Source organism: Oikopleura dioica, chromosome 1 (assembly GCF_907165135.1).
Source record: "Oikopleura dioica chromosome 1, OKI2018_I68_1.0, whole genome shotgun sequence".
NCBI lineage: Eukaryota > Metazoa > Chordata > Appendicularia > Copelata > Oikopleuridae > Oikopleura > Oikopleura dioica.
In genome coordinates this window covers 13,442,854-13,567,634 of record NC_137291.1, presented here as the reverse complement: position 1 = coordinate 13,567,634, position 124,781 = coordinate 13,442,854, and the positions used below count along the sequence as shown (strand labels likewise).

Sequence of the window (124,781 nt, the reverse complement as noted above, 5' to 3'; positions counted from 1 at the left end):
TCTAACCACATGTTGACAGATTCCAAGGTCGTTCTATTCGTTCATTAGTTCGCTCTTAGTGAGCTCTCAAGAATCTCACAGTGGCCAACGCCGTAAACAAACTAGTTGGCAAGATTTTCGGTGAAGAAATTTTTCTGTGAAATGAACTCATGTTTCGGGGTTGTTTCAGGGCTGACCTTTGCGTCACGAGAAAACTAAGGGGATGAAAGCGTCACTTCGTTATCAGAAACAAGGGATAAAGTTGGAGATAGTGATCGTTTATTGGAGTATTTTTATGATCCAAGTAAGGGTTGCATGATTATAATTTGGCGACACACGTTCGCGTCCTTGATGAACATATCTGTAGACAAATTTATCGTCTTCCTTCTTCCCAATTATATTTACGTCTTCAAAGGCATACGCAAGCTGGAGATAATTTATCTCAGATTTTTTATATGCATTGTATTGAACTTGCTTATTTTGATTAATAAGTGAAGAAACGCTTATTTTTGCCTCGAACGGTAGTACTAATTTGAAATCGATGAGCACCTTATTTTCGAAAAATTGACATTCAGTAAAAAGGGAACTATGGGGGATAGAAAAGACGCGATTGAAACCTATACGTCGCTTATTAACGATGTAATCAAACTTGAAATTAACACTTTTTTCCTTTGCAAGAAGAGCAGAAAGAACAAGATACATGTCTTTGCCTGAGCAAGCCTCCCGTAGATCCAGAATTGGTTTAACGGAGACATCAAAGTCTCCGAGAAGTTGACTCTCAATCATTAATCGACGGTCACTTGAATAAATATTTATTCAATCAGAGGAAGAAAAATATAACCTTTTAGTAAGCAATGAAGAAGTATCTTCCTGCCCAACCGTTATCGATGCGGCTTCATCAAGCAATTTCGCGAGTTTTTTAGAAGAGGAATCATGAAACTCCCTAAATTTCTTCTGATTCTCCGAAAATCCCTCAGTAAGTGTCCGAATTTCCTCAATCTCTTCATCACGCTTCTTGTTTGAAAGATCAACATTCTCGCGATTGTCTTTCAGCTCTTGAATCGTTTCGGATTGGTCATTCACAATATTTTTTAATGTCTTCAAAGAAATTATTACGTCTTGTGACGACAAAAGCTCACGATGACCTTGACTTCCTTTTCAAGATCATAAACTTTGTTCCTCAAAAATGAATTTTCTTCTCGAAAGTTTTGAAAAATCTCATTTATCTTTTCTTCCATCCGAAGAAACCTTTCATTCTCACTATAACTAGTACCTCTTTCCGAGGGACTCGTTTCACTTCGGGCAATATATTCGATCTCTTGATACATTTCAGCCATTTTTGATTTGATTACAGCGAAATAGATCTTCAAATACTAGCCATTCCTACTCTCGGCTTCCTTTACAGTGTAAAGTTTACACAGGCAAATATTGACAAAACCGAAGTTTGCTTTTCTCGCACACAGGCAAGCTAGATTTTCGTAATTATGTAACTTTCTTCTGGGAATTAAGCCAAATCGTTTATTATGTGTCGACCTTTTCTACCCATAAAGTTTGGGGCAAAATTAAGCACGTAACCACAAGTACAACGTAATGCAGGGCCGATGACTGTCATTAAATTTTGAAAAAACTTCTCTTACTCGGAACAACCTGCTTCTACTCGTCAGATTACAAGAAAGAAAAGGATCAGTTTCTAATTGGTTATAAGCAGCCTGAAAGAAAAAGGGTAACGGTAGTGAATTTTTCCCTCCGCAAAGTGAATTTTAGGAACCAAATATATTGTCAAGCTACTTTTTTATGCCATTTTCAAGGTGAAAAATTATGCTGTTTGAAATGAATTAAGGGAGTAGCAAGCTTAAAAATGCAATTTTTCCACGAAGAACTAAACATTTTTTTCATCGAAAACTCATAAAGTAAGGGCTTCTCTATATTATTTCAGAAATAAATTTTATTTCAAATAAGGTAGGGAGGTCCTTAAGTAAGTCCTTGAAGAAAGCCTCAAGTTCAAAGCTTGAACTTTACATCCTCTTGATAATAATCCTCTTTTCAGTCAAAATATTCACGTGACTTTGCATCAACAAAGTCTTATGATCAAACTAGCTCTCACGTGATTCGACAGTTAATTGAACGAAATTGAATTTCGCGGAAATTGTGATGTGTGTTGTTGTGTGTCCACTCATGCTTGGTTGACCGTTGCGGCGGTTGTTGATTTCTGGCATTTAGGGAGCAAAAAGCGCGGTAAGCCCTCGCTTCTCTGGGAGATACGTGGTTCGGGAAAGGCGCCGAGGGCGCTCGCGAGCCGGCCCTGAGTTTTCAAGCGCTTCTGAAGCGAATGAGAAAAAACTGCTTTTTCGGGCTGATACGTGATAAACTTGGAGCCAAATACAAATTATTGCCGCTTTTTGAAAAATTCTTCTTGTTTGTATCCATTTTCAATTTCCAAACGCTAAATAGAGAGACAGAGAAAAGAAAAATCGACAAGCAAACAAAAGAATCGAAAAATCTGTGGAATCTAAGAGAAAAAATGGGAAATCTCTTTTCCAACCCTTACAAGATTTTTGACCACGAAAGAGAGAATTTCAATCTAAGGCCACACTCGAGACTCGATAATTTCATGATTGGAGAGAATGATTCAGGAATGGACGGAAAGCTCAGAATTAATTTGTGAAGAGAACAAAAGTTAAAACTTTAATATTGAAGAAAAAGGGATCAAAAGTAAAAATCAATATAGAACAAGATTTTGCCAAAATTATGATTTTTCGTTTTTTTTTTTAATTTTTTTATATTTTTGCCATTTTTTAGGGTGAAAGCAGTTTTTGGAACAGATTTTTATGGAAAGGGTTTTGATTGGCCGGTAGGCCAAACACAGCAATCTTATTGGTTATCCAAAAATTCACTTCCAAAAATTGGTTTAGTCCATTTTTTATGAGTTCAAAAAGATCAACAATGAAACCATTGTATAAAATATCCGATGCTGACGTATCAGCTTCTTGGCAGGTACTTTGGAACAGAAGTAGTTGTGATAAGAACGGCTGCATTTACATTATTACAGTGTTGTTCATTATTACAGTGATGTTGTTATTGCTATTGCAATAATTGTAATTTATGCGAAAATGACAAGTTCTGAAGTTCTTTTTGTTAGAACCTCTGGTTCTGTCGTTTGTTTCTGGAAAGGCCCGAGGCCCTTCGTAGAAGCGACGAGCCAACCGGTGCGCTCTCGTATTTGAATTCAACTCACCAAAAAAGGGAGCCCAAGGATCAACATTCAAACAAGATCAGCCTAAATGCGAATTTTGGACTACAAATCCAGCACTTCTTAAAAAGGGCTTTCCGACGTATGATTACGTCAATTTGAGGATTAAAAATTAAAAGTTTTTTTGTTAAAAATTTATCAAAATTGACTCGATTTTCTATCAAATTTTCTCTTGAGAAAGAGCCGTTTTTCTGAAAGAATTTTATTTTTAAACTTATGATTTTGCAACCCAACCAGACTGTTTTGATTCATAATAAAAAAAAGCTCATGTACACCCTTAAGGACCCCCCCGTCATGTTTGACGATTTTCGGGAATCGATTCTCTGAGTTCTGAGAATGATTTTTCTCTATTATGACAAAATTCCATCTCGACTCTAACGCCTTTAAAATCGAGGTTGAAAATCGAGATTTTCGGGCTTTTCTCGCAAAATTTGCCCATTTTTTGGCTGATAAGCGACCTTTAATCCCTTTTTTCGGAGTAAACCCATAAAGATATAATCGTAATAACTATCTGGTGCCCTCGACAGAGCTCTGAGTTAAATTTTAGGAATTTCAAAATTTTCTTAAATTAAGGTTATCGGTGAGATATTCATGTTTGAAAAAATTTTGACTTTAACCTATCAAAGCGACACCCTTAAGAAATGCACGAGCGTTCTTGACTATCTGGTGCCCTCGACCAACTATCTAGCTACATAAACCCACAAAAATGTTTTCAAAATCTTAAGGGTTTCAACCCGAAATGCATGTTTGAAAAAGTCATTCCAACATGACGAGGGGGTCCTTAATCAAAACAAAATTCAAGCAACACGTAACGTGGTCGATATTTTGCTCAAAAAGAAATAAGACCGTGATAATTATCTCCATCGCCACCACCCTTGACTCTCTCTTTCCCCCACAGCTCAGGTGTTAATTATGGGATGATCTTGATTCTCCTCGGCGCTCATCCCCAATCTTTTAGAAACAGCTGCCGGGGAGAAAAAACGTGGCTCAAATTATCCCTCATTTCTTCAATAATTCCCTTATCACGTGACTCAGCCTGGATTTTTGGAACGAAAGCGTTCTTTTTTAATCCGGATTTGAGGATTTGAGCATGAAACGAATTTTTTTGTCAGGAATTTTTTGAAAGGCCGCGCAAGTGTGAATTTGAATTCAAAATCCGCTACTCAAAAATGCTTGGCTTATGAAATTCCGCAAGCCGGAGAAGGGTTATCTAAAGCTAAGAAAGTGAATATTTTTCTTAGAAAAGAAAATTTCCAAGAGAAAAAAAATTAAGGGGATCTACATAAAATAACTTGACTTTTAAGCGCATTTTTCGAGAATATAATTAGTATTGTGACACCCTTATTTCTCTTAATTTTTTCTTTCAAAAAAAAAGTTTTTTGGCCTGTTTTAAGAGTTTTCTAGAAATTAGGGTGTCACCGTAAGAATTTTTCATATTTTTTGAGAATTAAGTTTGCATTGTGACACCCTTATTTCTTATGATTTTACTTTTATACCTGAAAATTTCCAAACTTAGAAAGGTTTTTTTTGCAGAAATAAGGGTGTCACCGTGATTATTTTTTGAAATAATTTGCTGAAAAAAATGCAAGAAATTTGAGTCGAATCGTGAATGTGAAAAAATTCGCACTTATTCCGCTCTTAGACGGTAACTAGAGCCGGATATGGATAGCCACTGAACTGCTGCTCTGGAAAATTGGATGAGCCCTAAACTCTGGCTCCGTTCGGAATTAGTTCCGGGCATCAATTTTAAAGTCTATCTCTAACTTGAGCGTAATCCCATCGTTTCTGGTGTCAAGGTGCGGTTTATGTGAACCAACAGCGTTTGTAGCTGCTAACGTGGCACCTGACAGAGTCATACTATTTTCGCTCGTTTTTGTTGAAAAGGGCAGCGCCAAGCAGCCCAAAAGACCAGATCTCCAAGAGCATGTTCTTCTAATCCGCCGTTATAGTAACCGCACTTCCGGTTTACCATTGCTCGATCCGCGTTTTGGAGGTTGAAAATAATAAAACTAGGGTGTCAACAACGATTGAAAAAAGTCCCTTAAAAATGCCCAAAACCGTTGTTGATACCCTTAAGAATCAATCAGCTCTTTTTTCTTCATTTTTTTACCTTGAAACTTCAAAATTTTTAATGACGTTAGGATTTAGACGATAGAATAATGGTTCGGCCAGGCTCGCCTGCCCTCAGGAAGAAAACCTACGCGCGAGAACGGTCGGCTGAGTTCGCACCAACCGTTGCTCATACGCTTAGCGTTCGAACTCGAGGTGAAGCACGTTTATTTAGAGATTCTAGTGGAGCTACAGCAGACTAATCGGATTTCAGGTTTGTTCAGTGAACGTGGAGACGCAGCTTCCAACATCAACTTCCATCACGTGTATCCTTCTCGGGCCTCCATCATCACCGCTGGAGACGCTGTAGAACCCGTGTTTGTTTTGTTGAGCCTAACTGCTGTACTAGAATAAACGTTAGAACGCTTACACGTGTGAGAGTACTGAGGGTGTTGAGTTTCTGCAGGAGCAATTTATCGTGGTGACTGGAAGCTTTGGGAAGGAGTTACCTGATTCCGAGACCTTACTTCTAGAAGCTAAGGGAAGGAATTACCTGATTCCGAGACCAAGGCTTAGGGCACGGACTGCTACTCAGTAATTCAAACCTCGAGACCTTGTCGTTGACTTGGCCATTATAATTATGAACGCGTATGATAATAACGGTATGTTTCAGTGTCCTCCGGGGCTGAAGTATTATACCGGGAAAGAAATCGTGCCACTGGCCTTTACGGCAGCGGACGATAGTGTTAGGTCCCAGAAAATTCTGGGATGGCTTAACCACGTGTCTGGAATTCTCTCCGGAGAAATCAGGAAAAATGATCGTGAAAATAGGTTTGCAGACCAAGTCTCAAACGTCCCTCTTTTATGGGGAGAGAATTTCGGCAGGTTGCCTGATTTGACGGGCCGGTTATCGGTTCCCGATGGTCTGGCAATGTTCGAAGGTTGGCGGGCAGCTGGTAGGTACACTGGTACTTTAAGCCACTGCACCGTAAACGCCACGCATGATGGATTCATGGACAATGCAGTCCAGAATCGTGAAGAGAGTGAAAGAGCTTTCAAAGATACGTTTTTCCCGGGTTTAGAATTGCCATTACTGCGATACTTCGAGCGCGTGGATGGGAGACCATCGGCAGCTGACGAGGTTTTGGCGGTTGTGCGTAAGATCTGCCCAGTAGTTTGTGAAAACGTGGAGGATACTTCACGCGATGATATGCGAAATGGTTACGTCACAAGCCTGAATCAGTATGCAGAAATTATGACACGTGATTATGCAGATAATTCACGAACAAACGACTATTTTAAATTCCTGAAATTTCTTCAGGTGGTCGGGAAGGGTGAATTGTCTCATATCAAGACTAGTTCCACGTATGAAATCATCAGGAAGTTGATGAGGAAAATTATGACAAATAATGCTGTTGTACCGAACAGATTTCCACGTGGAACGCCAATGGGCGCAAGTAGATTTAGGGAGGAGTATTGCACTACTCCTGATGTCTTTGGCCCATTTGCGGAATCTACTGCATTGGCTTTATGCGCAGTTAGCTTGGAACCAAGGCAATGGGAGAATATTTTAGAAAAAGTTGCCACCAAGCGCCATTTAGAGTTCAAGGACTTGTTGAGTCGAGATGTCATCGTCGAAAAGAGATTATTTCTAGACGAGATTGACAAGGCATCAAAGGCTCAGGGTCACGTGGAGTTAACACAGGTTGAGCTGGCATTAGATATGTTTACCAATGATTTTCGGTCAACATTGGCGTTTGTTTGTTCCCAGCAGAGCAGTGCAGTCAAGAATAGAAAATCGAATCACGTGAAGAGTTTCGTTCCCGAAGATGACGAGGCGAACGCTTTGGATGAGGAAATTGAGGCTGAATTGAATGCCTTTGTATCAAAGAAGTTTGGTGCGCAACGGGCTGAGAAATGGATGGCCCGAAATAGGGCGAGTTTTCCGAGGCCGAATGGTAGAGACATGGGGTTGAGCCAGTTGACAAACAGTCCAGACTTGAAGGTCGAGTTTGGCACGGGAAAAATTTTGGCTTACACGGGTCAGTCTTTGAACAAGAGGGACCTGGAAGTATTAAAGAAACAAGACCCCAGTAAGTTCTACAAACCGAAAGGCCAGTTCAAACGACCGGATATAAAAGGTAAATTTAACCGATTTATTAAGAAGAAGGGGGTGAAACAGTCGGGCAGTCCACGTGTTTACACCCTCCAGGAAGATGTTGGGGTTCACGAGTTATTGGCGCTTCGGTCGCACTGTGAGTATTCGGGGTCCGAATCAGGTGAGGACATTGGCGCCCTACTCAGTGAGCTGGATTTGGATGACAAAGATGGTTATGAAGACTTCGGATTAGACGGTGAGGTATTCGCAAAAATTAGAGAGATTAACGATTGTAAATTAAGGGCAACAGTAGAGGAAACAACACGTGATGAAGAGAAGGAGCCGGATAGAAGATTGTTGCAGATTTACTTCTGTTTGCCTGATTGCGAGAAGGTTTTGAATAAAAATGAACACGTGTGGTTTAAACTTCTACTAGACACAGGGGCATCAGTGTCGCTGTTAAGTGAGAGTTTATTTGAGTTGATAAAATTGAGCAAAGGAACAAAGATAAGCAAGTCTCGTGCAGGTGCAGGAAAGGTGGCCGGGGGCAGTTTGCTGAAATTCTTACCAGTCACTGTGTCGTTCACGTTGAGGCTACGTAGGAACGTGAAAATTTCCTTCGTGAATGCGAAGGTTTGTGAAGGCAGTGACAGAAACGTGTTGGTTTCGCTTGGCGATTTGGCAAGAAATTGCGCGAAAATCGAGTGTATCCCAAGAGAGAATTGCTTTGAAACTAGAGTATCGATTCGAGGTGTAGACATAAGCAATTTGGGTTTCAAGAAAAGAAGCGAAATTTTTGAGTTAGAAAATTTGATTCACAACTTCAATTTGTACGAAGTCGTGAAGAATGAAAGGCTGATGCCGGCTGCTAGGTGCGAAACCTTGGTACCGAGCGTGTCAAGTTCAGTCATCGATATGGCCCCCACGGGTAGAATGAACCCAGATTCACGTGTGAATTATGCAAGAAAGCTGGAAAAGATGCATCAGGCGGCTCGTGAAAAGAACACGTGGATGGAGTGCAATATTGACGTGAACAATGAAGTGTTGAAGGACATTCCGGACGGAAAGAATTACAAGAAGAGACTGCTGTCGATTCTGGAGAAGGAGAAGGTCCTGTACGAAGGGACACAGGGCTGTGTACCAGGGGAAGAGTTCCAAATTTACGCTGAAATAACGGGTAACACGTCCGGCAAGGTGGTGAGACAGAGCTATAACAAGTCGATGTCCGAGTCAGTTGTGAAAGCGCTCGTGGACAAGTTAGATCAGGAAGCCAGTGAAGGCGTGATCGGGTTCCTACCTAAGCATATGACTCCAAAGCATTTCTTGAGCTTCTTTCCCGTGGGGAAGAAGAATGCTGAAACTGCAAAGGTTGAGTTGTGCGCTGGATCAATCCGCGTGGTGGCGGACTGTAAGAGAGCGAAAATCAATGACGACACGGTGCATTCTGCGAGGCAGACTGATTCAATCAAGTACGTGCTCCAGAAGGTGGCAAAATACACTGAAACGGGTCTCATCGCGTGCATTGACATCTCCTCGATGTTTTATTGTTTCCCATTCCACCCGATTATGTGGCCACATTTTTGTCTGGACCATCCGGACGTGGGGCCTATGGCTTACAGGAGACTTCCGATGGGTTGGATTTCGAGCCCGTTATTAGCACGTGAAAAATTGAAGATTATCTTATATAGCCACAGAGAATATTGTTTTATATACGTCGACGACATTTGTATCGTAGGTAAAACCCCGGAAGAATTTCTTGAGAACGTGGCGGCGGTCTTGCAGACACTGAGTTCGTTTAATCTGAGGTTGAAAGGAAAGAAGTGCACGTTTTTGAGCAAAGACATCTCCATTTTGGGAAGAAGAGTAAAGAATGGCACGATTAGAGCCAGTACACACGTGTTGGAGAAAATTGCGAACCAGGAATACACGAGCATAAAAACGGTGAAATGCATGAAAAGAGTGCTCGGCTGGATCACATACATTGCGGATTCCCTCCCGTTTAGAACGGAGATTTTAGCCCCGTTGTATGAAGCCACGAAGAATAAGAAAAGCCTAGCGGAGCATATTAATTGGACAGACGAGTTAATAGCAGGTTATAAGAAAGTGCAGAAAGAGCTGGACGAAAGCTTAGTCTCACTGTACCCGGTGGTTGCAGAATTCGAGACGTTTCTCGTGGTTGACTCGAGTAACAAGGGCACGGGTGCATTTTTGTACCAAAAGGATGAGAATGGGAAAGTAAGGCTTAATAAGCTTTACTCCAAGAAAAGGCCGGATGCGAACAACAACACGCAATGGTGCAGCTGTTTACTCGAGTTGCACGGGATTCTGAACGCGGTAATTCACTGCTCGTGGGAAATTGACCTCGTGAACAATCCAGTGACGGTGATCACAGATTCGATCTCGGTAGAGAAGTTGTATAAAAGATGTTTAAATGGGCAGGAATTGGCAGAGGATTATAAAATCAACGAAAGACTCGTGAAGCTGATGTCGTACAATGTAAGGATCGTGTACAAAAGCTGCAGATCGGCTGAAGTAGACTTAGCAGACATGCTGTCCCGATCAGAGGCACATCTCAAGCCTTGCAATGGTGATTGTAGGATGTGTGTAGAAGTGGACAGCCATGGGTACTTGTCAAAGTTAACTGCGAACCACGCGGGAAAGGTGGAGTGCAAATCAAAGGAACCCGTGGTGAGCATCGAGATGTTCGATAGCATTTTCCTGATCGACGACGTGAATGATTTCAGACATACGCTGAAGCAGGCCACGGAGTTGACAGATTTGAAGCCGATTGAGGTGGAAGAGGAAATCTGCATGATGGCCACGAGAGCACGGGCTAAAAGATTGAAAGAGTCGAATGAGTCGCAGGAGGAAACTCCTTTTATTAAAGAAGCGCGAGAAGTTCACGTGGAGGTGGATGACTTTTTGAAAAAGTTCTCGATGAAGGAGTTTCTGGAGAATTTTCGGCTAATCAGGAGGATGCAGCTCACGGACAGACACGTGCAGAGAGCGATAGAATCGAAGCGTAAGAACGGAAAAATGCCGTACGGTGACAGGATCGCTGAGAGCCTGAGAAAGTCGTGTGAAATCAAGGAAGATAACGATGTAGGAATATTGTGTAGGCAGGCGTTCTTCGTGGAAGATAAGAAGGTCGAGCCGATCGTAGTTCCTTTGGAGTATTTAGAGTTGCTCGTGAGACACATGATGAAAGTTACGGGATGTACATCCCTTACGGCCTTTAAAAAACACGTGAGATGCACATTTTGGTCGACTGGTATGAACAAGGTGGTCGAGAAGGTCCATAGGAGCTGCACTGGGTGCACATACTTCAGAAAGCAGGCGAAAATTGAGGTGATCCCGAAGGAGTACAACGACGAGTCACCCAAGGAGTTAGGTCAAGTTTTGTTCGCCGACGTGATCACGAGAAATTCCTTTCCAGGAAATGAGGAATCCACGCTGAAGTTTTGGGTTGTCTCGGAAGCCATTTCGGGCTTAACGAAGCTGTACCCAATCAAGAACTCTGAAATGACTGCGGACAAAGGCACGGAAGTGTTGTGTAGAGCTGTAGGTGAGTTTTTGAGAGGTCCGATCCGAGAGAAGAGAATTAGGATCTTTTTGGACGGTTGCAGTGTGAATAAGAGTATTGCCACGAGGGACGTGTGGAAAGACTGGAAGATTGAGATCCATCTGCCAGAAAAGACCAGTAAGTCCAAGAATCACCTTTCACCAATGGACTCACGTGTACAAAAATTAACGATGTTTTTGAAGGCGGAAATCTCAAAGAAAGGATCGCACATGCGGATCGCAGTCGAGGCAGCGGCTCGCTTGAATGAAAATCCGAGCAGACACGGGTATACTCCAAATGAGATTTATTTTTCACGTGATAAATTTGATCGCCCGCTGAAAATTGACATGAATAAAATTTTGGAACACATCGCGTTGAGTCGTGAGCGAGGCAGAAAGGCATTTATTAAGAACCAGGAGAAAGGTCGCACGAGAAAGCCAATTAAGTTTCATCCCTACGAGAAGGGTGATAGCTACGATGACGAATTCGAGAAGCCAATCAAGGTTGGCGATTATATTCTTTTAGAAGGGGAATGGCAGAAGAATGACCTAAACCCATACTTTGTCGTCACGGGCACGGAGGAATACCCCGAAGGGATAGATTGGTTTGAGGGTCTCTGCTTCACGGAAAAGGTCGGGTTGAAAAGGAAGAGGATTTACTCGTGGTCTTTAAAGGCAATTAGAGCGATCGTAGACGGAGACTGCGTAAAAGATCCAAATAACGCGGGCCTGATGATGCTTGGTCACAACGAAGACCTAATACTGCCTGAGTTCATGCATGCAAGGTCGTTAGTTATGGATCGGGATCAATGGAAAAGCCCCAGGATCAGTCATGAAAGTTTGCTGGGTTCGCCGGGCAATAACTAGTGGCAACAACGTTACACGTGCTAATTGTAAATTAAAGTTTGTTGGTTTCTTTTCGTGGTTGTCGGTTGTTTAAAATGTTTTAAATGACTTTCTAAGGAAAGCTGAGTCCGGATTGGTTTCACGTGAGAAATTTATTCCTGGAATGGTGGCTACAAGTTTCTATCATAATTCGATGAATAATTTGCGAAATTTGTGGACAAAAGAAAGGGAGATTTAAGCCCAGCAGGCAGAGTTTTCGTGGTCAGCGACGTGGAGCAGCGGCTCTGCGTTTCGAGAAGAAGCACGTGTAGGAGTGTGAGCGTCGGTCGCCGGTACGACGGATGAGATTTCAGTGTGAGCAGGGCCGAGAGCGCGAAGTTTCTTCGTGACTTTGGAGTGAGCCTTGCGCGCCTTGATCATTTGTTCGTCTGCGGCTATTTGTCGACGAAGAGCAATCACTTCAGAAAATTCACCATCGTCGTGACTGGATCCAGGATTCGGTAGGCTCCACGTGCATTGTCTCAGGACAGCTGTTATTTGATGTCCGCAGGCGCAGAGGAGACACGAGAAGAAAAACAGAGAAGCGACCCCGAAAGTGACCCTTGAACGTGTCATGATGGTTGAGTGACAATTGATCTTACCATTCCCAAGGGCTTGCACCACCAAAACGCATGGTGGTGGTGACGGGGGAGTTCTCAGGTACAGGCTCGGGGTCATAGGCGGCAGCGCTAACGGACATGAGCTCGTCGAAACCAATTTGACGTCGGCGTCGATGAGTTTTGGGAAGCTAGAGATTAGTTTAACGCAGCCTTATGTAGTGCATTACCGGGCTAAACGTGTGAAAATACTGGACGTAGTGTGCGAGCGCTGTGAGCTTTTCGCGGAAGAAGGATACGGCGTAAGCGACGAGGATGAAGAAAAGAACGGCAAAGATCAGAAAGATGAGTGGTAGAGTGCAGGAGAATCGTGGAAGAGTAAAGTTGGTTCGTTTGCGTTCACGTGAGGTTTTAAGGACGATAGTGGGTAATGGCTGGTTACTCTCTAGGTCGACGATTCGAGTCATATTCGACGAGAAATGGAGGCCGATAATCGTGTCCGAAATTCTGAGCGAAAAAGTTGTCGCACAATGAATGCGCGAGCTCGATGAGGCGCCGCTTCTGAGTTTCCGTGCGAGGCTGGATAAAACAACTTCCGCGATAGTATTCACTAAGCGAGGTGAGATAACACGTGAGTAAACCACGAAGATCACGAGCAAATGCGGGGGTGAAACCTTTGGCAGCAATTTCCACGGTCGGAGGAAAGGATAGTTCGAATTTGCATGGAGGAGCCACTCGTGAGTAGTGAAATGTCCGACCTGTAATATGAGTCGTGCGCGTCGAAACGAAGCCGTACCTATATGTAGTAAAAATTGTTTGACACGTGAGAATGGATGTTGGAGAATTCGGTGCTGAAGACCAGCTTGCTGGCGAAGATCAACGAACACGTGGTGTACGAGAAGTGGGCCACGCGAATAGTACTTTAACACGTCGATTTCAAATTCAGGAAACAAGTTCGGCGGTAAATTCTGGAGAGAGTAACTAAAAAAGGTCAGTTATTAAAGGAGATTTGAAATGAGTTGTTAAATACCAGCGAGTATATAGATGGTCACGTGGCACAAAAGTGGGCAGAATCGGAAGCTCCATAGGAGCTGGAGCGTCAGGCTCGCTCTTAACGGAGAGCCGACTGGCATTCTTGTCGATCAGGTGATCGATAGTGTTCATAAGAATAGTGGTCTTGTCTTGAGATATCATAGTGTCATCGCCCGCAGGGACTTTTGTCTCGTGACCGAGGAGGGTTTTTTCCGAGGCAAACTCCGTGTGATCGAGGGACATAGCGGATGCTAAATTGTCGGAAAGAGGTATTCGACTCGCATCAAAATCCACGTCGGATGCACCAGGAGGATGTTTCATGGGTGTAGACGATATGTTTGCAGCGGAAACAGTAGGACCCCCAGGAGCGTCGACGGGATTTGGCACGAGAAATTCATGTTTGGCAGACGGGCGAGCTTCGTCGGAATCACGTGGAATTTTACTTTCACGATGGGGAGCGGACTCGGGCAAGGTTTCCGAGGCATCCCAGGTTCTTTTCTCTTTTCGACTCGTGAACATTTGACCAGCCAGGTGTGATGCGTAAGTCAGGAGCGCGGGTCGAAGACAGCGAGGACCAATGATCGAGCGCCAACCGGTGGGTTAGGCAAACAAATTGAAATAAGGGTCAAATTGCAGATCCAGGAAAAGTTCGTGAGAGAAAATTATGCGGGGCGATAGAGAAGCGAAGCCGGAAGTTTTAATACTTTGTATGTGTTCACGTGTTACATCTGGTTTTGTATTTATTTGTGCTCACGTGTACCGTCTTCTGATTTCGAGGGATTTTAATGAAGTTGTGAATTTAGAAGGAAATGGATCCCCAGGGAATTCGCATGTTCTTGGACAACTTTCCAAGATCAGTGCTAGGAGCGTGCTCTATCTGCACTCGTGAGATGGATTTCTGTCGGCGACGGTGCATCGTCCACTCGTGTGATAATCACGTGTGTGTGAACTGCGCGAAGGATTGCGCTGCTTGCCCGGATTGTGGACTGAAGATCGACACTGCAGTGTTTCTGCCGGTAACGTCCGCGCTGGTCAACCCGGCTGAGGCGATGATCGCAAGAGTTCGCGCTGAGCTGAGCGATTTGATAGAAGGTAAGGCTTAAGCAGCCGTAGCGTCGCTTCAATAGTGATTAAGTGGTGGAGGCGCAAAGCAAAGGGCACAATGCCATGATCCGAGAATTCGACCTCATGGTTCACAACGTGGTCGGGGTGGCCAACGTGCTGGACGTGGATCCGTGCAACTTCCCGGGGTTACTGATGCAGTCGATGGTCAGCATTCGGGGAATCACGTGCGATGCTAGGCCACTTAGAGCTAGGGATGTCAACAACGGCGCGGCCGATCAGGCCGAAGAAGCAGTTCGCTTCCGCCGCTTTGCACAACGACCGAACGGTAAAAGCAGCCTGTCGGAGTTGAAGCATGACATTTTCTAGTCGCTGATATCGAAATGGACTCCACCACCCCTCGAAGAGCTTAGCTACGTGACAGTTTAATTACAGCAATTCACGAGAACACGTGCTGAATAATTGAGACGGGTTAAGAAAAGACATTTATTTGGTCGTTTAGAAATGGGAAAAGTTGACTCGTGTTATGATAAGTTTCGAAATGGAGCAAGAACTGACGCGGATTTGGCGCGAGCGATAACGGAAAATTTTAAAGTGATGGCCGAAAATACGGCGAAACGGAAAGCGAAACATGAAGGTGAGAAAAGTAAACAAATCAGTAGGACAAAATTGTTTAGGCTGGCTGGAAGAGTTTGCTTTCTCGCAGCCAAAGAAACGGAGAAAAATAAACACGGGAAATTTGGGTCACGCGGAAGTGGGCCCTCTGGCCGAATCGTCGTTGATTTCAGGAAAGGATCAAGCGGAGTAGCGGAGATGGCCGTATCCGCCGAGAGGAGTGGGCAAGCCTCGGGTGGCTTGTTGCTCACGGATCTTTGCGTCGTTGGGCCAGATGGAATCGTCATCAACCGTCTCGAACCGAGGCGCGTGAGGAATTGGGAGCACGGGAAGTTCCATGGTATCTGTGTCCATAATTTTCTGGACAAGGTCGACCCCGAGGTAGAGTTCCAAGGACCCTTTCGGAATCACCCTGTGCTCACCTAGAATTATTTTGTTTAATTTAATTTGTTTAATGTTAAATTTAGCCTGGGATAGAGCTAGATGGTTAAAGGCACGTGAATAAATATATCTTTTGTAATCTTACGGGCGTGGGCGAAGATGTCACGTGGGAAATAGATCTCGGTGCCGCGGTTTGTTCGCTTCTTGACGTAGTCGGGAAAGTGGATGCCGCCTTTGCTGCAGAACTCGTAAAAGAGACGGAGGCCACCAGATTTCACGAGCACACGTGGCGTGGCAAAAACGGACCCTAAGTAACAAAACCCGCCCGCAAAGATGACTGCCGCTTCATCCTAAAAAAAGGAGCGTCAGATACGTGGAACGAATCCATAATTTCTGGAGCTGATCAGCAGAAGGTCGCCGGTAAAACAGGTAATCATCTTACTTGTCCGACAAAGGAGTGCTTTTCGGTACACTGGAAGAGATAGAGGGCGAGGAACATGATCATCGAAAGGTTGTGATCAGTGAAGAAGCGCGGGAGATCGTTGAAGTTGAGACGAACAATGACTAGTGAATTTTAGCACGTGGAAAAGCGACTTCACGCGTCACCTTTACTGTTGTCGTCCCCGAGGCTGCCGCGGTATCCGTGCTCGCTGTTGTTGAAAACATCACGCCCGAAGACCGAGGTAATACACCTGATAATGTTGGACTCTGGGCTGGCAGGATTGCGGAGAGATGATCTGTTAAACACGAGTGAATGTGGGCGCCCATTTTGCGGTGTAAAGCCCCACCGGCGTGCGTAGAGTACTCGCTATAAGGTTGAGTTAGAAAAGGCAAGTTTAAACGCAAAGTGATTTAGAATAAAGTACTTACCCCGTGCAGAGCGACGGACCAGAGCAGAAAGACGAAGTATGGCGGGGCGTGGTCAAGACTGTAGTGAAAGTATCCTACAGATGGATCGCCAATCTCGTGTGAAAGCGGCCGGTTGATTTTGTGGAAGAGCTGGGCAGCGTCGTGAATTCGGAAGGTGGTGTAGCGCAGAAGGTGCACCAAGAAGCGGCGACACGCGATAGCACGATGATCACGTGTGATACGGTCTCGGTCGTCAGAAATTCGGTTGACTGCGGACTGATATTCGCAGTAAAGAGTGTAGACGTTGACCTGGAGGTCAACAGGTCGTGGAAGGTGAATTTCAGCTCGAAGATCTTCACGATGGCCGTCGATTTCGAATCTCACGCGAATTGGAATTCGACCGGTTCGGAGCAGAGCGGGAGTAATATCGACTCCGAGCACGTCAGAGAGGACACGAAGTGAGGTGATACGCTGGGTAGAATTCGCAACGTTTTCATCTCGGTAGGCTCGGCGGGTCCCACGTTGAGGAAACACGCTGCGGGCATCGAACTCGTACTTGTAGAGGAGATCACGTGGGCGGTCTGGATGTAGTTCGCGGCGGCGGGCAAGATTGTTGAAGTAGGCCTCGATGCCGGTCAATTCTCTGGAGAAAATCTTCGGAAAAGACCTAAAAAGCCAAAAGTAATAAGTGGTTTAGGCTCCCAGTATGGAGACAACGACGAAATCAACGAGGAGTAACTTCTCCCGCCGGACGGGGCATTCAACACGTGTTTTAACTAACTTTCCCGTGTACCGAGCTAATCAAAATAGACGTAGATAAATTTATTAATTGAATTCCGGTTTAGACTGAATGCCCCCTAAAAAGTCTACCCCTATGGAAATGGAAACGGCAGGCCCGTCCTTCCGTGACCTAGATGATGGCTACCAACCACCAGAAACCACGAGCATGTTCAAGACGGATGATAAGCGCCGGATGACTTCGGGCCAGTTAGATCTAGCCCGCGACGTCAAGTTGTCAGAAGAATCTACACGTGCAAGAAACGAGCTCAAGGGCGGCGTACCCGTGGCGCAATTCGTCAGCACATTCGCAAAGATCGAGGACGTGAAGATTAACGAAAACGATCCGGAAGTGAAAAAGTTTATGTCGGCTCTCCGCATCTTATGTGATAAGATTGCGAAGGCGGAGCGAATGATTTTCACGGTTGAAGAACAGGTCTGCTTACACGTGTAGTAAAGGAAACTTACCGGTAGAGTTCAGAAGAACACGCGAACGTCGACGCTTCCATTCGTGCTGTTGCAGCTGAAGGGGTCGCAAGACCTAGTGGATCAATTCATAAACGCGCCTCGGCTTGTTGGGGGTTACTATTCTTACCTCGTGACGGTGAACGATCTCTTTTTCCCGAAGTCGTCGGGATTTAGAATGAAGCTCTACGAGTGTGACAGCACTGAGGAGTTAAAATCAAGATTCTGGAATATGGCGAGTGAGGTTGTGGCTGACGATTTGATCAAGGCGAACGTGGTCAATCTCCAGGGTCTCTTTAGCGCCCTTAGCCCCAACTGGGTAAGTGAAATAAACGGGTATTGATTCACGTTGCGATATTCGATAAAAACCCGGCGGGGTTCCCATCGATTTAACAATATTATCAGCTCTCGCCAAAGCCGGGAGAAAAGGCGTCAAAGGACGAGCTCCGGGGATGGGTCGATACCACGTCGGAGTTGGCAATCAAAAGTCAAGCGGCGGGCTTGGACTTCATCCAATCGGTGGAGGAAATGAAGAATTGGACGTTGGAGACGTTGATCGAGTATTGCTCGAAGTGGGGCGAAAAGGCCAGGCTTTGTCACGTGCTCGGGATGGACCACCTTCGGCCTTGTCAACTTGTGATAGTCGGCGGCAATGGAAGCTTGCGCTGCCTAGAAACATCCTTCAGCATCGAGGAAAACCGTCACGTGGTTGAGAGGATTCCCCTTCCAGCATGGGCCCAGCACTGGAAAGTGTACACGGGTGGACGCTCGTGGAGCTCAGCATCTGGAGGATTCAGCGGCGAAGGAGCATATAAACGACCTGCTCCAGCCCGAGGAAACTATCACGGTTTCGCGCCAAAACGAGGATCATTCAACGGCCGCGGCGCTCGACGGGGAAGATACTAAACGTAGGTCTGGTAGGTTTACTTCGGTCAAATAGGGGGGACGTTAGGATTTAGACGATAGAATAATGGTTCGGCCAGGCTCGCCTGCCCTCAGGAAGAAAACCTACGCGCGAGAACGGTCGGCTGAGTTCGCACCAACCGTTGCTCATACGCTTAGCGTTCGAACTCGAGGTGAAGCACGTTTATTTAGAGATTCTAGTGGAGCTACAGCAGACTAATCGGATTTCAGGTTTGTTCAGTGAACGTGGAGACGCAGCTTCCAACATCAACTTCCATCACGTGTATCCTTCTCGGGCCTCCATCATCACCGCTGGAGACGCTGTAGAACCCGTGTTTGTTTTGTTGAGCCTAACTGCTGTACTAGAATAAACGTTAGAACGCTTACACGTGTGAGAGTACTGAGGGTGTTGAGTTTCTGCAGGAGCAATTTATCGTGACAATTTCTGCGTCAAATTTTGGTCAACCAACCCTTTTTTCCCGGATCACAACGTTTTTCCGCCGGCATCGCCGTGAACTGATTTAAATTAATTTGACAATCGACAGATAATTAAGGACATAATTAGACTAATAAATGGGCCAGGGGGAGAAACCTATTTCTGAAGCTAGAATTTCAATTATAAATGAACAATTAATTAGGTCAAGTTTGAACCCTTTTTTTGACTTTGTTTTGGATATGAAAAATAAAAATAATAAAAAAATTAATTAAAAAAATTATCAAAAAAATGATGTAAATTTCTCCTCGCCGCAAGAATCTTAATCTTGTATGCGGCAATACCGCGGCTTGTTGTTGATAAGGATATAACTCTGTTTTGAGTCATTTTAGACTTTTGAGCCAAATCATCAAAAACCGCTGATAAGAAAAAAAAAAGTTCACTGGAGTTTTTTAAAAGTACAGAGGAACGCCTGAAGCAGCGTGGCCTATCTTCTTCAATTTGCGTGAGCTTGGACGGGAAGGCACGGTCAATTAGGGCTTTAATTGGCGAAAAACTGACGTACTGTTATAAACAGAAATTGAGCTAATTAGCCACGAGCGCTTCCTGGAATCTTGGGCTTCTTTTTTTTCACATTATCATTTTTTCTGCTTCTTGCTTTTGGAAGATATTTTGTCGGTATTTCAATTGTAATTCAGGATTCATGATTCAGCCACGACCTTTTGTTAAGGCTCTGCACAGCGTATAATTACCTAACAAACTGTCACCGTGAAGTCTTTTTTGTTTGACAATTGCTTCCACTTTTTTTCAACAAAGTTGAACCCTTTCGGATCCGAATTTCGAGGGTTCGTCTTAAATTGACGCTTCTTTTTCTTGCCTTATTGGAATTTTCTCCCTTTTTTCTTTCCAAAATATCGTGTGGGGGTCCCTTAATTGTCTCTTATACGAAATTTTTATGAAAGAAAAAGATTTAGAGTCTAAAAAATCCTTCAACAATTTTGTTGCGCTCTGCGATTTTACATGATATTTGATCAAACGTCACTTGATTTTACAAATTTTTGAGGTCTCCGGGAGTCCGGGCCCAGATTCCTTTCGCTACTTTTAGACCTTTCCTCTCCCGCCAAACAAGGTAGCGTTCACGGTACTTAATTTCCCGTTCCCTAAACTTCCTCCTCGAACCCGTTTTTTTCCTAATTTAAGGATTTGCTAATATCCTTTAGGGATCTTCTTTGACTTCCGAGGAGGATGTCTTTAGTTTAATGAAAACGCTTGAATTTCAAGAGGGGCCCTTTTTCTGCACTTTTTTTCGCGAAAAAAGGGTTGAAACTTTATCACCAGCCCGTTGCGTCAGCGACGAAGCGGATTAGTTACATTCGTAGAAGTAAATATTTAAGCTCATCGATAAAAAAACCGGGGCTTACGCAAGTGCGCGTTGTTCAATTCGAGTTCAACTTGAAAAGGACTTGAATATATACTCTGAATTTAGCGGCGCTTTTTCTTATCTAAAGCAGGAGCTCATAATTTGCAGTGGCAGGAATAGCAGCATTCGTTATCGTTATGCAAAGACACCTGAAAAGGACCCAAAACCGCCAAGTGCGAAATTCACATCTCTTCTTGCTTCACACGCCCTTCTATTTCGGCTCTGTCTTTAGAGATAAAGAAAAAGACACATACGGGCACGTTTGGCGGGAGGGTTTGTTGTGGGGATCGGGGGACCACAGAGGAATATGTCGAAGCATTTTGCTTTCATTCTTGTTTTTGGCGAAGAAGGTTGAACTTTTAGGAGACCTTAAAATTGAACATCGATAACGAAAATTGCAGAAATATAACTGAGGGCCCCGTGGTTTCAGTTTTGCGACTTTTTCGTTAAACAATAATATTGAAAAATTTTCAGAAATTCCAAGTAAAAAACCATAAATCATCAAAAGTGATGATGAATTTGATGTTTTATTCAATTTTTGGTTTGAGAACTCATCAGAAAAAATCGCTAATGTGCTACTGTCGGTAATACGAGAAATCATTTTTTCCATCCAATCAAAAGACTATGACTACACCAACATCACCGCGACCCTCTTCGTCGTCGTCATGATCGTCCTCCTCCTCGTCCTCCTGGTCTGCTGCCTGAAAACATTCCTCGTCTGCCGCCGCCAGAAAATCGTAAACGACAGGAGGTAAAGTCGATTTTCTAAAAAAAATTAGACCTTGGCCCGTTTGGCTAAGAAAATAAGCCAAGGAGCAGACGGCTTAATTATTCTTAAAATATTCACGGCCAACGAGATAACCTTTTGGTTCTGAGTTTATCGAGGAGACGCGCTCTTCTGGGATGAATTCGAAGCTGCGAATTTGAACTTTAAATGGTTCTAATGCTTTAAATTTCGGAAGGAGCCCCTTATTTCGTTGCTCAATTTTAAAGAATAATAAATTAAGGGTCTTATCATAGGGATACCCTCAATAAAAAAGGTATTTTAAGGGTGTAGAGGGCAGTTGAAGGCAATTTTGCCAAAAATGTGCCCTTTTGACTTCAATAGGTTAAAATTGCTTATGGAATTTTTTTTCTAAAGAAAGTTGATTGAAAGAAAAAGCTTAGCCAAATCTTCAGGTCGTCGGAAATGACATGATTTTGATGAGAAAAGTTTATTAATTTCTGTTTAGAAGAAGGCGGATGATGCGGCAGAATCAAATGGCGCAAAATCAAGTCATCAACTCGGAGGATTTTCTCAGGGCGCTCACGCTAAGCCAGCAGGGAAGGGTTTTAATCACACGACCACGTGCACCACCGGATTCATCATCGTTTTTCTCTAAGTTCCTGGCTTTTATTAGTTAGCTAAAACAAAGAGAGACACGTAAAGAACACCTGTTTTACCCTGGTAGATAGTTCAAACATATAAGAGCCATATTAAATGATAATTCTGTTTAGATTTGTTTCTGATATTTACAAAAAAATAAAATAGTCTGTCCTATCATTTGTTATGATTTTGCTCCTTTTAATTGATTGCCAATGCCTATAATAATGATTAAATATATATTAATAGTTAAAATCTTACTTTTATGGTGTCGAAAAAGTAAATATTCTCGTGAAACCCAGTTGAAGCATCAGTTGGAACTCCCTGGCGAATCATCTTCCCGCTCTTATGGCGATGAACCACCAGCATACGAGCACGTGATCGGCATGCCACCAAGCTACGACTCCATTGTCATCCTCAACGGCGTCCAGAGCAGAGCTACGTCTGTAGTTGGCTCTGTTCTCGATACTGTCCGATCGCTGAGAAGAGGATCTAGGTAAGATAGAAGCCTCTTTAGAGAGCTGAGTTTTTATGTAACATAGGTCATCCCCTTGTTACCAGGATAAACGTTGGCGAAAATCTGAATTTAGCAGGATAAACCCCAGGCAAACTTGCCCCCATGTTAGCAGGATAAACTTTGGCAAAAGGGCTCATTGTTAGCAGGGTAAACTTTGGCACTCAATTAACAGGGTAGCGTGAATCATCAGCGCTCGCCCAGGGCGTGACGTAACTGTTAGCCCGAGGAGGACTCAACCTGCTGGAAGAAAATGCGAATGAAGCAAATCTGCTTGAAATACAAGTGAACAATTTTATATTATTAATTTTAATTTTGATATATAATTTTTTTAAATTAATTTTTAGGGCTTAGGAAGGTAGGCACCAGAGTTGTAGCTAAGGCTTAGCTGCTAAGCTTTATTTTGAAACTGGCCATCTTAGATCCGATCCGGAAACTCCCAGCCTGGCCTCGGAATTCTGACCTGTCTAAAAACCTGAAACAGGTCCTGTTTCCTGTTTTTTGGACCCTGTCCTGTTTCCTGTCTTGCATTTCGAGACCAATATAAACCTGTAAACAGGCCTATTAACAGGAAATACAGGAAAACACGCCTGTATACAGGAACAGCCCTTTAAAAGTGAAACAGGCCTGTAAAAAAATTGCAGGAAAACAGGCGAGAAATAGGGAAGATCGGGTATTTTTCGTAAAAATTTTCTTGGAATTTCGTTCAAATATGTTTTAAAGAACCTATTTTTAGTCGGAACTGTCTATAGACATGATTATAACGAGAAAAAATTTTTAATTTTGATTCTTCAAGGAAAAATAAAAAACCTGAAATTTGAGTTTACAGGCCTGCAAAGCCTGTGAAACCTGTAAAACCGGACCTGTTATCCTGTCCTGTTTCCTGTTTTGCAAATGGGCCAAAAATAAGATCCCTGTAACAGGGACCCTGTTCCTGTCTCTGTTCCTGTTTACAGGATTCCGAGGCCATTCATTAGATCAAGCGACTTCGATGAAGTATAGCCCATATCATTATAGAATATAGGGACTAATATCTTATACAGACGACTCGCACAATTTGGCCCAATTTTGTTTTCCCGATTTCTCAAAAAAGGACCGAATTGTGCGGGTCCGAATCATTAGATAATGTTTAATTCTTCGGAAAATTAGCAAAAAGGGCCGAATTGTGCGGGTCCAAATTGTGCGAGTCGTCTGTATATCCAATATTGGATATAATATCTGCATCATTGCTGACCTGAGGTCAAGTTGGGGTTACCTGGGATCACTCGGGATCAACTTTGGAGATTTTTCTTCTTGAAAGATGGTTAGAGTCCGAAAAGGAGCAGGTACGAGATCACCCCGTTATCAATGGTCAAAATAAAGCTCAGCTTCCGAGCTTTCTAATACTGTATAATGTGCCTACCAGAGTTTCGAATTTGCTGAGTTGAGTGAGCTGAGACTGCTCAGTGATTTTCAAAAGTGAACTGATCTGCTCAGCTCAGACGATAAATTATCGTCGATAATCATTCAGCTCAGCTCAATGATTTTAACACAATTTTACTACTAAAATACAGTAAAAAGTAGCTCAACTCAGCTCACTCAGCTCAGCGAAAATAAAGCCAAATTTGCAACTCTGGTGCCTACCCTCCTAAGCCCTAAAAATAAATAATTAAAAATACGAATAAATATCAAAATTAAAATTAATAATGATAAAATCGTTAATTTGTATTAAATACTGAATTTATAAATATATATTGAAATTTTCAAGCAGATTTTATGTAGATATTTTTCATTGGCATTTTCTTCCAGCAGGTTAAGTCCTCCTCGGGCTAACTGTTACGTCACGCCCTGGGCGAGCGCTGATGATTCACGCTACCCTGTTAATTGAGTGCCAAAGTTTACCCTGCTAACAATGAGCCCTTTTGCCAAAGTTTATCCTGCTAACATGGGGGCAAGTTTGCCTGGAGTTTATCCGGCTAAATTCAGATTTTCGCCAACGTTTATCCTGGTAACAAGGGGATGACCTATGTTATTTTAATTCAAGAGCTGTCTCGGCTGTTGGACCAACCGATTCACCCAGGACTGCGATCACTTCTGCCCAGAGCGATTGTGGCTCAGCAAAATCTGAATCCCTCGTCGCTTCAGTTTCCAACGCGCAGTTTGTCCACAGGTAAAATAAACACAAAAAAATAACGACCCCTCTACAGTTGGGTTACTACTGACTAACGCGTAAAAAAAGACTTGGAGTACTCTTGAGAATATTTTATTAACACGAAGGGCTCTTGAAAAATTACGATTCTAGTAGGAAGATCAAAAAGAAGTCTTCGGAGAAAAAACGAGTTATTACCGGTCATTTTTGATTGAATTATTTGAAAGGTGGTCGATTTTCGATCATTTCGGGGGGATATACTTAAGGAAAATTGATGTTTTAAGGGTGTACGGGCAGGTTAATGACATAATGAGCAAAAATGATCCATTTGGACTTCGATGGGTTAAAATTTTGAGCTTTTTAAAGAAAAATCATTTTTTGAGTCAAAAATCTCATCCTTTTTCATTTTCTAGGCACGATTGTGAATCAATGGTCGCAAGCCAAAGTGACTCCGTCAAACGAGGAAGATCAATCCGAAAACCAAGGCTTGAAGAAGAAGAAAACTCAAACTAAGACAATCATCATCTTTTTTTGATTATTTAACAAAATAATTTTCTTTTGCACAATTTCTTCACAAAAAATTATAATCAAAAAAGACGAGCGGGTATGTGTAAGTATATCCATTCAAGCTAAAAGAACTGTGGACCGTCTGAGTGATGCTTGCTGAAAATGACCACATGTTTGATCGACTAAAAATAACAACGGCAAAGAAAATCCAACCCAAGATGTATAAAGAGAAAACTCCCGAAAAATGAAAAAGAAAAACAATCAATTATAAAAAAACAGCTTCTTGAATAAAGTTCAAATCTTCATTTTTTGTAATAAATACAACTCAAATATTAAAACATAAATTGTTTTGCGGATCATTTATTTTGGACCAGAAGCATTATCATAGCAGTAAAAGAAATTTCTGACAAGATAAGAAGATCCTGCATCATGCCAGGGATCGCTGACATAAAATTTCAACGGTCCTGAAGAATAAGCGCTAGATATTAGGTAGGAACCAGAACCAATAACCAGCCCATCTTGTTTCAAATCGTACTCAACGTAGAATTGATTAACGGGAGCTCTGACTTCAAGAGAATAATTATTCCATTCTCCAGACGTACATGGTCTATTAACCGCTTTTTCGCTGCCAACTTCCGGATAATTTACAGCTATATACAAAGAATGATCGCTTGGGTTTCTCCATATTGCAAACACGCGATCTCCAATGCTGCCATAATTACCTCCACCGGTGACGTGAAAGATTGATTTCCAGTCGTCTAAAGGTAGAGTATGATCACAGAAAACATCAACGCTTAGAGCGAAATGCAGGGTCACACTGTTGGTGGACATGACACACATTTGCCGCGGTTCTAGTTCACAACTATCTATTATCGTGATTTTTTCTGAGAATTTATGGCAAATTTCTGGAATCGTCACTGAGCAGTCGTTTGAGGCTGGCGATGCACAGTAATTAGTTGTAGTTGAAGTTGTAGTTTTGGTTGTGGTTGTTGCGGCTGTAGTTGTTGTGGTTGTAGTCGATGTAGTTGTTGTGGTTGTTGTTGTTGTTGTTGTAGTCGTTATAGTTGCAGTTGCTGATGTAGTTGACGTCGTCATGGTGGTCGTTGTTGAAGTCGTCGCTGTTGAAGTTGTAGCTGTAGTGACTGTTTTAGTTGTTGTCATTGTCGCTTTATTGGTTGTTGTGGTGACTGTCGTTGTCGTTGTATGTAGCATGGTTTGTGTCAGCATAGTTGGTGATGTTATTTTGGTAATTGTTGTTATGAGCATAGAAGTGGTTGCTTCCTTTTGAACACTTGTCAGTGCTAAACTTGTTGATGCAGTTGATTGTGCACGTGGTGATGTTAATGGCCCAGGGGCTTGAACAGTTGTTGTCATTCCTGGCGCAAGGTCTTTATCTAGAACATCCACTCGTCTTATTTTATGATTATTAATAGGAATCGAAATTAGAATCCCAGTGAAAATAATCAAAAAAATTGCCCATATTTTTTCGCTTCTTTCTCTCATTTGAAGAATAGAACTGACTGTGAAAATAATGATGAGAGCATTATCATTAACAGGCTAACATACCCCAACGATAAAGAGAAAGTTTGCTTCCCCGAATATTGCACTTTTTTATTTGCAAGGAATAAATAATTCCGAATAATCTCTTCTTTCTCCCCGTGTTGTCTCTACTCCCGCGGCTTATCTGTTTTCCCTACAGTCGGCCGAAGAAGATTTCTGTATAATAAATTCGACGTGAAGCTCATTAGAGGACGCCAGTTCAATCTGCCTCGGCCAAAACTCCAAATAACCAGCAAATTATTGAAAAAAATAGTTAAAAAGATGCCTTTTTGGTTAAATGATTCGGCTACTCGTGAAAATTTGGGGATTATGGAGGACATCCACAACTGGGAATACAAAGGTAATAGCTAGAAGTCGCCTGTAAGCTACATGCGACGTGAGATAAGATAGCATGAAATAATTTTGTAAAAATATTTATCTCGAGCTCAAGAACGCCGAGCACAAGTTTGCGAATTCTCTAATCTCGCGTGTTTAAAAGCTCTACATGGATTTTTTAAACGTTATCGCTGAGAGACAAGCATTTTAAACGTGTTTTAGTATAAGTAACTACCTCGCTTGGTGAGATATACTTACTTGCTTCCAGGTAGATAAATGGGAAAACACGGCTTTTTTTTTAAGAACTTGATACCCTTAAATCATCAAATGAGAATCGGCTCTGCAATCTATTCAGGAACCCTGACTCTAAAAAGCTGAAATGAAAAGCCGCGTAGCGGCTTATTTTTCTGCGAAGCCGCTTTGCGCGAAAATCAATAAAAGATGTAGACTCTACCATTTGCGAAGCCGCTGTGCGGTTTCGTTAATAAAAAAGCCGCTACGCGGCTTTTCATTTTAGCTCTTTAGACCCTCTAGTTTTTTATTTAAGATCTGCTTGAAATTAATTTTATTTAATTTATTGTATAAATTATTTCAGAAAATCAAGTTTATTTCTTTGCAATCTTTCTAAAAAACATCTTGTGCAGCTTGCTAACCTCGAAAAATTTCTCAACTCGCAGCTGCAGATTAGAGATTTTCACGACGAAACTTAATTATATCTTTTTTTTCTAGCGTTTATTGCGTGGAAATGGGCTGGAATGGGATTGATCTTTGTGTTTGTTACTGTGTTTTATGTTTGGTACAATATTACGAAGCGGAAAATGAGGCTGAGAAGATGAGAACGGAGTTGAACCTGTACAAACTTTGGTTGAAAATGAATTCAATAAATTATCTAAGAGAAAAGCGGGAGAAAGCGATTTTCATGGAAGGGGAGAAGAGCTAGACACGCGTGAACTTTATTATTCAACTCAGCGACAGTAATTAGCAATAACGTAAAAAGAGCCAAGAGGGAAGGAGATTTGATTATCGGAAACTATTTGAAGCAAACAATGATCATAATGACAGAATGAAATATAAATATTTCACTTGGATAAGTCTTTTCCGATGCCTATTCCGATTAAAAGAAGAGAAGCAAAGAAGAATATTGATGCAAAAATCACATTGATATTATCTATCTTCATTGATTCAAAATCACTATACACATAATTTATACACAAAAAATAAATTGTATAATAAATAAAAAATAATTTTAGAAAATAAAAAATCATAGCAATAAGGCTACTCAAAGCGTGATAAATGAATAAAAATGGAAAATTCAATTTGATCATGAATGAATCTGCTAGTTCTACGAATATTTCGGAATTTCGATAGAGGAAGAAAGACGCAACTAGAAAGAAATTATAAAAAACAAGCAATTTTAAAAATTGATTCGTCATTTGTTTTTGCATTTCCTTCAGTTCCTTGTTAAATTTCATTTGTAAATCATCGAACTCCATTTTCTTTAAATCTTTTTGAAAAATTTCGAGGCGAAGCTTTTCACTATTTTTATTCTGTTCTGTGAGAATATTTATGCACTCCGAAATTTTATTGTCGATTTTTTTCGTCATCGACTGCTTGTATTTCTCATATTCGATTAGTTGGAGACTCACCTCCTCCCTTATAATATCGTAATTTTTATCTTTTGTTTCAAGATTATTTTCGATGTCTTCAAATTTAATACGATGCACCGTTTTAAAATCCTTCAGTTCTTCGGAGAAATGATTTTCTTGCTCTTTTACTCTGGCATTCACGATTTCTTCAATTTCCATTTTCGAGAGTCCTGAAAATTTTCTTTCTCCTGGAAGGCCTGGGAACTCTTTATCTTTGTAGCTTCCAAGAGAGCTTTCTGACATAATTGATGAACCTGACATCTTTGTAATACGAAAATACTTTTATAAAATGGCGAGGAAATCTTTCGGGCTGCCGCTCGTAAAAAGCTAAGTCTCATTAAATTAACTCATTGTAATGGTTTTGAATAAGAATAAAAAAGCGGATGTTTAATAATCGTTTGAAAAGCTGAGATCGAGAGTCATTCAGAGAAATGACATGCTCAGGTCTTCTTTTCAAAGCATTTATTAGCTTAAACAGATTAAGATAAAATGGTTATCTGTTTATTTATGATAATTTATTAAAATGGAGGAAGAACTCGTTTGAAGCGTTTAGATTGAAATCGCTTGTTCTCTCGTTTTTGCTGTTGTTGTTGTTTTGGGATTGCAGCAGCAGAGCTCAGTGGAACTTCTCCGAAGGATTGAAGCGATGACGATCTTGGTGGAGGGAGAGGCTTAGCCTCGGCGTTTTCTTATCTGCGGTTTAAAATAGGGTTATATCATCATTGATGATTCAGCACGAAAAAGTAAATCGTAAATATGATGCACTAAAGAAGTTTCAAACCAAAACTTTGGCACCTGCGTTTCCCATAATATTTCAATTTTCTAACTGATAAACTCATATTTCTACCAATAATAAACGATGATTATGACTTGTAAGTTCTAGAAGAATTAGACTTAGTGTTTTCATAACATTTAGGCGAAAATTCTGTCCCGTGCCTAATTTGTTCATCACGTGGCTAAACGTGTCAGTTGATCTTTCGGCAACATGCTTTTTAGCATTTAAAAATTTCAGGACTTTTTAGAAAATTTCAGCGTTTTAGACAAGCTAGACAGGAGGAGTTCCGGTGCTTTAGATCGATTTTGATTAAGAGGAGAGCGAAGTTAATCACCACGTCAAAAAGTTATTTCAGGGCTTAGCTTCTTTGAGCCTAAAACCCGGCGATTATATACTAGAACGTGCTGCTACCAAAATGACCAGTAATCGGGGGAAGAGTACTCCGAGTACTCCGTTTTAGAAAACAAAAAGTGAAGTCTTGAATTTCGACTTCTTCATTCTTCAAATTTGTGTTTGGAATTTGAGCTATTGCGGCATGATCTGATCCTTGAGACTCGAAAATTTGAAGCGAAATTACTCCTCCTTGTAGAAACAAACAACATTTTATTACAGAAATTTAAGGGTGTGTCGCTGTTATTGGAAAAAAGCAAGATCATGTGAAAAAAGTTGGAGTCAAAGGTGTCTTAATTTTAAGTGTTTTGGGTGAATGAGGATGATTGAGTTTGCTAAATTTTGAATAGAAACTTATGTAATAACACCCATATTTCAGCTTGTAATCAATTCGTATTTCACGATCTGTAAATTGTGAGAAATGCTGATTATTCTGAGAGTTGATCACCTGCTCCCAAGTGCACCAAAATTAAGTCAACATAAATTCAAATCAATAATGGAGCTTTCTTTTTTTCAAGATTCATTTTCTAACAACCTTGCGAGATTGAACGAAACTTGCACGGATCTTGATCTTGGTGAGATATGCTCAACAAACTGCGAAAACAACCTTTTGGCGTGTTTTGGTGACTGCAACCCTGGCGATGCTGCATGCGAGAGAATTTGTATCCGGGAAGGTTTTGACTGTGTTGATGGATGTCCTTGCCATGCTGATTGTATTCTCGGATGCGAAAATTGTCCAGCCGACGTTTGCAGTATTTGTGCTTTTCCCGAAGAAAATGAAGATCATCTGAAATGTTTTGCGGAACTCGAAAATGAGCTCTTTCAATGCATTCAAAACTGTGGAGGAAGCTCAAGTTGTGTTACTCTTTGTACCGTCCAGTACTCGCAGGACATTTTGAATTGTCCTTGCGAAGAAGGATGCCCTGATGGATGTCCTTGCCCGAATTATCAATGCTCAAAGCTCACTTCGGTTTTAATTATAAATTTAGACCCTTTTGAGTATCCCCTGAAGCGCAGAGTTGCAAATTTTGATCATTTTTCTGAGCTGAGCTGACCTGAGTAAAAATTTCTCTGAGCTGAGCTGAGCTAGCCCTTTCAGAGATCATTGAGCGTAGCTGAGCTGAGCAGACCTTTTGTTTAGGAGAGTTGAGCTGAGCTGAGCTGAGCGGACCCTAATTAGAGCTGAGCGGAGCTGATTTAGCAGAGCTGAGCTGTTTTTACTGATTTTTTGTAGTATAATTGTATTCAAATCATTGAACTGAGCTGAGCTGAGCTAAGTGATAATTGTTTGAGCTGAGCACTGCTCAGCTCACTCGGCAAGCTCAGCTCACTCAGCTCAGCAAATTTGCAACTCTTTTGAAGCATGAGCATGCACTTGCGAATTTCAACATCTTCACTCAAGACTTAAAAGTATTGCTTTCTTACTCTAACAGAATCAGTTGATGATTCAATAAAATTATTCTAGATAAATTATGGGCCAGAAAAAAGCAGATTTTTTGGTGAAAGTGGATGCTCAATTTTATACAAAGGCGCAACCTATTTATTTGGAGGATGGGTAATGGATGAATATGGAAACGCGATTGAATATGCAACGCATGTTCTCGATGGTTGCGATATAAAAAAGGCTGAAGGCGTGAGTTTTTATTTTGATTGCTTCTATGGATCCGTTGGATACTTGCCGAGAGACGGAGACCCAGAAGCTTTTATCATGCTTTACGATGGAAACAATCATATTCAAGGGTTGATGATGCAAATTTTTTATTTGTTAAATTCTTTTAAGTTATGATGGCTCAGCATTTTTATCTGAAGAATTACCATCGACAAATTACGGCCATGAAATAATTGGTGGCCATATTCCAGCTTACAAAGGAAATCCAATTCTAATTGGAGGCGAGTCCTTATTAGTAGAACGCTACAGGTTTGCCATTTGCCACGTAGAGAGGGGCTATCATTCGAGCCTATGATTGGAGCCATCCAGTATCTCTAGAATCAGGGCTAGTGGTTAGGGCCAGGGACTGTGAACTCTTAAGAGGGGTCCGGGAGCGAAGCCCACTGGCTTAGGCCTTAGGTGGGGGGGTCCCGGGGGGCGTAGCCTCCCGGATAAGGTTTAGGGTTAGGGGAATCTTGAATGATAACCCCCTTCTACCATTTGCCATCAACATCGCAATCAAAATCTAGTGCTACTGATGGGTGGATAGTTGATGAGAAAATTCCTGAATTCCCAGATGAACTTCTATATGCCTACTCGTCCGTTTGGGGCGACTTTGGAGTTGTTATTTTCCCTGGAGAAACTGGGTAAATGTATCATTTGAAGCGCGAAATAATACAATTAGATCGGATCGAATAATATGGCGACTGTTCGACGATGAATGGACTAATATTGGCATAGTTCCTTGGTTTGATAAGTGAAATTTATTCTTATTCTATATATATTTCAGGACGTCGCGACGAGTGTTTTCAAGAGCCGTTCTTTTTCCAAATAACGAGGTGATGGTTATCGGCGGTGGTACAGAGGAAAAACTGACTAAATTTACGTTCAATGAAGATTTTACTTCGATCGAAGGAGAATATCTTGACCATTCCCCCTTCCTCTCTTGGTGGAACCCATATGCAATTCTTGTGCCTGATGGTTACTGTTTGCAAAAATAAATACTTCATTCGTACGAAAATCCATGCAAAGCTAAAGCAAATTAAAAAAAACTTGCCCAGATAAAGAGATTTTGAAATTCGTTCGGAGCACCTTTTATCCCGTTCTCGAACATTCGACAATTCCGATCGTGTCCCAAAGAACCCACGAGTAAGTCGATTGTTTTGGCCATAAACTTCATGGAAACTTCAAGCTCTTGTAATTACTTCTGCGGCTTGTTACTCTTGCTCCTTATGCAATGAACGGGGAAACATGCAGAGGAATGCATGTTTTGCTCATTCCGCTATTTGAATGAGTTTATTTGACAGGGCGAAATTCTTTCCGAGAAAACGAGAAATACGCTGGATTTTTCGATGAATTAGCAGTATTAGTAATACTGTATTCCCCGAAATTGATCACCAAGGGCGAGTTTTTGATTATAAGATACTCAAAAAGAGGAGTGTAAAAATGCTATTTAAGCACATTAACAATCGCTGAGCTTGATTTCTAATCTTGATTTGTTTAATAAGCAAACAAATAATTTGAATTACTGAATAAACTTGCGATAGCCTAGTTTGAAAGAAGAAACAGAGACTTAACTTCATATATTTATTTTACTTATATTTTTCTTTCGACAATGATCTGGCCTCGATTATTTCTAGCAATGCTTTCTGGCATAGCTGGCCTTAATGACTTCCAAGAGTTACAACGAGGTGAACTCAAAATTGATTGAAATTCATGAAAGTGTTAGGAACACGAGGTTATCGTTTCGAAACTTTGGACTACGATGGCGATGGTGTTCCCGATCATAGAGACCTGGATGATGACAATGATGGAATTCCTGATGCTTCTGAAGATGACGATGGTGATGGAATCCCAAACATAGAAGACATTGATGATGATGCTGACGGGATTCCGGATATAGATGAAGACAACGACGGTGATGGAATCCCTAATAAGCTCGACATTGATGATGATGGTGATGGATTGCCAGACGACGAAAAAGATGAAAACGGAAATGGCATTCCGGATATTCAGGAGTTTTCAATATTTTATAACGCAACTCAGGTGTTCAGTGGCGAAAACAAAAATCGAACAGACATAGGTATAGTTGACGCGCTATACAGTTATAAAAGGGTTATTATCATATTTTTTTAGGCGACCCATCTTGCTTCGACAGTTCCGTCCTCTGTGAACAAGTTGGAAGGAACGAACATATCTGCTATTCGGACGAAATATTCGAATACTGCTGTTATTCTTGCACAAGACTAATCTACACAATGGGCAACGAAGAATCGGTTTAATAGTAATATGATATTACTAATATCGGATTTAATAATCCCGCAGAAAAGAACAACCTTTTCAAAAATGAGTTCTGTGCATTATTCATTAAAATTATTTTTTCTGCAGCCGCCTTACTAATAAATCACATCTTACATGTAACTTGGTATTTTTCTTATTTCTCGAATCTGTCAGAGCCTTTTTATTGGCACTCAGCAAAAAGTCGGCTAAATTTTGGCTCAAATTATATAAATATTATTTGTTTAATATTATACAAATTATTAAATACGCAACCTGTGTTATTAAAATCAACGTTTCCATAACCAATAACTCCTTTGTCATCAGTAACAATAAACCCAGACCACTTAGTTATGACTTTCTAACACATCATTAGTCCAAGAAGTACTTTGGTAATAAACTTCTGCCCTGAGACCAGGTAGAGGACCGGAGACGTAAGGAAATGACCTTCGCGCATATTTTTCATATAAGAAGGTCGCGCCGGAGCAAATACTCTGTAACAAACTCGGGTAGCAAACTTCAAGAGTAAAAAAACACGCGGCATTATGACACTCAAATTATAGACTGAAATGCTATCGGAATTCCAACGCTCGTCATAAAACGCACCCTTATGGTCACCTTGAGAATTTCACGAAAATTGACAGGCGGGGGGTTGTTTTTTAGCGGTTGAAAATGATCATTTATGAACTCAATGAAAATTGAGAAGAAAATTCAAAAATGAAAATCCCCCCAAAGCGCGTTAAAACTGGGTTCTTTCGTAAACTGAATCCACTCGAGATTGTGAGTTGCTGGAACTGATAACGGTAAGCCCCTTGAGGACCGATGATGCGTCCTCATTGAAATTTGACGGGAAGACAACAACTAGGCTAAGATCATTTGATACTGTTATTTCTCTATTCATTCAAACGCTCTGCTTTCCAACTGAGCTTTTTGACGACTCTTTTTATTACACTGATTTTCTTTCCTGAGAGTTCCTCTTTCTGACAGATCAAAAATGACAGAGACAGTTTCAAAAATTAGTACAACGCGCAAAATTCTTATCGTCGTGAATTTTATTTTGCTCGTTGGTTTGATTGTCGGTCTGCTCTTTCTGAAGAAATCGGACTCTGAAAACAACGATGACAGCGACAAAAAAGGATAACTGAAAAGAAACTTGATTTTGAAGAAAATAAATTAATCGATCAAAAGGTCTATTTCAATTCTCTTCCTGATTTTGTGTTGGAAAATAAATTTGTCTACCAGTCTATGTCTACGAGACTTGATTCCAAGATGAGCCTTTTCTAGAATCTTTCATATCCACTTTCAAGATTGCTGAAAAGCCTTGCCTACCCAACAATTCTCCACTAAAACGCCAAGAAGAGGTCATCTTATTGACACTAGCACTCAACTTGTAAAAATTTGAGTTACAGTGCCCGCCCACGAAAATTCAAAAACAAGCGTGCGGGCATTTTTGTCGTCGTGGGAAAGTGGAATTCTCCAATCAGATTATCTCAAAATCAGAGTAAAAACGTGGAGAGAAAAAAGATGGATTTCGAAAAGGTGCAAAAGGTAAGATCAGAGATTCTATTTTCAGACAAGAAGCTACCAGACAAGAACGTTTTAGAAGAATCAATTGTCTATTTTTAGGCTGTGAAAATGGCCGAAACGGAGATGAAATCGAATGCACAAAGAAAGAAGGAAAGCATCAAAGAGGTGACGTTGATGATGGAGGAGTTTGTTCAGAACGCTGCGAGAAGAGGTGAAGTTTATCCATCTGAAAAGGAAGCCGGTCTAAATTTTGAGCGAGCGGACGTAGGTGGCTGCATTTTCCCGCCTACGCTCATATTTTCAACCGGTAAAAAGGCGGGAATGGAGGAAAAACTGCAGTGGTTAAAGAATCGATTCCACACCGTTTTGAAAGACATCAACTGCATCAGCGCGCAAACGGAAAACAACTTGCGATCGGCGCTTGAATTCGAAGTTTTTCAAGTGATCGACGAAGCGCAAAAAAACGGTGTTCTCGTGGACTTGGATGTCAAGGAATTTGTCGAGGGGCTTTGGCCGAAGGTTGATGAGAAGGAGATTCAAGAGGAAGATACAGTCACGTGGATAAAACGGGCGGCAAAGACAATAAATCGCGGACAGCCGGAATCGTCGAAAAAACCAGTGGTGAGCTAAAATCTCGGAGAAAGATAAAAACCTGTCTTTTCAGTCGTTTGTTGACTACATCGGAATGGAACTGGGCGGAGAAGTCCGAGGCATCTCCCTAAAGCAACTGGAACTCCAAGAACAAGAAGCAATCAAGGAAGACCTCCGCCGCGAGAACGAGCGAAAACGAGAAGAAATTCGACGAAAAGTAGAGCAACAGAAAAAGGAGGACGATGAAAGATTCATAAAGGAAAGAAACCAAGAAGTGCGAAAAATGATGAGAGAGAAAGGCCGTGATTTCAACTTTACGGCTGAAGTTTTGGACGAATTCATTGAAATAGCTGAGCAAAGTAAGAAATATTCATCTAAACTAAAGTATCTTTTACGCTTTTCTAGCTGTGAAAAAGAGATGGGACGATGAAATGGATCAGCAATTTTCAGCTGCAGAGGAGACTCAGGAAGAACAGCCTGCCCAAGCTGAGGAAGAGGAAACCCTAGTTGAGGAAGAAGATTTCGCCGAAGAAGACGACTGGACCGCGGAAGAGGACGAAGAAACCGAGGGGGAAGATTCTGATTCATCATACGAATTCCTCTCTTCAGTAGTTATACCAGTTTCGTCGAATATTGACGGACCGCCAAAAATGGAACAATTATACGATTTTGAATGCCAGTACCGGTAATAGATCTGTCTTCGTTGGTTGTTCATCGAATAGCGTAATAAATTAAAGAACGAGAGTTTATTCGTTTTTGTTTTTTGTGGAAAAATAACCACCATGATTTATTTCACAGCAGGAATTTGTAAGAAATAAGGGTTGTGGAAAGTTTGAAGTGTTTAATATTCTTCTTCTTCACCATCCTCGGCTTCGATGGAGTCGATTCCGACTTCTTCGTAATCCTTCTCGAGGGCAGCAAGATCCTCTCGGGCTTCGGAGAACTCTCCTTCTTCCATACCTTCTCCGACGTACCTAGGAGGAATTGGTTAGATGAATGAAGACATAGAGGAGTATGAACAGTCTTTAAAGATTTGACTTACCAGTGGACGAAGGCTCGCTTGGCGTACATGAGATCGAACTTGTGGTCAAGTCGAGCCCAGGCCTCGGCGATGGCGGTGGTGTTGGAGAGCATGCAGACGGCTCGCTGGACCTTGGCGAGATCACCTCCGGGAACGACGGTTGGTGGCTGGTAGTTGATACCGACCTTGAAACCAGTTGGGCACCAGTCGACGAACTGGATGGTTCGCTTGGTCTTGATGTTGGCGATGGAGGCGTTGACGTCCTTGGGGACAACATCACCTCGGAAGAGGAGGCAGCAGGCCATGTACTTGCCGTGTCGGGGATCGCACTTGACCATCTGGTTGGAGGGCTCGAAGCAGGCGTTGGTGATCTCGGAGACAGAGAGCTGCTCGTGGTAGGCCTTCTCAGCGGAGATGACTGGGGCGTAAGTGGCGAGAGGGAAGTGGATTCGAGGGTATGGGACCAAGTTGGTCTGGAACTCAGTGAGATCGACGTTGAGGGCACCGTCGAATCGGAGGGAAGCAGTGATCGAGGAGACGATCTGGCCGATGAGTCGGTTCAAGTTGGTGTAGGTTGGTCGCTCGATGTCCAAGTTTCGTCGGCAGATGTCGTAGATGGCCTCGTTGTCGACCATGAAGGCACAGTCGGAGTGCTCAAGGGTGGTATGGGTGGTGAGGATGGAGTTGTATGGCTCAACAACAGCGGTGGCGATCTGAGGAGCGGGGTAGACGGCGAACTCGAGCTTGGACTTCTTGCCGTAGTCGACGGAGAGTCGCTCCATGAGGAGGGAGGTGAATCCGGATCCGGTACCACCACCGAAGGAGTGGAAGATCAAGAAACCCTGGAGACCAGTGCACTGATCGGCGAGCTTTCGGATTCGGTCGAGGACGAGATCGATGATTTCTTTACCGATGGTGTAGTGACCTCGGGCGTAGTTGTTGGCGGCATCTTCCTTGCCAGTGATCAGCTGCTCGGGGTGGAAGAGCTGTCGGTAGGTGCCGGTTCGGACCTCATCGACGACGGTGGGCTCGAGATCGACGAAGACGGCTCGTGGGACGTGCTTGCCAGCGCCAGTCTCGGAGAAGAAGGTGTTGAAGGAATCGTCACCTCCACCGATGGTCTTGTCGGAGGGCATCTGTCCGTCGGGCTGGATACCGTGCTCGAGGCAGTAGAGCTCCCAGCAGGCATTACCTAAATAAAACAGTCAAATCCTGTTTCGGAGAATACGTGATCGGGGCAGAGAATGGTGCACTTGAGACTTGGCTAATATTGGGGCAGTTGGTTGCGCATTTTTAAAATGCGGCGTGATTCAAATCGATAACCGTTGCCCAGGACTACTCATGCTCAAATTACTGTATTTCCCAAATCGTTCAACAAAAATAGCGATTTTCACAGGAGAAATCAGAGGTTAGATGATCAAATTTTAATTTAACTTAACAAAACGATCAATTTTAAGATTTTTTAATGAAAAATTTAAAATAAAAATTATCGAACTTGATTTTTAAAGTCCTCAAAATGTCTCTGAACTTACCCATCTGGACACCAGCCTGGCCGACATGGACGGAAATAACTTCTCGCATGATGAAAAAGAAGAGAGTTCAAACTTTGATCCGCTGCGTAACAAGCTGCAAAGTAGAATGAATCGAGCAGTGGAGGCAACGGCGACGAGGGACGCGATCGGCGCCACCTGTGGGCGCGCGACCCTCGAATAGAAAACCATGGAGACCGTTTCAAAGGTCGCCGACTGGCAATTGCCAAAGCCGTAGCAACCGATGGAGTGAAGTTCTTCTTGAGATGAATCGAAGTTGGTATGTTCAACAAAGTTCTTCACATGGCCTTTTCTTACAGTTGAGTTTGCTACAGTAAAATGAATAAAACAACACTGGATGAATCAGTAGTCGACTCATCATTTATTAATTTGAGGACGGTTATTGAATAAATCAAGATAAAATGAGGTCAGAAAAATGTCAGTGCTTATTCAATATCTTTACGCTACAAATTTGGGAATCATAGAGGACTAAGATGACGGATAAAGTGAATATTAACCTACATGAACTTTGACATGAAATTTCGCTTTCTTAAGGCATTTATATAAGCATAAGTAACCATCACTGATTGACAAATGTGCAATCTTATAGTGAAAGTATTGATGGTTATATTGAAAATTACTCTTCGTTACAGTTTTCTTCCTCGAAAACAGGTACTCAAGGATTACCTCAAAATGTGTCGATAGCAAAATAGCGAGATTAAAAGGCTTAGAACTGAATTTTTAATGATAAGAGTGGCGAATTCTCACGCCTGAAAGCTGATTTTCATATCGATTTCTTTTTCGGCCAGCACCTGTATGCCGCTACTGTGTGAAATTTTCTTTTTGTCATTTATTTTTTGAGAAAATCACGCGGTGCATTGGATCGATTTTGTGTGCACAAAAGCGCGTGTTCTGTTTGCCTCCCGAGGCTATCAAAGTTCTATTGACGGGGTTTTGAATTCGCTGGGAACGGTATTTACGGAAGTGCCACTCGTGGCAACGGGCCTGTACGGCGTTGCCTAGGCACTCGAGGCGAGGAGTGCAGTGCCCTTAGGCGCCGACGGAAATTAAAAGGGCCACATGGTGGTTTTGTTTGCGAAGTTTTTCGGGACAAAGGCGCACTTGACGGGAGCAAAGTGGAGAGGGGGAACAATGGACCACCGGCTGCTTCTGATGGAAGGCATAAATGGAGGCAATCTTCGATTTCAATTCAACTCGCGCAAGTTTCAAAGAATCGTTAGACAAAGGGGCTCCTACTAGCATGCCGACTTGTTGCTTGAGTTCCTTGCTATTAGATTTCGTTGAAAAATGAAGACTAAATCTCGGTCTCTCAAGCATATGATTCATAATAATAGGTCTAAAAACTCTCTTTTTCGACATAATTCAATGAAAATTTTCAATTCCACGCGGGGCAAGTGAGAAACAGAACCCCGATGAATTGCTGAAATCAAGGAAGAAGGACTCCTGACTTAGATTATCTTAATGTCTATTGTATATTTTGCTTCTAGAATCAGAACTGGACCATGATTTTTGTTTTTGAAGAAAGTACAGTTAGAGAAAAAATGTTGGAATTTCTATCTGACATAAGGAAAGGTTTGATTTTACCGATGCTTTTGGGTTCTATAAAGCCTTTATGATAAAGGCCTTTATTTTTTAATTAACAAAAGTCATCAAACCTTTCAAAAAGAGGCAGCCGATGCAAAGGCTTTATCTGCGACAAACCAGTCTCCTGCCTAGGAACGCTTTACAACGTCATCTACCAATACAGCTTCATCTTCAGCATCTTCTCCTTCTTCATCTGGATTCTCCTCCACAAATTCTGGGCGACTTTTCTTTACTCAACCACGCTCGACTTTTTCAAGAAGCAAAAAGACGCCGAAACCGAGTCTTTCAATCGCAAAGTCATTCTCAAACCAAACTGGAGTAACTGTTCTCTCAACGCTTTTCACGCAGTCAGGATTATTTACAACCTTTGTTTGGCGTTTTTCGGCATTTTAAATCTTGTCCAAGGATTTGGCACTGTATCAAGTAAGTTTCAAATTCTATTTTTCCTCTTTTATCATCCCCTTTTCAGTCGGATTGGCGAATATCTTCTTCATTTCCGGCGTCGGATTCCATCTGTACGTATTTCTTTGGCAATGGCACGTGGGAGGATCTGTCAAGCAAAAACTCAAGACCTTTCTGACTGGAGAAAGTACTATCAACACGACTGGGATGTTCCTCCATCTCTTCACGCTGTATTTCACTTGCCAAGAGCTAGCGGTTCATAAGAGCGACTTGCACTTTTCGGACAAATCTGGTGACCACTCTAGGTATAGTTATCGCTTAGTATACCCTTAATTATGTATTTAAGCGAGTATTCTCGGCTTCTACACCTCCATTTGGCCGATAAAGACGCTATTTTGGGCTCAGTTATGCTCAGACAACTGTCAATTAATGCCATTCCCTCCATCCTCAAGTAAGGAATTATCCAATTAATCTCGTGCTATTCTTTTTTCAGGGCATTATTGGAATTTAATTTGTTTCAAATAAACGAAGCTCGTGAGCCACCATCAATCGCTGGATTTACCCTTTCTACTCGGTAATTAATTACTCGGTCTTGTGGACAGATTATGAAAGTTTATTTTTAGTGGAGTTCTTTATGGAGAACTGGGTTGCTGCTTTTTGTTGTCGCCAATTTTAGGAACGGTTTATGAGCTTATGGCAGTTATAAGTTTATCGTGCTTCAAATCATTTTATAAACCAAAAAAGTCGGACAAGTCAAGGCAAAATACATTATCGCGATGTTGGTGCTCTTCTTTCTCCGTCAATTCTACATTGTTTACTGTACCTACCTCCTGAAAAAGCAAACTGAAGATCCCCAGCCAGAATCCGAAAAATCTGACAAGGCAAAATCCATCACTTCTATTTGGGAAGAATTTAAACGCGACTAACTTTTGAACCAATTTTTGACAATTTTTTTGCATGTACTCTTCCTTGTTTTCAATAAAATCATCATTTTTCGAGAGCGTCTCTAGAACATCTCTTGTTGACAGGGTTGAAAAATGGGGGCTCCTCAGTTTTGAAAAATAATTTTTGAAAAATCATGCAGGATATTGCTCAAATTTGGGAGCAAAATAATCCGCATAAGCTGAGAACTGGATATAAGGTCTCAGCGCTGAGGCATCGGAACGTCGCGGTTTTATTCGAAATCAAATTCGGGTAAGTTACAGGGCCGAAGTACAGTTAGCTAAGTGGATTTAAGTACTGAATATTGGTGGAGGGAAATGCAAAAACGAATAAGAAAAGGAAAATCTGAAAAACAGGAAAAGTTCGTCATTTTTGACCGGATTTTTGGCCCTTTTTAGGCTTAAAATTCGCGAACTCAAAATCAGAAAGAGCTAGACAGAAAATTATTCGAAGCCTGTGGAAACGGATTCCGCGCAATGGGCCCTCTTGGAAAGCCAAAATATCGAGTCGTCCGGCAACTTCTACGAGAAGGCGCGACAATCGACTTTTTCGCGAAACAATGCCCGGTCGATAATAATGGAAACATCGAAGAGCTTGAGCAGCAGATGGAAAGGTATCTGACAGACAAGCAGGAAAAGCCACATGCTCCGCCGGAGTTTCCGGAAGAAGCGTTTACTGAGTTGTGGGAAGATTACGTTAACTGTATTGACATGGTTCAAGGAAAGGGTTGAACAGAAGACCGAAATGTGAAGCATCGAAAATCGCGGTCTCAAAACTCAACCTTTAAAAAAGATCGTCTAAGCCAGCATCCCGAATGTCACGATATCTTTCAACTTTTAGTCAAGCGCTTTGACTACCGCGCTGACACTGTTCCGGAAGTGCGCAATTGTTCACTGCTCGGCGACGCTATGATTTGGCGCAATTGGCCGGAAATGCTCTTCCTCCTCAAAATTCAGTACGACAAGCATCCTTTTCTAGCAAAGCGGTTTCTAAATTTTTAAATTCTTTTCTTTGACATATTTTCAAAATTTAAAAATTCCTTTTTTTTCGGATCGAAAAAGTTCATTTCCCGGCTGAATTAAAGCCAGCCTTAACCCATCGCTACGTTTAAACCATTTGATTGGCAAACAGGAAATAAGTCGCGTGCGGCTTTTTCAAATTAGGTTCCTGAGAAAGCCGCAAGCGGCTTTTTTCTTCAATATTTCAATCGAATTTTGATCTTAACCAATCGCTGCTTTTTAGCCATTTTATTGGCAAATCGAAAATAAGCCGCTAGCGGCTTTTTCAAAATGGAAACCCTGAAAAAGCCGCAAGCGGCTTTTGTCTTCTATATTTTAATCGAATTTCGATCTTTCGCTTCGCCAATAAAATGGCTTTCTGCACCAATGAGTTAATCTATTTTTGCAACAGAAACTTTTGGGCAGCACCAAAAAAATTTAACTCTTCGAAAACCGCAGAAACAGCATATTTAAAGTACTCGTGGGAATATGTCGCCACGGAGCCAGACAAGGACGAGGCAGACCGCGACGCAATATTATCAGGTTGTTTAGCTGAAGACAGGATAAGTCTTATGTAACATGGTGTTTTTTAAGCAATCTACGTGTCGAGCGATAAATTCATCAAAACAGCTCAGGAGGACTGGAAGTTGTACAAACAGTGGCTCAAGAATGATGGAAACGAAGAGTTCAAAATTGATGCTTATATGAAGACGACGATCTTGTCCGTGATCAACTTTTTCGACAAAATGTCCTATCATCACACCATGCTCTTTTCAAAGGAGGACTTTGACTGGTTAGCCAAGGATGACCAAATCAGGTGAGATCACGTGAAAATAGCTCTGAAAAAGATAAGAAAGATGAAAAATGCCAAATAAGCATTTTATGCAGGAGAACGTACTCAACACTCAAGTCCTTGCCGGACGAGTATTCAAGTGCCAAAGCTCGATTCTGGCAGCTCAGCCCATATCTATCCGTTTTGCTTATCAGCAGAAACTTTTTAACCCACAGCCATCTAAAACTCATTGAACTTTTCAGCGGGATGATGGACAATCCAGATACCGACAACTCCGACGATTCCGAGCCCGATCATAATCAAACTACATGAAACAGTCTTCATCCCTTTTTCTATTTTTTAACTGTATATTTATTTTTTGAATTTTTTTTTGTAATAAAATTGAAAAACCATAACTAAAGTGTTTAACTCTTGACTCAAATTTAACCCGTTGACGCATAGTGGCCAAATTTTCGGCAAAGCTAAATTTTGTCATCTTCAGACGATAAGCCGCTCGCGGCTTTTTGGATGTCTTGAATCAAAAAGCCGCGAGCGGCTTTTTCTTCTTAAATAAAGTTTGGCAAATGAGGGCATATTTTTAGGGTTAATTTTTATTGCCTTGGTTTTGTCTCTTTATATTTTTGCGAATATTCAAAATATGCTTTCTCTAAAAACTCAAATTCGTAAAATACTATTCTGAAAATTCGAAAAAGTCAGCTTTGGCTGTCGTTAGTTGATTCGACCATCGTGAAATCGCGTTTGGCTTCGGTCTTGGTTGAGTTTCAGATTGTTGCCTAAGGCAGGTGCATCCTCCCGACCGTTCATTTCCATCCCCACGCATTAGCCACTCTTTCTCAGAAACCAGCGCGATAGACCCAGAGATAACCCAAAAGATAGAGAGCATGTCAAAAATACGAAAATGAAGCACGGCACAATTGGCATAACACACAGACCATTTTTTACAACTCAGGAACAGGGATGAAGCTAAATTCAAGTAAAAATACAGACAGAAGGCTATTTTAAGTTTTTTCAAAATATTTTGTTACTAACCGAGCCCGTCGTAGTTTGACTTCAAGAAAAATTTCACAGAGGGAAACTTGATGCTGAAATTATATAAAAATCCTATTTCGAAGCTTCTTTCGACTCGAAAATTGTGTTTTCGAGCCATTTTTTTAAAAAAATTTTATGCAAAAAATCATTTTTTGACTCGAAAAAACATTTTTTTGACTCGAAAAAGCATTTTTTTCAAATTTTTTCTCTATAATTAGAATTCTACGGCCCAGCTTCATCCCCTCCAGTAGTAATGAAACGAACAGTACCAGACCCAGAGCCACCCGATCCAGGTTTCAACTGCTGGTCGCGGCTTCCGCACAAGATCAGCTGCCAATGGTCCCGCGAAATCCTTCTCCCCGACGTCTACTGTACAAAAACTCACGATTCTAGCGTCAACGAGCGGTGCTATTTGGACCCAAGTCTGTCAACCGGGCAAGAGATCGGGTGTACAATTAACTCGACGGACTTTTATTCCAACTATGAAATCAGGCTAAGCTCTGACGGGGAGGAGCTAGCGAGAATAGAAGACTTTGATATCGGCAAATACTGTAAGTGGAGACGGAAGGGTGTTGTGCTCCGTGTCTATTCTAAAGAACAAGAAACGCCTCGGTCATCATTTTTTGATCATCGAAAAATAAGTTTATTGCAAAAACGCTTTTGCGTTTTGATCAATTACAAGTGCGTCTCGACCATAATTGAAATTTCAGTGGTAATCGAAGAGCCGCCACGTGACTTTGCTGCCTCGCGCATCGACGGCCGCGTGCGTCTGGAATGGAGCAACAGCGGAAACCACTGGTTGAATATTCTCTACGGCGACCAGTTGGTGCTCGAGCTCCTGTACAAACCTTATCTCCAAGTGGCCGGGCTGACGCGCCGCTTCATCGGCTACGAGAAGGACCTTCAAGGGGTGATTATGCTCAACGATATTCCCAACTCAGAGGTCTTAGAGCTCTGCATCCGAGTTCGCAAGGATGACTCAATAAGAAAAGTAGCTCTCTTTGCCTCGTATTCTTCTCTAAAACCCAATTCAAGGAATGGTCTCCCTGTTCCAAGCCAGTAATTCTTATGCCTGTTAGTCAACCAACAACTCTTCCACCGACCTTAGGTAAGTCTTCTTTTCTTCAGCTAAATTGGATTATCTCAGAAACAGACAGTTAAAAACCTGTCTGCGGAGAGGCCCAAGAGATAGATTACACTTATCTTGGGTCAGGAAGGTTCGTCCTTCAAATGTACAAGATCGTTATTTTGACCCCAAACATGTAAACTTGTCAAAAAGCGGCAGTTAACATCTCAACCCTTTTTTCTTTGTCTTTATTCTCTCCACGAATAGCCTTATTCTAGCGCCAGAAGATTGCGAAAAATTCAACCTCTGTGGCCCGCGAAACGGGACAAAAAATGACATGGAAAATGACCTGGCAATGCTGACAAGTTCCATCATCGTCGTCGGCTCGATTGTCTTTGTAATTATAATCATCAAATCGAGCTGGAAGAAAATCCACATGTGGCTGCTCCCTCCGATTCCAGAGCCGATTATTGTCATTCATGAGACGCAAAGGGATGAACCGGACGTGGAGGAAACGAGGCTGTTGAGCGTCGAGAACGAGACAAGACTTTCGAGCAGGACAGAAGCTTGCCTCAGGGTAAGTTCTGATTTCGAAAAGGATGAAACTGGGCTGTCACGTGACAGGATGTTAGGCTTCAGGAAACTGCTCACAGCGCTAAATCAATGTTATTTTGACAGATTTAGGCCAGCTTAGAATTTTTGATCTAGGTCAAAATTTTCATTTTTAACCCATCGAAGCATAAAAATACCAAATAATTGGTAAACCACTTGAAACATTGTCCTCCCTTTTTCGCACCCACTGAATTACGAAATCGGACAGAAAGCGGTCCATCCAGCCAGCAGTTGTTGGATCCCCTAAGGTCGTGTCTCGGCTAACAATCCAATTTAGACAGCTGAGTCCGTCGATTCGGGCATCGCCGCCGCTCCCAGCTAACAAAACATCATTACGACCGTCTTGAGCCACCGCTAATCTTATTTTATATACATAGCACTTTTATTAGCTTCTATTTATATTCTCCCTTGCTGGGTTTCATTTCTTCAAAGACAAAAAAAAGCGAATTAACATATTTTTAACCACAATCGTTATCTACCTAAACCAGACAACTCGCTCTTTCCTGCGTTTTACTGTACTACTCCTGAAGCAAGAAAGAAAGAAGGATTTATTTATTGAAAAACTCCAAAATATTGAAAAGGGGCTTTTTCATTTGCTTGTAACTGTATTTATCATTTTTTTCCAGAAAGGTAATAAAATTATTTACAACTGAAAAACAACAATTTTATTTATTGACATTTTCAAATTTGTCAATTGTTAAATTAAAATTTTCTAGAACAAATTTGTTTATTTTAAAATTTATTTTCAATTCTTTTTTAATTCCCAACCCGGGATAATAAAAAAGAATTGAATATAAAACTTTAAATAAACAAATTTGTTCTAGAAATTTTTTAAAAATATTTTTTTGCACAGCGGTTTTTGACAATTATTTATCGAACAGTGGTTTTTACTATTTTTCTTCTTCGATTCTAGTTTGTAAATTCTAGAGCAAATAATCCGGCAGATCATATCCAAAAGCCTCGTAGTCCTGTCGATAATGAGATAGCAATGCATCGCGGTGGTTTTTGGGCAATTTGCGAAGAATTTCTTCAAGCGTCGCTGTTTCTGTTTTTGCTGAGTTGTTCTTCGTTGAGGATGTTCGATGCGGGTTGACAGAATCGGAATGTGCGAAGACGTGCGAAGAAGTCAAATTTGAGACTTTTAAACGAGAGAATAGCGCGTCCAAATCTTCCGCGATCGTTTCCACGTGACCGATGAAGCTGTATTGGCAGGGCTGGCAGTTCGTGAATTGAGGTTTCCAGTGCATGTCGGCGGAAAACTTGTTGTTTGAGACTAACCAGCTGACAAACTCTTCAAAAGAGACGGAGAAATTTTGTTTGATCGCCAATTCGGCCGTTGCTGGAGCATTCGGCTTCATGAAACGCGTGTATTTTTCGTAGTACCAATCTCTTCCACCGGGCTCGACTTTTTCAACAATAAAAGGCTTACATGCTACCAAGAGAAAGCAGAACCCGGGCCTGTCATGAAGTCTGGCAATTCTATCTTTGTATGCAGAGTAAAGACGGTCCATTGGCTCGCGGACGAAGATGATCCTTTCCGAAATTGGCACTGTCTTTGGCGACCGTCTGACGAGACAGCCGTTTTGTACACTTGTGCATTTACGGTTGAAACGCTCGTCACCAGCCGTGACATCATCTAACGTCAATTTTTTGGATGAATCAAGTCGACCGGTTGCTAAAAGAAGCGCTGTGGTCAGCGAAGTAGAAGCAGCTTTGGCTACTAGACACGTCTTCGAAATGGTTTCAATCACATAAGAAATACCAAACAGCAGCGAAACTGTAATTAAAACCCTTGTACCTTGAAGCCAACATTCCCAGATGACTTTCCATACAAGTCTAGCAACGAGTCACGAGAATTCGCCGCGTGAGTGTTCTTTTTCTGGCAGAAAGCACGATGTTTCTTGAGCCTCATTTCAAGATGATCATCCTTCATTTCTTTCGACAAATATTCCGCTTTTTCTGCTCGAATAATCGTTCTGTCAGAAGCTTGAGCTTCATTTATGACATCAGGGTTTTCTTCTTGAAGAGAGTTAAGATCTTTATCTGATGACAGTTGATATACAGTTGATGACTGCCGAAGAATGAGCCAAACAAGAGTAAGGAAAACAGAGGAAAGAATAAATTTCTCAATCGTCCTCATTCACCAAGTCCTTGTTTTCTTTTTCTGAAATTCTTCATAAAAACGCTATTAATTCTCTTTGGTACTATTTTTAATCAGATGGAGTAAATCTTCTGTTTAAATTAATCATTCACTCAAGCTTTGTCAAATAAAAATATTCGTTGATAAAATGTCTTCCTATTAAAAGCCTCAATAAATAATCATAACAAGATAACTTCTTCGGAAACATTTAATCTAAGATCACTTTTAGCTCAAATTGAGCGCTACCAAAGTTGAAGAAAACTAACTTTACTAAACAAACCTGTTCTTCTCAAGAGCAACTTCTCTTAGACTTAGAAAAAACCTTCACTGAAAGCAAGAATAACTCTTCTAGAGACAAGTCTTAGCTTATTAAATTGAAATTAAAAGGATCATCGTATCAAAAATATAGTTTATTAAGCACAGATAATAGAAATCATGTCCCATTTACAGTTTTCTGATAACACAGTATGTTTCGACTACAGTATTTGTCTTCCCACGCTACTGATTTGTCCATAAAGAAGTTTTTCTTTTAAGGGACCACCCGCACCGAGCTCGCGCGGCTTTTCAATAGCGCAGAACTTTATTTTTGGAAGAAAGTTTTCTTTTCAGCACCAAATTCTGATATTCTAATTCTGAGTTAAACTCTAAAGAAAATAATCCGGTAGATCATAACCGAAAGCCTCGTAGTCTGTTTTATAATGAGAGAGCAATGCATCGCGGTGGCTTTTCGGCAACTTGCGAAGAATCTCTCCTAGTGATGCTGCTTTCGTTTTTGCTTCAGTAAAGTCATCTTTCGAGGTTCGATGCGGGTTGACAGAATCCGAATGAGCGAAAACGTCCGAAGAAGTTAAATTTACATTTAATCGAGAAAAGAGAGTGTCGAGATCTTCTGCCATCGTTTCCACGTGACCAATGAAGCTGTAATGGCAGGGTTGGCAGTTTTTGAATTGAGGTTTCCAATGAGCATCTGCAGAAAATTGATTCTTGTTTACCATCCAACTGATGAACTCTTCAAAAGTGACGGAGAAATTCGCTTGAATCGCTTTTTCTGCTGTAGCTGGAGCATTTGGTTTCATGAAACGCGTGTATTTTTCGTAGTACCATTCTCTTTTTCCAGGCTCAGATTGGATTAAGCGCCCTTTTCTATTTAGGTCAAAATAATGAAAATAGCAAAACGAACTCTCAGTGCGGAATTTAGAACTGTTTGAACTTTTGATGCGCGTTCCCTATTTTGGCTAAAACAAACTGAACCCAGCCCTGTCGCGGATTCTCGCAATCTTGTCCCTGTACGCAGAGTACAAACGCTGCATCGGTTCACGAACGAAAACCACTCGTTCTGAAATGGGAACTGTCCTTGGCGAGCGTTTGACGAGGCAGCCGTCGAGTAAACTTGCGCATTTTCGGTTGAAACGTTCGTCGCCAGATGTGACATCTTCCAAGGTCAACTTTTTCGATGAATCAAGTCGACCAGTTGCTTTTTCAGGATTCAAAAAATTTTTGATAAAAAAATTTCTAGAACAAATTTGTTTACTTAAAAATATTAAATTATTTTGTTCTTTTTATTATCCCGGGTTGGGAATTAAAAAAAAGAAAAACCAAAAAATTGATTTTTTAAAGAAAAACAAATTGTTCTAAAAATTGAAAAAAACAATTAAGGGGGTAGAAACAGCTTTCTCGATTTTGGACTGTAGCTACATAAAAGAAAACATAAGATTTATTTATGCTAACGGAAATTCCTCATAAATGTTCCTAGAAAAGGGGTTCAGCTTCACATAACTGTGAATGAAATTTGCTTAACTAACAGGTGACTCGAAATATTCGTGTTTCAAAATTGGCGAAAATCGAGAATTTCGGAGAGATGAGCTGCTTCTGAGCCCGCTTACTGAAAAAATTGATGACTTAAACAAATTTTGAGGCAGATGTTCCTAGATCTAAGATGTATCTATCTAAACCTGAAGAGAAAATTTGAAAATGTAGGATTTTCTTGTCTGTAGAGCCGGTCAAAAAATGCCTTCTTCGGAAAAAAGCTGTTTCTACCCCCTTAAATACTCAAATTATTAAAAATTTCAAGCAAATATTTGAAAGAAAAAGAGTCCTTGCCTAAAAGATACGCCATCGACAGGGAAGTAGAAGCAGCTTTGGCAACAAGACAGGTCTCAGAAAAGGTATTTCAAGGAAGAAAAAAGGATTTATAAGTATAATTTCTTGTAAACAGAATTGAAAACTCTTTTCCTTGAAGCCAACATTTCCAGACGACTTTCCATACAATTCAAATTTGCTTGAATCTTGGAACTTTTTGTTTTCGCAGAAAGCGCGATTTTTCTCCAGCCGTATTTTCTGCTGATCTTCCTTGATTTTTCGCGGGTTCTCTTCGATTTCTTTTGGCGCTTGAATAATTGAAGAATTTGTTTTTCTTGCATCCAAAGCTTCTTCTTTTTCAAGTTTTTGAACAGACCTGGAAACTTCATACGATCTCGTGTCTGATAAAGATACAGTGGATGCTAGTAGAATGAGCCAGACGAGGGTGAGGCCAACCAAGGAAAGCATAAATAGCATGATATTCTTCATTTCGGAATAATTTTCTTCTCTGAAAATTGTTTTGAATCGCAGTTTTTTAAGATAAGCTAGATTGTATGTGAACGAAAATGTCAAGCCTTATTGTCATCCTTACTTCTTATTAGTTAATTACAAAGCAAGGAATCAAGTCTAAAATCCTTTAGTTTTAGGACTTTCAATTTGACGGCCTAAAATTGAGTACATCATTTATAATTAATTTTCAAAATCATAATTTATGACAACTTTGGGTCAATCAAAGTGATTTTGTTTTTACCTTCTCTTAAAGTTCTCTCAGTAAAAAAAACGGATTTATCGAATCTCCTCCGAGAAGAAAAGGCTTTCCCTGGGGCGAGTTAAGATCACACCTGCTCTGATTGGCCCCTATTGAATATTGATTCAACACTCCAGGCGTAACGAAACCAACGAAAAGAACGATTTTGCAGCGAAAGAAGTTTTGTTTGACATAGAAAGTTTGCTGAAACATCAAAGTTTATTTCCATTCATGGCTCAATGAATACCAAAATGATAACCGGCTTCTTTTTCGACGCAATTTTACAAGGAGAAAGATGTCATTTGTCTTGTCCAAATTACGATGCAGCATACATATAATTATAGTTTTTGTGTTTTTCTTGCTGGCAGTAGATTTTCACAAAGCGGCAAAAGATGATCTTCTTGTTTCTTTTTACAGAAGTGGCAAGCAGCTGTAGTTTATTCAATGTCGATTGCCAAGAAACAGGAGCTTTACTCACTCTGGTAAGAGGAATAACAGAGAGATACAGGCTGCCCAAAACTCAGCAAAAAGAATTCAGAGTGTCACAATTCTACTTCGAGTAGCATCGATGCAAATTTACTGAATTTGTTCATGGTCAACAAAAGCCATGTGAATGATACAGTATCCACTGATTGCAAACTTTCGACGTTTGCCCTTTTGGAATACTCAAAATGCTTTGATAATTTCACCGACGCGAATTCAGGTTTTTCTCGGGAAAATTCTCGTCTATTTCTAAAATTTAGTAAACTACACTTCAACAATTGTTGAGTCAGTAACAGTAGATGGAACCGACTTTATCACCCAAAAAATTGAAAGAATTTTCTGTGAGCCAAGTATCGAAATCAAATCTGAAAAACCGACGCTTTTGCTTTCTTCTTTGAGCTCTAATGGAAAAATACCGGTTGTTTCACCAAATGTGACTCTTGACATTCAAGGTGAAGTATTTTCTTGTTCACTCATTTTTGGAGCAAAATAAGGGGGCGAGGGCCTTGGTTCAATTGTCAACGTATCAATCGAAGAGATCACTGAAGATGGCCTGTACAGAAGGGATCAACAAGGAGTATTTATTTGAGGTTGAAAGCAGATGTCGTTGATCCCAATTTCAGCCAAGAACTCGTCGACTGTAATGTTACCTCTGATGAAATAACAGGAGAGTTATTCTTGAGTATGAGATGTTTAAATACACAAAGCGAAAGAGTAGCTTTTAAAAGTGTTGGTGCTTCAAAACGGGGCGATAACAAACGACGGTCTCAAACTAAACGGGGAACTGATTTCTTCTGCTTCTTTTAGATTCAGAAGATTTTCAACGAAAGTGAACGTTGCCACTGCTTTTACTGTCGAGGTTTGTTTTTTAAAAATAATGGATTTTTTCTTTTCAAGTGCTCAATTTTGTGGAAATGCCACGATCCATGCTGTGGGCTTCAAAACTGCGAGACTTTTGTGAATGGAACGGACATGACACCTCTCCGGAATAATCAACTTGCGACCGTGACTTCGACTTTGAACTATAAATTCTCCGTCGATATTCTTTGCAACATGGCGCCAGATGGAAACTGGAATAATATCATCCACGTGACTACTGGAGAAAATACAGGAACCATTGGCGCTAGAACGTTTCTGGTTCACACAATGCCCGCAGAGAATTCTCTTCTTTTCGTTACCACTTATGATGATTCTGACGATCAAATGAGCCACAAGTTTTCTTGCAATACCGGCGAGTGGAATACGTATTCCGTTGAAGTCAGGCAAATTGATGGTTCTTCGACACTCCGATCCATCATGAGCATCGATGGCATACAAGTTCAGGACTTTACTTATGATGCTAGTCATTCGCCAAATGGAGAAGATCTATTTGTTTTTGCCTCTAATGATTTCATACCTTCTGCACCTGGCTACTCCGTTCGAAATTTCTTTTATCAGACATTTTGAAAGAGATTTTTATCGATTTTCTTTCGATTTTCTTTGCGATAAGAACTTGTTATAATTGCGAGAAAACAAAAATAAATGCAAACAGTAAAAAAAGTCAGTCTAAACTAGTTTTTCAGCTGCTGAAGCCAATTTGCGCCAAGAAATCGTCTGCAGAAGTATCTTCATTGTCCGCAGAATTGATGGTGTTTCGGAGGTCTTCGACAAATGATCGCTATTTTGAGAGTTTTTCAAGGCTCAAAACTGACTATTTTTAATTCTGAATCTCTCATCCTGGCTTTGTTTGATAAGTAACCGGGCGATAGGGATCGTAATACTTGTAATTCTGTTCGAGAGCATAGCCAGAAGTATTACCAATAATAACCATGAAAAAGCCCGTTAAAAGCTTAAAAAGGAAAGAAAAAGAATTCGATCTCTTTTTACCTGTTGAAGCATCATCATTCCTTTTTCTTTTATGAAGTAATTTAAAAAAGGGGCTACGCGATTTTTAAAGACGCGCTGAATATCTATACTGCTGCTTATCCGGGGGTATAAAGATACAATAAGAGTCCATTATTTTTTAATCCGATCTGCACTTTTCCGATCCGGGGGCCGCCGATCTACTTATGATCTTGGACGGCTAGGACTTGGCACTTGTCAGATCACGTGGTTTGATAGACGGTTTCTTGTCAGTTATTACAGTAATGGTCCATTTTCTGATGGAAATCTGAAGCAAGAAGCGTCAAAGGCGTCCGATTCTCTTCATTTCTTTCTGAATCATTTGATTGATTGAGTTGAAAAAATAACAATGTTATGCTAAAGTTACACACCGTCTGTCTTACGCTCCTAAATCCGAAATTGATCGTTCTATTTGCGCATATATCGGCACGTTTTATTTTATTTTTATTACCCAATAGCGCCGTAATTCTGTGTATTTATAACTGCTCTTTCTTGTTCTTATTCAGACGGAATTAAAATTATGAAAGTTTTTCTCATCTTTTCGATTCTATTTCTTGGAGCCTTGGCGGATTTGATAGGATACAACAGGCTTGGCAATAACTACTACGCATATACAAAACAAGTCAAAAGTCGTCGGAGTTCGAGGAGAGGTCCTTCGATGGCAAGCAGATTTATTTATCACACAACAAGCCGACAGAAGTTTGGCTTTTAGTGCTACTTTCTTTTTATAACTGCTTGTTAATGAATAAGAACTTTTTATTCAGAGGAAATGAAATTTGAAAAAAAAGCTTGTTTTTGTGAGTGGTCTCCGTTTGCCCAAGTCGCCGTTTGCCCAAGTCGCCGTCTGCCCAAGTCGCCGTTTGCCCAACTTGGGCAGACGGAGATCTTAGGCAAACGGCGATGTGAATTTTTTTTAAATTGATTGATCATGAAATGATAGAAGTAAGGCGACAATGTCATTATCATCACTGAGTCTGCTGATTGCGGTCTGATTTGCAGAGACTTTCAGGTGAAAACAAAGGTTGTCCTGTGATGTCTTTTGACGATTATTATCCGTGAATTCTTGACAAAAGCACCACAATTTTCTAATATTGTTTTTCAATAGTTGTATCCGATTTTCGAATAAATTCTTGAGCATAAACACATAAATAAGAGACGAAATGAAAAATTCAGTATCGTGGACTCTACGGAAGCTTTCCGAAATGACATCGTTTACATTGATAAAGAAGAGCTTTCGTAATGGATGGTCTAATTATGAGAGTCGCTTAATTCTCAATCAAAGTCCTAATTAACTATTCCCGGACGAGTTTATCAAGAAGAAAAAAGGCTCCGGTTTACTGAGACTGGATCGTTATTCGGTTGTCATAAGATTGTGCATTTGATCTTTGTAAATCAAGCCTGAGTACTCCTCTTCGCTGGGAGGAGGTTTTGGGAAGAGTTTCATCAGTTTTCCCCTTTTTCTCACTACTCACAATGATTGTTTTACCTCAGTTTCAATCAGAAATAGCTCCAAAGATGATTTCAAAAAACTTTTGTGCGGCCGGAAATCGTAAAAACTGCAAGTGCAGTTTTCTTCAGCTCGTCAAGACGAGTCGAATGATGGGTCTAACTCCTGATAACTCTAAGGATTTACCGGTTTACCGGCTGGTTACCGGAAAATACGTTGTCACCGGCCGTTTTTGTTCTAGAAGTGATAGACTAATGTTTGACACCGGAAATTGTTCCTTATAGTCAGTTCTCTTGCAGCCTTAAAGATGAAGGTTGTATCAATTCTCTGAAGAGAGTTATCACTAAAAACAGTAATTTTTACTAAAATTTTGTTGTTGCTGCACGTTCCTAATTTCTAGTCCCATTTTCGCAAAAAATAGTATTTTAGTGATAACTCTCTTCAGAGAATTGATACAACCTTCATCTTTAAGGCTGCAAGAGAACTGACTGTAAGGAACAATTTCCGGTGTCAAACATTAGTCTATCACTTCTAGAACAAAAACGGCCGGTGACAACGTATTTTCCGGTAACCAGCCGGTAAACCGGTAAATCCTTAGAGTTATCAGGAGTTAGACCCATCATTCGACTCGTCTTGACGAGCTGAAGAAAACTGCACTTGCAGTTTTTACGATTTCCGGCCCCACAAAAAGTTTTTTGAAATCATCAAAAATAAAACGAACCGAAAATGAATCACAAGAAACAGTAATATTGGAAACCATCAATTCAACCAAGTTGGGGATTAGCGCTTGTGAGGACTCGGCGCATCCTGGATGCGGCATCCATCGTTTCCTCAATCTATAGGCCTCGGACGTAAAACTAGCGATTTTACTTTACCACTTCAAATCTATCCTATCCTGGTGGTTTTGATTTCATAATTCAAGATGAGAAATTTCCCGATTTTAGTAATTATAAACTGAAATCAAAGTCTCCTTTGCGCTCATAAATTTTCTGAAACCTTGAATTAATCTCTTTAAATTGAATTATGATTATATTTTCAATTTGATCGCCGTCTGCCCAAGATCGCCGTTTGCCCAAGTCTCCGTCTGCCCAAGTTGGGCAAACGGCGATCTTGGGCAGACGGCGACTTGGGCAAACGGCGATTTGGGCAAACGGAGACCACTCTGTTTTTGTAATTTTTCAATTTTTATTTTAAAAATCAAGTGAATCAGAAAGGTTTGTGAATTTTTGGTGCTCAGACTGATTGAGGGCAAGACATCTTCTTCAAAACTCTGTTGAAGAACTTCTTCGCAAGGCCGAGTTTGACAGCAGTTCTTCGCATGTTTCGCGCTTTCGGGTCCACTCGATCAAGGCAGACAAAATTTTCAAAGTATCCGACTAGAGCTGGATGAAAAGAAGCGACGCTAGCGCATTGATCGTTGACATCCAGAGTTGCAGGGACATAATCGATACCTGCATCAGGCTCATCGCCGGCGTATTGTTGGCAGGGAGAGTCTGAGTAGTCAGTGAACCAACTGAACCGGTTCTTGATCATTTTCATTTTCTTGTTCGCATTTTTCTTTGTGTTTTCGACGGCGCTCGCCATGAATTCTTCCATTCGATTGAAGACAAAGCCAAACGCGTTCTTTGGCGGATCGATACCTTCCTTGAGAAGCTCCACTTCGATGATTGGATCGGTTGTTTCGAGAACTTCCGCATCTCCGATTTGCAGATTTTCGATGAATTCTTCAGTGGCGGCTTCGGCGAGTGAAATGTAGAGATCTTTTTCCAAGGCGCTTTTGAAACCTGTCACGAATGTTCTGAAGTAAACATTCGCTCTGAAAGCGTACCAAGTTCCATCAGGGCTGGTTTTATCCTTGTTGATGCCAAACGTCCATTTTGACGATTTGACAACCCCTTCCTCTGTCAAAAACGTATTCCAGCTAGTATATGCTCCATTTTGACTGATGAGATATTCTAACCACTGCTCAACGTTTTCAATATTTGAAAAGAGGCAAGAGAAAGTGAAAACACCTGCTCTATCTTCCCATGCCTGTTGAGGCAAAGTATCGCAGGTTTTGCCATTGATTGCAAAAGTTAAACCCTCTTCCGGCGTGAGATTATGTCCACGAAGTTCGCATTTGCTCTCTTCGGATTCTGGATTCAGCTTGACTTTGAAACACCCAGCAGAATCGACGCAACGATCGAGACATTCTTTTCTAAGATCATCGCCAGTTGAAATGATGTCCGCGGGAAAAAACTCGTATGTCAGTATATCGTACTCAGAATAAGGCACTGCTTTCTCAAAAATATCTGATGTTTCCCAATAAGCAATTCGAGGGTGTTTCTCCGAGGCTAAGCAAGATCCCGGTTGTGCCGTTACGAAGGGATTACAGAAAGGATCACGAATAGGCCGAACTTCTAGACGAAAACCAGTGTTTGTTAATCCTTTATTGCGCCAGTCGCTAGTGAGTCTCAAATATACATCGCCTGACTCGACGATGTAGGTGTAGTCCAAAGGGCCATTCTTTGCTATGTTACCATTTTGGTCCCTATTACAGAATGTACTCGTCTCATTTTCGCCGGTCGAATCGTATGTCCAGATATCTAACTTGTCTCTTCTGCAGCCCCAATGATATGCCACATCGAAATGATGGGGGATAATTTCATATCCGAGATTGCACTTATTTTCGATCGCCCAGATACAGGTTATATCCTCCCAACCATCACTTCTCGGATAGGGACCAGGAAAGCCTGGGGAAGTTATTTCAACCGTTTCAGTGCCATCATATAGATCCCCACAAGAGATCGCTTCGCCGGATTGGTAAGCAACGAGAAAAATTGAGAGCTAGAAATTGTCGATTAAAAATATCTCTACAGTTTCGACTTTACCTTCATTTTTCTCTAAGTCAAAATGAGCTAGAAAACGTAACGCGTCGTAGAAGTACTCTGGGCGTCGCCTCTCCGCAGCGACACCTGAGTTCTCATAACGGAGATTCGGTGTCAGTTACCGCTCAAGAATGAACTTTATCAAAAACACTATATAAGATTATTCTGGACATTTCTCCTGCTTCTACAAATATTCAATTCAAAAGATAGATTCTTAGTAGAATTGACAAAAATTGAAAAAAAAGTCAAGAATCATTGGAAATAAGCGCGGAATCGTGAATTCCTCCGTAAACCGTTAAATTTAATCCGATGTTCAGCGGAAGAATACTTCGTATAAGAACTGGCGTGTCAGCGGAAATTTTAAAGACACACAATTGAAGTTCTATTTGCTTTCTAAAACAACTTGACAGTTGACGGGCTCGCAGGTGGCTAAAGGTTAAAAATAACGAAACAATCAGTTTGTTTTTTTTGCATAATCTATTCTGACTTTTGGAACTTCTGGACTGGAAACAAGATTTTATCTTCAAAAAGAGCTTGTTTTCGTTCAAATTTGACTTTCTGCATTAGGCTTCACGCGTAAGTTTTGACAAGCGGAAGAAGGTGGTGGTTTGAAGATTAAACCCCCGAGCCACATCCCACTTTGTGCTTACAACTTCGAAAATACCAGTCATTTTTTGAACATTAGAAGAACATTTTAGCTTGCGTAGCGACGCTCGTGATTCATTTGCAAATTAGGACACATGTTTTGATTAGCGGTAGTTTCGCTGTATATCGCCATATTCTTATTTTATTGAACATGTTCCATGTTAAAATCTACAGTAACTTCTGATTCCAAGTAACAAATTGTCACCTATTTGATATATCGTTTTTGTCTTTATTCGTTCATGTCTTCAAAGATAGGTTCTGCCTTTACCACAACTTTTTTATAACCAGCCGAGGAAATGTTCAAGGATTGGCCGTGGTTGTCTTCAGAAACTTCATAATTCTTGACGATGCTCGCTCGTTCCATGTCTCGCTCGTAGCGCTCCCGTGCTTCCATGTTGTTGAAAGCCTGCATGGTCGTTAGGCTTAAGGGTAATCCTATACATCGGCGCGGCGCTGCTCGCTCGATCCGCGCTCCGCCAGAACCTATTTTTCTCTAGGCCATAAAATTCGACGGGAGTAAGATTTTTTCGAAATTCAAAAAGATTCGTAATCCTTAAACTCTATTCTATCGCTCTAGCGAAAATGAAAAAAATCGGGAACGAGGAACTATCTGAAAACCGCCGGTTTCCTTCAAAAGACATTTTCCGCCACATTTCTCGTTCAAATTTCACGAAAATCAGATGGTCTTGTAGAGAATCGTCTACTCTACAATTCCTCTGATTTAGATTTTCTTTTTGCGCTCTCAATAATTTTATATGGTCATTTTAAAACAGCGCTATGCTTCCTCGCGCCTCTCTTCTTCCTATTTCTCACGGCGCGCTCCGGCAGAATAGAATAGCACTCTCTTCAAACTATCATCGAGAATTTTTGAGAACGTTAAAGGAAAATGTAAATCAGAGGAATTGTAGAGCAGACGATTCTCTACAAGACCATCTGATTTTCGTGAAATTTGAATGAGAAATGTCGCGGTAAATGTCTTTTGAAGGAAACCGGCGGTTTTCAGATAGTTCCTCGTTCCCGATTTTTTTCATTTTTGCTAGAGCGATAGAAGAGAGTTTAAGGATTACGAATCTTTTTGAATTTTGAAAAAATCTTACTCCCGTCGAATTTTATGGCCTAGTGAAAAATAGGTTCTGGCGGAGCGCGGATCGAGCGAGCAGCGCCGCGCCGATGTATAGGATTACCCTTAAAAATCGTCGTGAAAACGTCCCGAGAAAATTATCCGCTTACTCAGTATCGGATATGAAAAAGAATCTAAAAGCACTTTGGCTGCAGATCACAACAGGAGTTCCGTACAAAATCGTCGAATGAATCACATTGAGCACTAGAAATATATCTTATCAACTCTTATTCTTCAGGCTTACCAAGGGCGATTTTGAGAATATAGGGCTGAATATCATTCTGGCCGATGCAAATGGCGATGCCGGACAAGACCGAGAAAAAACCGGCGATCAGGCAGATCATTGATTCTGGACCAGCGCTAATTGGCCACGGAACGATGGAGAGGATTTTAAAGCAGGGTAGGAGCCAGCTGATGATTCCAGCGAGAACGAATGTCTAGGAATTGTTTTCTATTGAAAAAGTATTTTGCTGGTTACATAGAAGATGCCAGTTCCATAAAGCGGATTTAACTGCGGATTCTCCATTATAATAATTCCCGGGACAAACCATGCCAGGCATCCAACAAGCATTTGAAAGATCCGCTAAAACAAGATTCTTTCAATTATTTAATCGCATTCGAGTACCATGAGGCCGAGAAAATTTCCGCCCGGAACATATTGCTTCTTTTTCTCCTCTAGACTTTTATACTGCATCTTTTCAAAAAATAAACTTTCTTTTTACAACATCCCTCGCATAAAATCAGGATTTCGGGAGGATCATCCTCAAGTGTAAAAAGGGCTCAGGGTGCTAAGCTACGCGCTTCTGACGAATCTCATCATTCCAATTTTCCCCAGCAGACCCCTGCTAAATCTCCTGAAATAAAAAGCTTTCAACAAGAAGAACAAGTAACAATTTTGACTGGATAATTGACGGCAGGATTTCGATACGTTTTAATAATTTTACTTACATTTTATCTGGATACCAGTGAAAAAGGGCAGTGCATCACGTGTATCATGAATTTCCGGTCTATTTTTCAACCCTCACGAACTCAATGACGGTACTTCCTGTCTATTTTCGGGGAGTTGTCGCGAACGGACAAAAAATTCGACAAATTTGGCGTGGACATTTTCTACCAATCAGAAGCCTGGAATTAGCTCTCCGGCCAATAAGCATCCGAGTAGCCGCCCACGCAAAATTTGTCAAATTTTTTTGTCGGTTCCTGACGCAACCCCCTTTTTTAGTCTTCTTGGCTTCATAATATGAATATTTCGAGCCAGCGTTATAGAGTCCATAAATTTTATGGCGCATAAAGGTTGAAAAATAGACAGGAAACGCCAGATACGTGATCAAAAGCCCTCCAAACCGCGACGACACTTCCTGTTTCTGGCGCATAAAATCAACCTTCGAAGCATTTTCTTCACCAGATAAAAAAATTGATTTTTAAGATGCCCGAAATTGACAAGTGGTCAAGGTTTACCGACTGGCTATCGGAGGAATTTAAAGCCGTGAAAGCGGATTTCCCCTCACAAAAATCTGGGGCTTTCTGGGACTCTCTCGATCAGCAGCAGCAAGAAATTCTCAAGGACTTGACTGACAAGCTCTACGATTGGGTCGATAACCTCACTGAGGATCAACAGGAACAGAGTTAGAATTTTCAATGAGAGCTTATTTATTTTGAATATTTTTAAATGATTTCTAAATTTCAAAGATTACTCAAAGCCTAAACGAAATTCTCGCTTCAAAAATAACTCTGAACAGGATTATCTTAAAGACGGACCGCCTTAGACGTTTAATCAATTCACAATATAGCCAGTGAAAATTTACTTTTACTTTTACTTTTTGTCAATTTAAATTTTCACCGAAAATTATGACAAATAAAATTCCCCGTTAGCATTTTTTGTCTTTGTTTTTTTTAAAAATAAGCAGGATGAAAGCAAAGAATTGGGATAAATTCTGCATTTTGAATATTTACTTGAATCAAATTTCCTTCCTTCGAAAAAAGCAGACAACGCAAATCGCCAGCTAAACAATCGCGGTGTAAAGTTTTAGTTCCATCCGCTGGAAATATTTGTCGAAATGTAAACAAAGCCAGATATATATAAGAAAACGATAATAAGGGATGATTACTTTGAAGTTGATTTGAAGGGTTTATCTCAGTCAAATCAGCTCAAAAAAATTATATTTTTTAAAAAATGAGGATTTTAAAAGTTGTTTGCTTATCTGCTTTTGCAGCGGCGAAGACGATACCGAAAGAGGATGAAGGAGCGCTGACGATTAATCTTGAAAAAGGTACAAAATCTTGATTGATTTGATTCTTAATTTCTAAAATTGCCGATAAAAGTTCATCTTCCAAGCCCAAAATTCTCTATTTTCTGGGTCAATCGATCTTTTTATTTCTAAAAAATCGAATGTTTATTTGTATTTTTAGCCCCAAAGCAAGAAAAAACAACGAAAAAGCAGTCAAAAAAGACGAAGAATAAAAAACAAACAGCGAAGCTCCACGCTGCTCCAAAACCTGAATACCCACAAGGCACAATCAGCAACCCAAAATTCGTCGTCGATCCAAACGAACTAAACACAAGCTTTGGCCAGTTCGCAAAGAAAATGCAACATCCAGCGTACTTGAACAGCGAGACTATGCTCAGAGATATGATTGAAAAGGGTAAAAGTAAGTTTTTCCCCCTTTTTTCCGTTGATTATTTTCTTTCTAGAGCTTGGACGAGAAGATCTAGCTGCGAAATTCGCGGAAAAACTCAATCTCCCTAAAGAAGAGGAAAATCTCAGATGCTTGGAATGCTCTGGAAACTCGTACGAAGAGTGCTACCGAATGGGACAAGTCAGGACTTGTGGATCGACAGAAAAAAGTTGCATGCTCGAAGTGAGATTTGAAGGAAGCATCAACAGCGAAAATGGACCTCAAGGAATGGATCAAAATTTTCACCGATTGATAAAACATTTTCGAATGAGAAAACAAAGATAATCCAATCTTAGTTCGTCAAGTGCGCTCTGGATGTCAGCAAAAGGTCGCCTGCATCAACAACATGAAACAAAATTTCTGGGAAATCGATGGAAACCCAGTCAATCTTCAGGACTCTCACATGCACAATTGCAAGATTTACTCCGACACAGAAGATGTTTCTGTCTGCAGAAACTGTTGTTTCAAGGTTTTTTCTTATTCTCTTGATCGAATTATCAACGCCATTTCTAGGACAACTGCACGAAGGGATGGCAGCCAACTGACTACACTGAATGGGTTTTCGAAGAGCAGAAGAAAGTCAAGCAAGAAGCTATGCTCTTTGACCAGTTCGCGAATCCTCCAGGTAATGAAACCGATTCATTTGGCTCTTCTAGCGTATCCTTTAGATCATTGGATGAAAGCAGCAGAAGACCGATTTGCCAAGCGCATTGAATACTTCAGCAACATCGAAGATCTCCACAGAGCACCCACTTACAACGAAAAACCTTCGAAAAAGTCGAAAGAATTGAAGAAAGAAAAGAAAGATTCCGATCGAGTTTTCAATCCAGTCATCAATCTCAAGAAAACATCAACGACCCGAGCTCCTCAAACAACAAGACGAGTCCCAACAACAAGGAGAACCACAACAACAACAAAGCCCGCTCGACCAAATCTTCCTCGATTCTCTGGCCCTGGTCGACCAAATGTAATCGGCGGCAATTTCAAAAACGCTCCCGCAGCAACAAAAGCGCCCAAAAAGACCCCTCAAGCGACTAAAAAGGCTCCCGAAAAGGTCCCGGACGACTTCTTTTTTGCCCTCCTGAATTCGATCAAAAAAGAAGAAACCGTCAAAACAACCAAAGCTCCCGTTACAACCAAGCCGGCGAAGGAAGACAAGAAAAAACTGAAGAAACAGCAGCCAGATCAGATGCGATTCGCATTGAACGTCGATGAGGATGGAAATGTCCACAAAACCTATCAGAAAATGGCGGAAAAGAAAAACTCGAAAAAGGCGGACGAGCGATTTTTCGGTGTCATGGGCGGATTAGCTCCGACTAAAGCTACAACGACAACCAAAGCCACCACTACTGCGCAACCTTCCCAAAAAGGTAAAAAACCAGCAATCTATTCTGATAATAAATCCATTCCTAGGAGGCCCTCTTGCTCATCTCCCACCATGGCAGCAGCGAAAAATCCGTCTCCAGCGAAAAAAGCTTCTTGAAGAACAAGTAGCCAAGGGAAACAAGGCCGCTAAGGTTCAACTCGAGCGACTGATGAAAATTATCGAGCAAGACAAACTCGAGGTCGCTAAAAATCAAGCTGTCCGAACAACTCTTCGACCGACAACAACAACGACTGAAATGCCGAAATTGTCCAAGAAGGAAAAGAAGAGCAAAAACTCGTCAAAAGCTAAAAAGGCTCAACCGCAAATGATGAAATTCAGCCAGTGGGAGGCCGCTCCATCTGTTAAAATTCTAGAGCCAGAGACAAAAGACTCCGAGCCAGAGGAAACTGTGATTACTGTCACTTCTGACATGTCAGATGAGGAATTTTCAAAGATGTTGCAAAACATGGACCCAAAAAATTTGGTAGAAACTGAGAAAAAGGACGTCTCGGACGAAGACTTTTTCAAAATGATCGACTTTTTGGGCAGAAAATGAAAGAAAAGCAAAAGCTAAAACAACACATTTTTGACCTCGAACAACTGTAAATATCTTTCAAAACCGACACTGTACTTAATAAAAGTACTCATCATACGATTTTTTATGTTACTTTGGAGTTTATTTAACTTGGGATTTGAACTTTTTTTTTGCAATAATTTTGGAGCTAGTCGAATGAAGGAGGCTGGGTTAGAGAGAGAGAGAGGTCCTAAAATAATTAAGTACAGTAAGTTACAGTTAGTTTATTAATTCGATTAGTTATTCTTCGTAATAATAGTTGAACTGCATTCTGTTGCAATTGTAAGTGTCGTCTTGCTCGCGCTGGAGTCGTGTTCGTTTTGGATTCTGACGCGGTGATTTGCATCTGAAGTTGCTCAAGTATCGCTGCGACTGTCCAATCGTCTGCAGACGTGGCTGTAGAATGACTCCTTCGAAGGCTTCGCCGCCAGGATTAGTTCCACCGAGCTCCATGTCGGAGAAGTCAGCGACTTGACCGTCAGCAACTGCGCTGAAATCGGATTTTTCGCCGAGGATGAAGAGTTCAGTGTTTCCACCAACAACATTCATGATGACAAGGACCGTGGAGGAGGGATCACCAGTGGCAAGAACAGCGCCACCATTGTACGAAACCGAGTTGATGTCGAAGATAAGGTTGCCATCTTCGACCTTGACTTCGCCGTTGGCGAATTTGAAGATTCTAGCGTCGGATAGCGACTCAATCGAAAGACCTGAAGAAGGATTTAGCCTATCGATCATTTGAATTTTGCTTACCGAAAGAGAATTCTTTGTCTCCAACCATTTCCTTGGCATTGAGTCCGACAGGAAGAGCAATTGTTGTGTTTGATTCCAAGTTGCGTCCGGTTTGAACTCGGATATCTTTGTTGTCCGGTTCTCGGTTGTGTCGGTAGATGCCAGCGCCGTCGAGGACATTGACGAATCTGTTCTCGCCCTTCTTGTTGATATCGTCAGAGTTGATATTCAATCGGCTGAAGCAGGCAGGCATGGACTTGACTCGAACTCCTCCCTGGCCAAGATCGTCGATGAGACCGAGTCTGGTGAGAACTCTCTTCATTCTTGGTTCAAGTCGGTATTGTGGGATACCACCAAAGTACATCGATTCCTGGTCGAGATCGTCCTTCAAAATGTCGAACTGGAACTTGGGGATGGTGAAGGTGAACTTTTTGTCAAGAGCTTGAAGCTTTTCAGCTGATGGTCGGTAGAGATCAGAATATTGGAGAATTTTGCCTTCGTAAATCTCTGCAGGGCCAGAACTCTTGAAAAATAATGAGTATTTTGATAAATTCAAGAGATATTTGAAAAAATTATTTTGATCTTACCTTCTTTTGCAAGCCGAATCGGATAGTGCTGATATCATCAAAAGTCGATGGCGAGTAATCCCATTCCGCAGTGTAGTCAAAGTCAAGATCGACCACTTGATCTCCATTAGCATCTTCTCTGTAGCCAGTGGCAATTCTCAGCGTCAAAACAGTATTTCGCTTTTCAACGAGGAGGTAAGAATTTCCACCAAAGAGCGCGGCCACGACATAGTTATCAGCGTTGCCATGCTCGGTGTACTGAATTGTACCACGGATCTTGCTCAAATAACTGAGATCAATTGATTTTTGCTCGATCTCGAAGTAAGATGATTTGCCGGAAAGGCAAGGACAGTCGAGGCTGTTGAGTTCCTCCTGGTCTCGGAATTTTCCGTTGTTATCGGCCCAGCACTTCGCTGGCTCGACGAGAGCATCAGAGACAATGTCGAATTTTTTGTCCTCTGGTTCCATTGTTTCGATGTCCAAGTCCCAGATGTAGACCATTCGGCCGTTGATTCTGACACCGTTGAGTTCTCCCTGGAGACCGCCGAAGATAGCTTCATCGCCGTAGTCACCGATTATGAGCTTGTTGTTGTTGTTGAAGTCATCCCAAATAGCGTACTCGGGGTCGAGGAACATGACACTGGGAGTGCTAGCATCAGCAGCGCGAGAAACTCGTCGAGAAAGACGCTTTCTTCGGTTGTGACGACGTCGTCGACGTTGATCTTCTCGATCGCCATCAGCACCACCATCGGCAGATCCGCAATCATCTTGAGCGCAAGTAGTGATGAGCTCGATTCGTCGACCCATCTTGGCAAACTTGATATTGTAGAAAAATCCGTTGTTGATTGGCATGCTTGATCGGAGCTCAAACTCGGCGTTGGCATTGACAAAAGTCGCCACAGCATGTTTTTGTTCAGTGTCGATGGTGACGAAAGAGTCATCATTTCCGAAAGAAAGGATGTTGTTTTCACCTCGCTGAAGTCGTACATTGGCTTCGATTTCAAAGTGGAATCGGCTGTCAGCAAGTTCACCGACGCTTGGCGAGATACGCTCAGACTCGGAAAGTTTTTGCGCGGTTTTTTCAAGTGGAACTCGCTGGAGGAGAGATTTTGTCGACTCGATCAAGTGTTGGATTTCCATGATTTGATCATCCAGCTCTGAAAGGCTCTCGCCTACTTCCGCGGCAATGTTCTGTTCTGGCGCGATATATCCATCGTAGATTTGACGCGCACTGCTCAGCGTGTTTACAATCGAACCATTGTTGAGAGTCTCTTCAGCCTTGGCAATAGCGTCGTCTATGATTTCCTTGTATTTGTCGAACCATTGTTTGAGCTCAACATCATCAGTAACGTCGTACTCACAAACTTCATCCTTGTACCAGCAGCCAGGATTCTTCATGAACTGAACAGCGCCTTCCAAGCCCCAGAGATTGGCATAATCGCCTTCAGCAATATCTGGAGGAGTTTTGCCTCGGTAGATGTCTTTGAGATCATCATAGACAGCCTTGATCTTGGCACCGATAGCATCAAGTCGAGCAATATCTTCGTCGGTGTACGTGTAGTCCTTGAGATTAGCAAGGTCCAGGAAGGCAATATCTTCCTGAATTCCGTGCCAGGTCTTGTTTAATTGTTCGAAGGAGCTGAAATCTGGGGCTTCTCCGGCATCGCATGGCTCAGTGTACATGTCACGGTTTCCATCGAATCGGCTGAGTTGTGCATCGGTATTTTCAAGTGCCCTTTCACCCTCGGCGATCATCTTCGCAGCATTGTAGAGAATGGCGGCCAAGTTGTGGAGACCGGGAACATCGTCACAAGTGACCTTTCCGTTATCATGGTAGGTGCAAGCGCCATCGGCAATGCTGAAGATCTTGAGAAGCTCGAGATACTTGTCGTGGAGAAGTTTTGCTCGAAGACGAGCATCGCCAACTTGCTTTTCGATTTCTGGCCAGTCGTGGTCCTTGAGATCTTCAGTTCGCTCGATAATCTCTGGGATTCGGAAGTCGATCGAATCGTAGTCTTCGAGCTCGTCAAGAGCGGCACTGGCGCTGTCAGCAAGATCCTCAGTGTCATCATTAGCGTCAAAACCCGCTTGGATGTTTCTGTTGACATCGTGGATAAGCTCGATGTCGTCATAGACTTCTTTGAGATCCTCTTCGAGTTTATTTACGAGAGCTCCGGTTTCAGCGTTGATGTCTTCCGCGTCGTGGATTCGGTTTTCCAGCGAGGAGAGCTTCTTGTGAGTGCTCGAAGCTTTGTTTGTTATGTATTCGACGCATTCAAGTTGATCAACGAGGTTGGAAGTGAGAGGGTAGTCACCACCTGGTCGATAATCGTTAACCATGATTAAATTACTGTTGGGAGCGAGTTCAGTGTAGCTGTACTGAGGTCGGTCCTGGACAGCGTTGAGATCATCGAGGGAGTTTCTAGTGACTCGACGGAGAGAGTTGACAAGAACGGGCAGATTTCGCTTGCTTCGGGAAAGAGCTGGAGAATACGAGTTTGGTGGTGGGTTTCGACCACAAAGGTATGGTCTTGGCTCATCGCATCGGACAGCTTTCCATTCAATCTTAAATTTATCAATTAGAGTTTGACGGGTGCTGGTGTTGACTTACGTTTCCATTGTTTTGGCTGACAGCGAGGCAAGTTTTACCGTCGTTGACAACGTCTTTGTTCATCTTGTTGATGTCAACAGCGTCAAGAAGGGCCGAGTTCCAGCCCATTCCATTGGCCCATCGCCATCGAACATCAGCCATGGCATCATGAGATCGAAGACCAATCCATGCCTTGTTGACGGGAGGCTTTTGGTCTTCCATGAATCGTTTCATGATCCTGAAAAATTTTTTATTGAAGCCCATAAAAATGAGAAGATCTTACATGAAAGTCTTTGGAATATGAATAACTGCTCCGATTCTGGGCGAACCCTGGATGCTAGAAGAGTTACAAGCAAATTGAGCGCCGTTGTAGTTGAGGCCATCAGTGTTCTTTTCGATAAAGAATCGCCATTTCTGATCGATATCTAGGATAGATTGGATTTATGAGCATAAATAATGAAATTATTACCTTTTCCGAGGCAGACAAAGTGCTCAAGCTCATCGGTACACTTCTCAGCGACAAAACCTCGTTTGGTCATTGTGACGCACTTCTTCGTCGGATCATTTGAAGGCTCAGCGAACATTGTCATATCGACGGGAATGCTTCTCCATCGAGGAGATTCCTATAATTTGATTTGAAAAATGTTTTGAAACGCCGATTCTTACCCATTTCCACGAATCTGGAGGAACAGAAGCAGTAGCTTTGAGGCCGATAATTGCCTCTTTGACATTGCTGCCGCGGAGAATTTCCTCGACGATGGTTCTTGAGTTCTCATCGGGAATGATAGCGAGCTGTTTATCAGTTGGGCATCGGGCGTTCTCGTAAGTTGAGGGGCTGTCGATGAGTTCGAGTCCAAGAGGATCGATTTTCTTTGGCGCTTCATAGACATCCTCGCTAGAAAGAAGGATAAGTACAAGTTTCAGAAACAACAAGTTACGTGTAATCAGAATAATCTTCAGGATCGATGACATCAGGAACAACAGCATCTTCGTCAACATCGTAACCATCATCACTGTAGTCATCTTCAAAGTCGTCAACGGAGTAGTCCTCAGAATCGTAAGTGTCGTAATCTGGCTCTTCAACAGCAACTGGTCGGTAGGTTCCATCGATGTCGATGGCGTTGATATCTCCAGGTGTAAACTTGAAGTTATCCTTTGTTGCTGGGTGAAGTCGTTGGCTGTAGAAATCTACTGGCTGGTGGTTGGAATGGCATCGTCCGGTTGTTTCTCCACCTCCGAATCGCTCTTTGACAACATTGAGCAGATCTACGGCTTCATCTCGCTCGGCCTCGGCAGAGTTCAAAAGAGGCAAGTAGACGTTCGAAGCGTAGATTTGCTGGAGCTCCTGCACTTCTCGTCGGGCGTCCTTCATTCTTCGCTCGTACTCAGTTGGAGACATGTTTTGGACGTCTTTGAAATCGTTCAAGATTGTTTCAGCTCGGATAGCTTGTTGCTCGAACTCTTGCTGGAGCTTGTTGCCGTCTGAAAAGGATGAAAAAGGGTTCGCGGAAGCTTGATTACCTTGAATGGTTTTATTGAAAGCAGCCTTGGTCGCCATAAAGACAGAAACCCAGTGTGCTAGTTCACCGTCTTTTCCGCAAATGTCCTTTTGCAAGAAGCTCATTTTGGCATCGTGGTTGTTGTAGAGATCCATTCCTTCGTTGATGAGAGAGATTGATCGCTCGATATCATCCTTGCCCTGAGCGAGAGTATCGAACTTGGTCTGAGTGAGCTTGGAAGTGATGACGTTGTTGAGCTGAGTCATGGTCTGGGTGACCTTGTCAGTCTCGGGGAAGATTCGGTCGAGGAGGGCTTCGGAGCATTCATCACACTCTAGAATCAGTTTGAGAATGATTTCGGGGGATAAAATGGGCAAAATCTCAAGGTCTATTGAAAGAGATTTTGAAAAAGAAACAAGAAAAGATGGGATTAGGGAAATTCAATCGGAGGATGAATTTCAAAGTCGGTATTTCTTTTTTGTTTTCCTAAGATACCGCAAACTGTTCTCATGATGCGGTTACATAATTTTTATACAGAATTTCTTGTCCATTAAATGTCCAACCCTTTCTTCCCACCCGGTAATGCTCTTTAACGACTTCCTCCCGGAAGCAAGAAGAGGCCCCTTATTTTAACGATGTCGAAAATGAAACGTCTTTGCGTAAATTGAAACCCTTTCAAGGTTGAAGTTCAAAAGCCAATGACATTTGACATTTCCCCAAATGTCAAAGTCACGACTTTTTCTTTCTCATTTACGGTTATTGTTACGATGGGTTAATTGGTGGGTAATTAGATCAATATCAAAGTCGATATATTTTTCAAAAAAGGCGAAGAGAAAAATTGTTGTTTATGAAGAAATTTGGCTGAGAAACGGAAAGTTGTTGCCAAATTTGACGAAAGACTACGCGTGTACTGTACCAGTTGGGAAGCTACTGTAGTCAAAACCCGCAGGAAGTTCTATTTATACAGTCAGAGCTATTCATCAGCAATTTCAGTTTGATTCACACTTGATCCGAGAAAAGGCAAAGGAGCGAGTTCGCTCGTTTTGGAGATTTTCTGGAATCAAGGAAGAGTACTTACGGAATTCACGGTCGCATTTTGGATAGTAAAAGATCTTGGGCGCGCAAGTGTTGCACTGTTTTCCACCGTAGTTTGGAGCGCAGTTGCATTGTCCAGTGTGTGGATTGCAGGTTCCTTCGGAATGGGCTTCCTCGCAGTCGCAGGCTAGAAGAAAAGAGGATTACTTTCAGCTGGTAATTTTTAGAAAAGGAGGGTTAAATTTACAATTATGCGCAATTATAATTATAAATCGGTCAACTTAGCCATTTTTTCGGCTCACACGTGCGCCCTGCTAGAATTTACGAGCGCGGGCTGGACGCGGGTCACGTGTGAGAGCGAGAGGAGGCTAATTATAGAGCTCACGTGGGAAATGACTTCCGACATGGCAAGCAAGACCCGGTGCATAATGCATGCGCAGTCGATTTTATTGGCAGCTTGATGAATTGCCGACGCAAGAATGGGGGTCAAGATCAAATTTTTGAGCCAAAAAAAGCTCTTCGAAAAAGCAGACGAATCTTATTGGCTTATTTTTAATTTTAAAATCAGTGGTTTTGATTCGCTTATTATCAAAATTCTCCATTTTGATTGGCTGAAAACTTACGAAGGCAAGGATCACTAAGAGGGGCATCATGAGGTCTCCAGAATCCAGGCTTGCATCGTTCGCAGTTATTTCCTTCAGTATTATCTCCGCAGTTCTGGCACACTCCACCGCCCTCATAGTTCATGGCCAAATCCATACTCTGCTTGTTGGCATCAACATTTTCATCATAAAAGCAAGTCTCAGTGTGTCCGTTGCAGTTGCATCGTTCGCACTCGTTCGGGTTTCCAGGAGTTCCAGGTCGCCACTTTTTCTGAACATGATTCGCCGCGCACTGATCGCAGTTTCGTCCGGTCGTGTTGTGCTGGCACTCGCAGTGGTACTCGCCGTCTTTTTCTACGCAGTTGTCGGCGTGGCCATTGCAGACGCATCGGCCGCCGATTTCGACGTCTTTGATCGCGTAGAAATAACGCTGGAAGACTTTTGGATCGTTGTCGCCGGCAGACATGAAGTGACCGTAGTGAGTGTTGACCTCGAGAAGACGGATTCGGATCTTCGTGGCTCGGGTGAATTCTTGCAACTCGATGGAAGTGGAGAAAGAGTCCTGAGATGGTCGACCATTCACCAATGAAACGACGACTTCTCCGCCTTGGCCCGGGTTGATTTCGGTGTATTCATCGGTGCAGATTACATCGCTGTCGGAATCGTACTCTCCATCAGCAGTTGGAACTTTATCGAACAAAGTGCGGCACTGCGATCGATCCTGAGAAAAGTACTGCCACGCGTCCCAGTTTTCTCCGTCAACTGATCGTTCCAAAACCCAGGTCTTCGCTCTCGGAGAGATTGCGTACTTGATCACGACGTAGGCAATGTGAAAGGGTTGCTTGAGATCGAAGGTGAGTGTGACCTTGTTGTTCTGCTCGCCTCTGCTGAGAGGAGGGGACATCCAGAAACTTTCAGTTCCGTCGACGACGTTTTCCACCGGGTGGCCATCTCTGCCGTTGGCGATGCAAGTTCCGCAGGTGTTGAAGTAAAGAGTGCAGTATTGATCAGCGTTGTCTTCTCCGCAAGTCGCGTTGGCAGTTACAGTTGCGACTGAAATGAAAGTTTAGGGGGCAAAATTTTAATTAGGGGCAAAATAAGGGCGTCACACTCAAATTCCTCAGATGAACTTGAGGAAAAAACGCGTCTGTGAAAAGTGCCAGGGCTCAAGCTTGAGTTATCATTCCGTTTTTTAGACAAAAAATTGAATAAACACGCTCCAGGGCAGGGCGCTTTTGAATAGAAAGAGAGAGAGAGTGAGAAAGTCCCTGGGAAATCGAGCTCGCTTGTTGTACTTAGTTATCTGGGTGGATAAATACCTCTTAGGAATGGGTTTTAGCATGGGCGCGTTTGAAACTTTGAAGTCGCCGGTTTATGTTTTGGGCAATTGGTAGTTCCGGTTATGTCGGCAAAATAGCCGGTGCTATCAAGGTGACATCATTCTAGCGGGCGCGAGTGTCTAGATTCTAGAGGCGGAATTAAACATGGCGGATCAAGGTTAATTTCGAATTTTGCCCAATTTTCTGTCATTATTTTCCAATTTGGGGGGCTCAGAACAATCGAGTCTACTTTTCTTGAATTTTCAAGTTCAAAATGCACTTTTCACCGGGGAAAAACGGTACTAGCTCGTTAAATTTGCGCAAAGCTGAAGTGCTCCGTCCGGCGTTTGAATCCGAGTAAATGGCCATTGTGAAAAAAGTTTTTCAACAAAGGCGTCTTTACCAAGGCCTTCACATTGGCAGGAGGCCAGTGCGCAAAATTTTTATAAATTTGCCATCCAAAATCACTGGCTCGGAAAGAAAATTTAATAAAAACGAAAATTCCCAAGATCAAAAATTTTTCATCAATCAATCAAGAAAATAACTCCCAAATCCTTTAATGATAACTTTTTCAATCATTCATTTTCCAATTCCAAGTACGAGTCCCTTATTTTTAAACTTGATGAATTGGAAAGTTGATGTCTTTCCGGCGCTGCCAAAATCGCTTTGAGTAATTACTCGCTTCAAATCAAGCGATGGAGCCGTAAACTTGGCGAGATCAAAAAGCCGCTAAAATTTTACGAGCTCAGCCGGGGCCAGGAGCAGTTGAGAAGGGCAAAGGGCCTCTCTCAGAGCTTTTTATGATGAAAAAAGCAACACCTGGCGATATTACTAAAAGTAGCTTTTCTTCCACTTAACTATTCAGCAGTTTAGTTTTTTATTGTAGCGATGAAAAGACCACCTATGAATATTATAATTACGGCCAACCAGGTGAACTTGCCAGAATACGATTGTGATTACGAATAATCGTACTCTGATGATTCTTGAGTCAGCTTCCTTCCAACCTGCTGATTGGATAATATTAGTCGGAAAAGGGAAAAATTTGAAAGTATGGGGATTTTGAGCCAATGAGAAGGCAATGTTCTTTATCTAAGCCAATCAGAAGCTATATAACCCCCCAAAACCCAAATTTTTCACCGGCCCAATAAATGGGGGGGTTATATATCTTCTGATTGCCTTGGACAAAGAGCACCGTCTTCTGATTGGCTCAAATTCCCCATATTTTCCAAATATGGGGTCAAAACCCAAAGTTTGGGTCCCAAACCGAAAATTTCGACCCTATTTTGATAGATAAATTCGAAGGAAAAAACCCTAGCGCTAGAATATTCGATTTTCTTAGCTCATATCGACCAGCTTTTTTGAAAAATACAACGCCGAAAAAAATTTTAGATCGACCTTGACCACGCGTTAATTACCAGTTTTTGCATTCTCGCAAGCGGTAATTATTCAACCAGCAAAAAAGCAACGACACGTGCGGCTGCCAATTAGGCGAATTTCAAAAATTCGGTGCCTTCAAATTCAAATTTGCGAAGAAGATTTTCGAATTTTCAAGCTTCGAAAAGTTTGAAAATATGTTTCAAGGTGCCAAATTGATGTCACTAGAATGTAGCGAAAATAAACCCAAGTTTTTAAAGTTCCGAAAAAGTTGCTTTTCAAAAACATGTTTCAACTAAAAACTCGAACTTGAGAAAAAGGGTTGTAATTACCAACTAGTAGGGTTCAACTTTGAAACGCTAGAATAACTCTTCAAAACAGTCATTAGCGAAGGAAAACTTCAAACTTTCCCAAAAGCCGGAAAAAACCGCATTTCTTGGCACTTGAACATGAACTTTTCCTAATCACCTTATGCAAGAAAGACGAAAACTCATGCCAAAATTCGAATTTTTCCGTTCCCGCAAGTTTTGTTTTGGCAACAATCTCTGAATCCCCCTGCCTTTATTTCCCACCCCTTTCAATTTCCAACCCGTTCAGAAAAGAACACTCATCAATCAAAATCTCGCAATTTCAATTTCCCGAAAAACTTGAATTCCGGAAATTTGAGAGGGCAATTACCCGCTCAAGACTGACCGGGCGGTTTCAAATTCGCGCCGCCGTTCCATCCACCCCCTGATACCCGTGAAATTCCCCAGCTCTGATAAAATAAGGGGTCCTTTTACCTTTTGCGAGGTTCCAACTCTTCGGCTGAATGATGCCATTTTCGTGGGCAAAGTCGATGTCCTGGGCCCTGACGCCGCTAAGCGCCAGGAACGCCAGTATTCTGCTCAGCATACTGGAATATCTCTGTCCCTGCAAGTCTATACGACTTGTTTGTTAAGGGGGGTATCTCTTTGGATAAGACAGGGGCCAAGTGAAAAAAGCTGAGAAAGGCGGATGAGCCGTTTTCTGTTTTGAGTTTTGGAGCGCTAGCGGCCCCAGGACACGCCAGGTGCGCCACCAAACGCCAGAAAAATCCGCCAGCACGGGCGGATGGAAACGCTCAACTGCTCAAGAACAAAGGAAAGAAGGAATTTATGATGCCAAGAATTAATCAAGTTCAAACTCGAGCGCTTTAGCACCGTAAATGCTCCTGAAGTTGAGTCAGTAGGTGGAAGAGATCATCCGAGAAGTGAGAAAATCTGCCCGAGAGGCAAAGTCTGAGAATGGCGCTGGAATTTGAAATTGTTCTGAAATTACTATGGGTAAAAGAATTTGAAAATCAAGCGAAATAAATGAATCAAAATGGAGAAAATCGTCCTTTATTTCAAATTTCAATTCGATTTCTTAGCTTTATTTTTAAAGAAAAATTGAATGATTTTTTTTTATTCTTATTATTTATAATTTTATTTAAAACTATTGATTCTGTTTGATCTTAACAATAAAAAGTGTAATTTTTTATATAAAATAAAAAATTTTTATTAAAAAATCAAAATCGATCATTCAAAATTCAGAAAAAAATAACGAATTATCAAAAATATCTTTTCTTTCCAAGGCCTCTTTTCTTCCAAGAAAAAGTCCTCCCTCCCGAGTTTAAGGCTCCAACTTGACGTTGTTTATGCTTATCCTGCCACCTGAAAGTTTCGGTTGATTATTTTTCTTCAAAATAAAGCATCATCACTTGTCGAGTTCGCACTCCTTCAAATTAACCTGCTCAAATTGAACTTGATTCTAGCGGCCCTTGAGCGGGATTTCTTGAAGGAAGACTTTTTGCCAAGGAATCTCCGCAGCCTCTTGAGAAGAAGATCCGGAACCCGTGTCTTCACACGTGCTCGTCTTTGAGCTCAAAATTTCAAGTGGCTAAGTTTACTTTTAGACTTTTGCTTTTAAGAAACCCTTCAAGTGGTCTTAGACTCTTTCTCTTTCAACATCATTCTTTTTATTTTCGCTGGATAACCTGGAAAGCCCTGAACTTGGCGCTTTTTGAGCGCAAAAAGGCGGTTTTTCGATTTTCATTTGGAATTTTTCATGATTTTCGAGATGAACTTATAAAAATTGAGCTCTTGAAAATTGCTTTTTTGGCAAGTTGAATGCTCTGTTTTAAACCACAGATGAAATTTTGATAAGCAAGTGACGTGAATCACCGGAAGCAATTGCTGTTTTTGTTGAGTACGAATCTTCAACGCTAGAACGGAAATGCGAAAAGGGCAGTTCACGGGGAGAATTCCTGATTTTAACGCGTACCAATTATTTGCCAATGAATAGTGCAAATATTAACGGGACTATCTTGAATTTTATAATCTTGGCTGAGCAGATCTGAGTTCGAGTTTTTGGTCTTTTTGTTTTTGGTTTTGAAAAATTTAGAGAATGGGAAAAAATGTTGGAAAATATCGGTTCTATTGCGTTGTCAAGAATTCGAACAGAGATGATCCGAATAAATTGTTTTGGGAAATGGATTGTGACGGTAAAGGGAATACACAAAGTTAATAATTTAATTTTTTATTCTGAAAGATCATTATTGTGTGGTTTTGAAGGCTGTTATTAACAAAAAACAGAGGGACAGTGAATTCACGCTGATGAAGAAATTGAAGCACGAAAATGTTGTTCGAGTTTACGAAGAAGTTCAGTTCGATTACAATAATTTACGTTATCATGGATTCACGATGCAATGGGGAAGTCAAGGAACATTAGAAGAATTGATTCAAACTAAAGCGAGAACTCCGAACTCATGGAATCAAAAAGAAGCACTGAAACTCGTCTCCCAACTTGTTTATGGTATGGCTTATGTTCACGAACAAGGAATCATTCACAGAGATCTGAAGCCCAAAAATATTTTCATGCGTGAAAATTATCTTCTCTTGATCGGCGATTTCGATATTGCAGGAATGAATTTACTAAAAAGATCTATCGAAGAACTAAAGATATGTTAAATTCTCGAAGCAAAAACTATGGAAACCAAAAAGACCGTAAAAAGAGGAACTCCTCACTTCATGACGCCTGAGTCTCAAGAACACCAAGAAGAAGAAATCGTGAGTCAAAAAACTGATGTTTGGGCTGTTGGAGTTATTATTTATATTATCAGTTATTTGAAGTATCCCTTCGATGATCGGAAAGAGTATGTTTTGCTTGAAAAAATACGTGAAGGAATGTTGTAAAATCAAATTATGCAACCATAACTAGTCTTTTTCATGTTATGAAAATTTTCATCATATGAAAGCGCGCTATGAGACGCCAGCTCGAAATTTCCCAAAATGCGATTCTCTTATCAGCCGTTGTCTTCAAAAGCTGCCAGAAAATCGAATTGAAAACTGTTTTCTTCTTGCAAAAGAACCTTCGATCAGAAATTTTATTTGCCAACTTGAAGCAAAAATTGCTCCGTGGGATGTCGACTTCGAAAGCAGTTACGAAGAATGCGTTCGAAAAGCAAATAAAAAAATCAAGGAAGATTTTGAAAGAATGTTAAGGCGCGCTTCTGACGAGCAAAAAGGAGAAGAAGCGCTGCAGAATTTAATTTACGAAAGTGAATTTTCGCTGCCGTCGAAAAATATTCAGTTTTTGAAAATTATTGGGCTTGGTCAGTATTTTGGCGCAGATCATGAAGATGAGCGCACATGTTTTTCTCTCGACCGAAGGTTCAAAAAAGAAATCCTGATTGACGCCCTCGAAAATGGTCTCAAATTCATTAATCTAAAAGTAAATTTCTTTGATATTAAATCAATTTCTCTTTCAATTCTAACATTTAGTTTCACTATACTAAAAATTTCGACGTGAGTTATAAAAACTGGCGAATTCGAGCTCCTTCGCTTGTCAAAAACAGAAATGGAACTTTTCAAAATTGGAAGCTTTTTATTTCAAAACGAGGCGAGTTTTTTTCCTTTTTTTGAATTTTGAGTTTTTAGGGACTGATTTGAGTTTTACTGCGACAGCTGAGAACGTTTGCCCGAGAACAGGAAATGTTGCTTCAAGAGAAGAGAATATCAAGAGCAGAGATGTCAATGGAGAGCAGTTTGTAGAGACGAAATTTCAAGGTCCAGGAGGCTTTGTTAGATGGAACATCTTCTTCATCAAAGGCATCGCGCCTATGTCAAACAAAATCGAGAAAATGACTGCCACTATCAAGAAGAAAGAGCAAGATCTTCAGAGCAAAGAAAGAGCTGTTCATGAAAAAGACGCAATCATTACTAGAAAAACCGCTAAAATATCGGAACATGAGTCTAATATCAAAAAATTAAATCAAACCATCAACGAAAAATCCTCTCAAATAAAGAAGCATGAGGCCAAAATCAAGGAGTTAGAACAAAAGCTCAAGAAAAAAAAGAGTTGCAAGTTTCCGTTTATTGGCAATTGCCGGGAAAATTCTTATCAGTGATCATTCCTTTTCCTCTGCGTTTTCTCCTCTGTATCATTTCATACTTCAAATTTACAACCTCACCATTCTTCCGTAAATCGAGCCTTGATTGGTACCAATAAACGGTGAAAATAATCTGCGAAAAAGTGTCCGACGGTATTCATTTTATTGGAGCACGTTCAATTTGCCCTCGGGCTGCTCTAGGACTTGCAAACTCGCCTTAGTACGATAATACAGCTCCTTGAAATTTGGATTAATCAGACAAACCAGATTCCTTTTTTACCGAGCTTGAAGGCCTTTTCGTTGATTTGGCCTTCACAAGTTTTAAAAATGAGCGTTTTACGCTTTTTATTCTTCCTTGTTTTCGTCAAGGCTCAAGAGATTCAAGAGAATGTCCATAAGAAGACCTTTGAAGTGACAAATGAGTGGGAAGGGGGCTTTGAAGGGCGAATTCATGCTCAAGTTCCCTGGTCAGTCAATACTACCAGCGGTTGGAGAATAGAACTGACCTTTGTCGGCACGAAATTGGCCGGTTTCGATTGCTGGAATGCGAATATAGAGAACCAGAAGATCGACATCAAAGATATCACCACCACTTTTACGCTGAAGAATCTCGAGTGGAATGGGGCGCTGAAAGGAGGGGAATATACTGATATCGGTTTTCAAGCGAAGTTTGAAGGGGAAGATAAACCTCCAAAGGCGATTTTGAAGTTTAACGATGTGATTGTTTTTAACGAAATGGATCCGAATTTCTCCTACGACCCTGGAACCCCTCCACCGCCAGAGGAAAATGAAGAAGGTGGGGAAGAAGGAGAAGAGGGAGAGGACAGCGTTGATGGGGTTGAAACGGATGGGGAGGAAGATGATGAGGAGGACGAAGAAGAGGAGGATGATCAACCAACTGGTATGGTTCCAGGTTTACGAGAAGAGCTCGAAGACAATATCGTGGAAAACGAAGAAGAACTGGAGGAATGCTTGGACGGCGGAAACTCCACCACAAATGGAACAGAAACCACCTGCGGAGAAGTCGGTCCAACCCCCTTCCCCGACTCCAAGATCAAAGAACTCAAGTACAACTACAAAGAAATCCTCCAAAAGTCGATCCTTTTCTACGAAGCCCAGCGCTCAGGAAAACTTCCGGAAAAGAACCGAATTCCTTGGAGAAAAGACAGCTGCTTGTGGGATGGATTCGGGAAGGGAGTTAACGGGTCGGATGTCGATTTGACGGGAGGATATTACGATGCTGGAGATAACTTGAAATTTGGCTTTCCGCTGAGTTTTTCGCTCTCGACTCTGGCTTGGGGAGCGCTGCACTACTGGGATAGCTATGTCGCGGCGGAGGAGATGGACAACATGCTCGACTTGTTGCTCTGGGGAAGTGCTTGGCTCGAGAAAGCGACTATTCTTGACAACAAAGGCATCGTGGAAGCAATTTACGTCCTCGTCGGTGATCCTGAGTTCGACCACGGAATCTGGAACGGCCCGGAAAACATCAGAAAAGAAATGCCGAGGCCTGTTTACAAAGTCGACACTGAAAAAGCAGGAACTGACATTGCTGCTGACTACGCCGCGGCTTTTGCTGCGATGGGTCTTGTGTACAAAAAAGCAGAGGAAGAGGAACTATTCAAGAACGAAGATCGAAATCGTACTTCTGGAACGACCGAGTTTCGAAAAATGATAAAATATGCAGAAGCACTCATGAGCTACACCGAGAAGTCGATGGTCTTTGGAACTGGAGATAAATATTCAGATTCGGTGCCTCAAGTGGGGACTTATTACAAGTCCACTGATTACAGGGATGAAGTCATTTGGGGTGGCATTTGGCTTTACCGAGCGACAGGGAAGATTAGCTACTATGAATTGGCGAAGAAACGGTATTACAACTGGGGAATGTTTTCTTCAAGGAAAGGTCTTGAATTGATCAGTTTTTAATAAATAAGGGTGTCACGCTGTAAAATAAAAATCAATCATTTTCCCGCTCTCTCCCTTAAAATCTCACCAAGACCTCCTTAAAGCTTCGCAAATCAGTTCAGTTGGGACAACAAAGTCCTCGGCTGCCAACTCCTCCTCGCTCAAGTCACCCGAGACGATCTTCGCGAAAACTACATCGAGCCTCTCCACACTTACTGTAAAAAACCTGATAAGGGCGACGCCAAATTCACCGAGAAGGGTCTCCTTTTTGTCATGAAATGGGCTCCGCTTCGTTATGCGGCTAATTCAGGTAAAAAATCAACAGCTTTGCGAGGATAAAAACAAAGAATTTAGCGTTTCTCTGTCTTATGGCGTCGGAGTACTCAAGCCGCCCGGATAGCATTTCTAAGCTCGCTGTTGACCAAGTAAACTACATCCTCGGAGAGAACAAGTTCGGAGGCAGCTTTGTCGTTGGATACGGAAAGAAGTACCCGACGAGGCCGCATCACAGAGCTTCTTCTTGTCCTGGCCCGGGAAAACCCTGTGGAGATAATTATTTGAACAGAAATGATGCTAACCCAAACTTGTTGCTCGTAAGTTTTTTGGGTTGATTTCAAAGAATAATTTTCGCTTTCTAGGGAGCGCTAGTGGGCGGGCCGGACTCAGAAGACAACTTCAAGGACGACCGAAAAGACTATATCCAAAATGAAGTGGCACTAGATTACAACGCTGCTTTCCAAGGCCTCATGGCTGGCATGTTACATAAAGAGCTGATAAAGAAACCAATCGATGTCTATTCCAATATCAAAAAACCCATGGTGAGCATTCCCTTCAATTCCAAAAGAGTTCATCCCCTTTTTAGAGCGTTCCTCTGTCGAAAAACACATCCTCGTCGTCGAAAAGTAGTTTCCATTTCATTATTTCTTCAAGTTCAATTTTGCTTATTCTTTTTATGATGATGTAAAAAAACCTTTCCTTATTTTTCTGCCGCTTTAGCAAACAAAATAAACGATACTCGTGTTTCATAATTATAAGTTCTTTCATCCCCCAGGCAAAGATGCGAATTCTAGATGGGGAATTTCAAGCTAAAGTTTGGTGGGAGCTTTTTTGTATTTGTTATTTGCCAAGGCGAAAATTCGGTGAGTCAGAGGTCGACAATGGAAGAGAAAATTTTTCTTGGTGAAAATGAGGAGAAGAAAGAGCGGCAGGGATTGAGCGATAAATGGAAGTTGGTGAATGTTGTGCTGCTTGGGTTTGCCTTTATGCTACTGTTTACTGCGTTTTTGACGACTTCGATGATCGGGAAATATGTGACGGACTCGTTGAAGACGGAGATTTTGGAGGAACTGGATGAGAATGATGAGGACTTCTTGCATTTCAACGATACTTACTGGCTAACCTACCATTCTGAAGGTACTTTTTGTTGTCTTCATCCTTTTTTCAATGAGTTTTTTCAAGAAAATTCGATGAATGAAACGTACAGTATGATACAAAATGAATATGCTGACGGCTTGCTTGGCGATGGATACATTTCATTGTCGATCGTCTATGTCTCCTTCGCCCTAACGAATTTTATCGCTCCTGGAGTTGTTGGCATACTTGGGCATAAAACAACAATGTTCATTGCGGCACTGACCTACTTGCTTTATATTTTGGTCTTTTTGAACCCGACTCCGCTTTTTCTCTATTCCGTCTCAGGAAACGGTCGATTTTGATCTTCCTTTGACCGTAAAAACAGTAATCGACCAGATTGAAAGTCTTGAACGGAGCTGGAGGAGCACTGTTGTGGACTGCTGAAGGTGATTTTCTCCATCATCAGTCTGGGACCGAGCGACTGATGTCCAGAAATACGGGGATATTCTCTTCATTCTTTCTCTGCAGCATGATCAATGGCAATATTTATATCATGTTCGCTTGGCAAGGGGAGAAATATGTAAGCTCGGAAATGAGAACTACGATCTTCACGATTTTCGCTGTGCTAGCTTCAACTGGCTGCGTTTTGCTCTTGTTTCTGAGGGGGAGATGCTGCGGCCCGGAGAAAATTGAAGACAAAGAAGAAAAAACACCATTCAGCGAAAAATTTCTCGAGTTCATCAGAACCATCAAAAAGACCTTCAAGCTTTTGCTCACCAAAAATATGGCTTTATTCGCACCCTACATTATCTATTCCGGCTTTTACTTTGGCTTTCTCAGTGGCGTTTACCCGACCGTCGTCGGGAATTCCAAAAATCTCGAAGATTCTAGCGCGCAAGTTGGCTACACTGGATTGTTGACTGGAATCGGAGGGCTGGTTTCTAGCGCTGTTTTTGTCTTTGGATCGAAGTTTTTTGACAAATTTAATCGATCAAGCATCGCTATAACGTTAGTCGGCACTAGAATTTCAAAATATAAAATATTTTCTAGCTTTTTGTTGTTGCACTTGGTTTCGTACATTCTGACTTCTGTCAATTTTCCTCACGATTCCAATTTTACATCGACAGAAGATCTGCCCGATTGGAATATTTTTGGATCAACGAATCTAAATGTTGCGATTCTCATCGCTTTTCTGATGGGATTTGGCGATGGTGGGTTGAAGAATGTGCTCTTCTCTTCTGTAACTGAAGGTTTTTCGACCGAGACGACCTCTGCTTTTGCGCTCAAACAGGTGACAAAATTTAGATCAAGAATTTCATCATAAGTCGTTTTTTTAGTTCATGGATGCTCTTTCAAGTGCAGTCTGTTTCTTCATTAGCAATTCGATAAACCTACTAACCTTACTGCTTATTCTAGCCGTGCTAAATATTCTCAGTATGATCACTTTCACAATTTTCCGAAAAAGAATTGAAACTCATTAAAATCGCTGATTGTTAAATATTTTTCTCGTTGATTGACTACAGATAAAAATTCGACTGAATCGCAGTCTGATAATCACATGGTAAAAATCTTGGTATGAGTCAGCAAGGTTTTGGAAGTCGGCTTCTGAGTGGCTAAAAAAGGGAAAGTTAGGCCAGCTTCAACGCGCTTGATTTTTAGCGATTGTTGCCAATACTGTTCGATTTACAGAGAATGAAGATTCTTCTAAAAAATATCTCTTTCACAGCTGATTTTGCAAAAGTCGCAAGCGTTGGTTCACGAGGAAAATGTTTCCAGTGCAACAGGTATTATCATATTTTCGTTATTTATAAAATTTCACATTTCATCTTGTAAATTTCCGAATCTTCTTTTCAGGCTTCCTCAATCGCTTGCCAAAATCAACGGACATTATTATTGCCGATCATGTGCTGAAGAAAAAAAGACATCCAATTCTTACAACCGCAATGGCGGTTATTACAATCAGTCAACTGGATATTATCAGCCGCCAAAGTTCGAACCATCTGATGCGAAATTCAAATGTCCTGTGGGAGCATGCACAACTGATCAACTTTCGTTTGGTGAATATTTCGTTGGAGCATGCTGTGAAAAAGCAAACGACTGGAAGTGGAAGGATCGTAAGTTTTTTCACTTGATATGAAATTTTAACTATCCTGTGTAGATAATTACGAGACTCTCTCGATTGTCAGCAAAGAATACGAAACTGCCCGAGAAGAAGAAGGTTCTGCTGAAAAAGTCGCAGAAGATGCCGATAAAGCCCTCGAAGATGCGAAAAAGAAGTCGAAAGAGGCTCATGAAGCTCTTGATCAGAAGAAAATTTGGCGCAAGAAGGTTCAAAAACGTCACTTGTTTCTTTCAACTGAGGCGATGAAGGAAGATAATGACGAATTAGGTAAGAAATTTTTACTAGTTAGCTTGAATTAAAAATATTTTCAGAAGACATGGTTGTTGTTAAGCAGGCTAAATTGGATGACAAGCTCAAATGCAAGGTGTGCCTCGAAAACTACGACAACAATCATCCCCAAGTCATCCTCATTACATGTGGCCATCACTTTTGCTCACCTTGCATCGCTGCTCTTCAACAGAAAAACTGCCCGACCTGCCGAACTCGATTCACTCCTGCCAAGATCCTCAAGGTCTTCGACTAAATTTCTCTGCCAGATCACTAGAATTTTGTTTTTGATGCTCCGATTCATCTATCGTTGAGCAGATTTTTGAATTTTAATAAAACACAAAAACTGATATTCTCGTTTCTATTTTTCTTTATGTTCGATTTTTTTCTTATTTCAGAACAGTACAGTAAATTTTTGTTCGCTGAAGTTTTGTTTATCTTGTCCAGTGTTGAATATCACTTTCCCGAAGTTGCAGGAAAGAAGAGGCTATTAGTGAAAATTTCAGGTTTTTGAAGTGGCTAACTCGCAGCCGCCTGATGGAGCTTTTTTCTGATGGGAACATCTTGCCAATCTCAGCTTCTAAGTACCAATCTATACAATTATGCGGCGGAGAGCAACGTGAGTTCCTCCATCTTTCTTTGAAGTTAAATTATCGCGCTAGAAGAACAATGAAGGTTCGGTCGTTCCATCCGTTGTCCAGGGCTTCGTCGAGCTTTGATTCCAGAAGAGCTCCGTTTTCCCAGAAGGTCAAAAGAGCATCTCTGCATTTTGTCCGAATATGATCGAATGCTGCTTGGCCGTATCGTTCACGAAGCTTGTCGACTCCTACCCGAGCGTAGAGGGCAAAAGAGATGACGGATTGAATGATGATGTCGACGAAGCAGCCGAGGCGATCGATGTCGAAGTTGGGGAGACCAGAACGCTTGTATCTTCGAATAGTCGTCTGTATATTCCGCAAAGCTTTTCGACAAGCCGAATCGGTCCGTCTCTCGCTCAATTTTTCCAGAAATTCTTCAGCTTTCTTGAGCCGCGATTGTTCAAAAAGTCTCAATTGTCGTTCCATTTTTTTTCAACTGACGAACTTCGGGTTGTAGCGGTCGTTTTATACGACTTTAGTAAGATTGATAATGCTGCTTTATTAATAAGAATATCCAGATTCATCACCTTGCGTCAGTTATCATTTCAGCGTCAACGGTTATTCTCCACGGCTTCAAAAGAATTTGATTCCGATAGCCGGATGACGTTTTTACAATTAATCCGTTATAATTCTACGATGACTTAAAAATCATTTAAAATGACCCGCGAAAAATGGTTTACATGATTTTAGAGCCTGAAAATATACTTTGAAACAAAATAATTTATAAATCATAATGAGTACATGAGTATCATAATTGGCCGAATAATTACCACTTCTTTATCATCGCCCGTTGTATTCATTTGATTGTTCCAAATCGACAGCTTCAAGTGATTTGCAGACAAACAGAGCCGCGGCATGCGCCGTTATGCGCGCTTTGGATGGCGCTCACGAGCCGCCGCCGCGAGAATTCATGATCCCGCGTTTCCTTAATTTCTCAACATCTTTTCCATCGAGAATTTTCATCGAAAAAGAAAACGGCTTTTTTAGAGAACGTATTTTGATACGTCTAAATTCGCATTTTTGAAAATAAACCGAGAGAAATTGCATTTCTGAAATCCAACAGAAATCAAGCGAGATGTTAGGAAGGGAAAAGGAAACAAAGCCGCTGAAGTGGCTGAAGATTGAGAATTCAGAGACTGATGAAGAAGATTCCGCATTGGGGAGCAATATTTCTAGCGCGAGCTCGGAAATTGGACAGGAATGTTTCTTTATTTGATAGAAATTATTAATTTTTATAAAAATGAGTTAGGCTATCTTTGATATCATACATCTTACTCAACTTGACATCTTACTGTCGCAATAATGAATTTATCGTATAAAAAATAATACTTTTGCCGTTTTTTCAAAACAAAGATAGTGGACTTGACTTTTCGTGTAAATCTTGAGCTTTATTTTGACGATCTGTGAGATCAAAATTTTTTTTGGTTGGAAACATTGAGGCGGCTTATTTATGGTCTCTCATTGTTTCAAAGAAATAGCATGTGTCCCTGTTTTTTACTAATATTTTCCTTGCTTTCAACTGTTGTTAAAACAAAATGAATTAATTGCCAATAACTTCACTGTTTCAATCGACAACCTTAGCCATCATTTTTTAGTAATTGACCATTGTTCACGAACAAAACAGCTCAAATCAAAACACAGAGGCCGGCGCTAAATTCAATTCAATTTAATAATATTAACTCTCCAAACATTGGAGTCCAAAGAGAGATTCCCTTGTAATTACTGTTTCCTCCCTTTTTTCTGAACGTGCTTTCCGCGATTTCCTATTGCATTGTCGCGGGATGAGATTTTGAGTGAGCCGTAAAGCTCATGTTCTGGTACAATTCGATTCTAAACCGCTTGCGCGCTCCTCAGTTGCGTAAATCGGATGCAGCTGGAACTCATCCCTTTCGCAACTCGAAGGTCAATCGAAAAGATTTCAAAGATCGAGTCTTTTTTGAGCAACGTGGAGGAATCTAAGCCAATAAGAAATTATCCCGTAGTGGAATAAAGACCCTTTTTGAATAAAAAAAAACACAAAAAATTAACCCCTTGGCTCAAAGTTTCCAAATTTTTGATAGGTTTTTAGATGCGGCTTATTTTTGACTCGAAATTTTTAGAAAAAGCCGCATGCGGCTTTTTGATTTTGGAGAAATTGAGGTCAAAGTCTTTTCCTGGCAAAATTCTTGCCAAAGAAAAGCACATTTTGTGATAAAAATGAGCCAAAATGCGCGGCTGGGTTAACTTCAAACTTTGACTAAACAAAAGAAAATTCTTCGGAAAATCCGCAGAACAAAGAAAATATACCAGTTGGGTTGGAAATATACGCGCTGCGGTGTAAATATGCTTCTTACTAAAACCGCTGGAACACGTTCTCTTCTTTATACAGTATCAAAAGAAACTCGTAAAAGCACGATTATGAAAACACGAAAAAGACGGTCTCTAGTTCCGCGAATTCGATCACCACCTCCAACATGGTGAAGATCGAGGTGCTCAAAGCTGCCAAGCCCGTCAAAATTGACTTCTCCTCTCCAGCTTCTTCGGAGCAATACGTCGTCAACAGTATAAAGCGATACACGCGCTTCAGGCAAAGGGAGAAGAAGAAAGCACATGTCAGTTATAAAGATGCTCCCAGAAAACTAAGGTAATTTTTTGACACATTTCATTAGCCGCGCGCGGCTTTTTATTACCATTTCTGTCGCTTGGAAAATATTTATTTGAGCCGCGCGCAGCTAAAAATGTCTAAGAAAAAAGCTGCTAGCGGCTAAATTTTGAATAAGAATAATCTTTTCAATAGAAAACGAGGCACTTTTGAGCCGATAAGAATATTGAAATATGCAGTTTAAAAAATCCGCCTAGTTGCGGCTTATAGTTTTGATTATTATTTTGAATAATGAGTAGGATTCTTCGATGTCAAAGTCTATTTTGGTATCTCTTTTTTTCATGCTCTTTTTGGGAATGCTAAAAATGACAGAACTTATGCGAAATGTGTTGACACTGGGCGTGTATAACGTTTAAAAATTCTAGAGCTTCCGTGGTGCCATCAAGTTCCTCCCGCTCCGTGTCTCCCACCGCCCGCTTGGCCAACCTTCCCAACAGTCGTCCGCAAAACAAGGCTCAAAAGCAACAACAGATTTTCTTCATTTCTCAATCATCAGCTGCATTTTCAACTTCAAACAAGTCGTTTTCCGTTGCCGATTTCAACAAAATTCAAGAGCCCAAAAACAAGCTAGAACTGGTTCAAGAATGGGTTCAGGATCAAAAAACATGTTCTTCAATTTCTCACAGAACAGGTAACAGTAACAAGAATTCGTTAATTAGGGTAGAGGACTTTTCTAAAAAAAAGAAAAAAGATTGAACGGAGATTGAAGCCCTTTAAAATTTTCTTTGGAAAGAGCGCGGCGGCTCTTGAGTTGGCCGCGGTTCATCCAAAGGCGGAAAACTCCAACGGTACTCGATCGGGAAAACACTAAAATGATTCAATTTCTTATGAAATCATTGTCTTTCTAAATTCCCACTACCATGTTTCCCATTACTGTAATCCCACCAGAAAAGGGAAACTATAAAAAGGATGAAGAAATTTTGGACAAAATATTGGTAAATATGCGCCGACAGGTTAATTCGAAAAACTCTGCTTTTCCCTTTTTCGAGTCGAGGGTGTCGACTCAGCGTCGAATTACCGAAGAATTTGATTTTTGACCGAAGCTTTTTCTCCAGATGCCACTTGGAAATTCTTGAGTTATGCCGGGGAAATCCTTCTCACGTGACACTTTTTTCCGTCAGTTCCACTCCGCTCTTGTGTCATTATCAATCATACTTTTCGAAATAGAATTAAGCTATGTCGAAACTCGGGTTTCTTAAAATAAACTTGGATGAAAACTAATTCATAAATGATTTCAATTGCTCAATTCAGATTTCAAGAAAAGAGTCATTTTTCTTGCCGTATCTATTTCTAGAGGATGTAACGTGATCATCGATCTATTTTTGAACTGATTAATTTTTGCGGAACTCACAGAAGAGCAGTTTTTTATGATTTATTGACAGTTTAATCGACCATCTTTTTTTTAGCAGAAACAATCAAATTTTCAATACCAACACTTGTAAAACTTGCTTTTAATAATTCTCATAATCGCCGGTGGAGGGTTTTCTAACAGCGGAACACGTAAAACAAAATATATTTCTTACGGTTTAGAAGATATAATTTCCACCGCCGCCTTGATGTCAATTTATATAAATGAAATTCCAGCGTCCAACTCGCACTTTGCGGCCGCGTTTTTGAAATAAACACAGCCCAAAAATTGGAAAAAAAAAAATTGGGAAATGGGGATTTCTTGAAAGATGACCCACTTTTTCGTGATTTTTTTACCTTGAAATTTTATCAAAAATTCTTATGCGCTCCTCCTCACAATTTTGTGGTTTCGATAAAGAAAATTTTGGAGAAACGATCATTTTTCTAGGAGCTTCAAAAAGCCGCCCTGAAGTTCGAGGGGACAGGTTTAAGAGTATAGTCGTCGTTAATAGTATTATTTACGTGTTAAACTAACCGAATTATTGCGGAAAATATCGCCTTTTCGTTCCTCCGATTTTGTTGACTATTGATACAGTAACGCCTCAAATCTTGAACCAGCCCTTGCTCCAAAGCCTGCCTAATCCCCGGTCTCCGCAGTTAGGGTGCCAATTTAGGAGCTTTTTGTTGATTCTTTTTCGACAAGAGAAAAAGAGCCCGTCCAGACTCTGGACTCCAGAGTCTAAACAAGCACCCTGCCACCGTGGCACGTCCTTGTCGAAAAAAAAGTCTTTCTAAAATCGGGAAAATTAGACACCGAATTACAAGGAAAAAGAAATGATAGGTCAGTAATTGAATGTGCCATTTTGATTTGGACGAAATGGACCGTCCAATTTGTGCTGTTTAAAAAACTGAAAACTCATCATTTGCTCTTGATCCAATTAATTATTTAATTTGCCATTCGCGTTAAAACTTTTGCCATTTTGGGTTCGGTACGAAAAAACGTAGCGTTGCGTAATGGATTCAAAAATCAAAAGGCCAAAACTGTTCACCAAAAAGAACACCGCGTCTTCCGTGAACACGATGTCGTAAGGGGGACATGCTCGACTGTCAAATTTAAAATTTTTAAGAGGAGCTGGGACTGATAACCTTAAACGACGCTTCTTGGAGCTACTACTAATGAAGATGCAAGAGCATGTTTTTGCCTTGTAAAACTGTAATTTTACTAATTTCTAGTGAAATTAAGGGGTAGGACATCAAGAAACGGGATTTTTTAGCTCTTTTTTTTACTTAAGTTAACACAGTGACACCCTTACTTTTCGGGAAAAAGAGCGTTAAATTAGTTAAATCAGAGAGAATATTAGAACAAATATTCTTTTAATCCCTTCTTACAATCCATCAAAAACGATCGAGAATAAAATAACAAAGTGATACCCTTAATATTACTGCAAAAGAAAGATTTATAATTTCTTTTAAAATAAACACCCCCTTAATAAGGGGCCCTTATTTAAAAAAAAATTATCGATCTTTCTTTTGCAGAAATATTAAGGGTATCACTTTGCTAAATTCTCCGTCGTTTATTCGCCAAGTCATAAGAAGGGATTAAAAGAATATTTATTTTAGTATTTTCTATGATTTCACCAATTTAATGCTTCTTCTTTTCTCAGCGCGTTTTCTAAACCTCCCGAATAAATTCGTAAATTCGATTTTTCAACCTGGCGCTTTTTTTTGCTTGATCGGGCCGCGATATTTGTGCAGCGCTGTTTCGCCCTGCTCATTTCGTAACAAATCACTGTTTTAGAAATTATGGTGCTTGCGTTCGCCGAGCGTTTTTTTTTCCGTAACGTGTTTTTTCTTTTAGAAAAAAAAGGTTGAAACGGAAATCTTCGTCTTTCAGGCCTGTTATCAAAAAATCAAGAAGAGGGTATTCACGGATAAATAGGCTTTTTTGGAGACTGTCGACAAGAAATTGAGCGATTTTTGGGTCCAAGATTGTCGATAGAGCTTTGAAAAAGGCGCTCATGATTATCAATCATGAGTTATCATGATACCGCGACATTAACCAATCAGAGCGCTGCACGAAAGATTCAAATTGATAAATCGTTGACCTTGAGCAATTTTTTCGTTGCTTTCACAATCGTGGGCCTCGATATCGATGTCTACCAGACAGTCTAGTCGACAATGAAGTAATTACTCCTAAACTGCACAAATCCCGTTTCAACCGATCCTTACGTGTCTGTGAAGAGCTCCTCCAAAGCCGCAACCCTTTCCCTCATTATCCCGAAATAACAAATGTTCAAGAGGTTTTATAAGAATTTCGCTGGAACCGCTTTCAATTCTGGGGCGAGTTCTGAGCCAATTGCTTGGAAACCTCCAGTCGCTCAACTCACAGTCTTCTTCCCGGTTTTTTCGTAAATGAAGCTTGAAATCAAATCCGCACTTATCCTTGAGCTAATCTCATCGTATAACGGCTCTAACAAATCGGAGAGACGGATTTTGCTCGTAATTAATCGATCTCGCATGGAGGTTGATTTTGAGCGAGAATTTGATTTAGAAAGGAAAATTTACGCACCTGAATCAATCCCGTTTAAAATTTCTAATGAAAAAAGGGGGACAGAACCCGAACGCTTTTAAAATTCTAGCGATAATTTTACAGCTTTTTTCTAACAAAAAAATTCTCAAGAAAGCTACAGCAAATCCTCTTGATAACGAAAATTTTCCATCAAGGCTCTGATTGGCTAAGGAACAAATTATATCAATTAGGTTTTGCTGGAAGAAAGTCCTCTTTAGAAACTTCTCTTTTCAACCCTTTCATCAAGCCATCTCGCTTTTTGAATAATATTTTCTCTTAGAAAGCGAGTTGGATGTAGACACCCAAGGTCTGCGGATGCGAAGCAACCTCTCCAAGTCAACTTCCGACATTGCCGAAGCCAGCAATTACGAAGACGCAACCCTTGTTTTCTCTCGTTTTCCATCTTCGTCCGGCTCCAACTCCGCCTCCTCTGGAGCGGCTTCGAAATCAGCTGCTCTTCCCAACCGAGCGCCCAAAACTGGAAGTTCTTCTGGCCCTGCTTCTCCTGATCTGAATAGCTGTGGATCGCACTCGAGAAAATTGAAGAAAAATGTTTCGATTCCGATTGATTTGAGATGCCCTGTTTGCTTAGATTTGTATGCGAAACCGCTGTTTTTGCCGTGCGGGCATACTTTTTGTAAAGGAAAAGGTTCTTTCTTTTTTATTATAGAGGTACTATAATTGATGTATTCTTTTAATCATCATCAGGATCGTCAATCACCGGCAAAAGGAGTTCTCGGATGATAACAAATTATGTAGAGAATAAAAAATACTTAGCAGTAAAAAGTTCTCAAGAACGTTTTATCACTAAATTTTCTTCATAAAAGTTGCATTTTATTCTATTTTCTGAATTTTTTCTCAACCTTGTTGCTTAAATCTACTCTTCATCCGGGAAACAGATGTCTAATCATAATTACATACACATGTTTCTTTTGATTATTTTATCTTAATTACTTATCAAAAGATCAAGCCGCTTTTATGCTCTTAGATCTTTAAGGACCCCCCGTCAGCTTTTTACAAAAAAAAAACGAATTTCGGAATTTTAAAATTTTGACCCCGGAAATGGATTCTACGGGTGAAAAACGATTTTGAGGCTTCATTTTTTGTGGGTCTATCTCGACTCCTTCGCATTTGAAAATTGGACTTTTCACCGAAAATTGACGAATTTGCGCTAATTTCAGCAAAAATGTTCATGAAAAATTCCTCTTATCGAGTTTTTGAGGCAAGTTTAACCTGGGGACGCATTAGGAACCAAAAATATGGCGCTTTTAAAAATTTCAATTTTTCGAAGGAAAAAGCTGACGGGGGGTCCTTAATCACTTATTATCAAAAATAATGAATGAAAAATTTCTTCGAAATTCGCTACGCTCATTAAACTTGAATATTTGAATCCACTGATTATAGAATTTTCAAGTAAAATATTGTAAAATGAAAATGAAATATTCCTGCAGATTTCTTGCCGAGTTTCGGATAATGTAATCAGCCCCCTTGCGTGAGCGGATAACTCATTCCAGATGCATTTTAATCTCCTCGAGCCGTCCTTATCTAAGCTATTTTAACAGTTACCCTTTTTCGTAACGAGGTGCACACGATATTACGATAGCACTAATTTCATACAGAAGGAACCCATTTCTAAGGCTGCATCAAGCGCGTTGTAGATGCTTCTGAAGAACAGCAAAAGCGACTGTATCAGTTTTTCTGTCCGACTTGTAGGAACGTGGCTTTATACTTGATTGAGGGGGAGATACGGTACTTAGAGCGGTTACCGTGTATCTTGAGATAGAAGATAAGCTCTAGAACTAGGGTGGTCAAAGGGTTAGGTTGAAGGGGTTTGTAGGGGATTCGCTCGCTTCTGATTGGCTGATGGAAGCAATACCGGCCTCTGATTGGCTCAGGACGACTCTCAGATAGGTCTAAACAGCGCCCCCTACTGCTCATTGACTTCGATAATCTTGCCCACCCTAGCTTTAAAGTGAAATAAGCACTAGAAAGCCATCCTGAAAGAAACATCATCGAATACGGCGAAGGAGGAATCGACTTGCTCCAGAAAAACATGAAAATGGCTCAAGCAATCACAAAGTACGAATTCCACGGCGGTATCAAACGAAGAGTCTCAAGCTATCAGGAAAACGGTTCAAAAAAATAACGACCCAAAAATTATTTTACGATGCATAAATCCTCGAAAATCTGCTAACGAGCAGCGTATTTGTCGTTACGCTAAAGCCGAAATTTGCCGTTTTTTTTTGGAGGGATTTACGCGTTTTTCGTTCATTTCAAAAATATTACGCATTTTATTAAATGAAGAATTACGATCGTATCTACGATTAGTTCAGTTTTAAACAGGCCATGAGTTCGGACACGTATATTTTTGACGTTTCGATGTTGCGATTGAATTTGCCTTGGATTCGGGAGAGGTTTGGGTCGGCGAGGATTTGCTGGATTGAAAAGCGGTTTTCGGGCTTTCGGGAAAGGCATTTGTCAGCCAAGAGGCCGAGATAGCAGTTTTTTCGGGGGTAGTTGACGGCCAGAATCTATGAAATTAGTAGTTAAAGTGGAATTCGCTGAAATCGAGCACTGTATTTCAGAGATGACCTTGTTCATCCGTGATTATGTGAATGTGTGGCCTTGTTCATTCTCATACTTGCTGCATCGGGATCAACGAGGGCATACATGCAGGAATTTTGAGGATGAACAAGGCCACACATTTACCGAATCACGGATGAACAAGGTCATCAGAGATGACTCATCTCTGAAATACAGACAACTTAGGCCACATCCTTGTTCTCAAATTATTAAAAAATACCTTTTGACCAAGTTGGAATAAATTCCCAGTTTCGTTTGGCCCCAAAAACGGGTGTTCCAAAAACGTCAGCTCGTAAATCACGCATCCTAGTGCCCAAATATCCGTGGGCTTTGCATAGGGCTTGCCCTCAATCAACTCTGGCGAGAAATTGAGCGGCGTTCCACAAACAGTACTGGCGAGTTGGCAGGCGAACGATAGTTTCCGAGCGACTCCGAAATCGCCCAGCTTTGCCGTCAGATTGTCTTTCATTACGAAAATGTTTTCGGGCTTCAGGTCACGATGGAGGATGTTTCTCTCGTGACAGTATTTCAAAGCCAGTTGGGTAATCCAAATGAGGCTTCGGCCAGTTTGTAGTTTTTCACCGGACTTTTGGTAGTGCTCGATTCGGCCCTTCAGATCTCCTCCATCGCAAAACTCCATGATTATGTAACAATGCCGACTGTTTAAAGAAAGACAGTAAAAAGAAGGGAAAAGGGGGGTACATACCCGAGCTCAATGTGAAAGTCAGTATATCTGACAATATTTGGGTTGTTGATAGATCTGAGGAGTAGAGCTTCTTCTGCCGCTTTTCAAGGTTGAAAACTCTACAGACATTTCTCTTGATAGCGAAATTTTCATCATACAAGTTGATTGCCAATCAATGATTGGCCGATTTACTAAGTAGTCTTTTTGGCGTTTAAGCCTTAAAAACTTTAAGGAATAAGACGGCCTGACTTTGATGAAAATAGTCGTTTTTTCAAGGAGCATCTGTATTAAAGATGATGAGGCTACTAATTTTCAACCCTTTTTCCTAAATGCTGATCTTCTTGACTCTGAATCGTCACCTTTTTAGCCACCGCTTTTTTATTTTTGTCTAAAAATCTCATCACCCAAATATCATCATCAGCAAAATTTACCATCAATAGATGAGAGCAAAAGAGCCATTCCAAAAGCTCCTTTTCCTAGAAATCCTTCAACTTTATAACCAGGAATTTCGTCTTTTTTCTCCATTTTTTCAATAAAAAAATCTCTTTGTCGATCAATTTTGCTTACAAAAACACCTCGCTACAAACGTTATCATTAATCCCATTGCAAATATTTCTCCATTTCTTTCTCCCCCGTAGGAAGAAGACAGTATAAGAGGAAACAAGTTTCCAATTGCGTGAGAACGTGATTCTTCTAAAAATTCCGCTTGAAACCTCAAATTGTTAGTTGAAGTAAGAGCTCATCTTCTGAGGAACCACTCGTGGCTCACTGCACCTGCTGGAGAAATTTAGGGATTATTCCACGGCCGAATCAAATAAATTTAGGCGCAAATTTCAATGATTAATTTCATAATTCCAACTTCTTTTACAGTAAAATTCGAGCTTCAAGGCTCTTCTTCCGTCCAAGATTGTCGATTTTTATTCTAAAATCCGGCCCAAGATTGGTAATTTTAACAAAAAATTGGCCAATCAGAGATTGGCCTCCCTTTTTTTTAGTCAAAAATCGACAATTTTGGGCCTGTTTTCCATTTTTTCTTCGACAATTATGGGCCCAAATTTTGCCTCTTTATTTCTAGTCAAAAATGTATAACAGGGCTCCTGTAAGAGGAAGTAACGTTTGTTAACCGTGAAACAGACCGAGGTTACGGCTGCTCCTCTCAAGTCCAAACCAGCGCTGGAAGCCAAGGCTAGCGAGTTGCAAAATGCGATTACAAGAATTGAGCGCTCCCGAGCGGCTATTGCGGCGAAGAAGAAGGATGTTATCACTAGAATAGAAAAAGGTACGAAAAACAACAAAGATCGATCAAAATTTAGAAAAAAATAATTAGTCTCTTTCTTTGAAATTTGATCAAGATGGAAGACAGTATCAGCTCATTTTACCTTGAGAGTTTCAACCTTTTTTTAAAGACTGCGCGCAAATGATACAAATGATCACAAAACGGAAGGATAAAATGGTCGAATCTGCCGAGAAAAAGTTCGAAAAGCCGGAGCAAAAGAAAGCTGATCAACTTCAAGTCACGAAAAAAGCTCTAGAAGAAGTGAAACAAGACCTAAAAGCGTTCTCACCCCCTTCTCCTGCGCCTACTCCAGCTCCTGTAGCCCCTGTAGCTCCTGTAGTCGCCCCGAAAAAGACAGTGAGCAATCAGCCGCGAAAAAATACTTCGCCAAGCACGAAATCCGCCTCGAAATTTCTTCAAAAGCTAAAGGAACGAGTTTTAAACGACCGGGCTTGAGAAAGAAGCGGATTACTGATGAACATCGACTTTCTTTGACAAGTTTCTTAGGGTGTAAGGAAGGTTAGTTTACACCGCGAAAAACGTGCTAGGAAAGAACTTTTGCGGTCTCGGAAAATCGGGAAAATTTGACAGTTGATTTATTTTTCAACAGGTTTTTTGAAGGAATTGAAGTTTAATTTGACCCATTTTTTCACGATAAAGTCTTCTAAAAAAGACCTAAGTCCCTCAATTTCGGTTCTAGTTTTGCATCAAAAACATTTTCCCACATGCTATGGCATGTAGCGCTTATATAAAACTCTTGAATAGAGCAAAGTCCCGCTGATCACCGTCTGAAAATTCAAAACTCAAAACTCAATTCTTCCGCTTTTTTCTATGCAATCTAGATCGAGAAGCTGGAGAAATCAATCAGGTACGATTTTGAGTGGATGATCTCATTTTAGTGCGTTCCTCGTCGAATTATTTAAGACGTCCAATTATCAACAACGATCCGCCAAAACAGAGCTGCTTCAGATTTCGACTTTTTAATCCTGCTCCTTCTTTGTCGAATAAAATTTAATACCTGTATAAATCCGAGCAGATTATTCATTTCATAAAAGGGGTATCTGCAAGGGCAGGAAAACACGTGGGAGAAACGGAGGCACGGATGGAATTTCGGATATGGGGATTTATTGATGATGTTAAATGAGTACAACGAACACGTTTATCAGAGGACCTTTTTTGTCAGTTTAGTGTTTTTAATCATGGCCAACATAATGAGTAGGGATTATCAGGTCGAAGAAGGAATCTTTTACAAACAAGAATAAGAAACGAATAATTGAGATAAAAAACCAAATTGAATAAAAGGCCATTAGTCGGTCAATAAATCTCAATTCATCGTAACAGGGGTCTGGATTCGCTTTGCGAATTCGCTCATGAGCGAAGCGAAGCGAAGCGAAGCGAATTCACTTCGCTTCGCTTTCGCTTTTTGTAATTTCAATTCGCTTCGCTTCGCTTTCGCTTTTTACCAAAAATTTTCGCGAAAATTTCGCTTAAAAGAATTCTTTCCAGGAGTTGAAAATTTCGCCTTTTTTGCTTAGCTTTAGCTTAAACTCAACTGGAAATTTTGCTGAATGAGCTAAGCTGATCGAATGCTGATCGAATCAGCATCGTAAGATATGTTAAATTTTACCACAATATGTTCTGAGTACAACATAGTGATACCGATAGTCAGAGTTCTGAGGAGAATACAGACCAAATCATACATTCTTTCGATTGTTCGATCTTTTGGACTCCGTTTCCATCGTTTGGTTTCTTGCTTTCCGATGAAAAAATCTTCGAAAAACCAAAGAACGATTGGAAGAACGATGTTGAAAACGATAAGACAGACCAAAATCTCTTTTGCCTCATCTTTCGGATGCATAATGGAAATTATCAATTTTGTGTTTTTACGAAAAAGCGGGTCTCGATTTAAAGAGAAGCAGAATTCGCACCTCCTCATTATTATTGATTTTGTGTAACGGAAGAAAATACTTTTGAAACAGTTAGTTTCTACCTAAAAGCGAACGACGTAGTAGTTATGAATCTCAAGCGGCTCCACGCAAATCGCATGAATACCTAGGTACTTACTACCTCGCAAAAAATAATTTCACGGATATAAAAGTTTCATCAAAATCACCACCTCGCTTGGCTTTAGAAATCCTTTATTTTTTCTATCTCTGCTATTGCAGCTTTTTTATTAGAAAATTTGTTCACGGTAGCTCAGAAGTTCTTTCCTCGATGGAAGTGCATCTATCGGATGAGCTGCATCCGGAGGGCCCCCTCATCAAAGTCTGAATATTCCTCCACCGAGTCTCCTTCTAACAAACTTTCCCTTACCTGCTTATTTGTTTTTCCAAGAGAGCAAAATTTTAAACTGCAGAAATAGCAGTCATTCCGAGCCACGATTTTTATGGCACAGATAACATTGTGACACCCTTAATTTTCCCTTCAAAAAATTCTAAAATGGATTTTTTGATCAAATTTTTCAGGCAAGATTCCGACCGAAAGAGTCAAAAATGGCTTAAAATCTTCAAAAATCGAAAAAAAAATTAAGGGTGTCACTTTGTTAACTCTTCGTTAAAGAACCGCTCGAAAATCCCCTTTAAAATGTTACCTCCTGTATTTAAAAATCATTAACCAATTGATTTTCAGAGGCTGAATCGAAAAAGTAGCAACTCTTCATTTGAAAAACCCCTCTAAATGTCCTCTCCCAATTGGTGTTTCGAAATTCTGGGGAAGCGGTCGTTATCATTGTTATACCTCGTTATCGTTTCGTGCTTCGTTTATTGGGCGACACACAGAAATGAATTAGAAATTGAGCAGGAACACGGTGCACAATATGTTCAAAGCGCATCACTGTCAATATTTTCGAATGAGTTGTTTTCAAGGGGCTTTGAATTAAAACGAAAGCTAATTATTAGCGTTGATGTTTTTCACCGGAGGAAAGGCATGTTTTTCACTGTGCTACTTTCTAGGTTACAGTAGAAGACAGATTGATGACAAAAATGAATCGAATTTCGCCGCATAATTCCGTTTATTATTTTAGATGTGTGGTGGCTGATCGTAACTTTCGAAATACGTAACATAAGCCACTTCAATCTGACCAAAATGTTTCAACAGCTGAAAGTTCAGTTCAATTCTTATCAAAATTATTGAAGACCTTTGCAATCAATAATTGACTTAACTACGTTTTCTCGATGTCTAAAAAGGCTTTGAAAATCGGTGTTTTTTTTTCTTTTGCAACTTCAAAACAGCATTATGAATAAAACAGAGTGAGACGTGTTTTCCATACATTTATAGAAGGAACATCATTTTCAAGAAACATCATTTGAGAAATGCGTTTCTTCCCGATTTATTCAATTTTGTTCTTTTTTGTTGAATCTTTTGTTGATTTTCACCAATCTGGCTATCCAGATATTTACAAGCTTCATTCCTTCTACAGCAGCTGCGTCTTACGTTAGGACATCTGCACTAACAACAACTCAATCCCTCTTTAGATTTAGTTAGGAAAGAGAGTTTAGTCGATCTTGAAATGCATGAAATCGAGAACTTGTGTGGGCTTATTCTCGCCGATCAAATACAACATCTTCAAAATCATCATCAAAGTCAACATCACAATCTTCGAAAAGGGTAAATTCGCACTACAGTTGCAACTTTTTAAATTTAAATTAAGCCATTTGCGCGACGTCCTGAAGACTTTTGTACAATCATACCATCATGGCAAAACTTCGCACTTTGGCTTTATTGGAAATTTTTTCTAATAAGATATTTCCGTTCATATCGTGCTTTTCATGACAGCTACTGTAAGCCACTAACAGTAACATCAATTTTGTTTACAGCTTGGCATTACTCGGCCTGGCTCTTTGTTGAACAACATTCTTCAGAAATACTTTCACTTTTCAATTTCCCTCTCAATAAAACACGCTAAAATTTGCAGATTTGATAATTCTAATCTTCCGTACATTCGTGGACATTCAGGGACATTTGAGGCTATTTGGGGACATTCAAGGACATTTTCCGGGACATTTTTGGACATTTGGGACATTTGGGGATATTTGGGGACATTTTTGGACATTTTGAGACATTTGGGGACATTCGGGGGCATTTCGGGACATTCGTGGACATTTTCCTCTAAGAAGAGTTCTTCGAAATTTTGCGGAACCGAACGTGCCTTGTGCTTCCTCGCTCACGTGATGGATCAGTCGCTTTTTCTTATCGTTATTTTTTCTGCCGTAAAAATCGAAAATTTCTGATCGATGATTCAGAACTAACCGCCAAGCACGTTGTGATACATCGCTATTTGATATTAAAGCTTATGTCCGATAAAGATTATTTCGTAAATAGAGTAACATACCCCCCCCCCCTAAATTTCCGCGCAATTCGTGGTATTTCGCCCAAGTTTACGTTTCCTAACTTTTCCGAAACCCCCGAAATTTACGCTTCCTCGCGTTCCCCCGCGTTTCCAAATTTCTTCTCCTAACTTTTCCGCGTGCGCCCAAATTTACTCGCGACCCGCTGAAATGCGCGTCAAGTTGACAATGCTAATGATTCATTAAAGGGCGCGAAAGAAAATTTAGTAATACTTATTTATTAGTGCATGTTTTCAAAGTTGTATTGACAGAAATTTTAACTCAACTTAGAATAGATAATTATAAGTAACAGGCAAATACTAAAAGCATGTGAAAAGAAGTCGAATACAGTTGGTTTTCAGGCACTTGATGCGCTAGAATTGGAAATTTTTTGTGGCTTGGACACATAAAAATCATACCATTCGAGTAACTTAAAATATTGAGGTCAGGATTTTGCTCCGCAGAAGTCGTAACGACTGAAAAATTCTGAATAAAAACTTCTCATCCATCTCCACTGTAATAATAAACAATTATTTTATCCAAGATAACATAAGATAGGGCTGCCCTATAACGGCATCTGGCTTTTTATAAAAGATCATCCTTTCTTTGCCCGGAGCGAGCTAAACAAGACTTTTGCGCACTCAGAAAGTCAACCGGCGTAGCCAATCAGCGCCGCGAGAGTAAATTTGGGAGCGCGCGGAAAAGTTAAGCGGCGTAAATTTGGGGATTTTCGGACAATTCAGGAAGAGTAAATTACGGAAAATGTACCGAGGAATGCGCGAAAACTTGGGGGTGGGGTATGTTACCCCATCGCGCCGAACACGGGAGGACACATAAACACACTCGATATAAAATTATGATAAGAGGATCAAATTTGTAAAAAGAGGAAGAAAGTTTCAAAGTTTGGGATGAATTTAATTAGACTAAGATTGCGGCTTAGTAAAGTTGTGTTGTGGCGGATAACATGTTAGACGTTACGGAAAACAGGGTTAAACTTTGGCCTTTATTGAAAGCCCGGAAGCGGCTACTTGATTTTAATTAGGAGCTTATGTATTAGGACATTGATGTACAAAATAATTATTTGTGAATTTGTTTTTCACTTAATTCTTTTTTGTTCTTCAGTTCAGAGTTTGAAATTTTCGTGACTCGCGAGCGGCTCACTTGAGAGCGAGCGAGCACGAGCATGATGCTCTTTGTGCTCCCGAGCACATTTATTTCAGAGTTCGCGCTCTTTGCGCTCGCGAGCGCATTTCATTTCGCGCTCTCGCTCTCTTGGCTCTCGAGCACTGGTCGAATTGTGCTCTCGCTCGATCGGCTCTCGGGCTGAAAAAACTGACTCGCGAGCAGCTTTCTAGGGCTTCAAATGATTCGGCGGCCCCGTGACTAATTCCATATGAGTCCCTCTCACAGGAGTTAGCACCTCGCGGTGGGCATGTTTTATCTGTTTACTCTCGGCTTTTCGCATTCTGCTACCGAGATTACGGACCTAATGAAGCTTACATAAAACCAAAAACACCAAAAATAGATCCTCAAAGAAATTTATTTATGAAAGTGAATAATTATGCGAAAAAATTATTCTTTTAATTTTGCTCGCGAGCCGCTCGTGAGTCAATTCCATGGCGAGCACGAGAGCAGCCGCTCCCGCTCGTCTAGCTCCCGAGCATTGCCGACATATGCGCTCGTGCTCTCTGCGCTCGCGAGCGGGTTCAGATTTGGGCTCGTGCTCTTTTGGCTCTCGAGCCAACTCATTTTCATGATCCCGCTCCCCTGCTCTCAGAGCAATGACAAATTTTTGCTCTCGCTCTTTTCGCTCGCGAGCATTTGCGAGCATTTCAAACTCTGCTTCAGTTAGTCGATAGTAGCTTGTTATGTACCCGAATTTCCCTGAATGTCCAGGAATGTTCCGAATATATATAATTAAGGATTTTTATTGGCCGAAAATCCCTTTTGAAAAACTTGATTGTAACATCTTTATTTACAAAAATTTTGAACAAGGTTTTTTTACAACATAAACAGAAGTTCCTGTAAAAAATTTCAAAATTTACATTGGAATTTCGTAAAGCTCTCCAAACGCGATCCAGCGGCGCATTCTGTACGGGATCCACTGAACAAAAACAATGATCAACAGCGCTTTCTTGATGAAATTGTTGTTTGAACTGGGGCCTCTGGGGCCTTTGGGGCCAAAGGTATGTCCGCAGCCCGGGAAGGCGCTTCCTCCCTTGTTTATGATTGACCACAAAGTCACGTTGGCCAAGTTCTAGTTCGTTTTCATCATAATGGATACATATTGTTACAACAAGTTAACATGTAGACATCAAAAGAGTAACCAATTATTGCCTCCCTCCCTTTTTTGTCCTGGAAAAGACGCTTGTATGTTGATACCTTTGGAATTTGATTCATCGCGAGACTACCACGCAAGACTCCTCTTGACGCGTTGCGAGCAAGTTCCGATAAGGACATCACTTCTCTTCCCTTGACCTGAAATCAAACACTTCTCATCTTCATCAACAATGTAAGACGAACCTGGATCATCTTCTTGACCATCTCCAAGCTGTTCACCCAGTTATACTCTTCTCCAGCTTCGATAAGGACATCTTCTGTAATTCGATAGCTGATAAGAATTTAATAAAGGATTTCTTCCATTTTAGATAGGTTACCCGCAGTTCCATAGAGCCTCGAAAACGACAACGAGGTCGTACTGTAATCTGGCGGAAATGCTCGGAATGTGATTGGGCTTCAAGTTTTCGAGAATGTTTTGAAAGATCTGGTAGAAGATTCCGCCCTGGAGACCATTGCACATTGACAGTTCTGGTTTGGCCCCGCCGGCTAAAAGGCTTTGTTTTGATATTGCGTATTGCACTTGAGGTTTGACTGTAAGGTGGACAGTACAGTGAGTGTGTACCTATTAGATAAAGGAGGACCTTAAAATGGTCCTCGAAGTAATCTAGGCGATTCATGGCAGTGGCGTATTTTCCAACGTCAGGGGGAATGGTCTTTTCAGCGGTTGGCAACGAAAGTATTAAGGGTGTACCCCTTGAAATGTGTGAACCGCTTGACGAAAGTCCAAAAATGCAAGAATCCAGCGCGGTCGCCCCGCCACGTGTGTCCATTGATTTTCCCTGCAGATTGGGATCGCAGCCGAGTTTGAGGAGCAGCCTGACCATGTCGTACTTGCCGCTAGAATGTGCGAAATTGGTAACTTTTGAAAATGAAAATTTCACGTCATAAGTAGTCTCGATAATAATGGAGGAAGGAGAGATAGTGGAAAAAAGGCACTTGAAGGATTACCGATAAGCAGCTTTGTGTAGCGCTGTTGAACTGAACATTCCTGTTGAAGCGTCTTCCCCGTCCAGAAGCTCCATGATCCGCTGCTTGCCAGCTTCATCGATCCTTGCTTCGGCAGAACTGACGCCAGAGTGATCGAGTAGGACCTCTAGAATCTCCGTGTCGCCGATTTCAGCTGCGTGGCTAATTGCATCATTCATCTTCATCCTCACATCGATGTTTCCCGAGCACGTGTGCCGCTTGAACGTTTCTGGGTTTTTCTTCCAGTACGCTTTGATAAACGTCGAGTCACGTGGAAACAACCAGTCGTCGAGTTCTTCATTCGGCGTTCGCTGAGCGAGCTGCTTTTCCTTTTTCTCCCTGACTTCTCGAGCTAAAGAGGCGATTTCGTATTCGCGCTGGAGTTCCTCCGCGCTTTTTGAAGCAAAGTAGTCTTCGAAGTCCTCTTTGCCAAGGTCGATTTCGGAATGACTGCTGGCAGAGTTATCAAATGAAGAGATCTACCGCTAGAATTTGGCTAATCGATTTCGAACGAGAGGACATATCTTCGGTCAAAAAATCCGCTGTGAAAAATAGCCAATCAGATTTCCCGAATTTCGTCATTTTCCAATCAGAATCTTTAATTTTTTGAAAGATGCGCATTTCATACCTATCTTAGTATTTATGATAAGGACAAGGTTTCTAGCGACGTTTCAAAATTTAATGATTACCACCGGTCTAATGTTGTTCCCTCTGAAAACAAACCAAGTCTAAGAAAAATATCATAACACGGTTACTTGTAAAACGATAATTTCCAACTCTCGCCACGTTGAATTGACAACACTGCTCCTAGGCTCCTCATCGTGAATCGACTCCATTTTCAATCGTGTTTGGTACTCGTCGCGCATCTTTTGTTTGACGGCGCGCATGTCTTCAAGTTCGATGGCGATGGGAGCTGTCTTGCGGCTCGCGAATTCTTTAATCGCTGGGCCGTACTTGTCACGAGTTTTTAATCAAGATAATATTGATAATTTTAGATGCGACTGTTATTCATCTTCGTTGATAAACACGAATTTCAGCACTATTAGAGGACGAAAGGTCAAAAATCGATGATTAAAGTTTCGTCCGAAATTTCAGCCAATCAAAATCACTGATTCATCCAACCGACCAATCAAAGGACAGAACAAACTTCGGCGATAAAAAAGTTTCGTTATTGCTTTTTAAAAACTCGTTTTCTTCAAACTAGCAATCGGATCATTTGCGATTCGTTGTATCTGCTTGTCGCTCATGTAAGATGGAATTTCCGAATAACCAGAACTGACTGTATAATTCGCGCTTCTTTTCTCAACATTGGATCCAGTCAAATTTGAACCAACTTGCGTCGTTTGCCCTTTTCGCGAATACGATCGCGAATCGACTTGAGTAGGGATACTCATTGTTGATCGCAGTCCCAGGCGAGTTGGCGGTAACGCTGCTTGGACTTCTGCATCTGTTACAGTCATTGATGATCGTTGGGCTTTTCTGTCTTTGAATGAAACTCCGGTTTCGGCAATGGAGGTGTAGTGACGGAGCATTCGGTCGCGGCGGGAAGAATCGGAACCATAACTTGAGCTTTTTATGGATTTTTAAACATTATTCGAGTTTCAGGAAAAGTGAGATTAAAACGAAACCACATATTTAGCACATTGTCTTGATTTCAAGAAATAAAATAAAAAATCCATTTCCTGGAAGAAGCTGTCGTCTTGACAATAATTCCCAAATTCTTCGCCGCTCCTGCTGCGAAAGAACTCTTGCCCCTCATTCTTGGTCCTCTCGTTACTTCTAGTGGCATTATCTACCGTAACTTTCTTTCTCTATCTTGTGTATAAAATATATCCCACAAAAAATTTTTTTATCAAAATCAGGTTCAGAAAGATTAAAAAGTTGTCACAACAGATGATGCGGATTCTCACCTTTATTGAGTGATTATAGTGGCTTGGGGCTTTCAAACTAATTATTTCAACGAAAGGAAGAGAATGGGATTTGATTTCTGTGTTGTATTTGAACTTTTCATTTGGGAACATGTAAGTAGTTGATAAATGGCAAGTGAAATAGTTAAATTAGTAAAGTCCGCGATCTTTGAAGCTTTCCCAGCTGTTGAAGAACTTGTCAGGAATCGTCGGGACTGCTTTCGTCGAAGGTTCGACTGGAAGCTTCATATCTGCGGAAAACATAGCAGCGAGTTGACGAATTTGGGCTTCTCTGGCAGTGGGTTGCTGTTCGCTCGGTTCTGTTCTCTTGAGAAGCGACTCAAGCATGCCTTTTCGAAGATTTTTGGCTTCCATATTGTCGATGACTACAAATATAAAATCGTAACAGCTCTATAAAAATAGATCATACCATGCTCGAGCAAGTCCATGTAAAGAACTTTTGGTTGATAAGCAAGCGCCGTGTACAGTTCCAAATAAGCGTTGTCATTCGGCGATTTGTTTTCAAGCCTGATGATGGATTCCAGCTCCTTGCTCAGATCGGATTGAAGCATCGCTGGCTCAGGAACTGATTCGAGAAACGACGCGAAGTTTCGTCGCTTGGCTTTCAGGATTTTCTTGCCCTTCTTATCTTCTTCGGCGCTTTCTTTGGAGCCTTGATTTTCTTTCCAGACGTCGCCAAATTCCTTCGGTAGCTTCACTCGACTATCCTTCACTGGCTTCTTGATGTGATCCATTGAAAACCACCAATCGCACTTTTTCTCTTCTTCGAGGATATTTTCTTTTCTAGCTTCCGGGTTAGCCTTAATTTTACTTTTTAGAACTTAGCGTTTCATAAAAGTCTTACCTCATCTTTGAGATCTTTAATCAGAGCCGCCTCGCATTCTCGTTTCATCAGCACCTTTCCATCATTAACAAACACTTCTCGAAGCTGCTCTGGTCGAAGTACAAGCGGAAAGCATTGGTAACTTCCAACACTTCCTCTGATCGTCACTTTTTCTACATTCTCGAGTGGTGGTAGAACTCCAGGCATTTTTACAACCTCTTTCTCGCCGTTTTTATAAAGTACGGTGGCAGTTGAGTCGCGACAAATGTAACCATCGCTCATTTGGGGGATGCAAGCGCGGAATTCAACGCAGAGGGCGGCTAGATGACGGAGGATCCAAACGTACTGGGAGTTGTCGCGGACGGAGGCGGGATACTTGGGCATGAGGGCAACGAACATTGTGGCGATCGAATCGTGGTCTCGCTTGAGAGACATTTTGCAGCCGCCAAGGAAGAGGAATCCGATTGCTTGACAGGTCGCGAGATGCAACCCGAAGTTGACTTCTTCTGGAAGAATCTTACTGAGTTGGCGGCACATTCTCAAGCAATCCACATCCCCACTCCCTGCTCTCACCATCGACCAAGAAAGGACAACAGTACCAATACAGTGGTGGATGAATGCAGAGCTCATAAGATCCGGATGGCACATGACTGAAAGTTTCAGCCACTTTTCAGCGGTCTTTTTCATAATTTCCGCGGCTTTTTGATTCTGCGTGCCCATGAATTTCAGGCCCAAAGCGAAAATAGCGCCACTGGTGATTGCAACATCGCATGCAGCTCGATGCTAGATACACAATGAAAAATTGAAAATCTTTAGAAAACTTACAGGGAAATCAACATTGATCTTGCTGAAATACGGTTGCTTGGGTCGATATTTTGTCTTCTCCGCATCTGTAAATATTTCAAAGGTTTTCTCATTGAAACCATGTTCTTTTACAATCGCCGGTTTCAAGCTCTCAATCCAATTTTCCGACGGCTCGATCGTGTCGAGATTGATCATTCCGATGGCGGTAGACATGAGAACAATATTGACCGGTCTAAGCTTTGAAAGAGCCAGATCCGAGTTCGGTACAGTCAGCCAATCAGTTACAACCTCATTTCCGGTTCCAAGGAACGCAAGAGCAAGTGCAGAAATACCTCCCGCCGCTGTTACCCAAGTGTTGTTTTTGCAACCCTCGATGCTGGTTCTGGTGACTTTTTCCTCTCCGATCACTTCAGGACCGCAGCCGCTCAAAGGTCTTAATTCTTGAGCGATTTCATCAAACTCTGGTCCACTTCCTTGCAAAATCAATCCAAGAGCGCAGCCAGACATTGTGGCGTAAGCTTCTCGGTAGCAATGCTTTGGATGATCCTTATCATTTGGCATTGAGCTGTCGATCTGCTCGAGAAGGAGCTTGGCGAACCGTTGATTCAAAGATTTTTTGTGGAGAAAGCCGAGTGAGATAATAGCGGAATACTGGATCATCACGGAAATTGTCGCTCGATTGTCTTCTTCTTGGGCTTCGGGCATCAAAAACGGAAGATGGAGGGAGAGAAGTCTCGTGAGAGCCAGATCCTGTGTTCCCTGCATTTTCGGATTGCAGCAATAGCCGATAAAGACAGCGGAAGCCATGAAGATCATGTGGCTGAAGGGACCAGACATGTAGGAAAGATACATGAGATTTGGCTCATTGTTCAAGTACCCACGAAGACCAAGACCCAAGATCGCGCCGGAAAGTGTAGCAAGATCTCGGCATGACGGAACTTCGTCTTCTTCCCCTTTTGGAATCGTCAGTACCTCGCCTTCCAAAGGCAAATTATCTGCTAGAGAAAGCGTGGTTGCCACTGCATTGTTGAACTGAGGATAAATGTCCCATAAAGTACCGCCATCTGGCGTTGTCGGCATGTTGGCTAGAAGATTCGGATCGGAGAAACCAGCAGTGAGTCGCATCGACAGGTCGATTTTCGGATAGCGAATGCTTTGCAGGGACATCTGACGATGAGTAGCAAGTGTGGCTAATCCTCTGCCAACAGTACGAGCTACAGTTCGACGGGAGACCTGGCGGAGTCGAGGCTCCGCGTTTGCCATCATATTTTCTGCATTGGCTTGATCAATGACGTTTTTGCCAAGAACAGGGAGCGATGAGTTTAAAAGACTAGCGGCGACACTTGTTCGAAGATCTTCCGGAAACAATTTGATCATCCAGTCATTTGTGGGCTTGAGACAGTCCATTCCGTCCCAGGTTTGAACAACCACAGTTTCCTTAGGATAAGAAGGATCACCATCGATAGACAGAGGCTCAAGATCGTTTTCTTCTTCAACAAAGCCGAGTATGTATTTGAGATTCAGCAATCGCCGGCTACTGTAATTCCATGTCATTTCTGGATCGCGGATTTCATCAAGAAGGATGTTGATTGGAAGTTTGATGGCTGGCGAAAAAGAGTCCCAATCTGCTGGACTGCAGATGCTGCAAACATCAGCGAGAAATCTCAGCTTGACACTTTTGCTGTCTCCATATTGAGAAGCAACTACTGGTATCTCGGTTGCGTTTCCAAGCGTAATGAAATCTCGATAGTCGGTTAACAAGTTGTTCCGTGTTTGGCGAGGATCGTAACCCATGAACGCTGCACCGTAAAGACAAACCAGGAGAAACAGTGGAGAATTGATGTCGACGGGTAGAGCCATAATTTTACTCTCCTTGCGCATGAGAGCTAGAAGACAGTCTTGAACATTCGGAATCTTCGATGGAATCTGTCTTTTTAATCGATCTTTTCTCTCAGCGCTGAAATGCTCCCGGAAGTCTTCTGAATAAGCGAGTTTCTCCAACAACTTTCTCAATCGTTTCACTCGTTTTCCCTCGAAACCCAATATGCTCATTTCTTCCTGGACCAAGAAAAGCACTCGATAGAACTCTTTATGCTTCCCAGACGGCTTCACCTCAGGCTTGAACTCGTCGTTATCTATCGGTAGAACACTTTCGACGAAAGATCGAGGCCAAAATTTTAGCGCATTGTTCGCTACTTTCAGTATTTCTTCTGCTTGTCTCGTTTGTTTCTTATCAACTGGCATGTCAGACGCTTTCGATGGATTTTCAGATTTAAAAAAAGGGTTGATCTCTTCGTTGATTTCAATCCATTCCTGAGTCTTCCGCTAATAACTCCTGTATAAAGTCCAAAAAGTGAGTATAAGCCCGGTTATCTGAAAACGAAGAACGGTAAATAAGCCAGTCGGAGTAGATCTTCAGCGCTTCTTTTCTCGAAAAGTACTGGATAACAAGCTCAAATGTCCGTCTTATAATGCGCATAGAGTCTTTCTGTAGGCGAACTTTTCGTGGTTAGAAAAAGAGCATCTACTGATATTGAAAAGAAAACTGACTTTGAATTCTAACCAGTCCCTGAAATGATTTGGCAAGAGCCATCGGCAAGTGTGACTTTTAGTGATGAGTTGCCGTGTGATGCTATTTTCTCAGTGAGCTCTTCTTTTCGCGGAGTAATTGTTGTATCCTGTGATAATGACCGCCGCAAATCTAATCCAGGAGTGAGAGGTGAAAATGTTGTCGTCGGAGCTACCAATCCTGACTGTCTTATTACTGGTTTTCTACGATTTCTTATGAGGTTTAATCGAAGAATAGAAAACTAATACTTTTTGGTAGATGTCGTCCTGCAATTACTGGTGTACTTTCTGTCATCGTGCTTGGTTGTTGCTTCACATCTGGAGTATCCATCGCTACTGTTGTTGAAAACACATTTTCCCGCACCGCCAAATCTGGAATATTTATCGACATGGTGAGAAGCGGTCCGCTGAACATTTCGACGACTCCTTTTGTGCCAAGCCGGGCGATGTACTTGTCAATTTTGGCGACGGAAGCAAGGCCTTCTATTCTGAACCTCTCTCCTGTGAATAGGTTTAGGAGTTCTGTAGCGTTTTGTGAAGGGAATACGAAGAATTCGTTGTTGAAGAGATCTCGAGAGATGAAAATTTCAGACACGGGCGGGGATAGAAAGGAGACTTCTTCGTAAGCAGGTCGGGCTAGAAGACGAGGGCGAACGAGGCACAGAGCTGCGTCAGGATTGGAAGTGACTGTTTCTTCCATGAATCGGGAATAAGAAAGACTCAAGTTCTGGCGCGGCAAAAGACGATGAGTAGTAAGCGTAGACTGTCTTCTACTAAGAGGCCGGTCGAGTGAAGATCTCCTGGAATGCATCGGTGAGGGAATATCCTTTGGAGTTCCGAATAATTTTTGCTGCCTGTGAAGACCTGCTCGCCGAGGGCCTTTTGGAGTGACTAGTTTTGAAGTTTTCGTGTTTTGATTTTGATTTGTCGTGTTGTTGATTGTTCCGTCGAAGTAAAAGCCAGGCAGAGCGTTGTTTTCGACGATCTGTTCTGCGATCAGCTTTTCTTCGTCTGTCAGTCGATCTAGGGTCGCCAGTCGATGGGCGGTCCCGGTCTGGAAACAGACCAGTTTTTGTTTAGTCTTGTCGCAGCCGGTCCAGATGATACGCTGAGCTTTTCGAATTGGCGACAAGTCATGGCTCCAGATCGGTGTGATTTCGTCAGCTGGGTGCTTGAGAAAGTAGACTGAAGAAAGACGGTCAGATGAAGGGCTGCGGCTTTTCTTGACTGTAATGAGCAGCCCAGTATTTGGTTGAAACTCGAAAACGTTTTGAATGGTGAACGGAAAAGTTTTTTCCTTGAGGGGCTGAAATTTCGAAAACAACAGAATCTCCACAAAAACCTCAAAAACAAAATTTTCGCGTTGAACTCCGCTGACTTTGTCTCCATATTTTGAAAATTTTAACCCGTTCCTGAACCGGCACAATAGCCGTTTGAGGCGCGATAAAGGTACAAGCCGATTCTTCCACCAAAACGATCCACTCCTCGTTGATTCCTTTAGTTTCAAAATTCGCCCAAAGAGCCTTGAGTATTTTCGTCTTTCGCGTGAAGGTTTCGACTCTTTCCCACTCTCCAAAGCACCGCTTTCGGGATAAAACACAGGCGTTTCCGGACCAGAAGAGTTCTTCCAGACGGCCATTTTCTTTTTCCCGCGTCAGGTGGTTTTCCTCGCTGAATTCTTCGCTTTTTTCCAGAATTTTTTCATCAGATGATTCACCTAAAAGGCAAAATTGTCATAAATCCGTGAAGAATAGAATGCCTGTACACCTACACCACTGTACCTTTTAAAATTTGATCCAAACAAGAAAATGATGACGCAAGAGCTTTGCCAGACGGTTTATACGGTGTTACTGTACATTTGAGCATTCTCTCTGAATCTGGTTCAGTCATAAGTTGGATATCTCTCGCGGAAAATTCATAAAATCCTGAAAAACAGAATTTACGCTGATTTTGCTCGGCTCGGATTGAAAGTGGCGCGAGTGAGAGGCGCGCCAATAGAATCAGAAGACTTTCCAGCAGCGACCAATTGGAGCAGATCTGAAATTCTACTCGACTCGAATTCTGAATAAGCGGTTTTCGGATGAATACGGGGTGATTTTGATGAGAAAATTGATGAAAATGAGATTAATTAACTCAGTTTTTTTATTCAGTATTCTTTCGAATGTTTGCAAGGATCGCAGCTTGAAAAACGACAGGCGAAGTTTTCTAATAAACGTCATTGGGAAATCGACTCTTTCCCATTCTTTCAAATTCATCTCTGAGATCAGAAGGGATGCATGAGTCACTCCGCCAGAAGGCCTTGAACTTCCAAGCAAGAAGTATGTGTTTCGAACAATCGGCGTCGGAGAAAAGCGGTTCTTTTTCGATGACGTCGCAGATGAAGTTTTTGTCGATTTGACCGACTCGAACATGGTCAACAAACAGTTTTGATGCGTATTTTGAGCGTTCCTTTAGGTCGAATTTTATCCACGTGAGAACCCCTTCGTACACTATTTCTTCGCTGTAAGCAAAAAGATAGTGTGCTGAGAAATATTTATCCACCTCTAGAAATAAATTTACAGACGCTTCAGAGTGTCATAAGTTTACCTTCGAATGAGAGCGCAGTGAAAGACTCGCTCTTGATGATTTTTTCAATGTTTTGCAGAGCAAAACATCCAGCCGGATTAGATAAAGAGAATAGGCCCATTGCTCTTCCAATTTTCTCGAGTTCGAAGCAGTTATTCTCATCAATCGTATCGACGAGAAATCTTGCACACTTTTCTTTAATCTCTTCGAATTGATAGCAATTGGCAGCAGCCAGCAGGTTTTTGACGTTCTCCTTGGTGATTTTATAATTTCCGCAGTAGGCATAGTCGACGAGGATTTGTGCTGCTTCGTAGTCGATTTCCGGCATTTCAACTCGATCAGAGGAAGATTCGCGCAAGCCAGACTAAAACTCATCTCATCATAAAGCAGATAAGACTTTTTTACCTTGAACATTGCTTCGAAAAATGGACTCGCAGCGGCAAGAACCATCTTGTGAGCCTTTATCTCTGGATGTCCAGGAACAGCAATCACCACGTCCGTCAAAATCCCATCTTTTCGGAAATGGGAAAAACTCTTGAATTGGCTTCGCATTGTTTCCTCATCTTGATCACTTTCTTGTCCGCGGTTTTTCCTCTTGCGAGAACTCATTTCAAAAACCTTTTCTGAAAGTCGAAGTAACAGGAACTGTCTGATAAACGTGATAAGATAAGCAAAAATAATGGCAGAAGGAAGTTTTTCTAACAAAATTCATTGCGAATTTTCCCTATCGTGCCGAATTCCTTCTCGCGATCAGAATCCTCATCGTAATAGAACGCCTTGAACTTCCATGCAAGAAGAATGTGCTCCTTACATTCGGCATCGGAGAAAAGCGGTTCCTTTTCGACCACATCCCAAATGAAGTTTTTGTGAATTCGGCCGAGTCGAACGCAGTTCACGAACAGTTTCGTTGCATATTGAGAGCGTTTCTCCAGATCGGATTTAATCCATGTCACGATCCCGTTGTAGAAGGTTACTTCTGAATAACACAAGGGTCCGTCGTTCTCGTAACACAGATAGTTTTCTAGCTCTAAAAAGTAGAAATGACATAATCGCTTCAGAGTCTAATAAGTTTACCTTCGAATGAAAGCTCGGTAAAAGATTTACTCTTGATGACTTCTTCGAAGTTTTGCATAGAAAAACGTCCAGCCTGAGAAGATAGACGAGATAGACCCCTTGCGTCTCCAATTTTCTCGAGTTCGAAGCAGTTATCCGCGTCGATCATATCGATCAGAAACGATTCGCATTTCTTTTTAATCTCTTCGAATTGATAGCAATCGGCGGCAGCCAACAAGTTTCTGACGTTCCCCTCGGTGATTTTATAATTACCGCAGTATGCAAAGTCGACGAGAATTTGGGCTGCTTCGTAGTCGATTTCCGGCATTTCAACTCGATCTGAGGAAGATTCGCGCAAGCCAGACTGCCAAAACTCATTTTCATTAAGCAAAAAAAGATCTTTTTACCTTGAACATTGCTTGAAAAAATGGACTAGCAGCGGCAAGAACCATCTTGTGAGCTTTTATTTCTGGATGTCCAGGAACAATAATCACTACGTCAGTCAAAATCCCATCTTTTCGGAAATCGGAAAAACTATTGAATTGGGTACGAGTGGCTTTCTCATCCTGACGAATTTCCTCTTCGCTTTTTCTCCTCTTGCGAGAGAGCAGTCCAAAACCCATTTCTGAAAGTCAACAATCAAAGTAAAGAAATGAAAACATCGAAGAGTAAGTGACATCAAAAAGCTCGTAAGCAATGGCCTGACTTTCTCTAGAGCCTCTGCAGTTTTGGAAATTCTCTGATCACTTCAGTGATTGCTGGCCAAAATCTGGCCGCCAAAATGAAATCAACACAAACCGAAAAACAGCGCTCTTGTCCAATCAGGATGAACACTTTTTCAACAGCGACGAAAATGAGTGGAATCTCGAGACCTCTCTGATTATCTGACTCATCTAAAACGAAGAAAATGAATCACGCGTCATGAAAAATGCCTTGATTATCATTAGAAACTCTTCCTTTTAGTCCTTATCCTATGAAGCGAATGTTTTGTCCAAAATTGATCAATTTCTCAAATCAGTGTAACCGGTAAACTCACCGAATCGCCTGTAACTTCTAAAGTTATCCTCGAATTCCTTAGCATCTCCTAAAGTGCGAGGAAATACAGTCAATAAAGCACGGCGTTGGAGCATATCATTCCATAAAATATTCACAAGCGAAGATAATTGAAAAAACATCTCCTGTCACGTCGAATTTATATTTTCCCAGTCAAAAGGCGAGAAATGATTTCAGGAGCGTCCATTCTACCATTTATCCAGGAATTTATTTTCAAAGCAGAACTTTTTCTTTTGAAATAAAAAATGATAGCTGGTGTTGTTTCATCGAAGCTCAGAGCGAGAAGAAAAGCTGTTCGGCTGAAGAATCGGAAAACGCCGAGATTTCAGAGCAACAATGAGTGTTTTTATAACAAAAAAAAGAAGTTTCATTACGAGACGAAATTGAAGGCCAGTGTCAAGTGGATTTCTTTCAAAGGCTCAGTTTTTCATTTTCAGTTTTTTGATTGTTTTTCACGGTAAAAAGCTCTAGAAAGGTCTGATAGTGCTGCTGAGCTTCATCTTATCTTGCTTTGCTTCTTTTGGAATTTACATGAAAACGAACCCTTTTCGAATCTGCGAGGTCTGTATTGGAACTTGTTTTGTCATCATGGTCTCCGCAACTACTCTGCTCTTGGAAGAGAGGGATGAGCGCAGGTAAGAGCTTTCAGTTCTCGATTCTGTCAATCTTTGATCAGCAAAACCTTGTTTCTCGCCGATGTGTACCAAAAATCGACGCACATGGCGCATTTGCCGGGCAACAAAGATGGCAAGCTACCGACTCCAAATATGAACCCAGTTGTTTATCAAAAGAGCGAGGGAAAGATGAATGAATCCTTTCGAAAAAATATTGTCAATAAATTCTTCACAGAGTATTTTCGATTTTGAAATCAAGGAGGAGAACAGAGGACAAGCAGACTACGAGCTATTTTTATCGATTCACGGTTAAATATTTTCTGACAGTATTCGTCCACCAAACATATCACAGGGGAAAATGCCGAACTGCGATTCTTTGTTCGCGACACAGCGCTCCGTCCGTAATAACGAATTTCTTCATGGAATCGGGAATTTTAGCTAAATGAGCAATGCAGAATTGACATTGGCTATATTCCAATTGCAATAAAACGCTGCCAGAGGCGTGTTTCTGTCCCTTTTACGCATTTTTAACCAATCAGAGCCAGTCGGATTTCCCTTTTTTTATTTCTGTGCGTAACACATTCCATTCGAGGGAATTCATTTGAGAAAGCGGCAGAATTTTGACCATTTTTAGATTTATATTAATTGCTTCTGATCAACTCTATTTCGGATATTTATTGAAATGGAGGAGTTTCCACGAGTAAACAGCGGATTTATCGGACTGGTAATGCCGATAAAATTGAAAAATTTGGGCTAAGCCTAGAGAATAATTTTAGTCGCAGGATACGGAAAATCATATCATCCAGTTAGTGCAAGAGATGAGATATCAGATACATGGTGGAGCGGAAAACTATGACAATGTCTACAATCTTCATGATCATTATGACAATGTTGGCTAAGTGAAGGTTAGCCTCCGATCGTAGATCTTATATAACTCGAAAATAGTTACAGATGCAATTCTTTTTGGCACGGACCAGGAACGACAACCGGCTTGGAATGATACTCACCTCAGCAACTCAAAAGAAAATCTCATCTCTATCTCTCTGGATCCTTGATTGATTCTTAAGTGCAATTTCTGTAAATAATATAATTAGTCGCCACGAATGACATGACATAGGGAACACTTGTCAGATGTGAGTCTCCCAGGGCGAGAGAACTAACTGAAAGAAACCAAGCGGCACGCTCTATTTAAAGGCAAGATGTCTATTTGGAATTCTCAAGCACACATCTTTATCCAATAGAGATAGATCATTTACGAAGCGGTCATATTTACATTTCAATTCACATTTCCTTTCGTAAAGGTATCCGCAAATATGACTTGGCTGTCCTTGAAATACGGCGCGATAAAAGCAGGAACCACACCCAATACTGTAGTTCCTCTCTCAATGACATTCTCTACAATTATTTTCAGACGCAATGATTTTCAAACGCAAATCATCAAGGGAAGATACTGTATTCTATAAAAGTCTGTTGAATCGAAGCATTAGTAAACGATAAAGTCGGCCCAGTTCCCAGTTTCAGCTCGTTTGTGATCCACAGGCATATGAAAGAGTGATGCTTCTCCAATAGCTCGTTTCGCAAGAGCAGCACAGTCCTCCGGAAATTGCGCCCGATAACCTAAAATTTGCTCTTAACAAATTAGTAAAAATTGATCGCGGTCAATGTGCCGTAATCGCCCGGAACTAGGAAACCAGGTGGTGCTTCTTAAGTTCGTGGAACTAAGATTCAGGAACCAATTTTTTTCGCGCACGAAATCTTGATCCTTCTCCGATAAGATGCTCATCTCGTCTAGGCGCACCCCAGCAGGGCACCTTCCAAATATAAATACCCCAGTAGCTTAGACCTTCTCATAACTCAAAAAATCTCACCGACCCAAAACACCTCCAATAAGCTGAAAGACAAATTCGAAAACCTATAAAAAGGCTCTTTTTAAAAGAAAGAGACTCTGAAAAATCGAAAAAGAGACGAAAAAACGACTAAAAATGACTACTCCCCGAAAACCAGTCTACTCGCGAAAAAACTTCCAGTTCTACAACGCCGAAGAAATCCGCTGCGAAGAGATTGAAGAATGGAATATTGTCTCTGTAGTTTCTGTCCGAAAATGCATCGGGATCGAGTCCCTCAGACTTTGAAAAAAACTTCCAATAAATGGTCGATACTGAATATGTAACGAATGTAACGAATGTAACGAATGTAACGAGTTTGCTGACAATGTAACGAAAACGGAGACATGTTGTTTTTTTGTTAGCTGATTCTAGAAACTTTTTCTAAAGAGCGATCTTGGGGAGTTTTACTTTATTCAACAATTGAACATATCGAAAAGAGCAAAAAAAGACAAAAAGAATGCAGAATAGCATAAATATGGTAGATTCGTTTTCCAAACCTGCTCTGAATGATTAAAAACGCCCGCTCCGCGGGTAAATTTGTAGGAAACTCAAGGGGATGAAATAAGATAAACAAAAAATCTCTAGAATTTTACTGACAATGTAACGAGAAAAAGACATGTTTTTGAGTTTTCGTTACATTCGTTACATTCGTTACATATTCAGTACCGTCGCAATAAATCGTTCTTAGTAATACCTGGATTCGCACAAATTTTATTCAGTAAAGCACCGGCATTTGCCATGACAAAAGAAAAGAAAAGGGAGGATTTGAAGATCTGCATTTTCATCTTACTGGGTTCGAATGTCAAAACTTGAGGTTTATATAATGGCTTTCATTTGGTTCTGAGATGGTCGCGTCTGTCATTAAATTAATATTTCAAAAAGGAAAAAAGCTTGCTAGAGGCCTAATTGCTTGATCAAATCATTATGTTCTACTCTCTCTGAGCCGAATTATGAAGAAAAATAAGCCTTATTTAGGGCAAATTCGACCTTCTTTTATGAATTCATCATTTAGGCACCGTCTTACTGTAAGTCCTCTGAGGGCTAGTAGCCCTTCTATCCCAGGGTATGGCAATCCAAATAGACACAGCGTTAAATTTCCCAGGACTTACCCATGTTAGCCGCTTGTTGGAATTTTGGTTTATACTTATACGGATTTAACCGACCACAAGGTGATAACCATTGGGTTGTCAATTAGCCCGCCAATTCATTTTTTTTTCTAGTGTTTGTTTTCTCACACCGCGAAAAAACGCCTCTGCCGCTTTGAAAACTCGGGGAAATTATCACTTAACTTTTTAACAACCGTAGATTTTCTGTACTAAAATAGCCAAGTTTCTCATCAAATTTTATTTTCTACAGCGTTTGCGCAAAATAAGACCACCCTTTTTTCAGGAGAAATCTTTTCTGAAGCCCAAAAGAGACGATTTTTCGGCGAAAAAGAGGGCTGGATTGACCGAAATCAACCAATTTTGAGCTTTTGAAAGGGAGATCTTTAATTTGGAGACGGAAATTGAATGTTTAATTTGAAGATCTTTGCTTCCATTTTCTGCTTTAGGCGCTAATCCGACGTAAAACAATGCGAATCTGGCTCGGGAGCAATTTGAGGATCGCATTGCATCTCATTACCCCGTCAAAGGGATTGTAATTATACATTTTGGACGAGCCACTCGATCACAGATTAGACCCCTCCCCGGAAAAACCGGAAACCACTTCATAGCCCGGACGCATGGGTTCCTATGGACCAGGGAGAAATTCGAAGGACTTGTTCTTCTGATAGATTTCTAGCACCCTTTGAAAGAACCATAACTTATTGCTTTATCTGACAAGTATATTTTTAAAATAAATTATCACATATGAAATGATCAGTATAACTTTTGCTAAAATTGTAGGCATAGGTCATCTTTTGACAAGACTCTTATCAATAAAAACTCAAATAATTGAATGAAGACATTATTTAATTGAAACTAACAAACAATTTCTACCACGAAATAAAAATTGGCTTATCTGAATCGTAATTACGCTGAAAGGGAACAATTTCACGCCATCAACTATGTTTCCATTTCCAGATTATACCTAGCAGGTGGGCTGGAGCAGAGGGGGCTTCATTTTAGCGATAAAATAACATTATCGCTCAGCAGGTGCTTTCCAAGCCTTTTCAGTCAAATCGCTTACCGAGCAAAAACCGCAATTTTTCATCTAATTTCAAATAAAATGTTCTTTGACAGAAACTATCATTTGAAGGAAGTTTATTTCTAAAGACGAAAATGAATGAGAGGATGGGTTGGAGTGATGACCGGACACTAGCAGGACATCGCTAGCGATTATCTGTTTCAGTTTCAACCGGTTAATTGGCGCTCTTTTATCGCACTAATGCTGATTAAAATATCACCTTTTCCTCTTGCAAATGCACTTTGGGCAAGTGGCGATTTTCCCCTTCAAATGGTTTCCCCCTTAGCGCCATTACACTATTCAATGCCTTTGGTCCCTAACCACCACGTGACTTGGAAGTTGCAACTTCAAGAAATGGCCCATAAATCGGTCAGTCAAAAACCGGAGTTTTAGAAGGCAGAACATCATTGATCAAGTCAAGGGGCCGCAAGGGAGAGCCGCTTTTTAGTCCATTTGTGCGGAAAATTGGATAGACAGACGGGCTAAAATATGTTCAAGAGGTTAAATGTCGATTCCAAAGTCTATTTGGCATGTTTTTGGGGCGCTGATCATTTATTATGCTGCATATTTTACGAGAAAGGAAAACGGTCTTGACCTAGAGCAAGATCATCAGGATCTACTGTACTGTTTGTTTTTGTGTCGAAGACAGAAAAAGTCTGAATGATTAATTAATCCTGTCGAACCTGAATGGATTGAATCGAGAAAGTACCTTCTAAGCCCACTTTTGTATCGGAAAGTACCCGGCACTTTTGGCATTTAAAAGAGTAAAAATTTTCGGATTGCTGAAAATGCACAGATAACCTAAGCCGTACTCAACTCGGAAAAGGGCAATTTCGAAGATATCATCTTCAAAATGCATTGAATGCATGCTATTTTTCAAAATGAGCAGTTCTCATACAATCTATCTACTATTTACCCTTCATCCTTTTTTCAGTAAACTCAGCTTCTAATTTAAATTTTTTTTTCTTGGCAAAAAAACGTCTTTTGCAATAATTCAATTTAAAAATTGAATCAAACTCTAGCTAACAAAACAACCTTTGAGGTTCAAAGTTTGAACATCATAAGTCGTATTTTTCTTCTTTATCAAATCATCCCTTTTTGAAAACCGAGGGCCCGGGGCGGCGGAGCGAAGATTTATTCCAGCGGGCGCTAATGAACGCTAATGAAGCTAAAACGACGCGCTGATTGGTCAACAGCGCAGGGGTAAATTGCGCCACCTATTTTTTCAGCTGAACTTTTCCTGATGTAAAAGAGGATTTTATAGGAAGAAGTTCTAAGCTACTAGTCATTTTCTAAACAATAAGGGCGTCTCGAAGAATAATAAAATCAATTGGAAAAACCGCAGATGATAGTTTTACTAATATTAATGGTAGGATTAGTAGGATTGAGGCATAACTGATTGTGCCATTAACAATGACGGATCCAGGATAATTGCCGAATTTACTGTGATATACTTTAAAAATGTTTGCTATTCTAAAAGTTGCTGAATAGTCTACTCAGAAGAGAACATCGATTAGTCAAAATTATATCCTGCTATTTCGGTGTTTTGGAAAGGTCGGTTCATTTGAAATTTCGATGTTTTAATAGTGTTTTCTTTTGTAACAATTTTTGTTGATAAACGGCTGCGATAAGCGTAAAGTGCCACTCGTAGCCTCCCCCGTGCGATAATTTGCGCGAAGAAAATGGTGCCGCTTGACGAAAGAAGAAACTTCGTTCTCCTCGCCCCTTCTGTTCTTGCTTTGGTAGTTTTGGAAATTTAAAATTTCGGCAAAAGAGCAGCTCGGCGCTTGATAAAATGACCCAAGAAAGAAAATATTGCACCGCCACCGAGATAATTCACTATTCAAGCAAAAAGAGCGGCGTAAATTGGCGATTTGGAGGCGAAAATTGAACCCAATCCAAAATTAATACTGTAAGCAAAATAGACATTCAGAGGAGGAAAACAAGTTTCAACCCTTTTTCGAGGGCTTTAGTCTTCAAATTGAGACTTCCATGTCTTAAAAATCGGGCAGAACTAAGAAAAGGAAGTGATTCTTTGGATCTGGGTTTTCATTGGCCGTTAGGCCAAATACAGCGATCTTATTGGTCTTCCAAAAATACACGTCTTTTTCTTGGTTTGAGCAAAAAAAAAAGCCGCAAGCGGCTACTTTAATTAAATTTTTGGAGCTTTTATGATTACAAAGAACGGTAATGGCTAACGAACGTAAATTGTGAATAAATTAAGGTTTTCTTTTTTGAGCCGTCTTTTGTTTGTTTTAGGCGCATGTAAGAGGGTTGATGAATGAGGTAATTTCTCGTTGAGCGGGCGTCGCGCGTTTCTGTCGCTTGCCGCCGCAAGAATCCGACTTTGGAATTCGGAATGGATCTCAATTAACAGCAGTACCATTTTGGCGAGCGCGAGGCGAACAATTATGTCCAAAAAGCCACAATTATGTTTGGAAAAGCTCTCTTGGTCGCTTCCGGAAAGATTGCAGGATTCTTGTCATGATTACGCGACTCGCCATCGTTCTTCATATGTTCTAATGTTAATCACGTGTAGCTGCTTTTCACCCATTTTCGCTCGAAGACCAAATATTTGGCAACCGATTTGGTCATTTTTTTTAAATAACATTTCTCCTTTTTGAGCATTTTTGACTCAAAACTGGCATTTTAGTCCAATTTTCGGACTAAAATTAACCTTTTTAACCCATTTTGGTAAGATGACCAAATATTTGGCCCCTCACTTGGTCAATTTTGTTACTAAAATTGTCCTTTTTTGAACATTTTTCAATCAAAACTGGCATTTTAGTCCAATTTTTCGACTAAAATCGTCATTTTTAGCCATTTTTTCCAACTGAAATCGCCATTTCTTGGCACAGGAATCTTCAAGTCTCCGTCAATTTGGAATCAAGTCTTAATCAATTCTAGCACCTTGCAGATTGAGGTAAGCAGTTATTAATTGTGCGTTCTTAATATTTTCCTTGGCGGGCGGCGAGTTCAAAGCAACGTACGGTGGCGGATCTAAGCGGCCGGCTAAGTCGCCTCAAAATACATCCACAAATGAATATTTCATTTTTCAATTTCTAATATTAATCGATTGCTCTTACCACAATCATCGCACATATAAATTACCAATTATACTCGACACCCATCACCACTTTAATTGTTCCCCTGAATAATACAGACCAAGAACTCCTTATCAATTCAAATCTATTATTTCTTCATTATGCGAAGTAAGCTGAGAGGGGCCACTAAACTCACCTGAGATCATTTCACTTTTAGCTTGATTAATTTTGAATATTTTGTCACTTGAAAATTACAGAACGCAAAAATGTATTCAAAATGATGTCTTGCATTTTATCCTTCATTTCTAGCAGAAATATTACGGGACCATAAAACTTAATTTCAGGCCTGATTTTGATTTTTTCTGAACTTTTGTAAAGGTAAGTTATTCAAGTTTTTTATTCAAGACTTTCCGGAGAGAAAACACTACTCTCCGGTTTGTTTTAATTTCAGAGAATATAGATTATTTGGTAAGCTTCTACGGAGGCTCGTAAGATTCAAACCCACAGATTGCTGATAACGAACAAGGGTGAATAAGCAGGAGACACCCTTAAATTAGTTTATAAGCAATGGAATCTTCGAGATCGATGGGCAAACGATCCTCTTTCCCTTCAATTGTCGGGGTTAAATATGAACTCGACAGTCGAAAATGAACTTATTGTGATGGACATCCTTAGTTGTTCCGTAAAAATGTCTTGGAGGCAGCTAATGATACCATACTTTTCATCAAAAACAGAGCGTCTTTTCACGACCGTACGAGTCAAATTTGCATCATTTTGATTGTTTTGTACCCTTCTTTCAAATATGTATTTTGGCCACAAATTTTCTGTCTGCAAAATCTGAATACAATATTTTCCTGAAATCACAGGTGCAGAATTTGACGCCTAAGTGCGTCGGGCGACAAATTATCAATCAGCGGCCGGAACCGACCGTGCACAAGCCCAACCATCGGAGCTCGTTTAAGAACTTTAAAGAGCGCTTTAGGCTCCACTAGTTTCAATTAATAATCGAATTGACGCGGAGCAGGAGCATCAGCTGGCTAAATTTTAGGGGCAAGAGTTCAATAACTTGAAACGCTCTTTAATTTTAAGCATGATCAGATCTCGCTCTGAGCTTTTCTCACGTGCTCAGACTGTAACTAGTAGCGTCTCTAATCAAGTCCCGATCGAGTTACAGAAACGTCTCGTTTTTTTGGATATCCGCGTGTGGCCAATTCGCAATTGGCGAAGTGTTTTGATTGTATCCCAAAAGGCGTTTCAAATCTTCCGGATGAAAATATTCGCGCCAGACTGAATTACATACAATTTGCTAAAACCACTTCCTTATTCGCTTCCTCTCACCTGCCCTCACTAAATGCTTTCAGTTGATTCTTCCTGTACTCGTAGAAAAAAGGGCTGATTTCAGACTTTCTTCTCAACCGAGCCACGAATAAAATAAGGGCTTCCCTACTCTATCCTTCTAATTTATCCATATTCATTGCTGAATAAATAAGGGTATCACCACGCTAAAGAAAAGGGGAGTTTTTTAAGTTCCAAATAAAGGATGATACTAAACGCTCTTTAATTTGAGCAAATAGATTAAGGGTATCGCTGGGAATCGCCCAAAACTTATCACCTCTAAACTCGTCCCCAAATAAAGCCATTGTCGATAAAATCACAGAAAATCATGTTCGAAGCCCGCCGCCGCCAATAAATATCGGGTCATCTTCATTTCGTGACCCGCATTAATTTACCAACAAGTGGGTAGATTTATTTTGCGCGCTCGAACAAGCAGAACCTGTTTTCGCGAGACCTGAAACATTCCTCGGTTGTTGACGGTTCCCGTCTCCAGGGACACCTGCAGCAAATGGAGAAGACTAGAAACCAGCGGAGTTGACGATTTCGCTGTTTTAGTTGTTTTGGATACAGTTTATAACGCTCATCAGGAAATCTTCATATGTCTTTGCTTATAAAAATAAGCTTTTTTTCCTTAAAAAAGTTGGTTTCTGATTATTATAATAAAACTTTAATAATTATAAATTGCTGAAATCTAAAATAAATCTGGACATTTTTAAATAAATCAATGATTTTATTTTCTAGTTTTTCTATGTGGAAACCACAATTTTTCTTGACAGTTACTTTTTATAGATTATTTAAAATCTTGGGTATCGAAATTCTAAAATCAGTATCAATAATTTGATCCATTAGGTAAGTATTTATAAAACTTTTTGATCACAACATTAGACAAAATTCAAAAATGTTGAATTAAAAATACTGACTCAGAGGGCCCAAAGTATTCACTAAAAACTTGGAGTATCGTCATATAATAACTCTGATCAATGGCATTCACCTCTAATCACCTTGTTGAGTGAGCAGGGGTCTGGATTCGCTTTGCGAAATCGCCATATAGCGAAGCGAAGCGAGGCGAAGCGAATTCGCTTCGCTTCGCTTTCGCTTTTGAAAATTTCAATTCGCTTCGCTTCGCTTTCACTTTTCAAAAAATTTCGATTAGCTATAATTTGATAATTAAAATGTTAAAATCTTTTCAAATAAATCCAAAGCTTTCTTCTCGAAACCCCTAAAACCATCATTTTTGGTCATATTCAGCCACTAGGATTAAGAAAAATCATAAACATGAGCAGAAGTTTCAATTTGAGTCGGAAGTAGCACAAGTGTACAAGACATCTGTGAGAATTGAGCTCATCTGCTACATTTTGATCACTAGTATTGAATCGTGTCAAGTCCCTAGACGAATTCTTGGTCATTTTCCGATTTATGTTTTAGTTGAAGGCTGAAGAAAGCAGTCCAAAAATCTTCTGTCACCTAAAATGTGGGATTCTTAAACCTCCGAATGAGTAAAATCTACCTTGTTTATCTTTTTTAGCCCTGAGTATAAAGAAAAAAAGAATTTTATTCATCCAAAAAATGATAAAAAAAATTCGCTTTTTTTCGCTTTTGAAAGAAAATTTTCGCTTCGCTTCGCTTTCGCTAAAATTTTTTAAAAAATTTTCGCCTTCGCTTCGCTTTCGCTTTTCACTTTCGGGCAAAATCCAGATCCCTGGAGTGAGCGCGTAATAGATTCTGAAAAGTCGAGGAAAAGCAAATGTTTTCCTAGCGCTGAGCCGATTCATAAATTCCGGCGCTGGAAGTACTCGCGGCCGCTCAAAAGACGTTTGAACAAGCAGGTTTTGGAAGCTGTGCTTTTTAAAAGGGGGATTTCCCTACTAAAATAGCCTTTCATTCATTGATAGTGTAATTGAGTTAATGGTTATTCGCTCGATTAATCGGCAAATATGGCGACATTACGATTTTGGCCTAGTTACGCTTGTTTAGGCGCGGGCGAAACTTTTTTGAATTTGGCGGCTTGCTCCGCCAATAAACGATAATTGGAGGCTGCATGTAATCCCGCAATTTGTTCGCTAAAGAAGTAACCAGGTCAGAACACTTTTTATGGTGATGACCGCTAATGTACCAAACTGGCGGCGCCGCTTTTGATAAGAAAAAGCAAGGTTGATTTTGAAGGAAAAGAGGATTCACTGGTAGGAAGTCAGAGGATATTGCTCTTACTAAATTGTGATTAACAAGGCAATAATT

The 124,781-nt window shown here is 41.1% G+C and overlaps 25 protein-coding genes and 1 long non-coding RNA gene across 29 annotated transcripts; 16 read left to right on the top strand and 10 right to left on the bottom strand.

The window, feature by feature from the left end:
* Window positions 1–16,869: 16,869 nt before the first annotated feature.
* Window positions 16,870–18,863, top strand: LOC145707026 (uncharacterized). The gene is made up of 4 exons (XM_081784503.1): window positions 16,870–17,531; window positions 17,577–17,879; window positions 17,966–18,468; window positions 18,695–18,863. Exons 1-3 carry the CDS (start codon window positions 17,169–17,171, stop codon window positions 18,464–18,466), a joined length of 1,167 nt encoding a protein of 388 aa, XP_081640629.1. The 5' UTR covers window positions 16,870–17,168; the 3' UTR covers window positions 18,467–18,468; window positions 18,695–18,863.
* A 1,760-nt stretch (window positions 18,864–20,623) lies between these two features.
* Window positions 20,624–25,151, top strand: LOC145712265 (uncharacterized). Its single transcript, XM_081789954.1, has 6 exons — window positions 20,624–20,666; window positions 20,938–21,067; window positions 21,549–21,645; window positions 21,994–22,175; window positions 24,217–24,342; window positions 24,735–25,151. The coding sequence occupies exons 1-6, from the start codon at window positions 20,624–20,626 to the stop codon at window positions 24,832–24,834; spliced, it is 678 nt and encodes a 225-aa protein (XP_081646080.1). The 3' UTR covers window positions 24,835–25,151.
* Window positions 25,152–30,877: 5,726 nt separating this feature from the next.
* On the top strand, window positions 30,878–32,166 carry LOC145711075 (uncharacterized). The gene is made up of 6 exons (XM_081788801.1): window positions 30,878–30,924; window positions 30,980–31,254; window positions 31,295–31,432; window positions 31,693–31,809; window positions 31,848–31,910; window positions 31,953–32,166. Exons 2-6 carry the CDS (start codon window positions 31,073–31,075, stop codon window positions 32,161–32,163), a joined length of 711 nt encoding a protein of 236 aa, XP_081644927.1. The 5' UTR covers window positions 30,878–30,924; window positions 30,980–31,072; the 3' UTR covers window positions 32,164–32,166.
* A 564-nt stretch (window positions 32,167–32,730) lies between these two features.
* On the top strand, window positions 32,731–33,577 carry LOC145707701 (uncharacterized). Its single transcript, XM_081785265.1, has 3 exons — window positions 32,731–32,853; window positions 32,892–33,245; window positions 33,299–33,577. The coding sequence occupies exons 1-3, from the start codon at window positions 32,778–32,780 to the stop codon at window positions 33,442–33,444; spliced, it is 576 nt and encodes a 191-aa protein (XP_081641391.1). The 5' UTR covers window positions 32,731–32,777; the 3' UTR covers window positions 33,445–33,577.
* A 1,223-nt stretch (window positions 33,578–34,800) lies between these two features.
* Window positions 34,801–36,312, top strand: LOC145711086 (uncharacterized). Of its 2 annotated transcripts, none has more exons than XM_081788814.1 (4): window positions 34,801–34,987; window positions 35,066–35,584; window positions 35,631–35,916; window positions 35,963–36,312. In XM_081788814.1, the coding sequence occupies exons 1-4, from the start codon at window positions 34,964–34,966 to the stop codon at window positions 36,244–36,246; spliced, it is 1,113 nt and encodes a 370-aa protein (XP_081644940.1). In that variant the 5' UTR covers window positions 34,801–34,963; the 3' UTR covers window positions 36,247–36,312. The 2 variants fall into 2 exon arrangements, with proteins under 2 accessions (XP_081644940.1, XP_081644939.1); XM_081788813.1 differs by having other exon boundaries at window positions 35,066–35,587; window positions 35,963–36,310.
* On the bottom strand, window positions 36,311–38,262 carry LOC145711085 (tubulin alpha-1 chain). Its single transcript, XM_081788812.1, has 3 exons — window positions 38,111–38,262; window positions 36,600–37,770; window positions 36,311–36,531 (listed from the first exon to the last, which is right to left on the bottom strand). Exons 1-3 carry the CDS (start codon window positions 38,157–38,159, stop codon window positions 36,399–36,401), a joined length of 1,353 nt encoding a protein of 450 aa, XP_081644938.1. The 5' UTR covers window positions 38,160–38,262; the 3' UTR covers window positions 36,311–36,398.
* A 267-nt stretch (window positions 38,263–38,529) lies between these two features.
* On the top strand, window positions 38,530–41,040 carry LOC145712264 (uncharacterized). The gene is made up of 7 exons (XM_081789953.1): window positions 38,530–38,534; window positions 39,795–40,135; window positions 40,182–40,419; window positions 40,461–40,565; window positions 40,608–40,688; window positions 40,738–40,820; window positions 40,859–41,040. The coding sequence occupies exons 1-7, from the start codon at window positions 38,530–38,532 to the stop codon at window positions 41,038–41,040; spliced, it is 1,035 nt and encodes a 344-aa protein (XP_081646079.1).
* A 3,074-nt stretch (window positions 41,041–44,114) lies between these two features.
* LOC145698029 (uncharacterized) lies at window positions 44,115–46,204 on the top strand. 2 transcript variants are annotated; one of them, XM_081775244.1, is made up of 5 exons: window positions 44,115–44,427; window positions 44,587–44,867; window positions 44,912–44,984; window positions 45,227–45,519; window positions 45,832–46,204. In XM_081775244.1, exons 1-5 carry the CDS (start codon window positions 44,130–44,132, stop codon window positions 45,874–45,876), a joined length of 990 nt encoding a protein of 329 aa, XP_081631370.1. In that variant the 5' UTR covers window positions 44,115–44,129; the 3' UTR covers window positions 45,877–46,204. The 2 variants fall into 2 exon arrangements, with proteins under 2 accessions (XP_081631370.1, XP_081631364.1); XM_081775238.1 differs by having other exon boundaries at window positions 45,221–45,519.
* A 4,693-nt stretch (window positions 46,205–50,897) lies between these two features.
* Window positions 50,898–51,497, top strand: LOC145695460 (uncharacterized). The gene is made up of 3 exons (XR_014133729.1): window positions 50,898–51,003; window positions 51,053–51,224; window positions 51,265–51,497. It is a non-coding gene; the product is annotated as an uncharacterized LOC145695460 (long non-coding RNA).
* A 4,023-nt stretch (window positions 51,498–55,520) lies between these two features.
* LOC145698471 (uncharacterized) lies at window positions 55,521–57,208 on the bottom strand. Its single transcript, XM_081775677.1, has 2 exons — window positions 57,203–57,208; window positions 55,521–57,158 (listed from the first exon to the last, which is right to left on the bottom strand). Exons 1-2 carry the CDS (start codon window positions 57,206–57,208, stop codon window positions 55,566–55,568), a joined length of 1,599 nt encoding a protein of 532 aa, XP_081631803.1. The 3' UTR covers window positions 55,521–55,565.
* An 803-nt stretch (window positions 57,209–58,011) lies between these two features.
* LOC145711111 (uncharacterized) lies at window positions 58,012–59,715 on the bottom strand. The gene is made up of 5 exons (XM_081788839.1): window positions 59,590–59,715; window positions 59,443–59,547; window positions 59,209–59,401; window positions 59,075–59,168; window positions 58,012–58,266 (listed from the first exon to the last, which is right to left on the bottom strand). The coding sequence occupies exons 1-5, from the start codon at window positions 59,656–59,658 to the stop codon at window positions 58,074–58,076; spliced, it is 654 nt and encodes a 217-aa protein (XP_081644965.1). The 5' UTR covers window positions 59,659–59,715; the 3' UTR covers window positions 58,012–58,073.
* Window positions 59,716–61,084: 1,369 nt separating this feature from the next.
* On the top strand, window positions 61,085–61,940 carry LOC145695474 (uncharacterized). The gene is made up of 3 exons (XM_081772457.1): window positions 61,085–61,234; window positions 61,374–61,613; window positions 61,657–61,940. The coding sequence occupies exons 1-3, from the start codon at window positions 61,138–61,140 to the stop codon at window positions 61,923–61,925; spliced, it is 606 nt and encodes a 201-aa protein (XP_081628583.1). The 5' UTR covers window positions 61,085–61,137; the 3' UTR covers window positions 61,926–61,940.
* On the top strand, window positions 61,900–63,661 carry LOC145695473 (uncharacterized). Its single transcript, XM_081772456.1, has 4 exons — window positions 61,900–62,109; window positions 62,154–62,265; window positions 62,309–63,010; window positions 63,054–63,661. The coding sequence occupies exons 1-4, from the start codon at window positions 61,987–61,989 to the stop codon at window positions 63,560–63,562; spliced, it is 1,446 nt and encodes a 481-aa protein (XP_081628582.1). The 5' UTR covers window positions 61,900–61,986; the 3' UTR covers window positions 63,563–63,661.
* A 14-nt stretch (window positions 63,662–63,675) lies between these two features.
* Window positions 63,676–74,258, bottom strand: LOC145695472 (uncharacterized). 2 transcript variants are annotated; one of them, XM_081772454.1, is made up of 13 exons: window positions 74,080–74,258; window positions 70,626–71,657; window positions 70,046–70,189; window positions 69,884–69,922; window positions 68,990–69,301; window positions 68,407–68,950; window positions 68,135–68,363; window positions 67,938–68,091; window positions 67,752–67,893; window positions 67,490–67,706; window positions 64,900–67,443; window positions 64,334–64,835; window positions 63,676–64,290 (listed from the first exon to the last, which is right to left on the bottom strand). In XM_081772454.1, the coding sequence occupies exons 1-13, from the start codon at window positions 74,189–74,191 to the stop codon at window positions 63,821–63,823; spliced, it is 6,441 nt and encodes a 2,146-aa protein (XP_081628580.1). In that variant the 5' UTR covers window positions 74,192–74,258; the 3' UTR covers window positions 63,676–63,820. The 2 variants fall into 2 exon arrangements, with proteins under 2 accessions (XP_081628580.1, XP_081628581.1); XM_081772455.1 differs by lacking the exon at window positions 69,884–69,922.
* Window positions 74,259–77,936: 3,678 nt separating this feature from the next.
* LOC145712263 (uncharacterized) lies at window positions 77,937–80,607 on the top strand. Its single transcript, XM_081789952.1, has 5 exons — window positions 77,937–79,576; window positions 79,700–79,905; window positions 79,950–80,188; window positions 80,234–80,413; window positions 80,458–80,607. Exons 1-5 carry the CDS (start codon window positions 78,015–78,017, stop codon window positions 80,557–80,559), a joined length of 2,289 nt encoding a protein of 762 aa, XP_081646078.1. The 5' UTR covers window positions 77,937–78,014; the 3' UTR covers window positions 80,560–80,607.
* Window positions 80,608–80,707: 100 nt separating this feature from the next.
* Window positions 80,708–81,325, top strand: LOC145707129 (UNC93-like protein MFSD11). Its single transcript, XM_081784617.1, has 2 exons — window positions 80,708–81,008; window positions 81,054–81,325. The coding sequence occupies exons 1-2, from the start codon at window positions 80,753–80,755 to the stop codon at window positions 81,308–81,310; spliced, it is 513 nt and encodes a 170-aa protein (XP_081640743.1). The 5' UTR covers window positions 80,708–80,752; the 3' UTR covers window positions 81,311–81,325.
* A 24-nt stretch (window positions 81,326–81,349) lies between these two features.
* On the top strand, window positions 81,350–82,429 carry LOC145707121 (UNC93-like protein MFSD11). Its single transcript, XM_081784606.1, has 3 exons — window positions 81,350–81,956; window positions 81,999–82,239; window positions 82,286–82,429. Exons 1-3 carry the CDS (start codon window positions 81,433–81,435, stop codon window positions 82,427–82,429), a joined length of 909 nt encoding a protein of 302 aa, XP_081640732.1. The 5' UTR covers window positions 81,350–81,432.
* Window positions 82,430–82,575: 146 nt separating this feature from the next.
* Window positions 82,576–83,678, top strand: LOC145711082 (uncharacterized). Its single transcript, XM_081788806.1, has 4 exons — window positions 82,576–82,732; window positions 82,803–83,062; window positions 83,107–83,337; window positions 83,382–83,678. Exons 1-4 carry the CDS (start codon window positions 82,641–82,643, stop codon window positions 83,591–83,593), a joined length of 795 nt encoding a protein of 264 aa, XP_081644932.1. The 5' UTR covers window positions 82,576–82,640; the 3' UTR covers window positions 83,594–83,678.
* A 2,673-nt stretch (window positions 83,679–86,351) lies between these two features.
* On the top strand, window positions 86,352–91,266 carry LOC145710676 (uncharacterized). Its single transcript, XM_081788468.1, has 3 exons — window positions 86,352–86,598; window positions 86,982–87,247; window positions 90,813–91,266. The coding sequence occupies exons 1-3, from the start codon at window positions 86,429–86,431 to the stop codon at window positions 91,211–91,213; spliced, it is 837 nt and encodes a 278-aa protein (XP_081644594.1). The 5' UTR covers window positions 86,352–86,428; the 3' UTR covers window positions 91,214–91,266.
* A 1,556-nt stretch (window positions 91,267–92,822) lies between these two features.
* LOC145712262 (serine/threonine-protein kinase Nek5-like) lies at window positions 92,823–94,325 on the bottom strand. Its single transcript, XM_081789951.1, has 4 exons — window positions 94,232–94,325; window positions 93,822–93,900; window positions 93,336–93,774; window positions 92,823–93,063 (listed from the first exon to the last, which is right to left on the bottom strand). Exons 1-4 carry the CDS (start codon window positions 94,323–94,325, stop codon window positions 92,857–92,859), a joined length of 819 nt encoding a protein of 272 aa, XP_081646077.1. The 3' UTR covers window positions 92,823–92,856.
* Window positions 94,326–94,923: 598 nt separating this feature from the next.
* Window positions 94,924–96,097, top strand: LOC145709878 (uncharacterized). The gene is made up of 2 exons (XM_081787584.1): window positions 94,924–95,079; window positions 95,207–96,097. The coding sequence occupies exon 2, from the start codon at window positions 95,218–95,220 to the stop codon at window positions 95,530–95,532; it is 315 nt and encodes a 104-aa protein (XP_081643710.1). The 5' UTR covers window positions 94,924–95,079; window positions 95,207–95,217; the 3' UTR covers window positions 95,533–96,097.
* Window positions 96,098–101,357: 5,260 nt separating this feature from the next.
* LOC145712261 (uncharacterized) lies at window positions 101,358–104,239 on the bottom strand. Its single transcript, XM_081789950.1, has 9 exons — window positions 103,913–104,239; window positions 103,463–103,660; window positions 102,690–103,186; window positions 102,459–102,578; window positions 102,304–102,395; window positions 102,059–102,227; window positions 101,925–102,012; window positions 101,784–101,879; window positions 101,358–101,505 (listed from the first exon to the last, which is right to left on the bottom strand). Exons 1-9 carry the CDS (start codon window positions 104,237–104,239, stop codon window positions 101,443–101,445), a joined length of 1,650 nt encoding a protein of 549 aa, XP_081646076.1. The 3' UTR covers window positions 101,358–101,442.
* Window positions 104,240–104,673: 434 nt separating this feature from the next.
* On the bottom strand, window positions 104,674–108,514 carry LOC145703843 (anaphase-promoting complex subunit 1-like). Its single transcript, XM_081781244.1, has 4 exons — window positions 106,284–108,514; window positions 105,480–106,241; window positions 105,045–105,435; window positions 104,674–105,000 (listed from the first exon to the last, which is right to left on the bottom strand). The coding sequence occupies exons 1-4, from the start codon at window positions 108,504–108,506 to the stop codon at window positions 104,765–104,767; spliced, it is 3,612 nt and encodes a 1,203-aa protein (XP_081637370.1). The 5' UTR covers window positions 108,507–108,514; the 3' UTR covers window positions 104,674–104,764.
* A 67-nt stretch (window positions 108,515–108,581) lies between these two features.
* Window positions 108,582–110,888, bottom strand: LOC145707670 (uncharacterized). The gene is made up of 2 exons (XM_081785230.1): window positions 110,612–110,888; window positions 108,582–110,547 (listed from the first exon to the last, which is right to left on the bottom strand). Exon 2 carries the CDS (start codon window positions 110,467–110,469, stop codon window positions 109,054–109,056), a length of 1,416 nt encoding a protein of 471 aa, XP_081641356.1. The 5' UTR covers window positions 110,470–110,547; window positions 110,612–110,888; the 3' UTR covers window positions 108,582–109,053.
* A 9-nt stretch (window positions 110,889–110,897) lies between these two features.
* On the bottom strand, window positions 110,898–112,004 carry LOC145707690 (kelch-like protein 2). Its single transcript, XM_081785254.1, has 3 exons — window positions 111,801–112,004; window positions 111,417–111,759; window positions 110,898–111,373 (listed from the first exon to the last, which is right to left on the bottom strand). Exons 1-3 carry the CDS (start codon window positions 112,002–112,004, stop codon window positions 111,036–111,038), a joined length of 885 nt encoding a protein of 294 aa, XP_081641380.1. The 3' UTR covers window positions 110,898–111,035.
* Window positions 112,005–112,014: 10 nt separating this feature from the next.
* Window positions 112,015–113,078, bottom strand: LOC145707679 (kelch-like protein 17). The gene is made up of 3 exons (XM_081785243.1): window positions 112,856–113,078; window positions 112,470–112,812; window positions 112,015–112,422 (listed from the first exon to the last, which is right to left on the bottom strand). Exons 1-3 carry the CDS (start codon window positions 113,069–113,071, stop codon window positions 112,094–112,096), a joined length of 888 nt encoding a protein of 295 aa, XP_081641369.1. The 5' UTR covers window positions 113,072–113,078; the 3' UTR covers window positions 112,015–112,093.
* Window positions 113,079–124,781: the final 11,703 nt, after the last annotated feature.

Excerpts from the sequence above, each read along its gene's own strand:
- LOC145707026 (XM_081784503.1), top strand. The coding sequence starts at position 17,169 with ATGCCCCCTAAAAAGTCTACCCCTATGGAAATGGAAACGGCAGGCCCG. Across the intron at positions 17,532-17,576 it reads TTTTCACGGTTGAAGAACAG|AAGAACACGCGAACGTCGAC; the intron begins GTCTGCTTACAC and ends GGTAGAGTTCAG. Across the intron at positions 17,880-17,965 it reads GCGCCCTTAGCCCCAACTGG|CTCTCGCCAAAGCCGGGAGA; the intron begins GTAAGTGAAATA and ends CAATATTATCAG.
- LOC145712265 (XM_081789954.1), top strand. The coding sequence starts at position 20,624 with ATGTCGAAGCATTTTGCTTTCATTCTTGTTTTTGGCGAAGAAG. Across the intron at positions 21,646-21,993 it reads CGCTAAGCCAGCAGGGAAGG|TTGGAACTCCCTGGCGAATC; the intron begins GTTTTAATCACA and ends TTGAAGCATCAG. Across the intron at positions 22,176-24,216 it reads TCGCTGAGAAGAGGATCTAG|AGCTGTCTCGGCTGTTGGAC; the intron begins GTAAGATAGAAG and ends TTTTAATTCAAG.
- LOC145711075 (XM_081788801.1), top strand. The coding sequence starts at position 31,073 with ATGGATGAATATGGAAACGCGATTGAATATGCAACGCATGTTCTCGAT. Across the intron at positions 31,810-31,847 it reads ATTTTCCCTGGAGAAACTGG|ATCGGATCGAATAATATGGC; the intron begins GTAAATGTATCA and ends TAATACAATTAG. Across the intron at positions 31,911-31,952 it reads AATATTGGCATAGTTCCTTG|GACGTCGCGACGAGTGTTTT; the intron begins GTTTGATAAGTG and ends TATATATTTCAG.
- LOC145707701 (XM_081785265.1), top strand. The coding sequence starts at position 32,778 with ATGATCTGGCCTCGATTATTTCTAGCAATGCTTTCTGGCATAGCTGGC. Across the intron at positions 32,854-32,891 it reads CTTCCAAGAGTTACAACGAG|GAACACGAGGTTATCGTTTC; the intron begins GTGAACTCAAAA and ends TGAAAGTGTTAG. Across the intron at positions 33,246-33,298 it reads CAAAAATCGAACAGACATAG|GCGACCCATCTTGCTTCGAC; the intron begins GTATAGTTGACG and ends ATATTTTTTTAG.
- LOC145711086 (XM_081788813.1), top strand. The coding sequence starts at position 34,964 with ATGGATTTCGAAAAGGTGCAAAAG. Across the intron at positions 35,588-35,630 it reads AATCGTCGAAAAAACCAGTG|TCGTTTGTTGACTACATCGG; the intron begins GTGAGCTAAAAT and ends CTGTCTTTTCAG. Across the intron at positions 35,917-35,962 it reads CATTGAAATAGCTGAGCAAA|CTGTGAAAAAGAGATGGGAC; the intron begins GTAAGAAATATT and ends ACGCTTTTCTAG.
- LOC145711085 (XM_081788812.1), bottom strand. The coding sequence starts at position 38,159 with ATGCGAGAAGTTATTTCCGTCCATGTCGGCCAGGCTGGTGTCCAGATG. Across the intron at positions 37,771-38,110 it reads CCAGGCTGGTGTCCAGATGG|GTAATGCCTGCTGGGAGCTC; the intron begins GTAAGTTCAGAG and ends TGTTTTATTTAG. Across the intron at positions 36,532-36,599 it reads AAGCGAGCCTTCGTCCACTG|GTACGTCGGAGAAGGTATGG; the intron begins GTAAGTCAAATC and ends AATTCCTCCTAG.
- LOC145712264 (XM_081789953.1), top strand. Across the intron at positions 40,136-40,181 it reads AGGATTTGGCACTGTATCAA|TCGGATTGGCGAATATCTTC; the intron begins GTAAGTTTCAAA and ends TCCCCTTTTCAG. Across the intron at positions 40,420-40,460 it reads AAATCTGGTGACCACTCTAG|CGAGTATTCTCGGCTTCTAC; the intron begins GTATAGTTATCG and ends TATGTATTTAAG.
- LOC145698029 (XM_081775238.1), top strand. The coding sequence starts at position 44,130 with ATGAAACGAACAGTACCAGACCCAGAGCCACCCGATCCAGGTTTCAAC. Across the intron at positions 44,868-44,911 it reads AGGATGACTCAATAAGAAAA|GAATGGTCTCCCTGTTCCAA; the intron begins GTAGCTCTCTTT and ends ACCCAATTCAAG. Across the intron at positions 45,520-45,831 it reads GGACAGAAGCTTGCCTCAGG|ACAGCTGAGTCCGTCGATTC; the intron begins GTAAGTTCTGAT and ends AATCCAATTTAG.
- LOC145711111 (XM_081788839.1), bottom strand. The coding sequence starts at position 59,658 with ATGCAGTATAAAAGTCTAGAGGAGAAAAAGAAGCAATATGTTCCGGGC. Across the intron at positions 59,402-59,442 it reads ATGGAACTGGCATCTTCTAT|ACATTCGTTCTCGCTGGAAT; the intron begins GTAACCAGCAAA and ends AACAATTCCTAG. Across the intron at positions 59,169-59,208 it reads TATTCTCAAAATCGCCCTTG|TGCTCAATGTGATTCATTCG; the intron begins GTAAGCCTGAAG and ends ATATATTTCTAG.
- LOC145695474 (XM_081772457.1), top strand. The coding sequence starts at position 61,138 with ATGAGGATTTTAAAAGTTGTTTGCTTATCTGCTTTTGCAGCGGCGAAG. Across the intron at positions 61,235-61,373 it reads GACGATTAATCTTGAAAAAG|CCCCAAAGCAAGAAAAAACA; the intron begins GTACAAAATCTT and ends TTGTATTTTTAG. Across the intron at positions 61,614-61,656 it reads TATGATTGAAAAGGGTAAAA|AGCTTGGACGAGAAGATCTA; the intron begins GTAAGTTTTTCC and ends TTTTCTTTCTAG.
- LOC145695473 (XM_081772456.1), top strand. The coding sequence starts at position 61,987 with ATGAAACAAAATTTCTGGGAAATCGATGGAAACCCAGTCAATCTTCAG. Across the intron at positions 62,110-62,153 it reads GCAGAAACTGTTGTTTCAAG|GACAACTGCACGAAGGGATG; the intron begins GTTTTTTCTTAT and ends CGCCATTTCTAG. Across the intron at positions 62,266-62,308 it reads CCAGTTCGCGAATCCTCCAG|ATCATTGGATGAAAGCAGCA; the intron begins GTAATGAAACCG and ends CGTATCCTTTAG.
- LOC145695472 (XM_081772454.1), bottom strand. The coding sequence starts at position 74,191 with ATGCTGAGCAGAATACTGGCGTTCCTGGCGCTTAGCGGCGTCAGGGCC. Across the intron at positions 71,658-74,079 it reads GAGTTGGAACCTCGCAAAAG|TCGCAACTGTAACTGCCAAC; the intron begins GTAAAAGGACCC and ends CTTTCATTTCAG. Across the intron at positions 67,894-67,937 it reads CTTTGTCTGCCTCGGAAAAG|ATATCGATCAGAAATGGCGA; the intron begins GTAATAATTTCA and ends AATCTATCCTAG.
- LOC145712263 (XM_081789952.1), top strand. The coding sequence starts at position 78,015 with ATGAGCGTTTTACGCTTTTTATTCTTCCTTGTTTTCGTCAAGGCTCAA. Across the intron at positions 79,906-79,949 it reads TCGTTATGCGGCTAATTCAG|CGTTTCTCTGTCTTATGGCG; the intron begins GTAAAAAATCAA and ends CAAAGAATTTAG. Across the intron at positions 80,189-80,233 it reads CTAACCCAAACTTGTTGCTC|GGAGCGCTAGTGGGCGGGCC; the intron begins GTAAGTTTTTTG and ends TTCGCTTTCTAG.
- LOC145707129 (XM_081784617.1), top strand. The coding sequence starts at position 80,753 with ATGGAAGAGAAAATTTTTCTTGGTGAAAATGAGGAGAAGAAAGAGCGG. Across the intron at positions 81,009-81,053 it reads GCTAACCTACCATTCTGAAG|AAAATTCGATGAATGAAACG; the intron begins GTACTTTTTGTT and ends AGTTTTTTCAAG.
- LOC145707121 (XM_081784606.1), top strand. The coding sequence starts at position 81,433 with ATGTCCAGAAATACGGGGATATTCTCTTCATTCTTTCTCTGCAGCATG. Across the intron at positions 81,957-81,998 it reads CGATCAAGCATCGCTATAAC|CTTTTTGTTGTTGCACTTGG; the intron begins GTTAGTCGGCAC and ends AATATTTTCTAG. Across the intron at positions 82,240-82,285 it reads CTGCTTTTGCGCTCAAACAG|TTCATGGATGCTCTTTCAAG; the intron begins GTGACAAAATTT and ends TCGTTTTTTTAG.
- LOC145711082 (XM_081788806.1), top strand. The coding sequence starts at position 82,641 with ATGAAGATTCTTCTAAAAAATATCTCTTTCACAGCTGATTTTGCAAAA. Across the intron at positions 83,063-83,106 it reads CGACTGGAAGTGGAAGGATC|ATAATTACGAGACTCTCTCG; the intron begins GTAAGTTTTTTC and ends TATCCTGTGTAG. Across the intron at positions 83,338-83,381 it reads GGAAGATAATGACGAATTAG|AAGACATGGTTGTTGTTAAG; the intron begins GTAAGAAATTTT and ends AAATATTTTCAG.
- LOC145710676 (XM_081788468.1), top strand. The coding sequence starts at position 86,429 with ATGGTGAAGATCGAGGTGCTCAAAGCTGCCAAGCCCGTCAAAATTGAC. Across the intron at positions 86,599-86,981 it reads GATGCTCCCAGAAAACTAAG|AGCTTCCGTGGTGCCATCAA; the intron begins GTAATTTTTTGA and ends TAAAAATTCTAG. Across the intron at positions 87,248-90,812 it reads TTCAATTTCTCACAGAACAG|AAAGCGAGTTGGATGTAGAC; the intron begins GTAACAGTAACA and ends ATTTTCTCTTAG.
- LOC145712262 (XM_081789951.1), bottom strand. The coding sequence starts at position 94,325 with ATGGAGAAAAAAGACGAAATTCCTGGTTATAAAGTTGAAGGATTTCTA. Across the intron at positions 93,901-94,231 it reads TTTGCTCTCATCTATTGATG|CGGCAGAAGAAGCTCTACTC; the intron begins GTAAATTTTGCT and ends AACCTTGAAAAG. Across the intron at positions 93,775-93,821 it reads GACTTTCACATTGAGCTCGG|TCGGCATTGTTACATAATCA; the intron begins GTATGTACCCCC and ends TTCTTTAAACAG.
- LOC145709878 (XM_081787584.1), top strand. The coding sequence starts at position 95,218 with ATGATACAAATGATCACAAAACGGAAGGATAAAATGGTCGAATCTGCC.
- LOC145712261 (XM_081789950.1), bottom strand. The coding sequence starts at position 104,239 with ATGCTCCGTCACTACACCTCCATTGCCGAAACCGGAGTTTCATTCAAA. Across the intron at positions 102,579-102,689 it reads CTACACAAAGCTGCTTATCG|CGGCAAGTACGACATGGTCA; the intron begins GTAATCCTTCAA and ends CGCACATTCTAG. Across the intron at positions 102,013-102,058 it reads GAGGCTCTATGGAACTGCGG|CTATCGAATTACAGAAGATG; the intron begins GTAACCTATCTA and ends AATTCTTATCAG.
- LOC145703843 (XM_081781244.1), bottom strand. The coding sequence starts at position 108,506 with ATGCCAGTTGATAAGAAACAAACGAGACAAGCAGAAGAAATACTGAAA. Across the intron at positions 106,242-106,283 it reads AGATCAATGTTGATTTCCCT|CATCGAGCTGCATGCGATGT; the intron begins GTAAGTTTTCTA and ends TTGTGTATCTAG. Across the intron at positions 105,436-105,479 it reads TTAAAGATCTCAAAGATGAG|GCTAACCCGGAAGCTAGAAA; the intron begins GTAAGACTTTTA and ends AGTAAAATTAAG.
- LOC145707670 (XM_081785230.1), bottom strand. The coding sequence starts at position 110,469 with ATGGCCGTCTGGAAGAACTCTTCTGGTCCGGAAACGCCTGTGTTTTAT.
- LOC145707690 (XM_081785254.1), bottom strand. The coding sequence starts at position 112,004 with ATGAGTTCTCGCAAGAGGAAAAACCGCGGACAAGAAAGTGATCAAGAT. Across the intron at positions 111,760-111,800 it reads TTTTCGAAGCAATGTTCAAG|TCTGGCTTGCGCGAATCTTC; the intron begins GTAAAAAAGTCT and ends GATGAGTTTTAG. Across the intron at positions 111,374-111,416 it reads CACTGCGCTCTCATTCGAAG|AGGTGGATAAATATTTCTCA; the intron begins GTAAACTTATGA and ends ATTTATTTCTAG.
- LOC145707679 (XM_081785243.1), bottom strand. The coding sequence starts at position 113,071 with ATGGGTTTTGGACTGCTCTCTCGCAAGAGGAGAAAAAGCGAAGAGGAA. Across the intron at positions 112,813-112,855 it reads TTTTTCAAGCAATGTTCAAG|TCTGGCTTGCGCGAATCTTC; the intron begins GTAAAAAGATCT and ends GAGTTTTGGCAG. Across the intron at positions 112,423-112,469 it reads TACCGAGCTTTCATTCGAAG|AGCTAGAAAACTATCTGTGT; the intron begins GTAAACTTATTA and ends TCTACTTTTTAG.